Source organism: Coregonus clupeaformis, chromosome 6 (genome assembly GCF_020615455.1).
Source record: "Coregonus clupeaformis isolate EN_2021a chromosome 6, ASM2061545v1, whole genome shotgun sequence".
Lineage (NCBI taxonomy): Eukaryota > Metazoa > Chordata > Actinopteri > Salmoniformes > Salmonidae > Coregonus > Coregonus clupeaformis.
The window spans coordinates 39,607,883-39,747,277 of NC_059197.1; the positions used below are offsets into that span (position 1 = coordinate 39,607,883).

Here is a 139,395-nt window from a genome sequence, read left to right on the forward strand (position 1 = left end):
TGTCTTCAAATACAGAACCAGGCAACCGCACTGTCAATGTAAATTATTGTTCAGACAGACATTTACTGTTTGCGAATGTTTGACAGCAAAATGAACAACCCAAAGTGACTAAAAGACCGCCTAAACTTAGGTCCCAGGCAAATGTTAGCAATATGTTAGCCAAGCGGCCCAATCTTCTGTTTAAGTCCAGATATTTCCATATTTTGCCTCAACCGAGGCAGCTCTGGCCAAAAAGTCTGCCTTTGATGCATTCACTTATCAATTATATCTCTGGATTAAAAACAAATCCCTCTAAAGAGTCATGCTGAATTCCAGGGGTGGTAAGCATTCTTCTAAAGCAGAGATCTTCTCCTTCTCCTGGTCCCTCCTTTTTTCTGTCTTTCTTCACATGATGAATTAATCTGGTTAATCCGTCTATCCTTTTCCACCACCCATGCCATGCCCACTCCACTCTTTCCCCCTTCACTTGCCCTTACAGTGCATTCAAAAAGTATTCAGGCCCCTTAACTTTTTCCACATTTTGTTACGTTACAGCCTTACTCTAAAAAAAATAAATAATAATAATCTCAATCTACACACAATACCCCATAATGACAAAGTGAAAACAGGTTTTTAGAAATTTGTGCAAATGTATAAAAACTAAAAAACAGATACCTTATTTACATAAGTATTCAGACCCTTTGCTATGAGACTCGAAATTTAGCTCAGGTGCATCCTGTTTTCATTGATCATCCTTGAGATGTTTCTACAATTTGATTGGAGTCTACCTGTGGTAAATTCAATTGATTGGACATGATTTGGAAAGGCACACACCTGTCTATATAAGGTCCCACTGTTGACAGTGCATGTCAGAGCAAAATCCATGCCATGAGGTCGAAGGAATTGTCCGTAGAGCTCCGAGACAGGATTGTGACGAGGCACAGATCTGGGGAAGTGTACCAAAAAATTCCTGCAGCATTGAAGCTCCCCAAGAACACAGTGGCCTCCATCATTCTTAAATGGAAGAAGTTTGGAACCACCAAGACTCTTCCTAGAGCTGACCGCCTGGCCAAACTGAGCAATCGGGGGAGAAGGATCTTAGTCAGGGAGGTGACCAAGAACCTGATGGTCACTCTGACAGAGCTCCAGAGTTCCTCTGTGGAGATGGGAGAACCTTCCAGAAGGACAGCCATCTCTGCAGCACTCCTGGCACCATCCCTACAGGAAACCTGGCACCATCCCTACAGTGAAGCATGGTGGTGGCAGCATCATGCTGTGGGGATGTTTTTCAGTGGCAGGGACTGAGAGACTAGTCAGGATCGAGGGAAAGATTAACGAAGAAAAGTGCAGAGAGATCCTTGATGAAAACCTGCTACAGAGCGCTCAGGACCTCAGACTGGGGCGAAGGTTCACCTTCCAACAGGACAACGACCCTAAGCACACAGCCAAGACAATGCAGGAGTGGCTTCGGGACAAGTCTCTGGATGTCCTTGAGTGGCCCAGTCAGAGCCCGGACTTGAACCCGATCTAACATCTCTGGAGAGACTTGAAAATAGCTGTGCCCTAACGCTCCCCATCCAACCTGACAGAGCTTGAGAGGATCTGCAGAGAAGAATGGGAGAAACTCCCCAAATACAGGTGTGCCAAGCTTGTAGCGTCATACCCAAGAATACTCGAGACTGTAATCACTGCCAAAGGTGCTTCAACAAAGTACTGAGTAAAGGGTCTGAATACTTACGTAAATGTGTTATTTCAGTTTTTTTGTTTTTAATACATTCGCAAAATAATCTAAAAAAACGTTTTTGCTTTGTCATTATGGGGTATTGTGTGTAGATTGATGAGGGGGGAAAACAATTTAATCAATTTTAGAATAAGGCTGTAACATGTAATGTGGAAAAAGTCAAGGGGTCTGAATACTTTCCGAATGAACTGTATCTACAAAATTTGGAACAAGGTTCTTTAACCAACACCTCCAGAAAAGGATGTACTGTAGAAGCAGTTGATACCAATCAAACAAAAATACTATTTCCCAGCAAAAATGTAGCATATCTGACTGAATATACCTCAGCTCAGTTTAAGGTTCTCTCTGCATCTTCATACAGAGGAAAGGAAACTCAACTGGAATGTGTATCTACTGCCGGGCCTGGGCTTTCGTTCTGTTATAATCCAAAAATGCAGTGGAATGACCACCTTTGGACTTAGTCTTGTGTGCTGCTGAATGCTGATGCCTAACCAAGATACAAGCAATTTATGAAAGCAATTTTGAATAAGGGAGAAAGTAGGTTGGCTTTCATTATCGCTTTTATAAAGATCATCTTCCAAACCAGTATTATTGGCTATATTGCTGTCAAGGGCACTGTCAGATGAATTTTCCATAATGTTCTGTCACAGTTTTTCAAATGCAGACTCGAATTGGACCTAGGGGCTGCTTTGAGCAATTACAGTCCTTATTTATTCTGTTTGTATTAAGACGAAGCAGTGTTTGGATGTTCAGAGAGCATCATGGCTTCCAGCATTTCAGTTTAAGCCCATAAACTTGAGCTGCTAACAATGGGATTCTCTATAGGGAAAGGCCTACTGTACATATAGCAATATGGTCTGGGAACATTTTAATTCACCTGCCTAGCTTAAATATTGTAATTGTCTCCTGTGGTGATAGCCATATGCAGTATTGCTACAAGACCCCATCAACAAGAGAACATGGATTTAGGTCAGCTTATTTCGCAACACATCCAAAAAGTCGATGGCAGCAGTTTACAGAAACCAGCATGTTTTTATGTACAGTACTGATTATTGTAATTCATCACAGATGTCTATACATCATGAGATTAATACAAAAAACATTCCTAAAACAAAACAATGGCATAATGAGAATACTGCTGCACAAATTACATTTTTGAACTAGCATAGGCCTACATGTAACATAAAACTAAAGAAGGAGTAAACTACTTTCCCTCACACATTTTGAAAAATAACAAATGCCTATAAATGCATCATGTACCATCATCAAACCAATTTGGCCAGTGTATCAGCACCTTCCCCTTTGGATTTGTGCAGTGTACAGTCATTACTCCATTCTATACAAACCAACATTTGAACACAAGACATGTGACAAAGGGGAAAAACTGTAACCTGTCCAGGAAGTGAAGGCCAAGATCCCTGATCTTACTTACAAGACACTCCAAAAACCATCAAAGAACAGATTAAAATAACAGACAGGCATTCTAGAATCCAGATCAAATCTCTCATTCAGAAAGAAAACCACAAGCAGAAATGCTTCCAACACCCTCTACAGCTCCATTTTAACCTCTACGGGATCGGTGTCCCGTATACGGGACGGTTGAGCTAACGTGCGCTAATGTGATTAGCATGACAGTTGTAAGTAACATCAACCTTTCCAGGACATAGACATGTCTTATATGGGCAGAAAGCTTACATTCTTGTTAATCTAACTGCACTGTCCAGTTTACAGTAGCTATTACAGTGAAAAAATACCATGCTATTGTTTGAGGAGAGTGCACAACAACAAAAATTATCACGGCAACTGGTTTGATACATTCACCTCTGAAGGTAAATAATGTACTTACATTTAGTAATCTTGCTTTGATTTGTCATCCTAAGGGTCCCAGAGATAAAATGTAGCTTAGTTTTGTTTGATAAAATCAATGTTTATATTCAAATGTAGGAACTGGATTCTACAGTTTGAACCCCTGCTCTCTGGCTCCACACCCACCCTGCCCGGCCATCTAGATGTATGAAAGTTAGTGTATAAGCTAATGATCCATCATGTATGACATTCCTGGTAGTGTGTAAACTTACATTTTGTACTACCATATCATTTTTGTATGTTCTCTATAGATATGTACTTGTATCAATTGACCAATTCGGTACATTTGGGCAGACTTGATACAAAATAGTCCAGTATTGCAATGGTTCACTGGATCTATCTGAAACTTTGCACACACACTGCTGCCATATAGTGGCGAAAATCTAAATTGCGCCTAAACTGCAATATTATATTGTGGCCTTTCTCTTGCATTTCAAAGATGATGGAACATCATCTATTTAAAAAAATTAATAGAAAACGCATGTTTGTTTGTTTGTATTATCTTTTACCAGATCTAATGTGTTATATTCTCCTACATTAATTTCACATTTCCACAAACTTGTAAGTGTTTCCTTTCAAATGGTATCAAGAATATGCATATCCTTGCTTCAGGTCCTGGGCTACAGGCAGTTAGATTTGGGTATGTCATTTTAGGCGAAAATTGAAAAAAAGGGTCTTATCCTTAAGAGGTTTTAAAGCTGTTTAGTGTTTTGGGAAGGTAAAATACTCACAAAATATATATATATATTTTATGTGTGCTGAATGTTTACATGACCATGACACCATCTCACTTTCCATTTTCTGTAAACAGTCTTAACAGACAATCCATTACTTATTTCCTCTTGGCATTGTAAAGCTGAATCATACTGATAGAGTTTTCCATCATTTGCGGCATTCAGTCGTGAGATTTGAAAACACAATCATCAGCTAAGATTTACTGCCAGTACCAAGGCTAGAGTGAACTTGAAAGCCCATCACTGCAGTTCCTCAAAGTAACCACAACGTAGGAGAAGCAGCCACCTTGTGATCCAGTTTCCTAATAGAGTTCACAGTCAGACTACAGGGTCTGTTTTGCATTTCTCCCACAGCCGCCCAAAACAATAGATATTTAGAAAGGTGATAATAGATCATTACTATCCACCATAACATGAATGGTAGAAGAAATACAAACTGGAATAATTTTTATCCAAATGAAATATTTTGTATTTTTGTGTTCTTTTTTGTGTTCTTTTTATTGCATTGAGAGCATGTCACTCTGAATACTGAAAACCTATTACACTCAGAGAAAGAGGTAGCCTAGGCCCAACTGTTCCCAGGCTTGTGGAGAGGACTCCATATTTTGGGAGGGCTCGGTGGGCCCTCATGCCCAGCTGTGAGCTGCCTTTGGCCCCTGCAAGGACCATGATTGAGGCCATTGGTGCTATGTGCCAAGAATTACAACCGCCAGAACGCCTGGACTCGAACACCTCCCATTTCTTCAGTTAATTCCACACACCAGGTGACCATAAAAAGGTTGAGACTCGTTCGAAAGAACCAGAATAAATAATTATTATATATATTTTTTAAATGCTCAGGAGTCAATACTGTTCACTACACAGTTGAAGTAGCATTGATAAGAAGTGAATGCATGTTTCCCAAAAACTCGACTGGGACAAACTTAGTATCCCTAGGCAGACAGGTTGCCTCCCACATTAACAGTGTTCCAGTACACACGTCTGCACAGGTAAAAATGTTGGTTGGGCTAGGCGGAAATGGACACGCAGGAAATACATCCAGAGCCTTATCCATTTGTGCCCTGGCGTAAACATCCTCACCGGACACAAAATTGGTAGCTAGCTAAATGGAGCTCAGAAAGGATATTTTCAATAAGTGTATTTTGCATGTCGTTTTTTGCAAATACCATGACAGCTAACTTTAGCGTCACAAGCTTTCAACCACTGACTGGCTGTGGTAATTATGCTAGCCAGAGATACTTTAAGAAGCTAGATCATCTTGTGCCTAGCGTCTTGGGCCTAGCTATCTGCGTCCACATTGTGTCCGTCTCTGTCATGTCGCTCTCATTTTAAACCCTGCCTACCCAAACTTGTGATTTGCAGGGAGAGTTGTCTGCTGTTGCCCTAGGTCTGGGATTTCAGAAACTAGGAAAAACTGGGAATGTGTACTGTCAGTGTGGTTATGTAGCGCATACACACACACACACTATATACAGTGCATTCAGAAAGTTTTCAGACCTCTTAACACATTTTGTTACATTACAGCCTTATTCTAAAATGGATTAAATTGTTTTTTTTCTCTCTCATCAATCTACAAATGGTCTGAATACTTATCTAAATAAGGTATGTCTGTTTTTTATTTTTAATACATTTGCAAACATTTCTAAAAACCTGTTTTTGCTTTGTCAATATGGGGTATTGTGTGTATATTGATAAGGAAAAAAATAATTTAATCAATTTTAGAATAAGGCTGTAACATAACAAAATGTGGAAAAATTCAAGAGGTCTGGATACTTTCTGAATGCACTAGGCATAGCTGCAAAGAAAAAGCCATATCACAGACTGGCATATAAAAAGAAAAGATTAAGATGGGCAGTCTGAGATATGGCTTTTTCTTTGCAACTCTGCCTAGAAGGTCAGCATCCCGGAGTCGCCTCTTCACTGTTGACGTTGAGACTGGTGTTTTGCGAGTACTATTTAATGAAGCTGCCAGTTGAAGACCTGTGAGGCGTCTGTTTCTCAAACTAGACACTCTAATGTATTTGTCCTCTTGCTCAGTTGTGTACCGGGGCCTCCCACTCCTCTTTCTATTCTGGTTAGAGCCAGTTTGCACTGTTCTGTGAAGGGAGTAGTACACAGCGTTGCACGAGATCTTCCGTTTCTTAGCAATTCCTCGCATGGCATAGCCTTCATTTCTGAGAACAAGAATAGGCTGATGAGTTTCAGAAGAAAGTTCTTTGTTTCTGGCCATTTTGAGCCTGTAATCGAACCCACAATTGCTGATGCGCCAGATACTCAACTAGTCTCAAGGCCAGTTTTATTGCTTCTTTAATCAGCACAACAGTTTTCAGCTGTGCTAACATAATTGCAAAAGGGTTTTCTAATGATCAATTAGCCTTTTAAAATGATAAACTTGGATTAGCAAACTCAACGTGTCATTGGAACACAGGACTGATGGTTGCTGATAATGGGCCTCTGTAGGCCTCTGTAGAGTGTAAAGTGGTTATTCCACTGGCTATAGGGTGAACGCACCAATTTGTGAGTCGCTCTGGCTAAGAGCGTCTGCTAAATGACGTTAATGTGCCCTTGAGCAAGGCACTTAACCCTAATTGCTCCTGTAAGTCGCTCTGGATAAGAGCGTCTACTAAATGACTAAAATGTAAATGTAGATATTCCATTAAAAATCAGCCGTTTCCAGCTACAATAGCCATTTACAACATTAACAATGTCTACACTGTATTTCTGATCAATTTTATGTTATTTTAATTGACAAGAAAATTGCTTTTCTTTCAAAAACAAGGACATTTCTTAGTGACCCCAAACTTTTGAATGGGAGTGTATATATGAGTTGTGCTTTCCAAGACTACATGATCAAAACGAGGTCACTCATTTTGCCCATTCTAACATTCAATCGAACAGTAACTGAATGCCTTGATGCCTGTCTGCCTGCTTTATATAGTAAGCCACAGCCACGTAATTGACAGTCTGTAGGAGCGAACCATTTTCATGAATGTGGTGGTGTACCTAATATACCCCAATTCACCTGTAGTTATACAGTCACCTGTAAGTTATACCTCTAGTAAGTTATAGCTACTGTTGGGTTTTATTTTTTAATTGGATCTGTATGTGATGAATAGCTTGGAAGGAATGCATTAATGAGGAGCACTGTACTGATATGGATTGTTTCACATAACAGGCTGATAAGAACACTCTCTCTTTGTTGTCGGTGAAACTGTCCTTGAACATGGCTACAGTGGATTTGTGTATTTTCGGTGCTGACTCCGCAGGTTATTATCATAGCAACTATGCCTGGCAACAAATGGAACGGATTGGCTGAAATGGAGTCTGGACCACACTCAGTCCTTTGCTCTGGTTGGCCAACAGAAGAGGTGGAGGCTTTCTGTCAGAGTATTTGAGAAAGAATCTGTAAACAATAATTCTAGTTCTCTGACGGCCCTGCGTGGTTTTTCAGTGAGCCCGTATACGAACCTTCATACTTATCATACATACATTTTGCATATAATAAATTAAGCTTGGATTGAAGATCTCTTGATTCTTATTCCAATACCAGATTTGAATTACGCAATTTCTAACACTACTAAAGTGTGACTAAAACTACACAGATGTTCTCATTTAGCTTGACTAATAGAAGGTTGACTAACTACCTTTTCTGCGTTTTCATTCCATCATGTTGGCCAGCCCAGGGTTGGATGGAGTCATCATCCGTCACTCACATACCTAAATAAATTTTTTTTAAAGGTTAGGTTTTGAAGTTGCAATGATTGAATTTTTTTTTATAATTAGTTCAAGTGACAGGGGAAATTATATTTCAGCCATATCAAATGTATGTAGCCAATGAGTCTCTCTAGTCCAGGGATATCAACATGCGGTCCGAAGCCCAGTCACGACAAGTGCCGCCGGCTTTTGGTAAACTATCTTGACTTGGACATACATTTTTACCAACACATGGCTAACCTTTGTTTAACCAGCTAAACAGATGCTATTAGTGAAAATGTGTTTGGAGTTATCTTTCTTGCTAATAGGCTATGTTGGAGTTCAGTTTACACTTCCTCTTCCAATTGTAATGTGGGGAGCCCACGTGGGGCCAGTATGAAAAATGTATGCACTCACTAACTGTAAGTCGCTCTGGATAAGAGCGTCTGCTAAATGACAAAAATGTAAAATGGGAGGCCAAAATAATGAAAAACTATCTACCAAATCTATTAATTTTAAAATGTTGATTACCTTTCCTTGCCATTATCATTCACCTGATAATAAGACAAGACATTGGATCCCTGGGCAAGAAAAGGTTGAAGACCCCTGCTCTAGTCTATTCTAGCGACCACAACCCCATGCAGCGACGTGGCTATCTCCGGACAAGTTGCAAAGGTTTGTTCAATCTGGATTTTTCAAGTCAGCTATCTAGCCTTTAAAACGTACCAAACTGTTGTCTTCACAAAGGTTGCAAAGTTAGTTCAAACCGGTCAAGTCCCTTTTTCTATTAGCCAGGCTTTTAACCTTTATTTTTTTTACACTGCAAACAGCCTACCCGACCGACCTCTCAGAGGAATCCGCATGGTCCTAAAGCACACCGTTGCCTCGTCTTGTATCATATTCCAATGATAAAACTGGGGGGGACAACAATTATATTTCAGAATGAAAGTTGCGCCACTGCTATTAGCACATGCTCTCTCCATGAAAAATGCGAAGAAACATCCATTAGGTTTGATGTGGGAGTTTAACTGAAGGTCAGTCGCATAAAGTTGAGTGGGTAGCGGGAAAGTACAAGTTGTTTCAAGGGGGGGGGGGGGTTATGGCATCAGGCCTACTTGTCAAGGGGAGACTGGCCAGTTCACATATAGTTTTAATTTGGTTTTAGCACAGATTATCCATTATATTGACCAGAAACTCAAGTAGCCGCTCTAACAATGAAAATAAATGTCATCAAAAAGGAAGGCAGTCGGGAGAGGCAAGATCAGGTGGGACCATTCTAGCCAATGAGAGTGCAGAAACGTGTGTGAACAGGCACAACTCCGATACAAAGTGTTTTTCTAAAAAATGCCGGGATGTCACGTGTCCTACTTATCTGTACACTCGTAACAACCTAAGCATTACGAAACGTATATTCGATCAAATAAGCCACACGTAGCAAGTAGCCATTACTTTTTGTGTTATCCAAATTCGACACTGTCATTGACCTCCATACAAAAACTCCTCGCTTGGTAAACGAAAAAACGCCACCTGCTGGAGAAGACGGCTTTTGGCCCAGTTATCCCAATTGCTTCGCCTCTTCCTCTGGTTTTAGTCAGAGGTTGTTCCGGATCCGGCAGGCTTGCCTTGAGTTTGAGTTTAGATTGCATTTATCCCCAATCACAGAAAATACAGTAGATATATTCAGTCAAGCAAAAAAAAGAAGTGAAGTCTACAAAGAAGAGGTACACACACCAGTCTCCTTTTCAAGTTTGTATCTAAAAACTGTAACATAGGACCGAGGACTGGTGGTCCTCCCCTGGTCACACCATTCATTTGTTGGTGTTTGACTACCACCTGGTGGCTACATTGTAGACTCACAGCCTCCACTGTGTTTTTGCATAGGACGCGGGTGTATTCATTACGGGAACCGTTTATCGTTTAAGACTAAACGGAAGCAAACAGAGCAAAACGAGACTTTATATTGAACAAATTTCGGTAGGTCCCTCCCCGTCATTCCGTTTGCTTCCGTTTAAGAAACGTTTTGCAACCGAATCGGCGTAATGAATACGCTCCAGGGTTATCAATGGAAGATGGCGACCCGAGTCCTTCAGAGATTTGGCAATGGCCTGAATCAGGCTAGAAAAACGGCCCAGTCGACAGGACAGATCGTCGTTTTAAGCAGGTGTGACTATTATTACTTTGCACGTTTAGGATTTAAAGCGTTTGGGCTCTGACTTTTGTTCCATTGACGATTTTGGAGAATAGAGGCTCCCACTGACTCGTCTATGCTGCAAGTGTGCAGGAGTGAACCTGAACAAGTGACTGCTAGCAAGCTAGCCTAAATAACTAGCCAGTCAACTATTGGCCTGTAGTCGATTTGATAAGCTACAAATTAGTGCAACTTCTAGTTTGAGCTATTCTAAAATGGTTAAACTCTTGAAGGTAATGCACGTCCAGTTACTAGTGTAATTGTCTGTCTAATAGTCAATTATTATTACACTTGCTCAAGGTCAATATTATAAAGGTAGGGCTACTGTTGTGGATATACACTACATGGCCAAAAGTATGTGGAGACCTGCTCGTCGAACATCTCATTCGAAAATCATGGCCATTAATATGGAGTTGGTCCCCCCTTTGCAGCCTCCACTCTTCTGGGAAGGCTTTCCACTAGATGTTGAGGTTAGTGAGGTTGAGCACTGATGTTGGGCGTTTAGGCCTGGCTCGCAGTCGGTGTTCCATTTCATCCCAAAGGTGTTCGATGGGGTTGATATCAGGGCTCTGTGCATTCCAGTCCAGTTCTGTATGGACCTCGCTTTGTGCACGGGGGCATTGTCATGCTGAAACAGGAACTTCCCCAAACTGTTGCCACAATGTTGGAAGCACAGAATCGTCTAGAATGTCAGTGTATGCTGTAGCGTTAAGATTTCCCTTCACTGGAACTAAGGAGCTTAGCCCGAACCATGAAAAACAGCCCCAGACCATTATTCCTCCTCCACCAAACTTTACAGTTGGCACTATGCATTGGGGCAGGTAGCGTTCTCCTGGCATCTGCCAAACCCAGATTAATCACTTACAGTTGACCGGGACAGGTCTAGCAGGGCAGAAATTTGACGAACTGTCTTGTTGGAAAGGTGGCATCCTATGATGGTGCCAGGTTGAAAGTCACAGCTCTTCAGTAAGGCCATTCTACTGTCAATGTTTGTCTATGGAGATTGCATGGCGGTGTGCTCGATTTTATACACCTGTCAGCAACGGGTGTGGCTGAATTAGCCGAATCCACTAATTTGATGGGGTGTCCACATACATTTGTGTATATATGGTGTAGCTTACTGTATTTTGCATGGCATTACTATGTTACTACATCGGCATTTTTTTACCTTATAGTGTCAACATTAGCCAATGATACATTGTTTTCATAAGCACCATGATTGCGCATGTGTATGTTCAGCAGTGGTAGTCTGTGGCTAGCTCTAACTGTCACTGCTTGTTGTTTCCTTTGGAAACAGCCAGGGACATGCAAGACCTGGTACTGCATGTAGGAAGCTAGTGTGCATTTTCTCAAACATTGTGTGTAGGTAGCTTGGGCAACAACATCATACAGTGCCTGTGTTACTGTTATTATTGTTAGCTAGACCTTTCTGTCATAATTCACCTGCAGAGGAATGTGGGATGCATGCATGGACAGATCTGACTTCAGCTCACTACACAGCAGTGAAATCCTTTGATGCAGGAATAGATGAGTCACTCACTTCATAAGATGTCTCTGTTCACATATGTATTAACACTACCATCTGTATTTTTTCTCCAGGGGGTTGTCAGCATCAAACCATAGGAATCGTGAAGATAGCTGGTTCAAGTCGCTATTTGTGCGTAAAGTTGATCCCAGAAAGGATGCCCACTCCCACTTGCTAACCAAGAATGAGGAAAGCAACCTCTACAAAATCCAGTGTAAGTTGTGCTTTACTGTAACTTGTTTACTTTAATTCCAAATTACTTTTTATATTTCAGAGTTTTGAGTGCAGTGGAATAACCATAAGCATATTGTAAGAAGTAAGTATATTGTAGAAATTAGTAATTACAATACTTGTTTCACTGTACATACAGATCTTGACTGTAATGTAAAGTGTGACCAATTTAACCCCTTCCAAAACAGAGGGCACTATGTCTAATAGAGATTGTTCTGTTACAGTCCATAACGTGAAACCAGAGTGCCAGGATGCCTACAACCAGCTTTGGTAAGTAGCATGGACCTTGTTCAGTCTAGGCCTTTATACCTAAAGCCCCTCAAGTAGTAGCCTTACCGAGGGTAGTACTGTCAAGTAGTAGCCTTACCGAGGGTAGTACTGTCCCAAATTATTGTTTCATTTGGTTGTTGAGTATGTGTGATATAATGTAAACGGTAGTAATGGTGATATTATATGACTGCACAGCTGGTGTCACCAGTGGGTTGTGCACACTTAAAGAAAAAACACATGATTTCACATGTGGAAAATGACATGACGTGAAAACGTGTTTTTGAAACACTTCACTTGTTTTCACATGTGTAGTTTCGTGTTATCACATGTTACCACATGTTGTCAAATTAACGTCACATAAGATTACGTGAAATTCATGTGGTTTTTCCGTAATAGCAGAGTTTAGCCCAAATGTCTAAAGTTCTATTCCAGTGACGCAATTGACATGCTGGCATTGCAACAGTGTGTAGAATAATTTATCTATGCTCATATTTAAGATGACTCAGTCATAATAACCTTTTACTTATCGTATAATCTGCACAACTGGTTTAGACACAGAACACACAGAAGACACAGCCAAAATACCTATTTTAAACATTTGTGATGGGGATTGTTATAGAACATTCTATTTAGCTGGGAAGTGTATGTTGAAGTTCTAAGAGAAACCTGACAAGAAAGCTGCAGTGGTGTCTGTGCTAACATCAAATTATTGCATCCAGGCATCAATAAGAACAGTTATAGTCATAATAACGGTCATATTTTTATATTATATATCATACAATTATTATTAGGGGAAGGGGAAATGGGGTACCTAGTCAGTTGTACAACTGAATGCATTAAACCAAAATGTGTCTTCCGCATTTAACCCAACCCCTCTGAATCAGAGAGGTGCGGAGGGCTGCCTTAATCGACTTACACGTCATCGGTGCCCGGGGAGCAGTTGTTATTGGGGGTTAACTGCCTTGCTCAAGGGCAGAACGGCAGATTTTTTTCATCTTGCCGGCTCAGGGATTCGAACCAGCGACCCTTCGGTTACTGGCCCAATGCTCTTAATTGCTAGGCTCCCCAGTAGAATATGTTTGTTATTGCTTTCTATTGACAGTGAGGAGACCCTACCATCTATCCATAATGATAAGTACTATCCCTGTGAGCTCGTGGGTACCTGGAACACCTGGTATGGAGAGCAGGACCAGGCTGGTAAGAATGCTGGCAGCAGAGCACACACTCCTCCACTTTCTAGTCTAGTTGAACTGCACATTCTCTGGAATTGGCACACCTGTAGGGATATGCAACCTTAGTTCAGGAGAAATGGGCTTCATTGAACCAGTTTCGCACATTTTCCTAGTGAGATGATGATTAAATTAAGTTGGCTTTACACCCACCTAGCAATAATAACAAAGCCTGCAAACATTAGTGCTGCGCTATTAACCGGAATGTTGGATATTTTTAGTTTTTTAAACAACTAATCACAGGAGGTTGGTGGCACCTTAATTAGGGAGAACGGGCTTGTGTTTTATTTGTTTTTATTTAACCTTTATTTAAACAGGGAGTCACATTGAGATAAAAAATCTATTTCACAAGAGAGCCTTGTATACGTTACAATAAAAACAGAATAATAAAACAACAGACACTTATACAGTGAGGGGAAAAAAGTATTTGATCCCCTGCTGATTTTGTACGTTTGCCCACTGAAAAATAAATGATCAGTCTATAATTTTAATGGTAGGTTTATTTGAACAGTGAGAGACAGAATAACAACAAAAAAATCCAGAAAAACGCATGTCAAAAATGTTATAAATTGATTTGCATTTTAATGAGGGAAATAAGTATTTGATTCCCTCTCAATCAGAAAGATTTCTGGCTCCCAGGTGTCTTTTATACAGGTAACGAGCTGAGATTAGGAGCACACTCTTAAAGGGAGTGCTCCTAATCTCAGTTTGTTACCTGTATAAAAGACACCTGTCCACAGAAGCAATCAATCAATCATATTCCAAACTCTCCACCATGGCCAAGACCAATGAGCTCTCCAAGGATGTCGGGGACAAGATTGTAGACCTACACAAGGCTGGAATGGGCTACAAGACCATCGGCAAGCAGCTTGGTGAGAAGGTGACAACAGTTAGTGCGATTATTCGCGAATGGAAGAAACACAAAATAACTGTCAATCTCCCTCGGCCTGGGGCTCCATGCAAGATCTCACCTCGTGGAGTTGCAATGATCATGAGAACGGTGAGGAATCAACCCCGAACTACACGGGAGGATCTTGTCAATGATCTCAAGGCAGCTGGGACCATAGTCATCCAAGAAAACAATTGGTAACACACTACGCAGTGAAGGACTGAAATCCTGCAGCGCCCGCAAGGTCCCCCTGCTCAAGAAAGTACATATACATGCCCGTCTGAAGTTTGCCAATGAACGTCTGAATGATTCAGAGGAGAACTGGGTGAAAGTGTTGTGGTCAGATTCCAGCATGACAATGACCCAAAACACACGGCCAAGGCAACAAAGGAGTGGCTCAAGAAAAGGACATTAAGGTCCTGGAGTGGCCTAGCCAGTCACCAGACCTTAATCCCATAGAAAATCTGTGGAGGGAGCTGAAGGTTCGAGTTGCCAAACGTCAGCCTCGAAACCTTAATGACTTGGAGAAGATCTGAAAAGAGGAGTGGGACAAAATCCCTCCTTTATGTGTACAAACCTGGTGGCCAACTACAAGAAACGTCTGACCTCTGTGATTGCCAACAAGGGTTTTGCCACCAAGTACTAAGTCATGTTTTGCAGCGGGGTCAAATACTTATTTCCCTCATTAAATGCAAATAAATTCATAACATTTTTGACAGATTTTGTTGTTGTTATTCTGTCTCTCACTGTTCAAATAAACCTACCAAACCTACCATCAGTCTATAATTACCAATTATAGACTGATCATGTCTTTGTCAGTGGGCAAATGTACAAAATCAGCAGGGGATCAAATACTTTTTTCCCTCACTGTACGTGTATAAAACAATATAATTCAGCACATAATAACAAAATAAACATATTTAATAAAAGCAATCACATTCAACTACATAGAGGTCCTCAATCAATCATTTCAACTGCCTGAGTGGCACCAGCACGTCTAACTGCAGTGAACTCTGCAGATTGTTCCACAAATTAGGGGCAAAACCAAATGCAGATTTTCACTAATCTGTGGAGATTGAAGGGATCTGTAGTGTTATTCATTCCTGAGAACGGGTTTGGTAACTTATGATTCTTAACTTAATTATTGAAGGGAGTTTCTGTAAGATTTGCTTTGTAAATAAATAAGAGAATGCAGCTCTCTTCTTACAGACAGAGAGGTCCATCCCACATTTTTATACAGACTACAATGATGAGTCCTAAAATTGTCCCCTGTGATAAAATGTATTGGGAAATGGTAGACTGTGTCCAAGGGTTTCAAAACAGAGGTTGCCGCATGCATGTAAACAATATCACCAAAATCCAATACAGGGAGAAGCGTTGTTTGAACAATTTCTCCTATTTTCAATACTGAGGCATGATTTATTTTGATATAAAACAATCTTAGCTTCTTAGTCAGATTTTCTATATGCGTTACAAAGCACAACTTGTCATCAATCCAGACACCCAGGTACTTATATTGAGAAACAAGCTCAATTTGGGCTCCATTTGTAGCGCAAATATGCAGGTCCTCAGGGTCAACATTTCGTGACCTAGAGAACAGCATGAGCTTTGTTTTACTTGTATTTAACACTAATTTAAGATCTGTAAGTGATTTCTGAATTGAATCAGTCATGCTGAAGTTCACGAATGGCCTGCTGCACTGAGGTGGCACAGGAATACAAAACTGTGTCATCTGCATAGAGATGAATGTTACAAGTATTAACAGTGTTTCCTATGTCATTAATATACAAGGTGAACAATAATGGACCCAAAATCGAACCCTGAGGAACACCTTTTTGAATCTCAAGAAATGTAGATTGAACTACATCTGTCAAGATGGCCTGAGTTCTGTCGCTAAGATAATTCTGAAACCATAAACAGGCTGTATATCCCAGGCCTATTCTTGGTAACTTCTTCAGCAAAACAGAATGATCAACATTGTCGAACGCCTTTGACAGGTCAATAAACAAGGCTGCACAGCTCTTTTTAGCATCCAAGACATTGACAAGATCATTAACAACTAGCATGGTTGCTGTAGTAGTACTATGCCCAGGCCTAAACCCTGATTAGTTTATATTAAAAATACAATTATCAGATAAAAAGGAACGAAGTAGTACGTTAACCAAGGATTCAAGAATCTTAGCTAAACAAGGTAGTCTTGAAATGGGGTGATAGTTGTCAAGATCATTTGTATCCCCATCCTTATGGAGTGGCAGCACATATGCGGATTTCCATGCTTTTGGAATACTTCCTGATAACAATGTTAAATAAAAAATGTGGGCTACTGAGCCAGCAATAAAGGGAGCTGCAGACCAGGCTCCAAATGATCAGCCACTGTGGATTTTTTATTGTCTAATGTTAGCAAAGCATCCAGGACTTCTTTATCAGTGAATTTCCGAAAAGAAAACTCCTGACCAGCATTTTTAGGATCATTCAATAGATCTTCACCATCAACATCCCAAACTACTCTTTTCAAGAGCTGGCTTTGAAATACATTCATATATATATATATATATATAGCCCGCAGAGATAAAATGGTGATTAAATGCATTAATTATATCAATTTTGTCAGTAATAGGGCCAGAATCTAAATTAATTAATTGGGGGAGAGAAGAGGAGACACAACCCTTCAGTGAAGTAACAGCTTTCCAAAATTTAGCTGGGTTTCCTGTACATTTAGATAGTGTATTAACATAATAATCTGATTTAGCTTTTTTAACTAGTTTTAAACAGATTTCTCAATCGCCTGAAAGACTGCCAGTCTGGGCCCGAGTCTGTGAATCTAGCTTTGGCCTAGGCAGCATCTCTGTTGTGTATGACTTCAGATAGCTCTGGACTGAACCAAGGGCAATACCTATTTTTAATGCTCAGTTTTTTTAAAGAAAGCATGTTTATCTACAATACAATTGAAAAGATTTGAGAAGTGGTTCAGAGCCAACGCTGGGTCAGGTATAGATGTAATACAATCAAACTCACAAAAATAAAGGTCACAAAAAAAGGCCTGTTCATTGAAATGTTTAAAATTCCTCTTGTTGATAAAACTAGGTTTGGCTCTAAGCAGCCGTATATCCCTGACTGGAGCAGAGTAAGTGGAATGGTATCAAATACATCAAACACATGGTTTCCAGGTGTTTAATGACATTCCATTTGCTCTGTTCGGTGCAACTAATTGACCAACGCTGGTTCAATTATTTGAATTCCATTTTTTTTCTCTATTTTTTTTCTGTGAGCTCAATGCACACGTTGCACAGTTTCTCTAGAGAGAAATCAGATCCAGCCTGAACTGTGCTATGTGGTAGGGAGTTGTAGTTTCCAACAGGCCAATATTCTACATAGTTTAGCGCATAAAACATGGTAATTAACTACAATGACCATTATCCATTGTTTGTATACTTGGCCGGTCTGTGTTTCTTTTACGCCTGCTACAGAAGAGAGAAGAATGTGCGATCATGAGGGGATATAGAGAGCAGCTGTTGCTTTGCGAGTTTTCTACCTGAAAATGCATTATCTAAGTGATTCATAGTTGGTATTCAGCAGTCATAAAATAGTTGGTATTCAGCAGCCTTATTTACTTTGAAGAACTACAAAATAATGATTTTGTCAGAAAGCATAGGCAACAGCTCTATAGAGATGAGATGTTGACTTGGAATGAAATAATCAAATAATAATCAAATAAAACAAATGTAAAATACACAACTGAAATAATGTATTCAAGTAAAGTAATGGGCAGTCGCTACCTGCCTATCACTTAATGGTTAATAAGTGATAAGCAGTAATGGGCAGTCACAACCATCATGGGACTTTTATTAATTGTTTTATTCTGTGTTGTTACAGCAATCAACCTAAATAATCGAAATCGGAAATGTTGGTTATTTTTTTAATAGTCAAACCGAAACCGAACTGACCTCAAAAAGCACTAATCGCTCAGCACTAGCAAACATCTACCTTTCCAGGACCAGTGTGACCTAACCCTAGTCTACCCTTGTCATGTCTACATATGTTGTCGATACTTCCCTGGCTGTTGGTTTTGCATTACTGAAATAATGCCCTTACACTTATCAGAAGGATTATGGATATGTCTCTGAATATGCTTATTATTGCTTTGCAAATAATGTCTGTTATGTGTGTTTTTCCAGTCCATATGTGGCGGTATAGAGGAGGGTACCCAGCTCTGACTGAGGTCATGAGCAAACTCAGGCAGAACAAGGTAACAAACTGTTCCATGACTGTCAATTCCTCACCGGCAGCGTCTAGAAGCCTTCACATTGAATATAGTAGTCTTGAATATAGCTTCATATGCTAGTACTGTCTGAGGTTGCCTGTCACATTAGCTCATATACAGAGTGGCCAACCTTCCTCCTGAAGAGCTACTGGGTGTGCTGGCTTTTGTCCAGCCCTCCTACCGAACCCCTCTAGATATACCGGAAGGTATCAGATGTGCTGATTGATGTGAGGTTGACACCCAGATTGACGTCCTTCCGTTACGTTCATCCACAGGAGTTCATGAAGTACCGGGAGGAGAGAGGAAAGATGCTGTTGTCTCGTAGGAACCAACTGCTCCTGGAGTTCAGCTTCTGGAATGAGCCCATCCCCAGGAAGGGACCCAACATCTACGAGCTCAGGTCCTACCAGCTCAGAGTGAGTACTGAGTGATTGAACCTCATTAACCATAGCACTACTAGGGGTTTCGTTTAGGAGGGTGCTACATTGCTGAACAAATATGAATCACCACCAGATGATACAAAGGGTGGGCAATTGTTGACATAAACATTGGAGAGTTTGTGTATGCTCTATGGAAACATTATGCTCTTAAATGCAGGCCTATATTGCAATCCATGTGAAAGGGCCATTATGATTTATTTTGAATCTTGGAGGAAATTGTCACACAATTTGCTATTCCTGTGAAATACAAAAACGTTTTTCTCATGTTTCCTTTTTTCAGCCTGGCACCATGATTGAGTGGGGTAATTACTGGTAAGGCAACCTGATTTACATTTGAATTACTCATCATCTTTACTTACAGCATATAGTTTATTTTTCGGTTAACACTTTCTTCCCATTTTCTCATTAATAAAAGCTATTCCAGAGAGACGCTGTTTTGAAACTCTATTGTTAGATCCCAGAGTGCACAGGTCTTAAAGGGAGATTCTACTACTGTCCTTGCTATTTTCAGATTGAATTTAGTTGTTTACTTTCAACAGGAGCCTATGAGCCTGGACGATTCCTTTCTCTCAGGTTTATGTTGAAAACACATTTGTTCGTTTATGACAAATATTCAATATTTCAATGTTAATTAATTGTTCTGAATTCTTTGACCTTGTCTGCCAAAATAAGTTTTAATTTGTGATTGTGCGTACTCTGATTATTTGAATCAGTAATTGATCAGAATTACTCATTCTAATTGGGGAAAATTTAGTTTTTTCTAAGTCATGCCACATTGTTAAAACAACAAATGCTGACAACGTGAATTAAGTCAGTATGATTTGGGTAATCAAAATAACTGTACATGATTGTAATTGATATGATTGTATATACAATGACTAATGGGACTGGTTCAGAGCCAATAATTAAATATCTCCAATCCAACACCATACAGATAGCGGTCTCGATGCATGAGTACATCCAATCCAACTGTCTGTATAGCCAACCGGTTCTGCCAAACTGGAATGATCGTTTTCAAGCAAGTTCAATCAAACCGTATGAATAGTCAAATGAGTGTCCAAACAGGACAGTAGCCCATTGTAATTGTATATGGCTGCTGTGCTCGCCTCTTTGACAGGTCATCATGGCAAATAAGAATATGTTCTTAATTGAATACCTGTATAAATAAAGGTTAAATAGATATAAAAAAATAATGATCTGCATGGGATGGCCTTGAGCAAATGTGAAGATGAAGCATTGGTTGTGGGGAAGTGTTGTGACTGATGTTGTGATTGGCCCGTTGTTTTCCCAAGGGCCAGAGCTATTGGCTACCGCCAGCACAACAGTGAGGCTGTGGGAGGGTTCTTCTCCCAGATCGGAAACCTCTACATGGTGCACCACCTCTGGGGTGAGGCCAGGCAGACCAGCTGTATCTCTCTTCTCTCCTTTCCTCCCCTCTACTCTCGTTCATTCACACAGATCTAACATGCATGTAGCCTCTCGTACTAGGCTTTTAGGCTCTCTTATATACAAAGCTGTTATTCTTTTTCTGAAAGAAGACTGACATTCCTTTTATAATGCAGTGTTTCATTGTTGATTTCAGCTTACAAAGACCTTGAGGCCAGAGAAGCCACAAGGAACGCAGCTTGGCAACATGAGGGTTGGGATGAGGTTGTGTATTATACAGGTGAGCAAAATCTGTTATGAAGTGTACTTTCACAAAGTGTGTGCACTTTTTAAAAATGAAAACAATATGAAATACTTTTAACTCTCATCTGATCATGTATCTCTGTTTTAGTTCCTCTCATTCAGCATATGGACTCCAGAATCATGATCCCAATGAAGGCTTCCCCGCTGCAGTAACCTATGAGAGAACACAGAAGGCCGAACGCCAAGCCTCACCTGTTTAAATGTAACAAAAAGTCTAAAATCTCACTGCCGTGGTCTCAACCTCTAATTAATGTTGCCAACCAACCAACCTCCCTCTGATTTGGTTTGTCTTTTACTTTACCCATTTCTGACTTTGCACCAGCAAACAATATTTGGTACTTAAAAAACATCACTGAGACACAGGAGGTTAAAGTATTATCATATCCCATCTTGACGCTGTTGGCTAAAATACTTTTCCCATAATTGAAAGAACTGTAAAGCACTGGCATGAGAGCTCACAACTGCTTTTTTGTCCTTGGGAGACTGGATGGGCAAAATCAGCATATTGAAACCTGATAGTGGTTGGGTGGAGAACTGATGTCCAACGTACTGGGTCATATTAACACTGATCACTTGGCCACAGCTGATGTAGTCTATTTTTAGAACCAACCAAAGTGCTGCTTTGAAAAAAGAGGGCTAGCCTAGCAGTGTGTTCTGTTTGCAGTGAATAAGAATTGAGCTAATACATTGGCTAACTATTTACATTTACATTTTAGTCATTTAGCAGACGCTCTTATCCAGAGCGACTTACAGTTAGTGAGTGCATACATTTTCATACTGGCCCCCTGTGGGAAACAAACCCACAACCCTGGCGTTGCAAGCGCCATGCTCTACCAACTGAGCTACAGGGGACTTTACAAATATGGCACGACTTGACAAATATCACTATACATGCACAATGTGTGATTTAGCGGTATTTTTTTAATTTAATGTACATATTGAATAAATATATGAATCACATTGTTGCATTGCAAAATTACGCTTTTGGATGAAATCTAAGAAATGACTAAAATGAGTTCTAGAAAGACAGTCCAAATGGCAAAAGTGCATTGTTACTGTATTTTGTCAACGGAGAGAATATCTACTAAATGGTCAATTATTTAACTTTTATGAAGTGAAGGCACTGAGCGTGAACATTATTTATTGGGATCATTTGTGTATTAGTATTGTACTGTTAGACATTTACTGCACAGCTGGAGCATTTCGCTGCACCTACTTTAGCATCTGATAATCTGAGTACACAACAATTAAACTTTGATTTATTTGAGAACTGGTATGATGAATACAGAGCTAAAGGCCATGCCTATTTTAACCCTAAATGTCTTCTGTGAATTTTTTCAAGTACTTGTATTGATTGCAATCGTGGGCTTTCTCTCCCTATTTCTTTCCCATCTGCAATAAGCTTGACGTGTTGTTATTGTACTGGTTTAGTGAACATGGCTTGTTTTACCCTTGTGGAGAAAATATTGCATGTCCAGTTTTTCCAAGACGTTTTATCAGATTTTAACATGTTTCTGGTTGGGCATAATGAATAATCTATTCTGTAAAGGGTTAAACCACAAGTCTAATATTATCATGGAATATTTCTGTGCAATGTACAACTACCGATGTACTGAAATGAAAATCTAATTGTGGAGTCATGCTGCTACTCATGATTTTAAAGAGGTTTCAGGGTTGATAGTAGCATGCCTCATACTAGTTTTATTCCCTGATTTACCGGGTATTTATTACACAAAGGTGGCAAGAATTGTCAGCACATAAAGTTATTCAAAGAGAAACTGTGGTAATGCTGCCCTTTGTTGCTGGACTATGTGCTAGCCAGTACAATATGGATGTGTGTGAGTTATGTGTTTGTCATTGTTTAGTGGATGGTACCATGAGGCTGTTGACACAAAGCAAACAAACAAGTAAATGACCACGCACACTGAGAACTGCATTTTACACTTTTACTATTAGTGTTAATAGCAAAATTAAAACAAATGCACATATTGTAAAATGCAGTAGTTTTATTATCCTTACCACTAAAGCTTTGAAATGAGGACAAAACCACAAAAGTGCAGTTTAAAAACACATCCAGGATTGGATTAAATTAATTCTGTAATTAAACTAAAATACTGAATTGAAATGGAATTGACTCCAACCCTGCTCAAATCCCTCCAAAAAGGATAACATTTAGTTAACCTGAATTTTTTGTAAATATTCTCTAGTAGAAAAATCAACAAGGGTCAAACCCAAGAAGACACTTGTAGTGGAAACATTTTCATTCATAAAAAAAAAAAATCTATTGACTGGAAATTAAATAAAAAGTGTGCACTGGATAAAACCATAAAAGGCACACCATTAGGTGAAAATAAAACACTGATGTTAGCATTAGTAACAATAGTTGTAAGAGGGTTCAGGTTTGTATGGTATTTCCTTGTTAAATCTTCTCCAGTTCTTTTAGCAGCTCTCCAAAACTTGTGACGTACCACAAACTTCTCCCCTTTACTTGCTGCCTGACCACGTTTCCACCAAATCCAATGAATGCATTCTGAAAAACAAAACAATGTAGTGAGGAAAATAGCTTAAAAGTCAAAAGGCATCCAGTGTCCATTATTCCAGTGTTACTTTACATTATAGCTGCCTTTAACGCCTGACAATCTAGTACTGGGGTGTATTCATTAGTTGCAGACAGTAGCAAAATGTTTTGCAATGCAAACTAGAGTTTCTATTAGATACATTCAGGTAGGTTCCTCCCCGGTTCATTCCGTTTTCTTCTATTTGGTTCCTAGTGAATACACCCCTGCAATTGTGTCTTTGAAAAAGGCACTTAATAATTACAGTTGAAGTGGGAAGTTTACATACACTTAGGTTGGAGTCATTAAAACTCGTTTTTCAACCACTCCACACATTTCTTGTTAACAAACTATAGTTTTGGCAAGTCGGTTAGGACATCTACTTTGTGCATGACAAGTCATTTTTCCAACAATTGTTTACAGACAGATTATTTCACTTATAATTCACTATCACAATTCCAGTGGGTCAGAGGTTTACATACACTAAGTTGACTGTGCCTTTAAACAGCTTGGAAAATTCCAGAAAATGATGTCATAGCTTTAGAAGCTTCTGATAGGCTAATTGACATCATTTGAGTCAATTGGAGGTGTACCTGTGGATGTATTTCAAGGCCTACCTTCAAACTCAGTGCCTCTTTGCTTGACATCATGGGAAAATCAAAAGAAATCAGCCAAATGAATTATAGACCTCAAGTATGGTTCATCCTTGGGAGCAATTTCCAAACACCTGATGGTACCACATTCATCTGTACAAACAATAGTACGCAAGTATAAACACCATTGGACCACGCAGCCATCATACCACCCAGGAAGGAGACGCGTTCTGTCTCCTAGAGATTAACGTACTTTGGTGCGAAAACTGCAAATCAATCCCAGAACCACAGCAAAGGACCTTGTGAAGATGCTGGAGGAAACGGGTACAGAAGTATTTACATCCACAGTAAAACGAGCCCTATATCGACATAACCTGAAAGGCCGCTCAGCAAGGAAGAAGCCACTTCTCCAAAACCGCCATAAAAAAGCCAGACTACGGTTTGCATCTGCACATGGGGACAAAGATCGTACTTTTTGGAGAAATGTCCTCTGGTCTGATGAAACAAAAATAGAACTGTTTGGCCATAATGACCATCGTTTGGAGGAAACAGGAGGACGCTTGCAAGCCGAAGAACACCATCTCAACTGTGAAGCACGGGGGTGGCAGCATCATGCTGTGGGGGTGCTTTGCTACAGGATGGACTGGTGCACTTCACAAAATAGATGGCATCATGAGGAAGGAAAATTATGTGGATATATTGAAGCAACATCTCAAGACATCAGTCAGGAAGTTAAAGATTGGTCGCAAATGGGTCTTCCAAATGGACAATGACCCCAAGCATACTTCCAAAGTTGTGGCAAAATGGCTTAAGGACAACAAAGTCAAGGTATTGGAGTGGCCATCACAAAGCCCTGACCTCAATCCTATAGAAAATGTGTGGGCAGAACTGAAAAGGCATGTGCGAGCAAGGAGGCCTACAAACCTGACTCAGTTACACCAGCTCTGTCAGGAGGAATGAGCCAAAATTTACCCAACTTATTGTGGGAAGCTTGTGGAAGGCTACCCGAACAATTTAAAGGCAATGCTACCAAATACTAATTGAGTGTATGTAAACTTCTGACCCACTGGGAATGTGATGAAAGAAATAAAAGCTTAAATAAATAATTCTCTCTACTATTATTCTGACATTTCACATTCTTAAAATAAAGTGGTGATCCTAACTGACCTAAGACAGGATTAAATGCCAGGAATTGTGAAAAACTGAGTTTAAATGTATTTGGCTAAGGTGTATGTAAACTTCCGACTTCAACTGTAACTCCTCCACGGGCACTGCACTGCTGTTAACTCTGTGCTCCACCTAAAATGTGTTGTGTGTGTGCGTTTCTGTGGTGTCTAGGGGTGTTGGGAGCAGATAGAAAAAAATACAAATTTCCTTCACAAGATGGACAATAAAGTATTCTATGACAGAACGCTGGAGATGACATAAGTAACAGCTATAAATACTAGCTTGTCACCTGTCTTTAAGTGTATTGACAAGACAACACTTACTGCAGGGGGACAGGCCTCCAGGTCTGTGGCTCCATCGCCAATCATCACCACGTTCTTGAAGCTGTGCTTCTCCTTGAGCATGCTGATCACCTTCCCCTTTCCATTACTCTCAGATGTGGGCTGGGTCTCGTCAAAGCCAGCATACTCACCTAGGAGGAAAATATTACGGTTTGAATTAGTAAAGAATTCCTTCCTGTAGAGGCCAATCTACTGCTTGCTTGGCTGAAACCAGCCCTCTGAAGTTCAGTTCAAGTTGTCATATGCACAAGTACAGTAAAATGCTTCACTTGCAAGCTCTACCCAACAGTGCAGTAATCAATATCAAAATAGTATAACTAATGCAAATAAAATATATACAGTACCAGTCAAAAGTTTGGACACCCTACTCATTCCAGGGTTTTTCTTTATTTTTACTATTTTCTACATTGTTGAATAATAGTGAAGACATCAAAACTATGAAATAACACATATGGAATCATGTAGTAACCAAAAAAGTGTTAAACAAATCAAAAAATATTGTATATTCGAGATTTTTCAAATAGCCTCCCTTTGCCTTGATGACAGCTTTGCACACTCTTGGCATTCTCTCAACCAGCTTCATGAGGTAGTCACCTGGAATGCATTTCAATTAACAGGTGTGCCTTGTTAAAAGCTAATTTGTGGAATTTCTTGGTAGGTGTGTCCAAACTTTTGACTGGTAGTGTATATAATAAAGAAAACACGAGAATTAAGAAATAAGAGAGGAAGCTATATACAGGGTCAGTGCCAATACCAAATGTACAATGTGCAGGGATACTGAAGTGATAAGATGGCCACCTGTTTTTGCTTCCAGTCGTCAAACCAAAATAACCCATAATATTCATACATTAATGATCATACAGTCATCAACCACAGTTCATCCCTGCAACAGTGTGAGGTGATTCTGATGCTGCTCTGATCTGCTCTTACCATTGAAGTAGAACTTGAGGCGGTTGGCATACACGTGATGGAGAGGAATGTTGAGTTGAGTGGCGACATGCTCCACGATACAGCGGAAACCACCAGATACCAGGAACACCTTCACGTTGCGCTGGTGCAGAGTATCAACAAGCTCCCTGGACAATGGATGGAAATGTGTCAATTTATTCTACAACATGCAGAAATTAGTACAGGTTTCATAAGTGATTATGCAACTTGAGGTTAGACACCCGGCTTGAAGAGACTACTGGAAGTTCAACCATTTTATGTGGGAATGACAATACAATTACAATAGCCTGCTAATAATCAAATAGTGTTGAGTGGGGGAAAAATTGACCAATTGAATCAACAACCACTTACTTAATACCTGTCGTCAACTGGGGAGGGTGGTCAGTTATCAGTTTGTTCACTTGTTCCCTCGAGCATCGGATGATCGACAGGCGCTCTGTCAGAGCGGTTTTAAAAGTCACTGACCCTCCCATGGCCTGGCGAGTCCTGAAATGAGAGAAACTCAATGTACTCAACAAATATGTTGAGAATGAAACATTTAGAAAATAACATGTAGAAAATGATGGTACAGGGGAATGTAGATGGGCCTAGATAAAGAAGGGAGAGAAGAAAGCACATGCTTTTCATCTTAAAATCATTACGAATTGCTACACAACATACATTTCTGTGACAGCATCTCCAACCCCGCAGAATTTGGCTAGCTCATCAATGCCTTCTTCTCTGATGACAGTGCTGTCCACATCAAAGCACACAGCATCTGCTCTCCGGAAGATTTCCTTTGTCTGTGATAAAGTTGTCATTATGCTGAAACAAAAGCACGCAGGAGAGACAAAAACATCATTGATTGTTTAACTGACAGTGGTCATTTCTATTTGGACAGGACAGTATATTGAAAGTGATGAGTGCATCGGATGACAAGTAATTCAATTTGCCAATAGTAGACTGATGTCATGAGATGGGAAAAGCAAAACCTTGACTACTTGAGGTCTTCTGAGAATCATTCCCCCGAAAACCAGATAAAGGTTTTGATTGAATATGGTAATATATCTGCAACTGCTATATGCATCGAGCATTAATACTAATATGCATGCAAAGACAATGGTTGATACTGAAAATATATATTTTTGAATACCTAAATCAATTACACTTTGACATTTAGCTAACATTTCAACCTGGACTTAGTAAACGTAAATCTGTGTCCCTCTGTATGATATGTAATGTTTCGTATGGTATGTATTAATTTGTGGATGTCCATCATCTATTTTGTATATGTTACGAATTACAATTCGTTTGATGTGTCATGAATTGCAATTTGTGCAATATGTTAAGAATTTGCAATACGTATGATATGTTAAAAAAGTCAAATTTGTTGTTGCTAACATTAGCTAGATGGCTAATGCTAATGTTAGCTAGATAGCTAACATTAGCTAGGCTAGTGGTTAGGTTAAAGTTAGGGGAAGGGTTAGCCAACATGCTGAACAAAAAATATAAAAGCAACATGCAAGAATTCCAAAGATTTTACTGAGTTACAGTTCATAAGGAAATCAGTCAATTGTAATAAATTCATTAGGCCCTAATCTATGGATTTCACATGACTAGGAATACACATTTGCATCGGTTGGTCACGAATACCTTTAAAAAAAAGTAGGGCGTGGATCAGAAAACCAGTCAGTATCTGGTGTGACCACCATTTGCCTCATGCAGCACGACACATCTCCTTCGCATAGAGTTGATCAGATTGTTCATTGTGGCATTTGGAATGTTGTCCCACTCCTCTTCAATGGCTGTGCAAAGTTTCTGGATATTGGCTGGAAGTGGAACAGGCTGTCGTACACGTCGATCCAGAGCATCCCAAACATGCTCAAAGGGTGACATGTCTGGTGAGTATGCAGGCCATGGAAGAACTGGGACATTTTCAGCTTCCAGGAATTGTGTGCAGATCCTTGCTACATGGGGCCGTGCATTATCATGATGAAACATGAGGTGATGGCGGCGGATGAATGGCACGATAATGGACCTCAGGATCTCGTCACGGTATCTCTGTGCATTCAAATTTCCATCGATAAAATGAAATTGTGTTCATTGTCCATAGCCTATGCCTGCCCATACCATAACCCCACCATGGGGCACTCTGTTCACAATGTTGACATCAGAAAACAGCTTGCCCACAAGACGCCATAAGATGCTGTCTGCCATCTGCCCAGTACAGTTGAAACCATGATTCATCCGTGAAGAGCACACTTCTCCAACGTGCCAGTGGCCATCGAAGGTGAGCATTTGCCCACTGAAGTCAGTTACAATGCCAAACTGCAGTCAGGTCAAGACCCTGGTGAGGACGACGAGCACGCAGATGAGATTCCCTGAGACGGTTTCTGACAGTTTGTGCAGAAATTCCTCAGTTGTGCAAACCCACAGTTTCATCAGTTGTCCAGCTGGCTGGTCTCAGATGATCCCGCAGGAGAATAAGCCGGATGTGGAGGTCCTGGCCTGGCGTGGTTACACGTGGTCTGCGGTTGTGAGGTCGTGGGCTGGCGTGGTTACACGTGGTCTGCGGTTTTGAGGCCGGTTGGACGTACTGCCAAATTCTCTACAACAACGTTGGAGGCGGCTTATGGTAGAGAAATTAACATTAAATTATCTGGCTACAGCACTGGTGGACATTCCTGCAGTCAGAATGCCAATTGCACACTAGGCGTATGTCACGCATCACTACTTCACAGGAGAGACATTTGAACGTAAACTTTTATTTATTTATCAAAATGTGTTTTTAGGCAAAAATGCCTTCTGGAGCATGTGAACTTTCATGTGCCTTAATAACAAACTTGTATGCCATCTGTAAATACGAATAAAATGGTTAAATTACGAGCCTAGTTGGTTTAGCCACAGAAAACGTCAGGAACCTTCCCGCTAGCCATGATTGGCTGAGATAATGCATGGGCTGGACATGCCGAGAGATGAGTTCGGATTGAGCTGCTCAGTATGTGTAGATAATCCTTACTAACGCAGATTTTTTTTAAAGTTAGCTCTCCACTTTCTGGAGGACTGAGTTTTGAAATCAGTGGAATGCCTGGTGGAAGCAGAGTATGATAGCTAAGGAGATGGAGAAAATTCAGGCATTTGATTGCAAATGCGGAGGGAGTCAAAAAGAGAAGGCTGTTGTATAAAACACCTGTCTCCGGATTACGTCTTCAAACTAAGGGCAACCATGGCATCCGTGACAGAAGGAGAAGCGTTCATCCATGTATACGGGTAAGAGAGTCTAGCTAGCTACATTTTCAGATATGATACGTTTCTAATTTTGTCAGAAAATCATTTTCATTGCAAGTTAAAGCTTACTGTTAGCTAGCTAGCTAACGTTAGCTGGCTGGCTCGCTAGCTAACGTTACGTTACGTGTATGATCTGTGTAGTAATATTATTCATATCTCAGAGCCATTTGCATTGCTAGTTATATCCTAATGTTTGCTAGCTAGCTAACATTGAACCTAGCTGGTTAGTGTTTAGCTACCTGTAGATTAATGCAGGGTAGTAAAGTTATGAGTTGGGATTATGGTTCATTGTTTAGCTAGATAGATAGTCTAAAAAAAAAGACTGCACTATGCAAGAAACAATTTCACTGTACCGTTTACACCTTCTGTATCCTGTGCATGTGACAAATCAACTTTGATTATATTTGATATAGTGTGTGTTTACCAGAGACGGTCATGTAAAGGACAACATGACCTGCACCAGTCAAATTAGGATATGACGTTAGGCCAATGAGACAGTGTCCAAGTTCTAAAATTCTCTGCTTTTATTTCGTCACACTCACAACCGTAAGCTATTTTCTTTAAATAGCTCACCATTAACTTGTAAAAAAGGATATTGTTGTGAGTTTATTTTCCTGTAATAATGAATGACAACTGTATACAGACATGTCGATAGACGTAGGGTGTGAACGATGCTGAATGGGTGTAGACAAAGAAGAGCTCTCCTAAGAGGGATGTAAACAAATTAGTGCACAAAATTTAAGAGACATTTCTGTGATATTTTATTTCTGCTAATGAAACATGGGACCAACACTTGGTGTTTATATTTTTGTTCAGTATAGTTACTTAGTAGCTAAAAAGTACTCACTAGTTGCAAAGTTGCTAATTAGCTAGAATTGTCTGTGATGAAATGTCCACCCATCCCGACCAATCACCCTCCTTTCATTTCTGCCTTAAGTAACCTTCTGTCTTATCTAACTATACCAAACGTAACATTCTGTATCATACTATGTTCAGTGTCCAGGATTTACATTTACTATGCTACGTCATGAAAAATAAAATAATGTGCTCAGTTCAAGCATGCGATAGTTACTGTACCGTACATGATTCATCGACAGATGCAGTGCAACAATCTGATGATTTAACCAGTGGTGTAAAGTACTTAAGTAAAAATACTTAAAAGTACTTCTTAAGTAGTTTTTTGGGGTATCTGTTCTTTACTTTACTATTTATATTTTTGACAACTTTTACTTCACTACATTCCTGAAGAACATTATCTACTTTTTACTCCATACATTTTTCCTGACACCCGAAAGTACTGGTTACATTTTTAATGCTTAGCAGGAAAATGGTCTAATTCACACATTTATCAAGAGAACATCCCTGGTCATCCCTACTGCCTCTAATCTGTCGGATTTACTAAACACATGCTTCGTTTGTAAATTATGTCTGAGTGTTGGAGCGTGCCCCTGGCTATCCGTAAATTAAAGAAAATGGTGCCGTCTGGTTTGCTTAATATAATGAATTTGAAATTATTTATATTTTTACTTTTGATACTTAAGTATATTTTAGCAATTACATTTACTTTTGATACTTAAGTATATTTAAAACCAAATAATTTTAGACTTTTACTCAACCTGGATTTTACTGGGTGACTTTTACTTGAGTCATTTTCTATTATGGTATCTTTACTTTTACTCAACCTGGATTTTACTGGGTGACTTTTACTTGAGTCATTTTCTATTATGGTATCTTTACTTTTACTCAAGTATGACAATTGGGTACTTTTTCCACCACTGGATTTAACAACTTTAACTTTTATTTTCTATTGTTAAAAATTACATCGAATGAACCAAATCGGTGGGTGCAACGTTTTGCTCTAGTTGCAGGCAGTAGCAACAAAGAGTACAACAGCACCCTGGCCTTGGAGAAAACTATCAGCAATTGAACTGTTGCGTCACACTCCCCTCGCGAAAAAGTGCCTGGCATGAGCGCAAAAGGTGATGAAAGCCATTGCCAGATTGAGTTTCCACTGCGATACATTTGTGCACGGTTGGCATCACAGAGCAAAACAATAGAGTTCATTTGAAATCATGCAATACGTTACATAATGTATCAATTTAAGAACAATTTATAAATCTGCATTACCTGTCCAAAGTGTCCTTGATGGTGTTAAATGTTATGTATTTTTTGGCATGTGCTGGACCTGCAAGCTAAGTCTACTTTCTTCAATAAGAAAACAAGTTTGTGCAAAATGTTCTTGGTTACTAAAGCGTTGTTATGGCACTGTCCACCGTTCCAGCATTGTCCGACTTCCCAGATGCATTCAATAGGTTCACTGGTGAGGAAGAGAAAGCTGAGCGAATCAAAAGAAAGCCGGTACGTGAGACCGCCCACTACTGTTTCCTTTTACGTAACCTTAGTTTACCCGCTACTCAGTGGTGGCCTGATGCCACGATCAGGATAGCGCCCTCAATTGCATTGTCTTTTTGACAGTGAGACAAATTATATTTCAATTTTTACATCTACATTTGCTATTTATGTCCATATTCATAACATTTCATTTTACACATGTGCAATACAAAGTGGTTGCTCATGACGGTAGAGCTTAGAAAGGCGCAGCGCACTTTTGAAAATGATTTATAAATCACATCCACTTCTAAACAGCTCAGCCTGAACATATTTGTATAATGCCCCGCTCAGCGCCAAGTTGAATCTCGTGAACAAACAAGTTGACTCCGCCTTTTCGATATTTGAGTGAACTATTGTTCCACCAATCAGGGTAATTTGGACTTCCGTCTAACAGCTGGCCAATGAAATACAGTAAGGCGGGACCACTGTCAATTTCCGCACGTGAAGCCCAGAGGGTTCCAGAAACCTGCCTCTTTTAGTTTAACCGTTACTGTAAATTCTACAGCGTGGATGAACTGAATAGCTCATGTTTACATCATGACTGCTATAAAGGCATTAAACCCGAAAGCTGAGGTGGCCCGTGCTCAAGCCGCTCTTGCAGTAAATATCAGCGCTGCTCGTGGTCTTCAGGATGTGCTCAAAAGTAATTTGGGACCTAAAGGAACAATGAAAATGTGAGTGCGACTGGTCATGTTAGCTAGCCGTTAGCATGCTACTGCTGCTAGCATCGTGGTAGCCTGGCAGCCAGTAGGCCATTCATTGTATTAACTGTTTTTCTTTTGTCAGATCCATTGTAGACAGTAGTTTCTAAGAAACTCATAACTGATAGATAGTGGATTTCCTAGCCACCTCCAAAATACTTGTTTTAACTACTGTTAGTTAGCTATGATTTAGCTAGTCCAATATGTACTCTTAAGGAGCCTACCGTTACTAGTAGTACTCCTTGAGGGATAACGTTACTTCAGGATTTTGGGCAATGAGGCCCTTTATCTACTTCCCCAGAGTCGGGTAAAGTCGTGGATACCATTTGTATGTCTCTGCGTGCAGTTTGAAGGAAGTTGCTAACTACCGCTAGCACAATTGAACTATGCGCTAGCATTAGAACAATCACTAGAAGCATAGCCTCGAGAAGTAGGGGTGCTGAGGGTGATGCAGCCCCCCCCCCCTATATATATATATATTTATTTATTTTTTCTCTCACAAAAGTAGTGCTCTGTGTCTTTTAATAGTCTCCCCCCTAAACTACTATCTGGGCTATGTCTGAGTATATACTAGTAGGTACCTATAGACTTCCAGTCATTGTACTTACACTAGTTAGCATAACTTACATTTACATTTTAGTCATTTAGCAGACGCTCTTATCCAGAGCGACTTACAGTTAGTGAGTACATACAATTTCATATTGGTCCCCTGTGGGAATCGAATCCACAACCTTGGCGTTGCAAGCGCCATGCTCTAACAACTGAGCTACACTGGACTATAACTTCCTTCATACTGGATACAGAGACATACAAATGGTATCCGAGAGTTCATCTGACTCTGGGGAAGTCAGACATAGTAAATGTAAATCCGGGACACTCAAATTAGTATGCTACAGTATGTTACGTTTGGTATGGTTACATAAGACAGAAGGTTACTTAAGGCAAAAACGAAAGAGGGGTGGTTGGTCAGGGTGGGAGTATAAAAGGTTGTGTGTTCGAATCTCATCACGGATAACTTTAGCATTTTAGCTATTTAGCAACTTTTCAACTACTTACAACTGTTTAGCTACTTTTCACCTACTTAGCATGTTAGCTAATCCTAACACTAACCATAACTCTTTAACCTAACTCCTGACCTTAAAGGAAAAATCCACCCAAAACCACTCATTCCTTCAATTTACAGTTAAATAACACTAATATCTGAGAACAATATTTTTTGTGAACAAATGTTTCATTTTGCCGTTATATGGTAGCAACATGGAAAATAATTGTGGAAATCTGTTGCAGCTCAAGTCTACAAAATCCACAATGCAATGCTCTCTCTATGGGCTGGCTAGCTAGCTAGGTAAAATCTCATGTTCAATTTGCAGATCGATGTGCCTCACAGAGTGGAGTATAAAATTCGCAACGGCAGATATACTTTTGAGGAAATGGGGAAACGTTGCCCATGCTACGTCAATGGGCCGCACGGTCCATTCTGGGTGATTCTGGGACAAGGAGCACTCTCCTTCAAGGAGTGAATGGGAGTCTATTGGGCGCTAGCTCAAAAACTCAACGTTAGCACGTATTTTGTCAACAAGAAGTACAACATTACAAATATATTCTGAGATGTGAGATAATTAACTTGATATCTGTAATATCGTATAGCTTTGAAATCATGACATTACGTACTTTCAAGGAAAATAGGCACGTTTCGCGACATATACACTGACTTTGAGAAGGGATTGCGTGACGATTAGCTTAACAACCGAGTGACGCAGCATGAGAACGTGAACGCGATTGGTCGACAATCTGCTGGGTGGGGCGTTATACGTTCCATCATTCATTAGATTCCTATCTCCTTTCTATAATATCTCTGGTAACGGCACCATGCAATGTACCCTGGACTAAAGAAGCAGACAAATTGGAAAAATATGCTCTTAAATTACACATTTCTCGAGGTAGGAATATTGCAAAAATAAGATCAATGGCTCATTCGAGAGAAGACATCCTCCCGAGTTATGACATCGGCCAGTATTGAAATCTGACATGTATGATAGAAGTTTTCGTGATACAAAAGTTTTATTCCTATTATTTTCCAGTGTAGTGAGCAACTTTATCACAGTGCTAAATCATACCAGCCGGATATCTGCCTGCTTGAACTCCAATAACTCCGATACACATGAAATTACACAGGGAATCGATAGAACATTACATTTACATTTCAGTCATTTAGCAGACGCTCTTATCCAGAGCGACTTACAGTTAGTGAGTGCATAAATTGTTCATACTGAACATCACTCAAGAGATGCACAAAAACAATATAACGTTCAAAATGGGTGAACCTTTCCTTTAACCATAAGCATAACCCCTAGCCTAGCTAACGTTATCCAGCTAGCTAACGTTAGCCACAAGAAATTAGAATTTGTAGCATACATACGTTTTTCAAATTTCGTAACTTATTGTAAGTCTACAAATTCGTAACATATTGTAAATGTTTCAAATTTGTAACATATCATACTAAATGGAGTGTCTCTGCTTTATGTAAAGAATAATACAAAATGCTCTGAGACCAGGTTGGGGAAGTAGATAAAGAGCCTCATTGCCAAAATCCCGAAGTATCCCTTTAAGGTTCAAGAACCTTGCATGTTCTTTTTAGAGGTAGACTGGCTCTGGCAGCCAAAACAGCCAAATACTCCATCTAAATCGTGAATCGACTCTCAATTGCGCTATGGTTCTAGAAACATAAAGCCCTTTACTTTCATATCACATCAAAATAATTTCACAAATGCAAAATATACATGGTTTTAACCGGCTTTATCACAGTTGCAGCCAACAATATTTTTCAGTGACAACACGTTTCTGGCGGCCTTCTTCCATTACACACAGGTGTTTGGGGCATGCTAGATGGCTAATTAGCACAGGTGGTCCCTCTGTCTTCTGTCTGTCTTCCATAAACACGTGCTGTAACATGGAGATATGACCATGTGGGAACACTAACCCTATAAAAGTGTTTATCAATGTAACCTTTTTGTTTTTTGAAAATGATTTCTCGCTGATATTAAAGATAAGGTCCTTATGTTTCCAAAACCATACCGCAAGCAATGCGTGTTAATGTTCAGACCGAACATTGGGGCTCCTAACAAAACTCCCCCATATAGAAGATGCCTTTGTCCAATGACTCTTATGTGTAATGTAATGGAACTGAGAGTCATGATCAAGGGCTATGATTTAGCTAGCTGGAATATCAGGGAGTGGTTTTACAATGGGCACTGGATTATCTGACCAATGGTATTAGCTGGAAAGGATAATCAGCAGACACCTAGGCCCTTTAGAGAATGTAACTGAAAAGCTGACTGTATCATAGTTTATATACAACTAGTCTCATTGCCTTCTAGCTATACTCACATGATTAGAGACATAAGTCTACAATGCATCTAGTAATGTATTAAATATGCAAACATGCCTCTAACAAATTATTTTTGTGTGCTTGCTTGCAGGCTTGTATCAGGGGCTGGTGACATAAAGCTGACCAAAGATGGTAATGTCTTGTTGCACGAAATGGTAAGAAAAATGTTCCTATGAGTTTGATGCACAGTGAACACCCATGTCTGCTTTTTCTTTGTAGTTCCCCTGGATTTTACTCTCTGCTGCAGTAAGGTGTGGTCTGGAACCTCTGCACTGGAAGAGTTGCATTCTCCTCCACATGTGTTCAGCAGACCAGTACATTTAATCTAACAGCTGTAACCTTACTAAGTGTGAGAGATTGCTTTATATTCTTGCTTTGCCACTTATGTCTTGTCTTCAATCAGCAAATCCAGCATCCGACGGCATCCTTGATTGCCAAAGTGGCTACGGCACAGGATGACATCACAGGTGACGGTACAACATCCAATGTGCTCATCATTGGGGAGCTCCTGAAACAAGCAGACCTGTATGTGTCAGAGGTGAGATTTGTCTTGGCTTGGGGGAAGCCTCCAACATGTCATTGAAATACCCTTTTCAACACTGGTAGTTTCCTTGTTGAAAGAATGGATTTTGATAAATAATTTCATTTTAGCAAGGTTGTGTGATGACTTAAAAGTATTTAATTGATAAATGTAGAATCAGTGCCACTAAAGCAGGTTGCAGAATCTGCATCCCAGTACCATTAGTTAACCCCCTATTCTTGTGTTTTTACCCAACCTGTTTGATGTGATATCCCCTCCCCCCCAAAAAAAAGGGTCTCCACCCACGGATAATAGCAGAAGGTTTTGAGGCAGCCAAGGATAAGGCTCTGGAGGTGCTGGAGGAGATGAAGGTGACCAGAGAGATGGACAGAGAGACCCTCATCCACGTGGCCCGCACTTCCCTCAGAACCAAGGTCCACGCCGAGCTGGCTGATCTCCTCACAGAGGTAGGAGTGTGTGTTTGACTGTTTGTTTTGAGTGGTGGGTTGGAGAGTTCTTGAATCTGGCTCACTTTACTTTATTGGTCATCAAACAAGCACTTGTCCAGGTCTGTGTTCAAATGATTTGAAATCTTTCAAATACTTAGAGCAGGGATGGGAAACTCCAGTACTCGGGAGCCGGAGTGGTGTCACACTTTTTCCCCATCCCTAGAAAACACAACTGATTTTAAACGAATTGCATTCTAAACTGAATATCATGATTAGCTGATTTATTTGATTCAGGTACTGTTGCACGGTATACCGGTACCACAGTAATACCACGATACCAAAACATCATGATACGTATGATACCAACATTTTAGAATACCGTAGTACCGTTTCATATGATACTACTGACTTTTTCAGCCCTACCGATCTAAAGAACCTCCTGGCACCTGTTGATAAAATGTTGATAAAGGCAGTTTTGTTCATAAATTACGTTGAATTTAAGCAACAGTCACTAGTCTCTTGTATGCGTAGGTCCAATAATAGCCACTTCACTATCATGCGCATATCACGTGTGGTAGCTGTAAGCAGCCAGCCGCATCACCTACCAGCCCGTCCCTCTCACCTGCTTCTCTCCGTTCACTCTTCACGCATGTCTATTCCTACGTCAGTTAAAAAAATATATAATTTAGCCGTGATGGCGAGCGGGGATGCAGACCTAGACCCTGATGAATCTTTTAGATTTTTAGATTTGTTACATTGGAGCAGCGCGCAAAGCAATTTTGATACATTGTATCATTTAATTGCCTGTTATAACCAAAAGCACAGACTAGTCTGAGACCAGTCTGCAGCCTCTGAGTGTCAGAGAGGGGAAATGGAGCACCGCTTCGCGACAGGCATGCTTGCCGCAAGAAAACGGCTTGGCTCTAACCTAAACGGGTAAAGAATTATGACCCAAATTACCAGAGATGCCTTTTTTTTTTCTATCGGGATTTGCACAAATTTTATATCATTTCACAAACCATGTCGCGGGCCATTTTAAACTAATCCCGGGTCGCTAATTATTGGTTTGAAAACAAACAACGTTGTTCAGTCATGTTACCTAGCTAGCTAACATCCTGGTAACTTGACAGTAGGTTTAGGCAAATTTGATTGGCACAGGAAGAAAGGAAAAGGGCCTGCTACTCATCATGTGCTTCAAAGGTGTGATCCATATAGGCCAAATGTAAGCCTAAACTATATAAAAAATAAATGTATTTTTGGTGCTCCTTAAATTCTGTTTGGTGCCTAACATGCTGACCACACCGCTCGCATTGCGTGCACGAGCGTTGCAAAATAAATTTACACATGCATGTTATTCAATCATTTCATCTAAACTGCTCGCGCACGTCAACGAGCGTCTGCTTAGTCAGGCGCTAAAATAGAACTTGGTTCTATTTTTGACGTGCTGCAAGTCCCGCCTCTTCCATCTCTTCATTGTCTTTTAAGAGCATATACCGACGTGGGTGATTGAAAGATTAACTGAGGTCCACACTCCAGTCCAGTTGGTGGTGGTAGGTTGCCAACCAACATATAAAGTCCACAGAAGACTACTGCTGAAGGAGGACAGATTACTAAAAACGATTCGTTTCCCCTTTTATCTGTGGATTAAATGTCAGAGTAGAGAACACACGATTTTGTGTGACTCAAAATGGGTCAAAATTCTACAAAGATCCAGAAAAAAAGGACCTTGTGCATTTCAGGTAAAATAACAACAATGTTTATATCCCAGGACAAATTACCTAGCAACAGCTAGCTAAATATCTAAATCAAATCCAATTTTATTTGTCACATGCGCTGAATACAACAGGTGTAAACCTTACCGTGAAATGCTTACTTACAAGCCCTTAACCAATAATGAAGTTTTAAGAAAAATATTTACTAAATAAACTAAAGTTAAAACAAATAAGAGCAACAATAAAATAACAATACAGGTGGTACCAGTACCGAGTCATTGTGCTGGGGTACAGGTTAATCGAGGTAATTGAGGTAATATGTACATGTAGGTTGGGGTAAAGTGACTATGCATAGATCATTAACAGCGAGTAGCAGCAGCGTAAAAAAAAGGGGGGGAGTCAATGCACATTTTCCGGGTAGCCATTTGATTAGCTGTTTAGCAGTCTTATGGCTTGGGGGTAGAAGCTGTTAAGAAGCCTTTTGGACCTAGACTTGGCACTCCAGTACCGCTTGCCATGCGGTAGCAGAGAGAACTGTCTATGACTAGGGTGGCTGGAGTCTTAGGCAATTTTTAGGACCTTCCTCTGACACCGCCTGGTATAGAGGTCCTGGATGGCAGGAAGCTTGGCCCCAGTGATGTACTGGGCCGTACGCACTACCCTCTATAGCGCCTTGTGGTCGGGGACCGAGTAGTTGCCATACCAGTTGGTGATGCAACCAGTCAGGATGCTCTCGATGGTGCAGCTGTATAACTTTTTGAGGATCTGAGGACCCATGCCAAATCTCTTCAGTCTCCTCATGACTGTCTTGGTGGGTTTAGACCATGATAGTTCGTTGGTGATGTGGACATCAAGGAACTTGAAGCAATCAACCTGCTCCACTACAGCCCCGTCGATGAGAATGGACCCTCCTTTTCCTGTAGTCCATGGTCATCTCCTTTGTCTTGATCACGTTGAGGGAGAGGTTGTTGTCCTGGCATCACACTTCCAGGTCTCTGACCTCCTCCCTATAGGCTGTCTCATTGTTGTCGGTGATCAGGCCTACCACCACTGTTGTCGGCAAACTTAAATATGGTGTTGGAGTCGTTCTTGGCCACGCAGTCATGGGTGAACAGGGAGTACAGGAGGGGACTAAGCATGCTCCCCTGAGGGGCCCCTGTGTTGAAGATTAGCGTGGCAGATGTGTTGTTGCATACCCTTACCACCTGGGGGTGGCCCACCAGGAAGTCCAGGATCCAGTTGCAGAGGGAGGTGTTTAGTCCCAGGGTCCTTAGCTTAGCGATGAGCTTTGTGAGCATTATGGTGTTGAACGCTGAGCTGTAGTCAATGAACAGCATTCTCACGTAGGTGTTCATTTTGTCCAGGTGGGAAAGGACAGTGTTGAGTGCAATAGAGATTGTGTCATCTGTGGATCTGTTGGGGCGGTATGCAAATTGGAGTGGGTCTAGGGTTTCTGGGATGATGGTGTTGATGTGAGCCATGACCAGCCTTTCAAAGCACTTCATGGCTTCTGATGTGAGTGCTATGGGTCGGTAGTCATTTAAGCAGGTTATCTTGGTGTTCTTGGGCACAGGGACTATAGTGGTCTGTGTTACGGATACAGGTATCCTGTGTCTTTTTGTGTTTTTCTTCTCCTTCTGCCCTAATCACAGGTGTCCTTTATGTTCCTGATTGGTGGTCGATTGACATTCGTTTGTCTGCTGATTGCTGAGGTGGACCAATCAGTGGACATTCCTCTGCATTGCACCACCTGTTTCTGGTTTTTCAATCACACATTGTTTAAAAGCCGGTCAGTTGTGTTTGTAGAGAGAGACTATTTTCCGTATGTGAGTATGGATACTGTGGTGTCCTGTGTTTTGTGTACTCACTCATTTGCTGGTTACTCTGTTTGGTAACTTTGTTGTGTGTTGCTGGAAAAAGGGGAATTTAAGCAAGTTGCCCTTGGGCATACATTACCCGTAGGAAGAAAACGGTCTAAAAACACTAGTTAGACCTGAGCGGACCACCCACTGTAATTTTTGTATGATTAGCAGTAGCTTAGCGGTTCTTGAGGCAGGCAAGATCAGTTTAGTTTTTTTTTACACTATTGTTTCATTTCTTGGGTCCTGCTCAGCCCTTTTTCCCAAACCTTTACCGTGTGTTCAAAAATAAAAAATTTATGTTTGACGGTAGTTTATGGTTGTCGTGTAGTTTTTGTTCTCACTGTTCCATGTCACGATTCTAATTTGCATGATTTATGTTACGGGTCTCTTGTCCATCCACCCTAGACGTTTAAAGCCACGGGGTTCGTAACAGTCTGCTTGAAACATGTAGGTATTACAGACTCGGTCAGGGAGAGGTTGAAAATGTTAGTGAAGACACTTGCCAGTTGGTCAGCACATGCTCAGAGTACACATCCTGGTAATCCGTCTGGCCTTGTGAATGTTGACCTGTTTAAAGGTCTTGCTCACATCGGCTACAGCGAGCGTGATCACACAGTTGTCCTAAACAGCTGGTGCTCTCATGCATGCTTCAGTGTTGCTTGCCTCGAAGCGCGCATAGAAGTCATTTAGCTCGTCTGGTAGGCTTGTCACTGGGCAGCTTGCGGCTGGGCTTCCCTTTGTAGTCCGTAATAGTTTGCAAGCCCTGTCACATCCGACGAGGGTCGGAGCCGGTGTAGTAGGATTCAATATTAGTCATGTATTTACGCTTTGCCTGTTTGATGGCTCGTCTGAGGGCATAGCGGGATTTCTTATAAGCGCCCGGGTTAGTGCCGCTCCTTGAAAGCGGCAGCTCTACCCTTTAGCTCAATGTGGATTTTGCCTGTAATCCATGACTTCTGGTTGGGGTATGTACAGTTAGTCGGATGTTTACATACACCTTAGCCAAATACATTTAAACTCAGTTTTTCACAATTCCTGACATTTAATCCTAGTACAAATTCCCTGTCTTAGGTCAGTTAGGATCACCACTTTATTTTAAGAATGTGAAATGTCAGAATAATAGTAGAGAAAATGATTTATTTCAGCTTTTATTTCTTTCATGACATTCCCAGTGGGTCAGAAGTTTACATGCACTCAATTATCATTTGGTAGCATTGCCTTTAAATTGTTTAACTTGGGTCAAACGTTTTGGGTAGGCTTCCACAAGCTTCCCACATTTTGGCCTATTCCTCCTGACAGAGCTGGTATAACTGAGTCAGGTTTGTAGGCCTCCTTGCTCGCACACGCTTTTTCAGTTCTGCCCACAAATGTTCTATAGGATTGAGGGCTTTGTGATGGCCACTCCAATACCTTGACTTTGTTGTCCTTAAGCCATTTTGCCAAAACTTTGGAAGTATGCTTGGTGTCAATGTCCAGTTAGAAGACCCATTTGCGACCAAGCTTTAACTTCCTGACTGATGTTGCTTCAATATATCCACATAATTTTCCTTCCTCATGATGCCATCTATTTTGTGAAGTGCACCAGTCCCTCCTGCAGCAAAGCACCCCCACAGCATGATGCTGCCACCCCCGTGCTTCACGGTTGGGATGGTGTTCTTCGGCTTGCAAGCACCCCCTTTTTCCTCCAAACATAACAATGGTCATTATGGCCAAACAGTTCTATTTTTGTTTCATCAGACCAGAGGACATTTCTCCAAAAAGTACGATCTTTGTCCCCATGTGCAGTTGCAAACCGTAGTCTGGCTTTTTTATGGCGGTTTTGAGGCAGTGGCTTCTTCCTTGCCGAGCGGTCTTTCAGGTTGTGTCGATATAGGACTTGTTTTACTGTGGATATAGATACTTTTGTACCGGTTTCCTCCAGCATCTTCACAAGGTCCTTTGCTGTTGGTCTGGGATTGATTTGCAGTTTTTGCACCAAAGTACGTTCATCTCTAGGAGACAACGCGTCTCCTTCCTGAGCGGTATGACGGCTGCGTGGTCCCATGGTGTTTATACTTGCGTACTATTGTTTGTACAGATGAATGTGGTACCATCAGGTGTTTGGAAATTGCTCCCAAGGATGAACCAGACTTGTGGAGGTCTACAAAGTTTTTTCTGAAGTCTTGGCTGATTTCTTTTGATTTTTCCATGATGTCAAGCAAAGAGGCACTGAGTTCGATGGTAGGCCTACAAATACATCCACAGGTACACCTCCAATTGACTCAAATGATGTCAATTAGCCTATCAGAAGCTTCTAAAGCCATGACATCATTTTCTGGAATTTTCCAAGCTGTTTAAAGGCACAGTCAACTTAGTGTATGTAAACCTCTGACCCACTGGGATTGTGATACAGTGAATTATAAGTGAAATAATCTGTCTAAACAATTGTTGAAAAAATTACTTGTGTCATGCACAAAGTAGATGTCCTAACCGACTTGCCAAAACTATAGTTTGTTAACAATACATTTGTGGAGTGGTTGAAAAACGAGTTTTAATGACTCCAACCTAAGTGCATGTAAACTTCCGACTTCAACTGTACGTACGGTCACTGTGGGGACAACGTCATCGATGCACTTATTGATGAAGCCGGTGACTGATGTGGTATACTCTTCAATGCCATTGGATGAGTCCCGGAACATATTCCAGTCTGTGCTAGCAAAACAGTCCTGTGTCTTTAGCATCTGCGTCATCTGACCACTTCCGCATTAAGCGAGTCACTGGTACTTCCTGCTTTAGTTTTTGCTTGTAAGCAGGAGGATATAATTATGGTCAGATTTGCCAAATGGAGGGCGAGGGAGAGCTTTGTACGCGTCTGTGTGTGGAGTAAAGGTGGACTAGAGATTTATTTTTATTTTATTATTTTTTTGCACATTTAACATGCCGAGGTAAAACGGAATTAAGTTTCCCTGCGTTAAAGTCCCCGGCCACTAGGAGTGCCACATGGATGAGCATTTTCTTGTTTGCTTATGGCTTTATACAGCTCGTTGAGTGCGGTCTTAGTTCCACCATCGGTTTGTGGTGGTAAATAGACAGCTACGAAAAATATAGATAAACTCTCTTGGTAAATAGTGTGGTCTACAGCTTATCATGAGATACTCTACCTCAGGTGAGCAAAACCTCAAGACTTCCTTAATATTTGATTTCGCGCACCAGCTGTTATTGACAAATAGACAGACCGCCACCCCTTGTCTTACCGGAGGCAGCTGTTCTGTCTTGCCGATGCACGGAAAAACCAGCCAACTGTATGTCGTCGTTCAGCCACGACTCGGTGAAACATTAGATATTACAGTTTTTAATGTCCCGTTGGTAGAATAGTCTTCAACTGAGCTCATCCAGTTTATTCTCCAATGATTGCATTTTGGCCAATAGGACGGATGGTAGATGTGGGTTACCCACTCGCCGACGAATTCTCACAAGGCATCCAGACCTGCGTCCCATGTATCGACGTCTTCTCTTCATGTGAATGACAGGGATTTGGGCCTGGTCGGGTATCTCGAGTAAATCCTTCGCATCCGACTCGTTAAAGAAAAAATCTTCATCCAGTTCGAGGTGAGTAATCGCTGTTCTGATATCCAGAAGCTCTTTTCGGTCATATGAGACCGTGGCAGAAACATTATGTACAAAATAAGTTACAAACAATGCGAAAAAACACACTAAATAAGCTAGCTAAATATCCATTAATGTTTCATGTGTTTCGGCCTGTCCCCAAATTTAATATAGTTGGTTCAGAGTTCGTTTTGATATTTCTGCGTGTCTGGATCGCGTCTGCTCTGGATGTACAAAATCAACATGCGCGCGATGGCGCTCGCGGACGCGCGCACGTGCCCGGTCTAGACAGCATGTAACATTTTAAAAGTTGGGAGCAGTGTGTGTTTGTGAGAGAGTGGTGTATGTTTGAGAGAGTGTGTGTGTGTTAACTGAAGAGTAAAGAAGGTTTCATGCCGTGTTTTCCCCTTACTGACACAATGACATGCATATCATTATGCATGTATATCACAGGAGGTTGGTGGCACCTTTTTATTAGGGGAGGACGGGCTCGTGGTAATGGCTGGAGCGCATTTAGTGGAATGGTATCAAACACATGGTTTCTATGTATGTGATGCCTTTCCATTTGCTCCATTCCAGCCATTATTATGAGCCATCCTCCCTTCAGTAGCCTCCACTGATGTATATTCCTCCCTCCCATTCCTCCAGCCAAATCACAGGTAGGCCTTTGCAAATATGAGCAAATCAGCCATTTTATACAGTATTCTATTATACACTGAACAATGTGAGGTTAAATTCATTTTCAGTGACAGGTTTTTGGAGAAAGTTTCAAAAACGTGAACAAGCGTCCGGGGTGAACAGGATGCTAGGCCACTGATTTGTTTCCCTCTGTGGACAAGATGAATCAAGCAATACTATACGTGCTGTACTCTGATTGTATGATAAGTACATCTAATAACTTCACCCCCTCACTTTGTGGATATTTTGCAGGCTGTGGTGGATGCTGTACTGGCTATCCACAGACCCAACGAGCCTATTGACCTGTTCATGGTGGAGATCATGGAGATGAAGCATAAGACTGACAGCGACACACAGTGAGTGTACATCATCACTTCTCTCTCATACACACACACACTCACCTGACAGTCACTGACACGGAGTACATTCGAATTGTGTCCAACGTTGTGACCTTTGTGTCCCCGCCCTAGGCTGATAAGAGGCCTGGTGTTGGACCACGGTGCCCGTCATCCCGACATGAAGAAACGGGTGGAGGACGCCTTCGTGCTCACTTGCAACGCCTCTTTGGAATATGAGAAAACGTCAGTATAACGTTAGCGCAGCTAGCTTTGCCTTTTACTAGCTGGAATATATTTGTAGGCATGGACAACATTCTGTGTTACTCTGTCAGGAGTAGATGCATTCAGATACCATGCAAAAGCATCCTTTCACTTCTTCTTAACTAAGGTGAGTGCTGTCCTGTGCCTCACCTACTCCATGGGAAATAATACAATACAAGTACGGCAGTTGAGTTAATTTCAGAGATGAGGCAAAGGTCTTTTTAAGCAGGAATGAGTTTTGGAAATTGGAAAGTCACTATTATAGGATGTAACTACTACAGTAAAGGGGCTTTGTGAAAAAGAGCATGAATTTTGAAACTGTCAGTTCGCATAAACCCCTGCTTTACTTTCAGCGAGGTGAACTCTGGCTTCTTCTACAAGAGTGCTGGCGAGAGGGAGAAGCTGGTGGCTGCTGAGAGGAAGTTCATTGAGGAGCGCGTGAAGAAGATCATCGAGCTCAAGAACGCAGTGTGTGCTGATAACAACAAGGGCTTTGTGGTCCTCAACCAGAAGGTATGACTAGGAAGTTGCCTTTTTCGCCAGTGAATACATTATTTTGGAAATGTGAACTGTGATCTATCATCAATCTTTCAAAGGAAATTCTTTGAAGATTCATGCAATACTAACTTATTAAGGAGAAGTGTCTGACGGTACAGTGAACACCCTTGTGTGCTTTCTTTGTAGCTCCCTTGGATTTTACTCTGTGCTACAGTAAAGTGTGGTGTGTAACCTCTGCATTGGCGGAGCTGCATTCTCGTCCACATGTATTCAGCAGACCAGTACATTGAGTGTTGCACCATATTAAAGTTGTATTGATTTGAATTATATTTTGGATATTTAATGAACCCAACTGTATTTTCCTCTTACAGGGAATTGACCCATATTCCCTGGATGCTCTGGCCAAAGAGGGCATTGTAGCTCTGCGTAGGACCAAGAGGAGGAACATGGAAAGGTAAAACAATATATAGCCTACCTCCATCTTTGTTTGTTTACAAGCTTGAACAGTGCATTTTGCTGAGGTACACTTCTTAGGCTTGGAAGAATGATGTGTTACTCTTGTCAGTAGTAAAATCAGTCAGACACCATGCAAAAGCATATTTTCACTGCTACTTTACTAAATGTGAGTGCTGTCCTGTGCCTCACCAATCAGTGGAGGAGTGAATACAATGTAGCGTGTCTGTGTAACTACTTTTTATTTGTTTACTTTGTCTTGCTGACCTGTCTCCCCCCCGCAGACTCACCCTGGCCTGTGGAGGTATTGCCATGAACTCTTTTGAAGACCTCACTCCAGAATGCCTGGGCCAGGCTGGTTTGGTCTATGAACACACACTGGTGAGTTAACATGTTGGTTCTTTACCTCATGACCAGGACAAGCAGTCATAAATGGCCTATACCAGTCTGTTTCCCAAACAGTTAGTACAGAATTCCTCCTGTTGTGTGTGGAATCACTGGCCACATTCACCCACTGAGTAAGGATACAAAAGGGGCCTATCAGCTTGCCTTGTTCCTTCTTTCCAATACTATGAAAAATCTATGATTTTAATAAAAATGTGTAAGATATCATGGTCAAAGATGTAATGTTGTGGTTTATCATGAAGTTAAATATGTAATGTAGGGGTTTCTCCTCCCATACAGGGTGAGGAGAAGTACACATTCGTAGAGAAGTGTGGTAACCCCCGGTCAGTGACCCTGCTGGTGAAGGGACCCAACAAACACACCCTGACCCAGATCAAAGACGCTGTCAGGGACGGGCTCAGGGCCGTCAAGAACGCCATCGAGGACGGTACGTAGCGCCGCAATGGAAGTTCAACCCCTGTTCATCTGGCACTCCAGGCAGGATTAATCAGAAACTATTTGAATCCAGCTCTGTTAGGCTTTACCATCAGATCATAGTGAGTGGGGGAGTTTTTGTTTTTATCAAGATGGGGCTAATTCTGTAAAGCCTAACAGAGCTTTGTAGGCATGGACGAATTCTGTGTGACTCTGTCAGTAGTAGATGCAGTCAGACACCATGCAAAAGCATCCTTTCACTTCTTCTTTACTAAGTGTGAGTGCTGTCCTGTGCCTCATCTACTCAATGGAGGAGTGAATACAACTTGAGAGCTTGGGACTATGGTTCTATCTGCATTTGTCTTTTTATTTTATTTTATTTTATTGCCATAGCCTTGTTCTGTTCAATGTTCTCTACTTATGTATATACTTTAAATACCCCAATTCATGTGGTTAAGTTAATAAGAATGCAAGATAGGAATTGCTGACACCATTCAAACCAATGAGGGTTTGGAACTTTAAAGCCAATTCTCTCCGAATGACATTTTTGCAGATAGAACCTTCTAGTCCCAAGATCTCAAAGTAGCTAGTTTTCGTGCATACACAAACTCTTCAGGAACGGCCCACTGTAAAGTCTTCCCCATAGAATGTTGAGTAGTCTGTGGTCAGATAGCATCCAATCACATCTTCAAACTCCTCTTAGCCTCAAATCACTTCATTTTGTTTGTCAATGTGTGCCTGACTGAGCTCTTCAGTACTGCTTATCAGCTGTTGTTCAGAGACTGACCCCAGTGTTGACTTTGCAGGCTGCGTGGTGTCAGGGGCTGGGGCCTTTGAGGTGGCTGTGCATGATGCTCTGATAAAGCACAAACCCTCAGTGAAGGGCCGGGCTCAGCTGGGTGTGCAGGCTTTCGCTGATGCCCTCCTCATCATCCCTAAGGTATGTAAGGAGTCTGAAAACAAAGGTTTTAAGTTATTTCTTATTTTTGTCAATGCCTTCCATGCTTTGGCATTCTATTGATATAACATCTATGTAACTCTGACAATGAAGGATATCTAGCTTTTAGTTTAAGGGATACTTCGGGATTTTGCCAATGAGACCCTTTATCTACTTCCAAGAGTCGGATGAACTCGTGGATACCATTTTTATGTCTGCGTGCAGTTTGAAGAAAGTTGCTAGCTAGCGCAATTGCTAACTAGCGCTAGCAAGCATTGGATTGCAAAACTACCTCTTAACTTCCTTCATACTGAACAAAGAAACATAAAAATGGCATCCACAAGTTCATCTGGCTCTGGGGAAGTAGATAAATGGCTTAATTGACAAAATCCCGAAGTATCCCTTTAAGAAAAGTATTGCTGTCTACTGCTAGCTGATTGTGTTTGTTTCTTTCTCTCCAGGTCCTTGCCCAGAACTCTGGGTATGATCCAATGGAGACCCTGGTCAAACTCCAGACTGAGTACAAAGAGAGTGGTCAGCTGGTTGGTGTCGACCTGAGCTCTGGTATGGAACTTAACGTTTTTTCTTAAAAGCTCAAACTGAGGCTATATGGATTTATTTATTTCACATCCAATTGCATGATACATCATACCCATTTCCTATGTCAAAACAAAAAAATCTGTTATTAAAATTAACTTTACTAATTAATTATTTTTTATTTTAGGTGAACCAATGGTCGCTTCGGAAGCTGGGGTTTGGGATAACTACAGTGTTAAGAAACAACTCCTTCACTCATGGTAAGAAGAACACCCTTTTAAAATCTCATATCAGTACGACCCTTTAGATTTAAGATTCAATGACCCTTTGGATTAAACTGTTGTTGGTTTGTTTGTTTTCTGTCCACAGCACGGTAATAGCCAGCAACATCCTGTTGGTAGATGAGATCATGAGAGCAGGCATGTCATCCCTGAAGGGCTAAGGTCAGAACCGATGACCAAGATGAGATCTTGTGGATGACTACCACTTCAGATATTAGTTATTAGAGCAGCCTCGTAGAATAACTAGGGGAATAAATGAACCCGTATTAGGTTCTCATCCTAGGTGGTGAATGGAGAATAATGCTCTTGTTCCCCTGCTTGTTGATATGTCCCTTCTGTCATATTATACATGGCCACTCCATTTCATCCCACAAATGAGTTCATTTCTCTCCCACAAATGTTTTTTTTTTTTTTTTTGCTATGGATCATACCAAGAATGTATAAACCTCACTCTTAGTATGTAATAAACCTGTAGCTTGGCTCTGTGATGTTGAGTTTGCAGCTCATTATAATCAGTCTATTGAGTCTTGTGAGTTATACATTTGCACCATTTAGGATACATCAATCAGGTTCTGATTTTTTTATAAATAAAATTCATCAAAACGTTAGCATACAATTTTAAAGTGTTCTCACACTCACCCTTAAACAGTTTACAGTACATGACCAATTACAGTATAACCCACATAATGTATGTCAAAATAAAAAGAATGCACGTCTTAGTACATGCCAGTTAAAGTATGCAGGGTTCATTGCACATACTGAGCGAAGGGGAGAAAATCACTAGCTACATAGTACTAAGAAGCTTCACAAGCTTTGCAGGCAGAGTAATGCATAGTCTTTTACATAGCACTGTATGCATATGGAATTTATGTGCTGAGTTTGAGGCTCATTATATGGTTGAAATGACCTTTTTAACCATAACGTAACACACTTCACATCTAGGAATAATTCAGTAGGGTGCAATATTTCAGAACACAGAAATCTATATAATAGAATGGACACCGTTCTCTATCATACTGGAACAGAATAGAAAGCCTGATGTATGCTCTATATTTCCATCTCTGAACTTTCTGAGACCTGCAATACTGTATAAGCCAGGGGTATTCAACTCTTACCCTACGAGGTCTGGAGCCTGCTGGTTTTCTGTTCTATCTTATAATTAATTGCACACACGGTGTCCCAGGTCTAAATCAGTCCCTGATTAGAGGGTAACAATTTAAAAATGCAGTGGCACTGGCTTTAAGGTCCAGAGTTGAGTTTGAAGGGTATAAGCCCTAGAAAAACTATTGTTGTAACAGATATTTCACTGTGGATGTCGTCTAGCTATTTGTTCCGTACTAAACACAGCAGACCAATATTCCTCAGTGCAGGTCTTGGAGGGATAGTTCTAGGATATTTCCCACTTCTTCATTATAATCAATCCATAGTTTAAAACAGTGGTTCTCAAACCTCTCTTCAGGGACCCCCAGACGTTTCACAATTTTGTTGTAGCTCTAAACGAGCTCACCTGATTCACCTATATAAGGGCTTGATGATTAGTGACGAGTTGAATCATGTGTGCTAGCTCTGGAATAGATCAAATATAGGGAATGGCTTAGGGTCCCCGAGGAGAGGTTTGAAAGACATACAAGTCAAGCGACAAATGGCTGCAATCCATTGGCATGGATTTTCACCCCCAACCCCCTTCATTTTTGATACAAAGAACAAGCTATATCTCATGCTACATCTCTAAAGTGTCCCACCCAAAGTTGTTTTTGTTATTGCATCACGCCCATGCTCCAATCAGCCCAATTAAGACAGAGTGAAATCCTGAGCCCAGCCCAATTCTGTCCTTTCTCCCGATGTGTGCAGCCGTACACTCCTCCAAACACATTTAAAACCATTGGATTTAAAAAGGATAGAGAATTGGGACAGATGGCATGCTTAGGTAGTGTCCCACCTCCCTCCTCTTAGGACCTGGACTGAGAAACAAACAGCAGCATCATCATCATTACCAGGAGTGCATGGAGGAGTCCTCGGGCTCTGCCGCTATGGACAGCAGGATGGCCTTGGGAGTGTTCTCGAACAGGGCGGCTCTGTTCTGGGTCTGGCCCTTCTTGACCCAGTGGCCGTATATCTTGAAGGCACAGGCGTCGATCAGCTTGCGGATGGGTTTGATGGCGTACGGATCGCTCTTGATCACCTCCTTGGTGATAGGCTTGGCGCGGCGGTAGTTACAGTAGATGCGCATCACGGCCAGCACTGTCATGCAGACGACCTGGAGACATGGGGTTGAGGGAAAGAATGTGTTGGTTCAATGTACATCAGTAGACTGCCTGTTATGATTTATTTGACCTATGAATCAGCTATTACGGTGTCATATATTGTTCAGTCACTGATCCCACACAGTTATGTTATCTACTGCCATCGATTCCAGTCAGTTCTGATATTGACATTCAGAAAACTCATTTTCCATGAGGATTTCTGAATTCATGAACATAAATCCCCAACCGTGGTGACATCACATGGCCCTCACATGAGAATATTTGTATAGTGCTGCTGCTCTTACCTTGAACCTCCTCTTGGGGGTGAAGTGTCGTACTTCAGCCACCACATACTGCTGGAAGAAGGGGTGGTTCAGGCAGTCTTGGGCTGTGTAACGCTGAACTGGGTTTACCACCAACATCCTGGAGATCTGAAAACAGGGAGACATAAGGCAACATTAAAAGGGCAATCAAGGATCCCCCCCCTGTTTTGGTAAACAGCTGAAGGATGGGGCTATAGAAATGTAGGCACTCTCAAATTAGGGGGAGGAGGTAGCCTCGAGGTTAGAGGGGCGGGTTTGAACCCCCGAGCTGCCAGTGAGGAAATCTGCAGGGACTGAGGCGGCAGCCTTGTGCTCCAGGGGCGCTGCTCGGCAGCAGTCCCTGCGCTGCTCCCAGGCTGTGATGTGTGTGTCAGATTGGGTACTGTGACAGCAAAAAATAAAGAGGATCCATGCAAATGGACCAATAAAGTGTATTCATTGACAGAGCTATGGATCCAGCTGACTATCCATGAGGTCAGAAGTATAGTTTTAACCATGTTTTGAAGCTACAGTGTTCATTCCAAACCCACTAGGTCTTTGATAGTGTCGGAGCGGTCGTCCCATTCAGGAGAGGAGAAGTCGTAGTTCCCAGCTAGGATCATACGAAGCATCATCATCTGTTTTCTGTGCCAGAAGGGAGGGGATCCAGCCAGCAGGGTGTATAAGATCACCCCTGAACTCCATCTGGAATCACAATAAATCATCATCAGGATTATAGTGACTTTCTTTTTCTCTGACTTTTTTTCACCATAGAATATACAGGTAACTGCCAAAATTATGGAAACACGAGAAAATGAGGGCTACAAAGTATATTGAAAGCAGGGGCTTCCACACAGGTGTGGTTTCTGAGTTAATTAAGCAATTAACATCTCATCATGCCTAGGGTCATGTATAAAAATGCTGTCCAGGACATTTTGGCTACCCATAGGATGACAATGCACCCATTCACAGGGCATGAGTGGTCACTGGATGGTTTGATTAGCATAAGAACGATGTAAACCATATGCCATGGCCGTCTCAGTCACCAGATCTCAACCCAAACCAACACTTATGGGAGATTCTGGAGCAGCACCTGAGACAACGTTTTCCACCACCATCAACAAAACACCAAATGATGGAATTTCTCGTGGAAGAATAATGTCGCATCCCTCCAATAGAGTTCCAGACACTTGTAGAATCTATGCCAAGGTGCATTGAAGCTGTTCTGGCTCATGGTGGCCCAACGCCCTATTAAGACACTTTATGTTGGTGTTTCCTTTATTTTGGCAGTCACCTGTAGGTACCATGTAAAAACTAGGTACCATGTATTATTAAACTAAATAAATACTATGGAACAAGCTTAACTAAATGGATACTTTTAGAAAGAAATGTTGCACTTAAAAGCTGATTAGCGATAATATTTCCATTATATATAATTTGTATTAAAATAAATTAAGGGCTGGAGCAGTGGGAGGACAGAGAAGCTTTATGTACAGTATTTAACCAAGATCTGGTATCCAGTGGGTAGATGGAAAGGTGAATGGGTAGTTGTATGTAATCTGAGTACTCACATGTCGACTGCAGTCCCGTATCCCCTATGGTTGGGGTCCATGGAGCACTCAATGATCTCAGGAGCCAGGTATCCAGGGGTCCCACACACTTCTGGCATAGAAAACAGATAGGGGGGGGGGTCATTGCTAGGTGAATATTAGTAATAATGTATATTCTTATAATTCTGAGTACAATACATGTATATGAAAACATACAATACATACTGTACAGTAAAAACACATTCATTTAGCATCAGTCTCAAGCTGATACAGGAAACACATCATAGTCTGTTACAGTAATTGACTGTTCTTTCATGTATATTATTCAACCTGAACCTATATAGTATTTGTTGACAAACGTATAAGTGTGGGATTGTATTTTTCCACAAACAAATGACTGCAGTTCCTAGTCCTGAAGTTCTGTACATGCTGAGAAGTCACAGTGTCGCCCTTTGAAAGGTCATCACACACTCCTAATGATTGGGGAGCAGCAAATAGCTCAACAAGTGTCCTGTTGCATCTTAACCTTTGCTTGAGCTAACAACAGGGATAGGACGGAAGGGGAGGGGGTTGTGGAAGAGGACCTAGGGGCGTTGACTAGCTAGAAAGGGTTCCTCTGCGTAGCACTGACAGCTAGTGTTCAGACTTAGTGCCACAACGTTCAAAACATGAGGCTTCCTTCCACTGACTGAGCCGCCAGTATGTAGCTTTCATTCCCTTCCGCTATAATGCTCCATTCTATGTGGTATGCCAGTATGGACATTGGAACAGAGCCAGCCATATTGGAAATGGGAGATTCAGATGAGTTTCTACAATGATTTCACTGCTCACTCAGTCAGAATGAGATTGTGTGGTACAGTAACTAACTAGATTTGCTTTGCTAGTCGTAGACCCCACATCTTTCGATAGAAACTACTAACTAACCGTTGAGTGTCTGTCCGGGCTCAATCTGCAGGGAGAAGCCGAAGTCAGTGAGCTTGATGTCCATGTTGTCGTCCAGCAGGATATTCTCAGGCTTCAGGTCTCTGTGGATGATGTTCTGGTCGTGGAGGAACTTAACCACCTCCAGCAGGGCACGCATGATCTTCCTACAGGGAAATAGGGAAATGTTGTCCCTTCTGATCTAAATCTCTCACACTCCCTAAACATGCAAGACTCTTCTATTTAGGGCCAATGTAACTAGCCTCAAATCACTCAAAATCTAAAGCACTCGCACAGCAAATCTCTAATGTCCCTCAAATGTCTTAATGAACCCTTCAACCCCAAACTGTCTTGTCCAGATATACATTTTGGAGGGGAGAGGATTTGGATCAAACCCAAATGAACGCCAATAAGATAGTGAATGAATGTGTGTGAGTTAGAGTTTCTGACCTGGTCTCCTTCTCACTCAGCGTTACTTTTTCTGTGAGGTAGTCAAACAGCTCTCCTCTCTTCATCCTGGGAGAGAGACAGATGAAATTGTTATGCATACATCCTGAGGGCCAGCAAATGTACTCTGTATAATCACTGTAAAAATAATCAGTGCATTAAAAATGTCACTCTTCCTTGTATCTTGATTTGATAGTGTTTTTTAAATGTTAAATAAAGATTTTTATGATTACTTTTTAGGAAATTGACAGATTGCATGATTGTATGCTGGAGAGTCTGTCTGGATACTTACAGGTCAAACACCAGGAAGAAGAAGGCTTTGGACTCATAGCAGTCCTTCAGCTGGACTGTGGAGAGATAATAGACCTGTTATGAGGCATGTCTATAACCAAAAGAACAATTAGCCCAATTCTGTTATTTATTTCACTAATTGGTCTTTCGACCAATCAGATCAGCTCTGAAAAAGATATGAGGTGAAAAGATCTGATGTGATTGGTCATAAGACCAATTAGTGGGAAAAAAGATCTGAATTGGGCTGCCTGTGTAAACACAGCCATAGAGTTACAGAAATGTTATATTATCAATTTGACCTTTTCTAGCAAAACAAGTGATGTGCAGTCAATATGGTTATGGAGCAGTAAAGGAGAGCAAAGGCTAAATTTGTCCAACCCTCTATGATGCATAGACATAATCGAGTAGCCTTTGAACAAAGTTATTGTTAAACAACTTCAGAAATCTAGAGATCCATGTCAATGTGCCCCACACTCCACATTAGACAAGATGTGTAAATAATGTTTTTATAGAGCCCATTTTCTGAACCCAGATTAAGCCTACTCCAGTTATAGGCTAGATGGATGTGTGTGTTTCTTCCTCAAGCTTTTTCAAGTAGTTTTGTTGTTATATACCTTCAGTTCCATTAAAGGGACAATAATGTATGTATTATGGTGTTATTTTTCTTACTGATGTTGTCCATTCCATAGACTTTCTTGAGAATATCAATCTCCTTCACTGTGGCCTCTTTGATCTCCTCGATCTCTGCAGCCGAGATCTTGTCAGAAGGAGTGACGTCGATGATCTTGACCGCATAGTCCTGTTGGGTTTGTTTATGAATACAACGTCGCACGACGCTACTCACCCCCCTGAGGCACAAGGACAGAAAAACAAATGTCAACAAATAGCGTCTTATCTAAAGGTAGTAAGTTACATCACACACATTTTGTTTTTTATTTTATTTGTCAAACTGAATACTTAAGTGGAACTTCTCTTATTAGATGTGTTCCAGAACGAAGAAACAATGGCAATGTGCCCCACCAGGGATTTGAACTGACAACCCACTCATCACCACTCTATTCACTTTATAGAATGTAATCTCGGACACCCAGAACTAAAATCTTGTGTAATTGTGTCAGATTCTCACGATTAAGTTCTGGGGAAGCATAGTGGTACTATAATTAGAGGGGAAACGTGTTATAAAATGTACTAACGAGACTAGCGAAGTTTCCATCTCTCTAAATGGAAACCCTCAGCCAGTTTCGGGCCAGTTTATGGGCAAAATGTACCCTCCCCTTCCAAAATTCAAAAAATTTGAAATCGTGATTTGTCCAAATGATAAATGACTAAAAATCTAATTCCACAGTCTGTCGAAAGATGCTACTACCATTTATGTTATGTGCATCTGTCCACAAGAGATGATATAGGTTGTAATACAAACCTAAGTAAACCAATACAGGACACAATGTGTATCTAATTCAGAACATTTACTAGAGCTAAAATCTCACAAGTCTGAGACTGATTGTCTATCCCTGTCAGATAAAGATATTTAAATATTTGAAGCACAGCTTTATATATTAAGGCAGCCTCAAAAACATGTTCATCCTTACCATTTTCTTTTTGAGAACCCTCTGCACTTTGAATGTAGGCCTATACTCCATATAATGACATAAAGCTGCATTAGGCCACAAAAGCAAGTACATTCCCTCAGTATGTTGAAATGCAGGCGTTCTCTTCAAAAGCCTGTTGTCTCTCTACGTGTGCAGGAAACTGATACGATAATACAAGTGATGTGTGTGTTATGCCATACTATACAGTGCGCTGTTGTTTGTGTGACATGTCACAGAGCCCACCGGCCCAATAAGAACAGTGGTATAGTGCGTCACCGGAGTAATGGCTGACTTATTCACACACACCCCTGGTTAGGACTTTTCCATTTGGACAACAGCTAAGTCCACTTCAAAACAACACTCTCCAGGCACATAGAGTGCACATACAATAGCTAGGTTGGGGTACTGTACATACTATAATACATTATCTCGTGGTGGGATCTTGATTTGAGGTTTATCATCAAGGTTTTATTTAAGGCAAATGGGTAACTTGTGCTGACAAGGGTAGAATGGCTCGGTTAGTTGGAGTCTGATGCTGGCAACATCAGGGTTGGGGTAGGTTTTATTCCCATGTGGCACACATACTGAATATGTTTTTTTATGTACAAAAAACGACGATGAATTGTCTCCTGTTTGATCTGTCCTGTCTTTGTTAAAGTTCTGTGAGACACGGCAGAAACAATGGCAAAAGAACACACATTCTTTATCACACAAGTGACTCCCTGACCTGCATGTGTGAATCTGAGTGGGATGACATAATGACACAATACTAGCTGACCAATCACTGGTAGTGTTCAGTGCCAAAACCTTGGTCCTAAAACACACTCAAATGAACGCTGCCTGGTTCAACAATGTGTAGTTTAGTTACATAATGGCAGACCTCTCTTGACTAACAAACAGCACACAGTGACACAAAGGATGTCCCTGATGACAGGGTTTACTAGTGAGTTCACAGAACCCCAACTCCCTTCCATAAACAGTCTAGACTGAAGTGAGGTTGGTGTGTGTTTAGAGTTGGACATCTCATTGAATTGGTTATTTTGTTTAGAGTCTCATTTCTGTGGAAATTATTTCTGTTCTAGTCTGGTCCCAGATCATTTTGGGTTGTATAGCCAACTCATATGGTCATTGTGATGCATTGCCAAACATTGTTGAGTTGACATGCGAGTATGTTACGGGTATACAGCACAAACAGATCTGGGGCCACTCTATGCAGTGAATGAATAGAAAATGGGTTTATATTATTTTTACCTCATGCAAGGTTCATGTCAACAATCCCATATGCCATACAAATGATACCATACCTTCCCAGGATCTCCTTGGGGTCATATTTGCCATAGAACTCCTGAGCTCCCACCCAATCCGGGATCTCGTCCTCTTTGGTCATGTTGGGGTGACTGGTTTTCTAAGGCAACTAGACTACTGTACTGCTGCTGCTGACAACAAGCTGAAGAATAAAAAAAACACAGCAGGTAATATACAGGGCAAACTCACTTTCTCACTGAACTGAGCTGCATTTGTGAAGTTGACCGCCCTTTTAACGAAAAATGTAATAAGTTAGTAAAACCTAACACAGTGAAATGTATAACATTTAAAGTAAAATTAAATCCCAAATTCTAAACTCCTCTAACAGCAATATAGGCAAGCACATAGGAGACAATTGATGTAGGTTTTTGGTGACAGTAGCCCAATTGTTTTGAAAATAATGGTTGTATAAAATAAAATAAAAACACACAAGCGGGACAGGAGGCATGTGCAAACTGCAAAAGCACCCTTTAATGGTAAGGGTTAGATATATGTCTAATAAACAGAACGGGGAGACCCGGGATAGAGATGCAGATGCCATGTTGAACTGGTGTAAATACTGGCTATGTAATGACATTTTGAAGCCTGTGTTACACGTTGATACAAATTTGGCTAACCGATTGAATATCAAGTCATTCTGGAAAAAAATCTATCAGCCATAATTGCCGTCGTACATTTCGCTCCTATCACTATTTGACCTTTTAAATCGCGATCTTGTCAAATTGAACAAACACTAAATTCCTACGATCAACACTTACCGTATCAATCAATGCGTGTTTAGTCCTTACAATGCAGTTAAATACATCATAATCCAAACACTTAATGGGATATAATATAATGAACAAACGCGCAACTAGCTCACTAACGATATCAACACAGCGGGTCAGTCTTCATGGTGGACTGTGCTAACATAGGAAAAGGGCGAATGCTAATGTCAGATGCCCAAAATAAATCCGTGCTAGTTGAAGAGCACAGGCACTACGCGTGTAGACATATCTTCTTCATATTCATGAAATAACACACCGGCCTACATTCTCACCTCTGCATGTTCTTCTTGCTCTAGTCTAGTGTTACTCAGACAAATGTTCCACAACGATGATACAATTTATGTAATACTGCATCACATTATCACTGCATGCAAGAGAGCCATCAGGGATGAGAGAATGTGATTCAGAAGATTCTTTAATGTGATTCAGAATAACTTTATTAGATCCTATGCTTGTTACAAGCAAATTGCAATTGTACAACCCTAATCCAGATATGATGGAAATGGGTGGACCCAGGGAATATCTACCATCAATGAAGTTTACATTGTGATCTATGAGGGAGTTAGCCTGGCATCCTAACGGATTTCAATCGCTACTTTTAATCTGGTTTAACCAGGCTATGAGGGAATATCCCTGTTAAAATACATCAGATATATGTACGACTAATCTTGTCCCCAGCTCGCTGAGCCTAGGGACCAGGTTAATTTACAACAGGGGTGTATTCATTATGCCGCTTCTGTAGCAAAACGTTTAGTCTGTTGCAAAAAATTTTGCAACGAAAACAAGTTTATATTGTACAAATTCAGGTAGGTCCCTCCTGTTTCATTCCCTTTGGTTCTTTAAAAGGTAAACCGTTTCAAGACGTAATGAATACACCCCAGGTTTAAGCACTAAAGCCAATCAAACGTGTAGTTCATTTAAAATGAAAACATGCAACAAAAAAATAAACATATACATATGACTATTATTACAAGCTTCACAGCATCAACCTGAGGAAAATGTTTTTATTGTCCATATATGATGATTAACAGTTATTTGATCAACTGCCAAACAAAGCCAAGTCTATCGAGTGTTTGTAAATTACTTCTTTAGTAGTATTGTGTGTATGTTGAGTGTGTGCGTTCAGCGTTGATGGGGTTGTTTGTCTCCCTCTCAGGACATCCCTGTGGAGGGAAAAAAAAAAAGTTACATTAAGGAAATTGTACGTATTTTGTAGTTTTTATTGATAGATGGAGATAGAGGGACTCCAGGGGCAATGCGTGGCAGCAGCACTACCCCTAGACCAGCCCCCGGCTCAACATTAGGGAAAACATTTTGTGAACTTTTTTTTTTTTATCAGCAACTCCTTCACCGGAAATGGGGGACTGTCCTTACTCACAGTGAAATCAAATGTGTGAGAGCCTGGCATGAGCTGCTACACATTTCATGATTTAATGTCTCATAGTTCTGCATCACCCTATGGCCACTTAGTGTACATTTTACATTTACATTTTAGTCATTTAGCAGACGCTCTTATCCAGAGCGACTTACAGTTAGTGAATGCATACATTATTTTTTTCCCAACCCCCTGTGGGAATCGAACCCACAACCCTGGCGTTGCAAATGCCATGCTCTACCAACTGAGCTACATCCCTGCCGGCCATTCCCTCCCCTACCCTGGACGACGATGTATTGCATACATTTGTGGTTAAAGATCTTGGGGGCCAAGAATATTAAGTGGGACCTCGTAACTACTATGAGCATCTCTGAGGACATACATTAAAGTGGGCCTAGCTACATTTTGTGGGGCATTCAACAAATTAGCTCAGCTGACTCAAGAGTCAGTCTTAATTGAATGAATGCCAGACACATACAGAACACTATCCAGGAACCAGACTGAAGAACACTCACTGACATAAAAACCTTATATTAATCCTATTCCAAAAGGTGACAGTGACACCAGGTAAGGCAAGGGATAGACAACAAGTCAACTGATCAAATCTAATGAATGCATATAATAGTCATGATACAACATCACTATTTAAAAAACTTTCAGGGATGCATAAAGCACCCTCTTTTTCACAAATATTTCCAGTAACAGCTAAGATTGTATTAACACACATTTTTAGACTCACCATTTGAGAACTTGCACTGCTTGAGCACCTCACTGAAGCCCTCACATAGTTTCAGGTCGCTCTGGGTCTGAGCACACTCAATAAACTGCTTGAGCTCGTATGAGCAGGTTCCCTGCTGAGGGGCAGGCTCCTGCTGGAACATGGACTGGGGCTGCTGCTGATACTGGGCTGGCTGGTACATGGGAGGTGGCTGTTGGTACTGCTGCTGGTACTGCTGGGGCTGCTCCTGAGAAACATAATAAAGCATTTGAGGTTAGTGTTGATGTTATTCTCAACTATTTAGATGCCCTTTCTTTAAGGCCTGGCACAGGGTGTAATCCTTCATGGCTTATCCTCTCGATCCCTCTCTGACTCGCTCATACTCATCACTACCACTACTAACTAGGCTACATGACACAAAGCCACTTCAATCCCATGGCCCTGTCACTCACTATGACTAAGCAGTGATCACCTACCTGGTAGGTGACATCAGGCTTGGCAGCCTCTTGGCTTCCTCCGCCCCCACCCATTCCTCCGGTCATTGCGTGGCCGATCATGTGCCCTGCGGCTGAGCCAACGGCTACCCCAGCGGCTGTGGTGGCCATCTGCGCAAACATGCCTGGCTGCCGGGGAGCAGCAGCGGCTGGGACAGCCATGGCGGACGGAGGGGCATGGGCAGGCGCTGGGGCGTAGGATGGAGGGGGTGCAGCCCTGGCCATGGGGGGTGGCGGTGGGGCCATCCTGGTTTGAAAGAGAGAGTGTTGTTATTAGATGAGAATCAAGTGTCAACACTCAATCATGTGTCACTGAAGAACTTGAATTAGGTCCATTAACAGCATCAACCTCAGTAAGATATTCTGGGCCAATTCAGTAACATAGAACAAAGTAAATTAGGGTAGTGTAAAGATTAGCCTACCAGATATATTTATTCAGTACATTTAGTTACTGTTCATCTTATTATTATCAGTTTCACCTAACGTCACCAGCAGTGTCTAGCGAGCTAGTAGTGCTAGCTGCCTAGCTAGCTAGCCAAAAATACCATATTTGTTATCTAGCTAACGTTAACTGACTATCATAACACCTTTGAAATACAGACACCGCATTAAATATAGACTGAGGAAACATAGGGAAATTATGCAAGCCTAGCGAGCAAGTAAAGTCAGGCAGCTAGCGTTAGCTAGCTAACTTGATGCTAAATTAACTAAGTTAACTAGCTAGCTGGCAATGCGTTGTTAATGTCATGATTTTGTCCATTTTCATACCTGGCTGGAGGGGCCATCCTTGACGTCCGGCTTCTGCTTCCTCTTGGCATTTTTGATTAAGCTAAATAGCTAGTCAAATATAACAAGAAAAGTCCTTCGTATTTGAAGAAAGCGACACAGTACAGTAGGTAATATGTCTATGTCTAATCGACCTTCGTCGGAATAAAAAGCGCTGCTGTTCCGGAAGTATCTACGTGTTACATCATATTTTGTGCGTGTAACTTCCGGTGATAATTTTTATTTATTTATTATTTATTTAACTAGGCAAGTCAGTTAATAACACATTTTTAGTTACAATCACAGCCTAACCCGGACGACGCTGGGCCAATTGTGCAACGCCCTATGGGACTCCCAATCACCGCCGAATTGCGATACAGCCTGGAATCGAAACAATGTCTGTAGTGACGCCTCTAGCACTGAGATGCAGTGCTTTAGACCGCTGCGCCACTCCGGAGCCAGACGGATTGTTTTTAATCTTTTCTAATCTGTTATACATTTTAGTCATTTAGCAGACGCTCTTATCCAGAGCGACTTACAGTTAGTGAGTGCATACATATAAAAAAAAAAAAATATCATACTGGCCCCCCGCGGGAATCGAACCCACAACCCTGGCGTTGCAAACGCCATGCTCTACCAACATCCCTGCCTGCCATTCCCTCCCCTACCCTGGACGACGCTGGACCAATTGTGCGCCGCCCCATGGGTCTCCCGGTCACGGCCGGCTACGACAGAGCCTTATAATATGTAGCCTTTTATGACTTTCGTTCCAAAAAACCTTCCGCTACCATATGTAAAGCTAGTAAATGACGCTAAGTATCCTCTGATATATATTTTGTGGTTTTAGCATATAAAGTTTTCGAGTCTACTCTCCAGTGCCCAGTGAAGTTCTGGAAATTCAGTTTTTCTCTCTTTCCACTAGATGTTGCCCTTGGACTTTGAACTGCAGTTTCTGCAAGAGTTAGTGGGGAGGTAACAGTGCATTTGTATGTTCAATATCAAACTTGAAATGGTAGAAGTATTATTATTATATAGTATTAGCATATTAAAATCTGTATACCTGTAAAGGTAATTTATTTATTCTAGCCTACATAGGCCAAGATTCGTTTTTAAGTCAATTAAATAAAACATTGAAACCTAATGGTGGTGGAAGAGTTGGTGGCGGAACAACCTGGACTCAGGGGTAGACGTAACATAGCAAAGGTAAATCTGTGATAATCAAACTTGTATGACATGCTACGTTTCTTATGGTATGTATTAATTTGTGGATGATCATCATCCATTTCGTATGATATGTTACGAATTGCAATTGGTACAATATGTTACAAATTTGCAAAATGTATGATATGTCACAAATTCCAATTTGTTGTGGCTAACGTTGGCTAGGTGGCTAATGCTAACGTTAGCTAGGGTTGGGGTTAAGGTTAAGGTTAAAGTAGCTAATTTGCTCAAATTGCTAAAGTTGTCTGTGATGAGATTAGAACATGCAACCTTTGGGTTGCTAGACGTTCACGATATACTCCCACCCATTCAACCACCCTACTTTCGTTTTTGCCTTAAGTAACCTTCTGTCTTGTATGTAACCATACCAAACGTAAGATATTACACTGATTTGAGTGTCCTTGACTTACGTTTACATTTACATTTTTGTCATTTAGCAGACGCTCTTATCCAGAGCGACTTACATTTTTTGTGAGGTCATACATTATTTTTATTATTTTTTTCATACTGGCCCCCCGTGGGAAACGAACCCACAACCCTGGCGTTGCAAACACCATGCTCTACCAACTGAGCTACATCCCTGCCGGCCATTCCCTCCCCTACCCTGGACGAATTTTGCACCGCCCCATGGGTCTCCCGGTCGCGGCCGGCTACGACAGAGACTGGATTCGAACCAGGATCTCTAGTGGCACAGCTAGCACTGCCTTAGACCACTGTGCCACTCGGGAGTACTATGTTACGTCTAGTCCATGATACCAGGCTGGGTGGAGTTGACAAATTAGTTTCACATTTGAAATGGGAATGTTTTTTTTTTATGCTTAACTGAGGTTATCAGGTAGGAAGTGAATTTGAGTAATTGGTTCCGCAATTAAATTAATGTATTGATCTAGACCAGTGCTCTCCAACCCTGTCCTGGAGAGCTACCTACCTGTTGGTTTTCACTCCAACCCTAATCTAGCTCACCTGATTCTAATAATTAGCTGGTTGATCAGCTTAGTTACAACTGGGGTTGTAGCGAAAACCTACAGGAGAGTTGGAGAACCCTGATCTAGACTAAGGAGAAGTTGAATTACCATTGAATTTGATCAGTCCTTTTTTTTTTCTTTATTTAACTAGGCAAGTCAGTTAAGAACAAATTCTTATTTACAATGACGGCGTACAACGGCCAAACCCGGACGACACTGGGCCAATTGTGCGCCGCCTTATGGGTCTCCCAATCACGGCCGGTTGTGATACAGCCTGGAATCGAACCAGGGGGTCTGTAGTGATGCCTCAAGCACTGAGATGCAGTGCCTTAGACTGCTGCGCCACTCGGGAGCCCTTTGTTCATAATCTTTCATACAGAAGGCTAGTGTAGCCTAGTTAGACTGATAGCACCAATTTAATCACTTACAACCTTCTATATCAGAGACCTCACAGGGATACATTAGCTTTCAAATGAATGTTAAAGTTATAGATAAAAAACAGTGACTGTCTGTAATAGATACTGTAATAGATGAGTAGGCAAGGATAAGTGTGTCCTCGCTGACCTCATATTGTGATACGTCTCTGTATAGCCTAGTCCTTGAGTCCCTGTATTTAGTGCTTAGGGCCCATGTGTGGCACCCTGTCATGCTTTCGGCACACTCCCTTTAGGAGCCAATAAATTGAACAAAGACAATGGGAACAATAGGCTTCAGGGCAGACAAGCCTTGATGTACAGTCTCCATGTGAGGCTCCCCCTGTGCCATATGTACAGATGCCCTGGAACAATGGCAGTGTCATGCGTCAGGATGCTGTGTCTTTTATTGTGGTGCTGCTGGCCCCTGCGCCCTGAAACCTTGTGGGAGCTGACCTGTGAACCCAAGGTAGCGCCTATACAAAGGAGCGGGACACTTCCACAAGCAGACACGGGCTGGGCTGCAACCCAGCCAAGGCTGGGGCTCTGGATCTGTCCACGCAGGGTGCCATTTGTTCAAGGACTGACTCACTGGCATGAAAGAGAACATGACTGAGACAGAGGCATCATGAAGAAGTGGGAGAGGGAAGGTCAACAAATATCTAATACTCTATATCTAATAGGCTACTTTTCCACAGTTAGGCCAATTGAACAGCAATTTTATTTAGTCAGTTATTGAACAATAATAATAATAAAGCATTTTCTAATTTGGATGAAGATGTTAGGCTAGCACACTATTATTGCAAGGGGCAGTAACTGATTGGAATTGTCAAATGTATATGTTTAGGGTGGTACAAACAGACTTCGGGAGGCAACTGTTGCACAGCGACGCATCAGACGCGCAGGTTTAATAAGGTGCAATGGATTCTCTGGGGACCAGCCTACTTTCACTCGCATCATACTGGAGAGGCCGGCTTGTCAAACCACAGGTTCATTCGCACATAGATTGCGCACAGAGGCATAGGCAACCGCTAAATAGTTATTGAAATGAAACTGACTGACCGAGTTGACAAATATGCCACAATTTTAGTTTTTTAGATTTTAAATATAATATATTATTATTATTATTAGGCTATTTCCATAAAATCAGGAGCTATGGCTCAACTTGGTGAATGGAGTTTCAAACCGAAGAAGGTGGAAGTGGAATTGGAGGATGATTTTTATTTTGATTATGATGCGGAAGAAATATCTGATTATCAAGACCCCAATGAACTTTTAGCTGCTTTGAAACAAAAGGAGGAAGAAGTCCTTTTGGCGGCCCAGTTGGGAAATGCATTGCTTTTGGAAAATCGTCAGTTGAAGGAACAGAGCAACAAACTTAATGAACAGTATGCAGACAAACTTGAGGTAAGAGAGAAGTGTCAAAAGAAAACCCTTTGTGTTGTAGGAGATGGTGAAGGTTGTGGTCGCTCCAGTGAATGTGTCATATGCGCGCTTGTTCCTATCTTAAATTGAATGAAAACATGATTCACGAGCGCATCTAATTTAGAACTTGAGAAGTAGGACTATGCAATGAGTCAATTTATAAACCATTGTTAAAGATTTCGTTCGATAGGGTTTATTATAAACTAAATTGAGGGTACGTTTTTTTTCTCATTTTCTTTACATTTCTCCGCCGACTATGTGACAGCAAATGTGTGACCATCACTGAGAGAATTATAACATTATAGTTAGGTAGGATACTGGTTTCCACTTACCTCACTACTCTGGCATGTTGATAATCATTCCAGACAGAGCAAGTCATAGTATTAACCAATGTTTTGACTATGTTAACAGCCATAGATAGACTGTGCATTTCGCTGCACCTGCGATAACACCTGCAAAATATGTGTACACTCTTAGAAAAAAAGGTACTATCTAGAACCTAAAAGGGTTCTTCGGCTGTCCCCACAGGAGAACCCTTTGAAGAACCCTTTTTGGTTCCAGGTAGAGCCCTTTCCGTAGATGGTTCTACATGGAACCCAAAAGGGTTCTACCTGGAACCAAAAAGGGTTCTCCTATGGGGACAGCTGAAGAACAGTTTTGGAACCCTTTTTTCTAAGAGTGTACATGACCAATAACATTTAATTTATTTGCTTTGTGTTGACATATCAAACAAGGGAAACAACTTTAAACAAATTGTCATGGAAATTACCACCAGGGACACCTGAAGTCAATCTTAAATGAATCATTCTTTATTATCAGCAAGCTGGCGAGGTTCCAACAAACTTAATGCACCATAGTACACGTCAGTCGGGAGTTCTGCTGGGGCATTCCCGTTAGTTCTCTTATACAGTGCCTTCGGAAAGTAATCAGACCCCTTGACTTTTTCCACATTTTGTTACGTTGCAGGCTTATTCTAAAATTTATTAAATCGTTTTCCCCTCCTCATCAATCTACACACAATACCCCATAATGACAAAGCAATAACAGGTTTTTGCTAATTTATAAAAAAAACACCAGAAATATCATATTTACATAAGTATTCAGACCCTTTACTGAGTACTTTGTTGAAGCACCTTTGGCAGCAATTACAGCATCGAGTCTTCTTGGGTATGACGCTACAAGCTTGGCACACTTGTATTTAGGGAGTTTCTCCCATTCTTCTCTACAGATCCTCTCAAGCTCTGTCAGTTTGAATGGGGAGCGTCACTGCACAGCTATCTCCAGAGATGTTTGATCGGGTTCAAGTCCGGGCTCTGGCTGGGCCACTCAAGGACATTCAGAGACTTGTCCCTAAGCCACTCCTGCGTTGTCTTGGCTGTGTGCTTAGGGTTGTTGTCCTGTTGGAAGGTGAACCTTCACCCCAGTCTGAGGTCTTGAGCGCTCTGCAGCAGGTTTTCATCAAGGATCTCTCGGTACTTTGCTCCGTTCATCTTTGCCTCAATCCTGACTAGTCTCCCTGTCCCTGCTGCTGAAAAACATCTCCACAGCATGATGCTGCCACCACCATGCTTCACCGTAGGGATGGTGCCAGGTTTCTTCCAGACTTGACGCTTGGCATTCAGGCCAAAGAGTTCAATCTTGGTTTCATCAGACCAGAGAATCTTGTTTCTCATGGTCCGAGAGTCTTTAGGTGCCGTTTGGCAAACTCCAAGCGGGCTGTCATGTGCCTTTTACTGAGGAGTGGCTTCCGTCTGGCCACTCTACCATAAAGGCCTATTGGTGGAGTGCTGCAGAGATGGTTGTCCTTCTGGAGGAATTCTAGAGGAATTCTAGAGCTCTGTCAGTGTGACCATCGGGTTCTTGGTCACCTCCCTGACCAAGGCCCTTCTCCCCCGATTGCTCAGTTTGGCCGGGTGGCCAGCTCTAGGAAGAGTCTTGGTGGTTCCAAACTTCTTCAATTTAAGAATGATGGCCACTGTGTTCTTGGGGACCTTTAATGCTGCAGACATTTTTTGGTACCCTTCCCCAGATCTGTGCCTCGACACAATCCTGTCTCGGAGCTCTACGGACAATTCCTTCGACCTCATGGCTTGGTTTTGGCTCTGACTTGCATTGTCAACTGTGGGACCTTATATAGACAGGTGTGTGCCTTTCCAAATCATATCCAATCAATTAAATTTACCACAGGTGGACTCCAATCAAGTTGTAGAAACATCTCAAGGATGATCAATGGAAACAGGATGCATCTGAGCTCAATTTCGAATCTCAGAGCAAACGGTCTGAATACTTATGTAAATAAGGTATTTCTGTTTTCTTTCTCCAATAAATTTGCACAAATGTCTAAATACCTGTTTTTGCTTTGTCATTATGGGGTATTGTGTGTAGATTGCTGAGAATTTGTATTTATTTCATCAATTTTAGAATAAAACAAAATGTGGAAAAAGTCAAGGGGTCTGAATATTTCCGAAGGCACATACTGCTTACACAGACAAGTTATATTTGAGTGATTTACATGATTCATTATTCATCATTAATTCATCATTAACGTTTTGTTCCTGTCTGTGACCGACCAATACCTCACAAGGCTTCTTCTCTCCAAGCTGAGACCTTGAAACTGAGATACCCCTTTCGGTTCTCAAAGCAATGTTCTGGGCGTACTGCCAAATTGCTTATACTGATAGTGAGGATTCCTCCCAGGCACGATCAATCAGTCACTTGCATGAACCCAGTTGAATTGGTTATTAGAAAAGCACAAACATAACATTTTCCCTCACAAAGTCTTTACATCATGCAAGTCTTTATAATACAATATAAAATAGACAATTATAAAGCAGCACAATTTCACCCAAATTACCAAACTTCAGGTTCACCTGTTGCTTGAGAAAGAATGAATGGTTTTAAGGTAGGCCTTTGAAAATATTCACTAACATGTCATAGGTGGATGGATGAATCGAGTATTCTTAGGAGTCTACAGCCAATATGACCATGATCTAAGGAGGCTAGCACTTTCCTCTTCAAAGGATATGTCATAAGAATGTACTGAGTCTGAGCTTCCCTGTAAAACAAAGACCAATGTTATTACACACAATGCACTCTTTCTCTGCTCTCTGAAAAGCTCTTTTGTTTTTGTGTGATAAGCCTGAGTTCCACGCACCCTCTTCCCCACCCTGGTTTGCTAATTAATATGGACATCTCATTAGAACAGCACAGAGATATATTCAATAAATTGCTCCCTCCATGTGAGGAAAAGCATATAACTTTAATCCAATATCTGGTAGGGAAGTGTGTTACACCTGCAGTCTGCACCTTCTTCAAATGTCTGTCTAGCTTCTCAGGAACAAAACAAGCACATTCATTTGTTTGTACACCTTTTGTACTTGTTGGGTCCCTGGCGGGTCTAGTTAGAGCCTCTACAAGTCTGCAGCATCTGCAGTTTGTTGCATCCTCATTCCCATTAGGCCTGACCGTGTAGTAAACATCACAGGAAGCATAGGATGCCCTGTCTGTATCAGGAGAGGATTAATTAAGACATAGCCACGGGAAGTAGGGGTGCTGAGGGTGCTGCGGCACCCCCTGATAAATCGAAATAAAATAAATAATAATAATCACAAAATGTGTGAACTAGGCCTTTATTGCTCTAGTATGAGTGGGAAAAAATAATTGTCACCCCCCCCCACATGAAGTAATGTAGTTACGGTTGTCACCCAATCTCTCAGATTTACAATGTTTCTCTTACTGTTATGCTGTATGGAATTCTATAAGCTTCCAGAGAGGCCTGTAGCTTTCCTAGATCCAATAAGTGTCTTTAGCAGCGGGAGATGAATCCACATTAGGACATGTTTCAGAGACAGTTTTACTGCTCTCTGTGTGGATGGACATATCTAATGTAGGCCTGACTAGGCCTCAGATGTGCAAGAACATGGAATATTATATAGACCAGTCACCAAACTGATTTATTGGTTTACTATTATGAAACAATCCTAGTTTCTATTACATTACATAAAGTGTATTACACACTTGTGGTTAAGTCATAGTCTAACCATGTCTGGACTTTGATGCTGTGTGCTCTGTAGAGTTTATAGATACAATACAAAGATAGCAGGGGTGTACCAGACTGTTGAAATACCAATTATGCATCACCTAGCTTCAATAAGTACACAGTAATAACACTGTAACAGCTGCTGTACAAATACTCTTTGATGTTCTCTTTCAGTAATTTCATGGATTAAAAGGCTATAGCAGTGGTATTAGTCTCCTAATCACAGCCCAAAGAGACCCGCATTGGCATGCATTCACTGTGCCCATCTGTTTGTTATGTTTTGCCCACAGGAGCTGGAGCAGGGCAGGCATGATCTGCGGGTGAAGCTGGAGGGGTGCCAGTCTGGGTGGGTGAGCCAGGTAGGGGACCTGGAGAGAGACGTGAGGGATCTGAGTGGCCAGGTGGACAGGCTGACCCAGGCCCTGACCGACGCAGAGATGGACAAGACCAGGTTCCAGGAGGAACACAGAGAACACACCCAGCGCCTTAGAGAACAGCTCAGCACCGTGAGTACCTACCACTCCTTCACACCTGGGTCATGTTCATTAAGCACCAAATGGAAGAAAACAGACTGAAATAAATGTAATTCACTAGCAATAAGCCCGGCAAGGAAGGCTAATGTTTTGACGCTAGCCTTAAGGAATGCTGTACATAAGACCCTTTGTTATTTTGGCCATATAAAGTGACGTGAAAATATTTATCTATTAAGGCAGAAGTAAAGAAAAGCCAACCACTGTAGTAACACATGAACCTTGGTGAAACCTAACCAATCAAGCTATGCCTGGGGTTAGAGCCAACAGCAGATAAGGTGGGGTGTTACCCAATCTACCTACTGAAAATAAATGTACTGTACAAAGACTACCGCTGTATAAAGCAAGGCCACAGATATTAGGTAATACATAGTAATAGTAGCTAGTAAGTAATACACAGACAGTACATATAAGCAATAAAATGTAGATAAAAAATGAACCTGAGCTGAGATTAAGAGAACACCACCTCAGCAGTTCAAGATCAGGTGATAGGTCAGGTTCTTATTAAATGAATGTCATTAAGGTACATTGCCTAAAGGCAACCCATCCAGCTGGGAGGCTATATGAGTGGATGGCAACATGTTGTAAAGAGGAATAGGGAGTAGGGACTGAAATAATATCAACTCAATTTGAATGTGGTCTTCAGAGCAGGGAGACAACAGTGGATGATGGGAAAAGACTCATATCTGGAATTGGTCTATGAATTGTATCAGTCATCACTGGAATGAATTGTATACTGAGCCATGTGGCTCTGAGCTGTAGAAGACCTAGACCACGTGATTGGAAAACCACAGCTGTCAGGCTGTGTACTCATTCTGCAGTCATATCCATGCTTCAATGTGACTCATGTTTACTTTATTATAACTATATCCACAATGATACCTAATACTAACACTACAACACTTGTTTGTAAAGGTGAGGTCCTGGGTTATCCCTATAAATGCTGTGTAGGTGAAAACCACAATACCTAAGATTGGAAGCTTTCCGTTGCAGTCAATGATGTATTTTATAGTCTCTTATCAGTTTAGTAGGTACAGTAGAAGAACTGATTGGCTAAAGTAACAGGCCCTTGTGTACTAGGCTAGTAACCTTGAGTGGGCCTCTAGACTAGTTCTCTGTCAACTAACAACAAGAATGTTGTTTTGTGTTGCTGAATCGTATGATTGTGACGTAAACTTACAGTTAGTGAAACAAATGACTAACCACCTGGCCTCTGTTGGAAGTTGAATATCTAACTCCATTCCAGTGCACGGACATAAGGCAAAGGAAAGAAGCACAACCTCCATTTTACTCCTCAGTATTCTTCAGTTCAGATAGAGGAACCATGATCGTCACTCCACCCTGTGGTCAGAAGATGTAGAGGAAATATTTTTTATTTATCACTCACAGTCTCCCAGAATTCCAAAAGGGGCAGGAAAATATATATTTACAGGAGCTACCTCTATCTGAGTTCTGGAGGAGGAGGAAGTGGAGAGAAGTGGGTTCATTCTGCTGTCTTGCTTCCACCATGGGTGACTCTGAGTTCTCTGGAAATTTTAAAGTAAAAGAACAGCTAGAGAGTAGTACTTCAGAAGCTGTTGTTGTGGAGAGGAAAGGTTTGAAGAGTGTTTCTCTCGGTCCGGTCGCTGATGTCCTCTTACCGGACGTGGTAGTGGATGGTGGTGGTACCCCTCTCTCCAGGTGTGCAGCACTGCCTGGCACGGTGAGTGAGTGAGTGAGTGAGTGAGTGAGTGTGTGTGTGTGTGTGTGAGTGAGTGAGAGAGAGGCATCGATGTGTTTAATATCTGAATGGTGGTTTGTATAACTATACAATCAGTGTACCTAAAGAGAGCTCTCAATAGTGTACAGCAGTGTCTGAATGGGATTGTATGTGTGGTTGAAGTGGTTCTATATTACCAGGGTCTGATGGGCCTAACTGTAGTGTGAGAGCTTAGACAGAGCATGACAGGAATCAGGGGGAGGGAGGTTACCACTCAGAGAGCTCCGATAAATCACCTTGACCACCAGGTATTAAACTAACATCCACAAAACAACCTATGGTCACACTACCAGGAAAACAGAGATCCATTTCAGCTAATAAATATCTCTAGAGACCACTAGAATGCTTACTGTTGCTGTTCACCTCGGTTGTAAAAGAAGTGTGAAAACTATGTTGATCTTTGCCAGTCAGACTGGTTCGTTATCCGGTTTTGCTGTATCTATGAATGTTATTCAAACAGTTGAGTGTGAGAGGGAATGAGTATTTAGACATCTGTGACTGTCTGGCAGTGTCATTGTTTAAAAAAAAAGCTCTATCCTGTCAGCAGTTTTCAACGTGAACATGCAGATGATACAAACGTATTGATGGATCTTGGCCTCACTGTTCCACAGAATGCCTAATCAGTTTTCCTCTGTGAACAATGGTTCACCCAGAGTATAGCATTCACTTCTGTTGGTTCTAGTGTACTTCATACAGATTTTCTGTGGAAGCTCAAGTCAAACACTTGCATTGAAATAACATGATTTACACATATTTCTGGCAAAGGAACGTGTTACTCTGAAGGGAGTACGGTTACAGTTTGATAAGCTGGAAATGATAGCAACTCTTGGTTGATTAAACGCGCAGCCTATCTCTCTGTTTGTTAGTACCTTTTCAGAAATGACGTTATTGTCCAATCTAACTTACAGGAAAAGGCCTTCAAGGAAATCATTTATTTTTCAAACATAAGGAAAGAAACCAGTGCACATGTCTCAAACAAGGAAGTGAATAAGATTGCTTTAAACCTCAAAGGGTTTAGCTAAGGTTTTGAACTTTAGATTTAGACACCAGTAGAATTACTCTGTAACCTGAAACACCCTCACTTTTCTTTGGGATATGGCCAACAGGATGTACTTTGATTTCCATAGTGATGGCACCTGTTATATCCCTCACTCCTGATTTACATTTATGTAGAATTAGACACGCAATTTGAGGCCCCCTTGTTTGACCTTTGACTCAGACAGCATCACGCCGTTTAGAGAGGGAAGCGCTAGGAAGATCTATCATTGGAGAATATATAAATCTCTCACTCTTTCCATTGAGGGGTTTCCTCCCATGATGTGTGTGCTACTGCCATCTATGAGCCCTCCCATCCCAGGGGAATGCTATGCTTTTTTCCCCCACTCTGAGAGGTCCCTTGGGGTCTACTACTGCGGTAGGAATCAGCTGCTATGTGCATCATAGTTTAGACAAGGGAAGGCCAAGTCTTAGAGCTTAGTAGGGGGGTGTTGTATTTTATTTTGTGTCCCTAACAAATGGAGCGTCCCTCTATGTATGCCTAGTGGGCTGCTTGCTCCATTGTCCATAGTCGTGCCAAGATAAGCTGTGGACGGGACTCTGGGGCTGATTGACACAAACATACATCCTTGCCCACTCCCCTTACAGTGTATGTCTACATGCCCCCTGTTTTTGTTTCTGTGTGTGTGTTTAAGTTCTAGATAGCACCTTTTTTGTACGCAATACAGTATGTCAATAATTGCTTCCTATACCATCTGGTAGTTAAGGAAACAACGGTCCCACAGAGAGATGTTTCTAGTTATATTGTTATGATATTGCTAGAGGCAAGAACCATTCCTCTGACTGTATTATGTGATCTTAGTTTTCAATTTGCAGTTTAGCTCACAGCAACATATAATACAGATTCACTTATTTAATATCTATGATTTTATATTACACTTCCTCATTATGTCTATTTTAGATATGTATCTCTGGATCTAATATCTAGTAACTTAAATGTCTCTACCATTTTTAGTCTCAGGTATTTTCATCTCATGTCTCCTGAACCTGGTGCCTCTTTCTCTGGTCTATCTAATACCTCTCTCCTGTCTCTGGTCTCCTCTGTCTCTCTGTATGTGGTCCTCTGTAGCTCAGCTCATACCTCTCTCCTGTCTGTATGTATATCTAATACCTCTCTCCTGTCTCTCTGTATGTATATCTAATACCTCTCTCCTGTCTCTCTGTATGTATATCTAATACCTCTCTCCTGTCTCTGTATGTATATATAATACCTCTCTCCTGTCTCTCTGTATGTATATCTAATACCTCTCTCCTGTCTCTGTATGTATATCTAATACCTCTCTCCTGTCTCTCTGTATGTATATCTAATACCTCTCTCCTGTCTCTGTATGTATATCTAATACCTCTCTCCTGTCTCTCTGTATGTATATCTAATACCTCTCTCCTGTCTCTGTATGCATATCTAATACCTCTCTCCTGTCTCTGTATGTATATATAATACCTCTCTCCTGTCTCTCTGTATGTATATCTAATACCTCTCTCCTGTCTCTGTATGTATATCTAATACCTCTCTCCTGTCTCTCTGTATGTATATCTAATACCTCTCTCCTGTCTCTGTATGTATATCTAATACCTCTCTCCTGTCTCTCTCCTGAGTGGCGCAGTGGTCTAAGGCACTGCATCGCAGTGCTAGCTGTGCCACTAGAGATCCTGGTTCAAATCCAGGCTCTGTTGTAGCCGGCCGTGACCGGGAGACCAATGGGGCGGCGCACAATTGGCCCAGCGTAGGGGAGGGAATGGCTGGCAGGGATGTAGCTCAGTTGTTAGAGCATGGCGTTTGCAACGCCAGGGTTGTGGGTTCGATTCCCACGGGGTATTAAAAAAAATAATGTAAGTCGCTCTGGATAAGAGCGTCTGCTAAATAATGTAAATGTAATGTAAATGTCTCTGTATGTATATCTAATACCTCTCTCCTGTCTCTGTATGTATATCTAATACGTCTCTCCTGTCTCTCTGTATGTATATCTAATACCTCTCTCCTGTCTCTGTATGTATATCTAATACCTCTCTCCTGTCTCTGTATGCATATCTAATACCTCTCTCCTGTCTCTCTGTATGTATATCTAATACCTCTCTCCTGTCTCTCTGTATGTATATCTAATGTCTCTCTGTATGTATATCTAATACCTCTCTCCTGTCTCTCTGTATGTATATCTAATACCTCTCTCCTGTCTCTGTATGTATATCTAATACCTCTCTCCTGTCTCTCTGTATGTATATCTAATACCTCTCTTCTGTATGTATATCTAATACCTCTCTCCTGTCTCTGTATGTATATCTAATACCTCTCTCCTGTCTCTCTGTATGTATATCTAATACCTCTCTCCTGTCTCTCTGTATGTATATCTAATACCTCTCTCCTGTCTCTGTATGTATATCTAATACCTCTCTCCTGTCTCTGTATGTATATCTAATACCTCTCTCCTGTCTCTGGTCTCCTCTGTCCCACTGTATGTATATCTAATACCTCTCTCCTGTCTCTGGTCTCCTCTGTCCCACTGTATGTATATCTAATACCTCTCTCCTGTCTCTCTGTATGTATATCTAATACCTCTCTCCTGTCTCTGGTCTCCTTGTCACGCCCTGACTCTGAGGACTCTCATTTGTTGAGTCAGGGGGTGATTTTCCTTGTTGTGTATGTTCCTATGTGTTATTTTCTAGGGTTGGATCTAGTATGTATAGATCTATGTTGGCCTGTGTGGTTCCCAATCAGAGGCAGCTGTTGCTCGTTGTCTCTGATTGGGGTCCATACTTAGGCAGCCTTTTGGCACCTGTTAGTTGTGGGATCTTGTGCCGTGTGAGGTTTGTTGTGTGTACCTTAGGATGGCATGTATCGTTAATTTGTCGTGGTGTTTATTTCTATAATTAAATAAACATGAATGCATATCATGCTGCGCCTTGGTCCTTCTCGTTCGTCAATGATCGTGACACTCCTCTGTCTCTCTGTATGTATATCTAATACCTCACTCCTGTCTCTGGTGCTTGTCTGTGTTGCGGTCTAGGCGATGGAGGTGGAGAGGGCGATGACCAGTGAGCTGCATACCCTGAAACTGGAGCTCCGACAGAAAGGCCACCACAACAGACCACAGGACGAGGAGCTGCTCAGTGCCATGAGGGAGCAGGTAGGCTGCGCGCGCACACACACACACACAGTTTTGTATTGCTATCCTTGTGGGGACCAAATAATTGATTCCCATCCAAGATCCTATTATCCCTAACCTTAACCCCAAGCCTAAACTTAACCCCTAACCTTAAAATTATACCTAACTCCTTACCCTAAACCTAACTGTAACTCCTAACCCAAACCCTAACCTTAATTCTAACCCTAATTGTAACCCTAAGCCTAAAATAGCATCTTTCCTCGTGGGGACCAGCAAAATGTCACCACTTGAATGAATTTTCCTTGTTTTACTATCCTTGTGAGGACTTCTGGTAACCACAAGGCTTGTTAAACAAAAACACACACAGAAACACACACACACACTTTATCTCGCTCCCTGTGTGTGTCCAGGTGGAGCGTCTGTCCCAGAAGGAGCAGGCTCTGGAGGAGCGGCTGGAGTGTGTGTGTCAGGAGAATGCAGATCTACGGGACAGCCTGGCCTCCCTACACACACACTTAGCTCTACAGGACCAACACAACCAGCAGCAGAGCCAACAGGTAAACACATAGAATTTAGTTTTGGTATCTTTCTCCTTGTTTACTCACTATCATATGTCAATAGTGCACACTTGGCTAAGTGACTGTAACCCTGGGATACACTTGGTAATTGGGGTTTAACAACAGAGTGATTATCCACTCACTGAGTATTGGTCATCTATGGCAGTGGTTCCCAAACTGTGGGAGGGGTTGGCAGGAGGGGGCGGGGGTCCTCATTCTGGCTTTAAACTTACTCTTGAAAGTTGTAATAGTAGAATGTGCAATTTCGAAATTGGGTAGTGCATCATCAGTTCCTCTTGTCATGTTAGTCATTGCATACCTTAGAGCTATTTATAACTTGTGAGAAATGTCCAGATCAACTAGCCCATGTCAGCTAATGTTTTTCTATTTAGGTTTTTTAGCCCATAGATATTGTTGTAATTGTTTTGTCACTCAAATATCACATGAATACACATTAGATGTGGCAAAATGTATAGAATTGCAATAAAATTAGCTTTAAAACTGCAACATTTTCTTTGTACCCCATGACAAAATGTGTAGAATTGCAGGAAATAAGCTTTAAACCTGCAAATTTTGTCTGCTCTATGGAAAGCGTCGCTTTACAATAGACTCATCCCTCCCATTGTTACATGTCATTTCAACTTGCAATGCTGGATTCCACACATGTGCCGTAGTGGAGTTTCTGCACCAGGCTGGAATCTAACATGTCAGTTTACATTTTTGACAAGTGGTAGAACTTGCACAATTGGTGGCTGACTAAATACTTTTTTCCCCCACTGTAGCTTTTCCAATAGCACTATGTTGATGTAGTGCACATGTTGTCTAATATGGGATTTATGGATGACATTTGCATGTTATGTATACTAGAGCTAGATCTGCTTTGCAATAGTCAGACTGATAGGTTCTGAATCTCAATGTGTTTGCATAATGTGGTTGATTTTAGATGACACTGACCAGACCTTATGTATCTCTCTGTGTGTGTTTCCCTCTGTATGTTTTTCTGTGTGTATGTGTCTTTGTATCTGTGTGTGTGTAGCTGGCGGAGGCATGGCAGGAGGCTGCAGCTGCGAGGGGGCGTTCCCAGAAGCTTCAGGTCCAGGTGGAGGAGCTGCAGGAGGAGGTCTCCCTGCAGGACAGGAGTAGCCATGGAAAAACATCCCTACTGTCTGAGCTGGAGACCAGTCTGGACACCATGGGCCTGGGCCATAACCGAGAACAGGTAACACTATATAAACTAGGAGACATGGGACCTGGGACAAAGGCAAGGGTTAGCACACTTATCCTGGGTTAATACCCTTGGTACATACATAGTCTTAGTATATATATATATATATACCCCATAGGAGAACCCTTTTGGGTTCCAGGTAGAACCCTTTTGGGTTCCAGGTAGAAACCTTTCCACAGAGGGTTCTACCTGGAAGACAAAAAGGGTTCTACCTGGAAGACAAAAAGGGTTCTCCTATGGGGACAGCCAAAGAACCCTTTTTGCAATGAGGGTATACAGTATGAGTTGTTAGAAATATACAGAGATACATAACCATGCAATCAAAGTCCTCTACCTGTATGTAATAGGAATTTCCAGGTGAACAAAAAGGAGAGCAGTCTTTCAAAAATCTATCTGGTTTATTACAAGTTGCAACAGAAGCAGAGAACATGTCTAACTGGCCTCTTGCAGACAGGCTCTTTATATGCTAATCAGACAGCACAAAATGTTCTTAAAACACCAGCCCGAGAGGCTTGTAGGAAGTCAAAACAAAAAGGCAGTGACTTTGTCAGCTTCTACAGAACCACACCGTGTCCAAATAATGTCATCAATACAACAGTGAATAATCAGTGTTTCCTCTGCCCTTGTACCTCCAGTCTGGCATCAATCACTATCAACAGATATGAGAATAATCCATAACATTCAGCATCAAGTCTAGTGACCATCAACTTGCACCTTGATTGTCACAAATTGAACACTGGAAAATGATGTGCATTAAAGAAACTCCAAATATGCTAAACATTGTGTTGATCACTTAAATATTCCCACCACACTGTAATGGAAGAATGATACATAGCAACAGAACGTTCTGGGTATGTTCTTGGTGACTCTGTGTGATGGTATAGTACCTACCTCCGTAAAGGAACATTTCTTACCTTGTGTGTCCTGTCTTCAAAGAGAAAGAAACAACCAGGGGAACATTATTTGCGAGCGCTTTGCCACTAGCTACTGAGGTGTGAACGTATTACAGCTCCTGAGTACAGGGTACAATTAGTAGAAAACATTGTGATAATGAATGCTTGAAACCAAGCATAAAAGCGGAGCAAGAAAGAGACAAATTATATCACATTTTGACTGTCTGATTCTGTCATTATTTCGGTTTGTTTTGTTCCATACCAGGAAACTGATGTTTTAGTGTACCCATGAGTCATTCGCTAGCCTACATTTCCTGTTTGGTTGAACCACCTAAGCTACATGGATCTTTCCACTTATAACTGTCAGAGAGCACACACATTCTGTCAGGTTTTGTGTTAGTGGTTATACCTATGGAAGGTTATTTCCTATAGAGCTCAGTAGTCTCAAAGAAAAAAACTGATCTTTGACTCATAACTCTAGGGAAAGACAGGTGAGGAGAAGTATATGACTCAACCCCCTGTGATATATAAATAATGAACACAGCCCTGTACACAGTTTATTTCCCTGATGTCATCTAGGCCTAGGAAGTGTCAAGTTCAAGAAATGGGATCACCAACTTTTTAATATCGTTAACCCACTTTTACTATTCTTTTACCTTTCCTCCTCAGTAATGAGTTTGACACTTTTGAAACCTGAGGAAAGAAGAGTAGCCATAATGTAGGCTGAACATAATACAGTGACCCTGAGCTACACATTCACATTGTAGTGTTAAAATAACACAGAACTCATTGACCTAACACACCATAGTCACATCATTGTCTTATCTTTCCAATTAGTTTTCTCTTTCCACGGTGCTACTGCTTGTTATATGCGGCCAGGTTTAGGCCGGTTTACCTGGGTTCAAATGTTTTTGTTATAAACGCTATCCAATACAATTTGATTTGGTTTACAATCGAATCTCATCTCTCTCTTTCTCTCTCCAATAGATGACCCAGGAGGTTCTGTCCATCCTGGAGCTGCTGCGACCCTTGACCCGGGTAGTGAAGACTCCAGAGAGGTCAGAGTTTATAGGTCAGGAGGAAGGAGACCTGCAGGCCATGCTGCTGCAGTTAAAGGGTGTGGCTCAGAAACTGGCCAACCACACCCACATCCCTCAGGTGAGATGTCGTCCTGGAAACCAAGCCACCAACCAGGGCAAGCTAACTAACTCTAACAATAGACCAGTGACGTGCAGGCAGGGTAGCTTTTTTAATAGAATAAAAAAAGCTGTTGTCAAATACAAGAAGCATTGAGTTTAAACATGTATAATTGGTGGACTATTGGTTAGAAGGCTGCTACTGCAACCTCAACAACCTGACCAATGCCCTCATCAAACACGAAAAATCGGCAACGCACATCCAACACCAGATCCCCCTAAAATAATTGGGGGACACACGGATCGATCTGCTGTTCAATGAGCATCAAAAACAGCAAGTCACCATGCACAATGCTAAGGTAAAGGAAAACCGTTAGCATTTTGGGGTAGTCTTATGATGAGAGAACAAGCTAATTTAATCGTGGAAACTATGTATAGTTATTGTGTACCTTTTGCTGAAAAAGACAAAAGGTTAGCTACAGTGGGTATTATAAGTATTCACCCTCCTTGGATTGTTTCACATTTTTGCTGCGTTACAAAGTGGGATTGAAATAGATTTAATTGTGATTTTTTTTGTTATTGATCTAGACAAAATACTCCATATGACGTCAAAGTGAAAAAGAGAATTCTTCACATTTTTACAAATTAAATAAAGTCGTTGCATATGTACTCACCTACTTTGTTTAGGCATGCTTACATTTGTGAAGGAGTAAAATTTGGTTTAACAAATCACATAAGTTACTTGGAAATAATAGGGGTTGACTTGATTTTTGAATGACTACCCCTTCCTCTGTCCCCCATACATACAACATCTGTAAGGTCCCTCAGTCAAGCATTGATTTTTAAGCACAGATTCAACTGCAAAGACCAGGGAGCTTTTCAAATGCCTCATAAAGAAAGGCAGTGATTGGTAGATGGGTAACAATAACAAATCAGACATTGAATATCTATGTAAGCATGGTCAAGTTAATAATTATGCTATGGATGATGTATTAAACCACCCAGACACATCAAAGTTACAGTCATCCTTCTGAACTGAGCTGCAGGACAGGAAGGAAACTGCTCAGGGATGTCAGCATGAGGCCATTGGTGATTTTAAAACAGCTGCAGAGTCCAATGGCTGTGATGGGAGAAAACTGAGGATGAATCAACATTGTAGTGACTCCACAATAATGACATAAATAACAGAGTGAAAAGAAGAATACAAATATTCCAAAACATGCATCCTATATGCAACAAGGTACTAATGTAATACTGCAAAAAAACACGGCAAAGGAATACACTTTTTGGCCTAAATGCAAAGCCTTTATTCAATTCCCCCATTTAATGAATATACGTTCTGTTGTTAGAGGGGGAAAGAAAGAAAATTGTGTTTGTTATACAATACTATGTACCGGTATAAGGACAGATGATGTTGGAGTTATGTCAGTGATGTGGGGTTTGGGTCTCTGTTGAGGCATTGTTGTTAGAAGCCTGTGGTGGCGATCTGGGAGAGGACAGGTTGGGAAGGTTGAATGCTTCACAGATCACAGCAGGCACGGTTTATTATTCCCACCGGGAAACTCACCTTCCTGGGAAAGTGCCTGTCAAAACAATGCAAGTGTTGTTTCCCCTAGTTTTAGTGTCTACACTGGTCATAGAGAGAGAAAGGGAAATGAGACTGGTGAAATAATGATGTTATCAGACAAAGGAAAATAACCGAAGGATGAAACGAGAAGCACTAACAGAAGTTGAAAATGAACATAGTCTACAGGAGAACCAACCTGAATATTAGATGGACAACAGGTACAGCAGCAAGGTCAACATAGATAATACTAAATCACCTTCCACCTCTTACAGTCTGCTCAGCCCAGCACACGAGGGCTCATTGTTCAGTTACCTGAGTCCTCAGTACAGTTCACGGGTTCTCACATGGATTGCCGGCCCTGACAACACAGGCCGGATTCATCCTCTAGGAGACAGAGACATTAACACAGAGATCAGGTGTCAGTCAGGCCTGCATTCCATTTAGATTTAGACACAATCAAAGCAGTGGTATGAAGTACTTAAGTAAAAATACTTTAAAGTACTACTTAAGTAGTTTTCTGTACTGTACTTTACTATTTATATTTTTGACAACTTTTACTTCACAACATTCCTAAACAAATGCTTCATTTGTAAATGATGTCTGAGTGTTGGAGTGTCCCCCTTGCTACCGATAAATAAAAAAACAAGATTGTGCCATCTGGTTTGCTTAATATAAGGAATATGAAATTATGTATACTTTAACATTTACTTTTGATACATAAGTATATTTGAGCAATTACATTTACTTTTGATACTTAAGTATGTTTAAAGCCTCCCGAGTGGCGCAGTGGTCTAAGGCACTGCATTGCAGTGCTAGCTGTGCCACTAGAGATCCTGGTTCGAATCCAGGCTCTGTCGATGCCGGCCGCGACCGGGAGACCCATGGGGCGGTGCACAATTGGCCCAGTATCATCCAGGGTAGGGGAGGGAATGGTCGGCAGGGATGTAGCTCAGTTGGTAGAGCATGGCGTTTGCAGCGCCAGGGTTGTGGGTTCGATTCCCACGGGGGTATAAAAAATAATGTATGCACTCATTAACTGTAAGTCGCTCTGGATAAGAGCGTCTGCTAAATGACTAAAATGTAAAACCAAATACTTTTAGACTTTTACTGAAGTAGTATTTTACTGTGTGACTTTCACTTTTACTTGAGTCATTTTCTATTAAGGTATCTTTACTTTTACTTAATTATGACGATTGGGTACTTTTCCCACCACTGAATAAAAGGAGTTTCTGTGTTGCTGGCCTATTTGTGTGGGGCTCTAGGGTTTGGGGGCTGGAGAGAGAGAGGTAATTTTTTTCTCGGTACAATGATAGTCAGGTTACAGCTCTGAATGTCCAGTAAATACCATGAGCTACTGTTTTATAACACAACACCCACATGTCCTGTGTGTTCACTCATAGAGTGGCAGGTCAATAGAACACCCCAGGGTAGAAACTATGTCCTCTAATGTAATTTTAACCAAATTTGTACATAACTAAGTACCACAGACACTAAATACTCTGCTTTAGTCGTGGTTATGTTGGCTCATCTCAGTGTGTGTGGTTTGTGCGCCACCTTGTGGTCATGTTGGTTATGAGTTCTTGATGCAGCAGGAGTTATAATAATAATAATAATAATATGCCATTTAGCAGACTCTTTTATCCAAAGCGACTTACAGTCGTGCGTGCATACATTTTTGTGTATGGGTGGTCCCGGGGATCGAACCCACTACCTTGGTGTTACAAGCGCCGTGCTCTACCAGCTGAGCTACAGAGGACCACGAGTTGAACCCAAGACATTGGTGTTGCTAATATTGGACTCTGGTTTCAGTTCACAATATTCTCTCTTGTCCTCTCCCCTCCTTTAAAATCTCCCAGCTCCAGGAGGAGAATGCTGAGCTGAGGCTAAGGCTGGGAAACAGACAGGAGGAAGAAGAGATGGCCCAACAGGCCATCAGAGACAGAGATGAAGCCATAGCTAAGTAAGTGTGGTTTTGTCTTAATCGTTGAATTATTTTCACTCTTTGTAATTTACTTCAATGTCATTTTCAAACAGCATTTATCATTCATAAAGTGACATGTTGCATTTATACATAGTTCATGCCATTTTATGTGTAAGTGTAACATATGTCCCGTGCTGGGTTGTCATTGGAAGATTGCCATGGGCTTTCCATTTTTTTGTTGCAATGAATCTATGATGATGTCACTGTGACCTAACATGTGTTTGTCCCCCTCTTACATCATGGCAGAAAGAACCTGATGGAGGCAGAGCTGGTGAAGAGTAAGAACGACATGATGTGTCTGAACAACCAGCTGCTGGAGGCTATCCAACGCAAGCTGGAGCTGTCTCAGGAGCTAGAGGCCTGGCAGGTGGGTCTCCACGGTCTCTCTGTCTGTCTCTGTTTCTGTCACCCCACTTCTCTCTCTCCGTCTCTGGATCTCTCTTTATCTATCTGTATTTCTCTCCCTTCCTCTGCCCCTCTCTTGCACTCCCGTAACATATTAGGGAACTTTCATAAGTTCTGTGAAAATATTAACATTGGTTTAATTAAGGCTATTATCTTTAGGGCACCTCCTATAGTCAAAATGTAATGTAATCCTTGGTCACAGTCAGAACTCTAGTGTTAATTGGGGTTAGGGACACGGCAACCTTTAAACAGCCCTCTAAGTTTGGACTGAAGGGATCTGAACATAACGACAGGTGGCCAAGGCTAGAAGAGTCTCTCTGCTACTCTAGTCTACTGCTGAGTCATGGTGCTAGTGCCAGGCCATCTGCTTGGTGACTACTTCCCTCTAGTGGTCATATGAAGACATGGCAACATATTCACTGTAACTGACCAGTTCAATAGACGATTGAAAATTTCCCACAGTTTCAACCTCATGCTATTAGAAGTGTATTTCATCTCTTGTTATATCCAGCTCTTACATTTAAAATGTATGTAAAGTCTAATCAGGCTCATTATCAACAGAGGTGTAATGTTTTTATTTAATTTTTTCAGGACGACATCCAGATCATCATCAACCAGCAGCTGAGGACCCAGCAGCAGTCGGAGCAGGTCCAGAAGAAGCCTGCCTCCAACCCCATGTCCTTCTGGAGGAGACCCAGCACAGCTTCCTCCACCAGGCCCCACCAGCCTTCCTCCTCCCCCGCTTCCTGGACCTCTGAGGCTGGGCAAGAGAAGCCCCAGTCCCCCTGGAGAGACTGGCTTCGACGGGGAAAGGTGACACAGCCTGGCAAATAGTAACCTGGTATGTCTTTTGCTTCACCATGGAGGACTGGCACGTAGCACAGAAATGTCTTGATCAGCTGGCCATTGAAGAAGGCGAGTCGAGTCATCAAGGCAAGAACAAGCTGGTGGAACTAACACTACTGAGTGGAACTATCAGTCTTGGTAGATGGAGTACCAAGCAGAACAGGACAGGCCGAACACTCAGTAACGTTATGTAGTAGACTTCAGTAGAGTATTAGGATTCAAGACCATGGTGTGTTGGAAACAAGGACTAGATAAGAGCCCTAATGGACAAAGAGTTATCAAAAAGTAGACAGTAGTTTCCCCACTGTCACTGAGAAGAACCTAAGAACATAAAAAGCATGTTAGTGGTTAAAGACTCTAGCATGGTAACTACTAGCATGGCCAGAGAGTCACACACTAGCATGGTGAGAGTCACGACAAGGAAAGATGCTTAGAGGATGTGCCGTCTTCTGCCTTATAATGAAGTCGTTGATGCCTGAGATTGTACATGTATGTGTGAATGTCAATGTTTGAAAGAATACTGACAGTATTTGCTCAGACTAATTATTTAATCCAACCTTTATATAGGTAATGTACAGACAGACTGAAGGGAAATGAAGTTGATAGAGTGACTGGACTCCGTTCATAACACATAATGAAGTTATTATTCACCTATAATCATGTTGTAAATATTTAGGTATTTACAAAACACAGTTGATACCAGATCTAAGTGGTATTCCACTCACTACAGTCTTTTCAAAAGATGTAATAAGATTAAATGTTGCCTGCTATCTATGCAAAATGTTTGCCATTATGTATTCAGAGAAAACAGCCCTTAGTAGAAAATAACTAAATATACAATAGGTGCTCATAAATAAACCAATGATATACAGAATGTCATGAGTTCTCATGTGAAATGTTGTGGGATCTAGATACATTATGATATATGTCCAAAATGCATTTCATGCATTGTATTCTTACCTTATGTGCCTTAGTTTTTGCCACACTACTGAAGGGGACATTTTGGGGGAAGGGTGCAATATAGATAAACTCATATAAGGTATTTTGATCACAGTACCAGAACAATCTTTTATTTTATTTTTTACAATCTAATGGACAGAATTCATGCAATATGTTGTCAATACATGATGTAAGTTCTGTCCTGTTGTTCATTGACATTTTCTACTTGTTTATTTTCAATTTGGTTTTTATTGACAATCAGAATGTCCTCAGATTATTTGATTAAGTGAAAAACACAGAACAATGTTGACTGAATGACTGAAAAAGTCTAGTACTTGCAACTGTTATTACAGAAGAAATAATGCAAAAATCTAGATTCATATTACTTATTGTTGTAATATATGAATGTTATCAAAGTGCATGCATGCTGTTGTGTATCATAATGTATGTAGTCTATGTATTCTGTATGTAGATGGTGTTTATGTATTAGTGAACACGGAATGTCCTTTACACTGAAAATAGTCATTTTTCATACAGTACTTGATATGCTATGGCCTTTGATTGATAGTTCGCATGGACTGCATAAAAGACTATGTTGCGTACATCACATAGGCCTACAGGATACAGCTGGTTATCCACATTTACCCCATATACTGTAGATGCATCTGCACCTTGAAAAACCACTACATTGTTTCAGGTCAAACTTGAAAGGTCAAGAAGACATTTTAAAATGAGTAATATTGTAACAAATGAGATTTCCTCAAAACTATATCTGCTCTATGTAAGAAATGTACTGTAGTAGTATTCACATTTGGAGGGATTTATTTCATTGGCACTGCACACAGGTAAGGCCCACCTGCCTAAATATTCTGAAATAACTGTACTTTTTTGGAAATGGGCATGGTCTATTTGACTCAACAACCAAAAACACATATCTAAGTTTAACTTTATTGATGAACCGGGCTGCTTATCAAAGTTAGCTGGCTAACGCATTGATCCTGCTTTGTAGTATACCCCTCTGGCCAGGCTCATAATAAGGGTGTGTATTACGCTTGGTTTACATCCATCTGGCAGTGCCAAACAACCTAGATCTTCTTCTGATGGATGTTGGTTATAATACCAATACGTCTTGTTCTGTTCTTACACCACCACTGATCCTTAAAACAGCTGTCATATTGTTCACAGTTTCACCAGAGATAGTCTGGGTCTGGAAATCTGTTCAATGGTCATTTCAATTCTTGATATTTACCTATTGATTCTTGAAGAAAATAACTTAGAAATGCGTTATGAGCTTAGCACATCTGTCTTTATCACAACCTAAAGAATTTGAGAGGGGTTAAACATTTCCCCAGCACCATCCCTCAGCTGTATACCAAAACAAGTGGCGGGGATATGGTTGGGTTGTTTTTCGAAACGCCGACTATAGGTTAAATGTTCTGGTATGCAGCTAATGGGGTGTCTCTCTCACATTAATGAGGTGTTTAGACAGGAATAGCATAGGCAGTAAACTTCTGGCCGTGTTTTGGAGTGGGATAAAAGAATGAAAGCAAATATGGCCGGTGTTGTTGGGCTTCAGTCTCAGGCCTTGTTTGCTATTTTCATAGATTAAGTCAGTTGGAAGACGGAACACAGGAATGTTGGGAGGTTAATGACAACAAGAAAAACACTGATATGGGGCCCCGTGTAGCTCAGTTGATAGAGCATGGCGCTTGCAACGCCAGGGTTGTGGGTTTGTTTCCCACGGGGAGCCAGTATGACAAAATGTATGCACTCACTAACTGTAAGTCGCTCTGGATAAGAGCGTCTGCTAAATGACTAAAATGTAAAATGTAAGTAACTGTCGTTTATTAAAGATGGGCGTCAGGTACAAGCCGTCCTCTCTGTCTCTGACCGTCCTTAGGTGAGGCTATTGGCAGAGGGTCTGTTTGGATATTAACCCTCCCTGGAGTGCACTTAAAGGGGCAATCAGCAGTTTCTAGCATCCATAGCTCTGTCTATGAATTTGAGAGTGGCCCATCCCTCAGATTTTTACCGAAACAATAGCAGGGAGTACTCTTTGGTATTTTTTCAACAGTTGATTGGCCCTTTAAGAGATTTTGGAAACTGCCCCAAAATAGATCTAAAATGATTGGCTGTGTGTGGATGGACCTAGATAAAGATGTTACGTTCACCTGCTTCATGATATCATTATCTGTTAGCTGTTTGTTTATCTTCTGTTTATTGAGGAAGAAAGAGGAAGAGGACAGACCAACATATTAAGAAATGGCTGAGAGTAGCTTCCACGGATCAGTCACTTTGTTAGCCACACTTTGTTTATTGCACTAAAAATATTTAAGATATTCCATGTATACAGTGCCTCATCTGCAAAGCAACATGCCTTTTGAACCATACTGTAGGTCTTGGCATATTTTGTATTGTGGGAGCATGTAAGCCAACGGTAGTGTTTAAGTTTATGTGCCGACAGAGTAGACAGGACAGGACCCACAAAGGGGCTGTGTTGTTCCTTTCATGGTGGATGAATAAAGGAAGGCTTTTTCACTGGCAACTCCAGGAGCCTAGCAACTTCTGTCTGTTCCGTCCTTCACTTAGCTCAGTATCGGTCATGTGATCAGCCAGGGTTTCGCTGTCCAGAGCCAGCAGAGTAGAGCAGAGAGAGAGAGTAATACTGCTGAAATAACCCAGAGGTGGAATCAATTATTAACACCATTCAAACACCCTATACTGCCCCAGTCTTGTATAGGAAAAGCCATCTGAAAAAATACCGGGAAAATCACATTTATATAAGTATTCAGACCCCTTACTCAGCCCTTTGTTGAAGCACCTTTGGCAGCCTCGAGTCTTCTTGGGTATGACGCTATAAGCTTGGCACACCTGTATTTGGGGAGTTTCTCCCATTTTTCTCTGCAGATCCTCTCAAGCTCTGTCAGGTTGGATGGGGAACGTTGCTGCACAGCTATTTTCAGGTCTCTCGAGATGTATGATCGGATTCAAGTCTGGGCTCTGGCTGGGTCACTCAAGGACATTCAGAGACTTGTCCCGAAGCCACTCTTGCGTTGTCTTGGCTGTGTGCTTAGGGTCGTTGTCCTGTTGGAAGGTGAACCTTCGCCCCAGTCTGAGGTCCTGAGTGCTCTGGAGCAGGTTTTCATCAAGGATCTCTCTGTACTTTGCTCCGTTCATCTTTGCCTCGACCCTGACTAGTCTCCCAGTCCCTGCCGCTGAAAAACATCCCCACAGCAAGATGCTGCCACCACCATGCTTCACCATAGGGATGGTGCCAGGTTTCCTACAGACGTGACGCTTGGCATTCAGACCAGAAAGTTCAATCTTGCTTTCATCAGACCAGAGAATCTTGTTAATCATGGTCTGAGAGTCTTTAGGTGCCTTTTGGCAAACTCCAAGCGGGCTGTCATGTGCCTTTTACTGAGGAGTGGCTTCCGTCTGGCCACTCTACCATAAAGGCCTGATTTGTGGAGTGCTGCAGAGATGGTTGTCCTTCTGGAAGGTTCTCCCATATCCACAGAGGAACTCTGGAGCTCTCTCAGAGTAACCATCGGGTTTTGGTCACCTCCCTGACCAAGGCCCTTCCCCCCGATTGCTCCGTTTGGCCGGGTGGCCAGCTCTAGGAAGAGTCTTGGTGGTTCCAAACCTCTTTCATTTAAGGATGATGGAGGCCACTGTGTTCTTGGGGACCTTCAATACTGCAGAAATCTTTTGGTACCCTTCCCCAGATCTGTGCTTCGACACAATCCTGTCTACGGACAATTCCTTCGACCTCATGGCTTGGTTTTTGCTCTGACATGCACTGTCAACTGTGGGACCTTATATAGACAGGTGTGTGCCTTTCCAAATCATGTCCAATCAATTGAATTGACCACAGGTGGACGCCAATCAAGTTGTAGAAACATCTCAAGGATGATCAATGGAAACAGGATGCACCTGAGCTCAATTTCGAGTTTCATAGCAAAGGGTCTGTTTTTTATAAATTTGTTAGAATTTCAAAAAAACTGTTTTCGCTTTGTCATTATGGGGTATTGTGTGTAGATTGATGAGGAAAACATTTTTTTAAATCAATTTTAGAAAAAGGCTGTAACGTAACAAAATCTGTAACGTAACTGTAACGTACATCTGTTGAAACTGAAGCTTTTGGACAACACACTTCCAAGATTTCCAACCCTCTTAGAAAGAATGATATCCCATTATCCTAACTTTCATTTAGTAAGACCATCAGTCAGCCAACAAATACAATGCAAATGAGCAAATTACAAATACATTGGTTTTGTTTTTCAACTGTATCAAATTACATTACTTTGAAATCATCTAGATTCGATTTTATACAGTGTTTTGTTACAGTAGTTGAATGCTTGTTGCCCTATGTTGCAATTTCAAAAGGTTGCATTTGACTCAGTTGAAAATGGCAAGTAATTTGAATAATCAACTGAAAAATGTATGAACACCATGTATGAACACCATGCTTCAATAACCATAGAGACGCTTATTCTATTCATATGCATAACCTAGCTTTTTAATGTACATTTTATCCCCCTTTTTGGAGGAAATCATCTGAACAATGGACTGTATCCAAGCTGAAACTGTACAGTAGTTAATATCAATGGATCCAGTCAAGGTGGCTGCATGTCAAATGATTTGATAGATATTTTGTTAGAAGTGACATTGATATGTGGAGGAAGAGACAACAGTTGGCTGGTAAGGTGCTGGTATGGTGAGACTCCAGTCTCCAGGGACTTTTCTCTCCCATATTTACTATGAGATCCCAATGAATATTTCAGATATAGGCTTTTGTAAGGTGCTACAAGATGTGTTTTAAACATGAGACTGGAAGTCTTAAAGTCACAGCCAGTATGCAGGAAACAGACTTCAAATTGCTTATAGAAACAATTACAAATTTGATTCCTGTTTATTTCTTGGGTTCGTCTATGTCCTTAATTGAAGATGACTTATACTCTAGGCCTGCTGCTACTGATTATAATTCTACCTTTTCATCATTTCTTTCAGTCTTCTTGTCCTTCTCTGCTGACATAACATGTGTCACCTGCACCTGCTCCGTGATCTCTTGTTGGTAATTGTTTAGAGCTGTTGTGGTAAAGTTGCTGATTGATGGCCAGTAACATGGCCTCTTGGATTGCATATCAGGCTACCTTTACACTGGCACATGTACTGATCCTTATCCCAGCATCCGTCCCCTTCTCATTGGGTTAAAAAAACATTACAAAACTGCTGAAGTACAACAAATATATTGTTGATAGTGTGAACCTCTGTGTGCAGATGGTAATTCAATAAAACGAGGAAAATATACAAAATGGATTATTGCTTTCTGAATTAAATCAGTAGAGATGCAAACCTTTATAAAACAACAACTGTCTTTATTAAAAAGCACTGCAGGACTAACACACACAGTAGCACTGTTCTGGCTGGACACAGGTGCACAATGCCCCCATTTCTTCTCAGTTTGTCTGCTCCCAACCTGTTCCCCACTCCCTCTGTGCACTGCTATCCACACTGAGTTTAATACATCTGTCATCTGTCAGATACAGTACTCTGTGTCATAGTATTATATTTTTTGTTGTTGTTATTATTATTTTACTCCTCAATTTCGTGGTATCCAATTGGTAGTTACAGTCTTGTCCCATCGCTGCAACTCCCGTACGGACTCGGGAGAGGCGACGGTCGAGAGTGTCCTCCAAAACACAACCCAGCCGAGCCTCGCTGCTTCTTGACCCAATGCCCGCTTAACACGGAAGCCAGCCGCACCAGTGTGTCAGAGGAAACACCGTACAACTGGTGACCGTGTCAGCGTGCACTGCGCACGGGCCTGCCACAGGAGTCACTAGTGCGCAGCTCGGGACAAGAATAGCCCTGCCAAACCCTCCCCTAACCTGGACAACGCTGGGCCAATTGTGCGCCACCCCATGGGTCTCCCGGTCGCGGCCGGCTGCGACAGACCCACAATTTAGTATTTTGTTAGTATTTTATTAGGATCCCCATTAGCTGCTGCCAAGGCAGCCGCTACTCTTGCTGGGGTCCAAACAGATGACCACATCACACAATCACACCCTTAACACTGATGATAGAACATCACCATCAAACAAATCCATCTCTTTCACAAATGATTTGAGAAAAAATATATAAAATGTCCCAACATAAAAAAAATCCTACATAAAAAAGAAACATAGTTCCTTCAAAAATGATGTGAACATACTGATTTTGTTCACTCTACTGTATTCATTCAGTGAAAGAAAAACTTTCCACCTCTATCTTTTTGTGAAAGCATCAGTAAAATGTTTAACAGTGCTCTTTAGTTTCTGAAGCCTAAGCAATGCCTCATTTATATGAGCCAATAACATAGAGAAATGTCAATGAGAAGAAAATGACTGAATATTCTACAATATATAATTTGATGTCGCGTAGTTGCCTGAAGCTTGGGAAATAATTCAATGTTAGTGATTTAAAATGTTAATAGCCTCAATGACTAACATCTTAGAGAGGAATAATTATAAAAGTACAAACGCTATGTAAATAATTATATGAGGCTTGTGAATGTTTTTAAATGAGCTTGATATAGTTTCAATGGATATGCATAGCTCACCAATAATCCAACCCTTAAAACCTTGTAATTTAATTAATAAATGTAGTAACTACTGATCTTATTCTTCATTTCCTTTGTTCTCACTAAACCCAAATGGAAAGCACATGATCCTTCTCAAATGCTTTTCTTTCAGAGTAGATATTACAGAGACAAATACTGTACACACGTAGACAAATCAAACAAAACAATGGTAAAAAAAAGCAGAAACAAACACATCCCTTCATCGTGGAGTCTCCTTGGGATTCATGAAGCCCTTTCTTAGACACACCATTAAAAAGAAGTGTAGAATAACGTTTTTGGTTGTTACATTAACAGTTCTTGTCCCATCCATCATCCCATCACACATAGTATTTTCTCTCGAACCCGGACCCACCTGGGGCAGAGCGTGGGGCAGAGTATGCAATCCGTGAGGGGTTGTACTTCCGAGGGGGACAGGAGCAGCAGAGGAGGCTTCCGCTGAGGATCATGAGGGCTGAGGCCCCCCAGCCAATGTAGAGCGCTGCCCCTAGCTCTCTGCGCTGAGCATCAGTCAGCAGAGGGTTGTAAAAGTCCCTGATGATAGTGTTGGCCAACCAGGACACTGGGATCAGCTGCATGAATCCCGACACGATGAAGAACACCCCAGAGATGATCATGACTTTAGCTTTGGACGCCTCATCTTCGATGCAGTTGGTGCACTTGGCCCCGGCGATGGTGATGAGCACGGCCAGGATGGCCAGGAGGATAGAGATGACCGTGAGGGCCCTGGTGGCCTGGAGGTCCTGGGAGAGGGCCAGCATGGAGTCATAGACCTTACACTGCATCTGGCTTGTGCTCTGGACCACACAGGTCATCCACAGACCCTCCCAGATTATCTGAGCCGTGACGATGTTGCTGCTGATGAAGGCCGTTACTCGCCACATGGGCAGGGTGCAGGACACGATGGCAATGATCCATCCTAAGACGCATTGAGCGATCCCCACTAACGCCAACTCTGCAGAACTTGTGGTAATCCTGATGTTACTGGAGCTCCTTCTGTGTTCCGTTCAGTGCTCCGTGTTCCGTCACACCTGAGAGACCTGAGAGGATCTGACAGAGGATCTGTGAGAAAGAAAGAGACCAGCCAGAGCCAGAGACAACACCAATTGATTTAATGTATCCCCTAGTACCTGTGAGTGTGTGATGTGTGATGTTCTGGTGCTGCCAGGAAGACAAGTATCCTTTATATCCCAGATCAGCTGAAGGGTGATCGCTTTATAGGTTAACAGTAAAACCTTGAAATCAGCCCTTGCCTTCCAGGGAGGAGCCCTGGAAGGCAAGGGCTGATTTCAAGGTTTTACTGTTAACCTATAAAGCGTTACATGGGCTTGCTCCTACCTATCTTTCCGAGTTGGTCCTGCCGTACATACCAATACGTACGCTACGGTCACAAGACGCAGGCCTCCTAATTGTCCCTAGAATTTCTAAGCAAACAGCGGGAGGCAGGGCTTTCTCCTATAGATCTCCATTTTTATGGAACAGTTTGCCTACCCATGTGAGAGACGCAGACTCGGTCTCAACCTTTAAGTCTTTACTGAAGACTTATCTCTTCAGTAGGTCATATGATTGAGTGTAGTCTGGCCCAGGAGTGTGAAGGTGAACGGAAAGGCTCTGGAGCAACGAACAGCCCTTGCTGTCTCTGCCAGGCCGGTTCCCCTCTCTCCACTGGGGTTCTCTGCCTCTAACCCTGTTACAGGGGCTGAGTCACTGGCTTGCTGGTGCTCTTTCATGCCGTCCCTAGGAGGGGTGCGTCACTTGAGTGGGTTGAGTTACTGACGTGATCTTCCTGTCTGGGTTGGCGCCCCCCTTGGTTTGTGCTGTGGTGGAGACCTCTGTGGGCTATACTCGGCCTTGTCTCAGGATTGTAAGTTGGTGGTTGAGGATATCCCTCTGGTGGTGCGGGGGCTGTGCTTTGGCAGAGTGGGTGGGGTTATATCCTTCCTGTTTGGCCCTGTCCGGGGTTTCTTCGGATGGGGCCACAGTGTCTCCCGGACCGCTCCTGTCTCAGCCTCCAGTATTTATGCTGCAGTAGTTTATGTGTCGGGGGGCTGGGGTTAGTTGGTTATACCTGGAGTACTTCTCCTGTCTTATCCAGTGTCCTGTGTGAATTTAAGTATGCTCTCTCTAATTCTCTCATTCTCTCTTTCTCTCTGAGAACCTGAGCCCTAGGACCATACGTCAGGACTACCGGGCATGCTGACACCTTGCTGTCCCCAGTCCGCCTGGCCTTGCTGCTATTCCAGTTTCAACTGTTCTGCCTGCGGTTACGAAACTCCTACCTGTCCCAGACCTGCTGTTTTCAACTCTTAATGATCGGCTATGAAAAGCCAACTGAGAGACCTGAGCCCTAGGACCATACGTCGGGACTACCGGCCGTGGTGACTCCTTGCTGTCCCCAGTCCGCCTGGCCTTGCTGCTATTCCAGTTTCAACTGTTCTGCCTGCGGTTATGGAACCCCTACCTGTCCCAGACCTGCTGTTTTCAACTCTTAATGATCGGCTATGAAAAGCCAACTGAGATTTATTCCTGATTATTATTTGACCATGCTTGTCACTTATGAACATTTTTGAACATCTTGGCATGGTTCTGTTATAATCTCCACCCGGCACAGCCAGAAGAGGACTGGCCACCCCTCATAGCCTGGCTCCTCTCTAGGTTTCTTCCTAGGTTTTGGCCTTTCTAGGGAGTTTTTCCTAGCCACCGTGCTTCTACACCTGCATTACTAGCTATTTGGGGTTTTAGGCTGGGTTTCTGTAAAGCACTTCGAGATATTAGCTGATGTAAGAAGGGCTATATAAAATAAAATTGATTGATTGATTGATTGAAGGTCCCAAAAATGCTTCTCTGTGACATCACAGTGTAGAAAAAATTTATAAATCAATAAAGATTTTCTAAACCTGCAAGGAGTTACTAGCCAGAGGGAGGGTATTATCTTGCTCCCCACATCACCTTGAATCTCATAGTGTTTGAAAAAATGTTTTAACCCTAACCTTTTAATCTTTTTATTTATTTTTTACTCAGAAATGCGCAGTTTTTACATAATGGACATGATGAAAATGAGCTTGAAGAGTGGTGGAATTACTCTTTAATCATTAAAAGATTAGCCCTAATCTTGTCTCCTAAGAACAATCACTCTCTCACAGCATTATTTGAAGCAGCTTGTTAAAGAAAAATGCCTGACCTCTGTTCTTCAGCAACAAGCTGTCTTGTTCAGTCTATTTGATGTGGTCTAACGATCATGTCTGTCTGTCACTGAATCCAGTGCCCTTGAATTCCTTACAACTGGGAGTGTCTCCCCTAGTTATGCCTTAGAAACTGGGATAATGGACTTTCCCCTCAACATTTCATGACCCAGTGTTGATAACTCACTCCTACCTCCATCTTGCTATGAAACTGACCCATTGTTCTGGGGGCCATTCTGGAATAGCTGAAAGTGGGGGGCTGTCAAAGCAAGGCTTCTTGTTATCTAAGGGCCAACAGATATGGGAGTCAGCCAGGTAGATAGTTTTGTGGCAAATTCGTCCTTATATTGATCAAAGAACCAAAGTATTTTTTGTAGAATTAAGATAGACTTTATTACAATGGACAAAGCCGAGTGGTCTGCAGAGCATCTCCCTTCCAGCTCTCAGCTCTCATTTTACATGTGATGCGTATGGAGTATACAAAGAGGCAGGACGCAGACGCAGGAATTAACAAGGTCAAGGTTTACTTAACAATGAGCAAGAGAAATAACAAATAGAGTAAATGACACGAAGCTAAACGATCACACACAACATCATCCAAAACAATCCAGGGCTAAATAGGGGTGGTGATGAGGTGCAGGTGCGCTGGAGGTGATTAGGGTGCGTTGGGTTTCCATTCCGGTGTAGCTGAGGTGGTGTGCTCAGACCGGTGGCTCAGTAGACCGGCGAATCAGAGAGCCAGAGGGGAGCAACGGGAGGAGACGTGACAGTACCCCCCCAAGGACGCGTGGCTCCAGCCGCTGGACGTCGCCGGCAAGGAGGATGACCCCGAGGACGAGGAGTGGGCCGGTCATGGAGGCGACGGTGGAAGTCCCGAATTAGGTTGGGGTCCAGAACGTCCCCAGCTGGAACCCAGCTCCTCTCCTCAGGACCATACGCCTCCCAGTCCACCAGGTAATGGAGACATCCCCCACGGAACCTGGAGTCCAGCAGGTCCTTCACTGCATACGCCGGACCCCCTTCAATGTCCAGGGGCAGAAGAAGCGTACCCCGGGGGACGGCATCTGCCAGAGGACCAGGAACCACCAGCCTGAGGAGAGACACATGAAAAGTGGGTGAGACACGGTAGTGAGGGGGAAGGAGCAGCCGGTATGATACCTCATTTATCCGCCGGGTGACCTTAAAAGGCCCCACAAACCGGGGGCTCCGTTTCTTGCAGGGCAGGCGGAGAGGGAGGTTTTTTGTGGACAGCTAGATACGATCCCCAGGTGGCCTCACTTTGTTGGCGGTCGGCTTGGTCCTTCTGCCGACTAATGGCCCTCTGGAGATGGACATGGGCGGCATCCCAGACCTGTCCGGCCCTGTGGAACCACTCGTCGACAGCGGGCGCATCGGTCTGGCTGGGTGTCCAAGGGGCCAGAGCCGGCACTGGAAGGGAGTGAGCCCCATGGAGGAGTGAACAAGAGAGTTCTGGGCATATTCTGCCAAGGAAAGAAACCGCGCCCACTCACCCTGCCGGTCCTGACAGTGGCAACGAAGAAACCTCCCCAGCTCCTGGTTCATGCGCTCCACCTGCCCATTCGACTGAGGCCTATACCCGGAAGTGAGGCTGGCCGTGGCCCAGATCTTCTCCAGGAAATCCTTCCACACTCTGGAGGTGAATTGGGGGCCACGGTCCGAGACAATGTCCTCCGGAAGTCCATAATGCTGGAAGACCTGTTGGAACAGGATCTCAGCGACCTGGAGAGCAGAAGGAAGACCAGTTAGTGGCAAAATACGGCATGATTTGGAGAACCGATCTACGACCACCATGACTGTGGTGAAGCCGTCAGAACGTGGAAGGTCGGTGACAAAGTCTATGGACAGGTGTGACCAAGGTCGCTGAGGCACTGGGAGAGGAACTAGTTTGCCTGCCGGGGCGTTCCGAGGAGTCTTCGTTTGGGCACATACGGAACAGGAGTTGACGTAGCAGGAGACATCAGAAGCCAAGGTGGGCCACCAGTATTTTTGGGCTAGAGAATGCATGGTGCGCGTAATTCCAGAGTGCCCTGCCGTAAGGGTGGTGTGTGCCCAGATCAGCAGGCGGTCACGGACGCTGGTGGGTACATACACGTGCCCCGGAGGGGTGTTGGCAGGTGTTGGGTCCTCCTGAGCCGCCAGGCGGATGTCTTCGTCCACATCCCAAATGACAGGAACAATGATGAGAGACGAGGGCAGGATAGGACCCCCCAAATCCTTTGTTTCTCCGGTATGGTGCATCCTGGAGAGTGCGTCGGCCTTCACATTCTGGGATCCTGGGCGGTAGGACAGAATGAATTGGAAGCAAGTGAGAAATTGGGCCCACCTGGCTTGACGAGAGTTCATCCGTTACGCTGCCAGTATGTGATCCAAATTCCGGTGGTCAGTAAGAATCCAGAATGGATGGACTGCGCCCTCCAGCCAGTGTCTGCATTCCTCCAGAGCGAGGACCACCGCCAACAGCTCCCTGTCTCCAACTCCATAGTTCCTCTCTGCGGGGGTAAGCTTTTTAGAGAAAAGTCACAGGGATACATTTTCTCTGGCTCACCGTGCCACTGGGAGAGGACCGCACCCACGCCCTCCTCCGATGCGTCCACCTCCAGTATGAAAGGACGAGATGGATCTGGGTGTTTTAGGATGGGCACTGTGGTGAACCTCTCCTTCAGCCTCTTGAAGGCAGCGTCAGCCTCAGGGTTCCAGGCCAGCTTCTGAGGCCCACCCTTAAGGAGAGAGGTGAGCGGGGCGGCTATGGAGCTGTAGGACCTGATGAAACGCCGGTAGAAATTAGCGAAGCCCAGGAAGCTCTGTAGGCCCTTGATGGTGGTGGGAACTGGCCATGACCTGACGGCGTCCGTCTTCACTCCTTCCATGAACACCCCTTGAGGACTGATCCAGTATCCCAGGAAGGAGATGGCATGTTGATGGAATTCGCATTTCTCCCCCTTCACCAACAGGCTGTGTTCCCGGAGGCGGAGTAGGACAGCTCGGACGTCCCTGACGTGCTCCTCGAACGTAGCCGAGTAGATCAGGATATCGTCGATGTACACCACCACCTGTCTACTCAGCATGTCCTGGAACACGTAATTGACGAAGGACTGGAACACAGAAGGTGCGTTGGCGAGGCCGTACGGCATGACGCAGTATTCATGGTGGCCTGAGGTAGTGCTGAATGCCGTCTTCTACTCGTCTGCGTACTCACTTGGAATGTTGGGCTGGAGGGCGGACTCCGGACTCTCCACTGACATGGAACAACCGGCAGGCAGGTCTTACGGCATGAGGTGGACAAGGCTGTGATCCTCTTGGTGCTCCAATTGATGGTAGGGTTGTGTAGACTGAGCCAGGACAATCCCAAGACGATCCGGTGAAGGGGTGACGTAACGATGTGGAATGACAGCTCCTCGTGGTGCTCCGGTAGTGCGGGAATGGTGATGGTGATGGGGAGAGTGATGTGCGTAATGGTGCCTGATCCAAGGGGTTTATTGTCCAGTGAGGTGACGTGTAGCGGAGATGGCAGTGGCATGGTGGGCAACCCCCATTCAGAGACCAGCTCCCTATCTATAAGGTTCCCCGCTGATCCGGAATCTATCATTGCGGTAGAAATGGAACAGAAGGAATAACCAGTCACCGTTATGGGAACTAAAAACTGTGGTTTTGTGATAGGAGCTGACGTAACACTCACCGAGCGGTGACGGGAGTCATACCGCCTAGATAGGGAGCCGCCAGGAGATCTGTGGTCCATGGTGGTGTAGGGGGTGCTGCCCACCTCCATGGGTGAGGACTCGGAAGCAGTGCGGCTTCCATAGCTCAGATGGGGTGAGCGTCGAGGCTCCGGTAGGTGTCTCTCTCTCAACCTGTCATCAAGACGGATGGACGTGGTGATGAGGGTATCAAGGTCCATCTCATCGTCCCGACATGCAAGTTCCTTCTTAATGTCCTCCCGTAAGCCTCTCCTGAAGGCCATGCGCAGAGCACGCTCATTCCAGCCGGAAGATGCCGCCATCGTGTGAAAGCTCAGAGCGTACTCAGACGCGGGCCCCTCTCTCTGTTGTAGATGGAGGAGACGCTCACCCCCGGCCTTTCCCTCCGTGGGATGATTAAACACCGCCCTGAACCTATCGAGGAAGGTGGGGTAGGTAGGTGCCACTGCCTCCTTTCCTTCCCAGACTGCCGTGGCCCAATCCAGTGCCTTTCCTTTAAGAAGTGAAATCACCATCGCTATCCTGGCTTGGTCAGATGGATATGCCCCAGGCTGACGTGGCAGATAAAGGGAAACCTGTAGCAGGAAGCTGCTACATTTAGTAGTTTTACCGTCATAGCGCTCCGGTAGGGCGACGGTTCTCACAGGAGTGGGTGATAGCACGGGAACATGTGGATTGGGGGCACTCGCCGCTCCCTGGGGTGGAACCAGAGCGCTGGGTAGATTATGCAGAGTTTGGAGCACTTCCTGCATGGCGGCGTTCAACTGGGCAAGCTGCTGCTGGTGCTGGTCGAGGCACTGGGAAACTCCTGCTGCATCCATTTTATTTGGTGTGTGATTCTGTGACGCGTACTGAGTAAACGAAGAGGTAGGATGCAGATGCAGGAATTAACAAGGTCAAGGTTTACTTAACAATGAGCCATAGAAAAACAGCGATAGAGTAAACGACACGAAGCTAAACAATCACACACAACATCATCCAAAACAGTCCAGGGCTAAATAGGGGTGGTGATCAGATGATGAGGTGCAGGTGCGCTGGAGGTGATTAGGTTGCATTGGGTTTCCATTCCGGTGTAGCCGAGGTGGTGTGCTCAAACCGGTGGCTCAGTAGACTGGCGAATCAGAGCGCCGGAGGGGAGCAACGGGTGGAGACGTGACATTACATACATTTTAGCTTAACCCCTCCCTCTTGGGTTCCCCCACCACTGTCTCCAGTTTCCCCCTCTTGACCGCTCCGACCACTTCCTTAGTCTATGATAGTGGCTAAATCTGACGTCCCCTCCTATGTATGCACAAATAACAGCCCTGTCATGTAAAAATGATAATGTTCAGTTTGAACTCTGTTCAACCCTGGCTCACCCTGGCTTGACCTGGAGATTGATTGTTGGACATGGCATGTCCACAATCAATCTCTCAAACATACCCAAGCCCAACCCCTCTCTTCCACCCCATCTTGCTGTAATTAATCAAGAAGATGCCCAAGGAGAGACAGAGGGTTTAGCCTGAACTCTGTTCAACCCTGGCTCGTTCCAGGGATCTGCCTAAGGAGAGCCACAGGGTCACAGTCTGGTTTCAGTCACTGATAAGATAAGACAACTGTAGAATCTGACCCGAACACAGGTCAGATGCCCATTTCACATACACACAAACCCAGTGAGAGGAACCAATTCAGTTCTTGCCCAGCAACAGCGACAAACCAATAACAAATAAATAAACATATCAATGCAAAAAACCACCTCAATAGCAGCTATGAAAGATAATCCAACTCAACACATCATTACCATGGATACCAAAGGATCAGTGAAGGACAATGCCTATTATTTCCTGATCTGGGCAGAATGAATGACACAGAGGCTGTTCTCTAATATAAGTTGAGAGTTAGCCTTAGCCTACATCTTTGTTTGGCAGCAGATTCAAACATACTTTTCTTATAAACTGTATAGCTAGTACTACAGGATTTACAGTGCCTTGCAAAAGTATTAATCCCCCTTGCGTTTTTCTTAGTTTGTTGCATTACAACCTGTCATTTAAATAGATTTTCATTTGGATTTCATGTAATGGACATACACAAAATAGACCAAATTGGTGAAATGAAATGAAAAAAAGAACTTGTTTCAAAACATTCAAAAAAATAAATAATGGAAAAGTGGTGCGTGCATATGTAGTCACCCCCTTTGCTATGAAGCCCCTAAATAAGATCTGGTGCAACCAATTACCTTCAGAAGTCACATAATTAGTTAAATAAAGTCCACCTGTGTGCAATCTAAGTGTCACATGATCTGTCACATGATCTCAGTAAAAATAAACCTGTTCTGAAAGGCCCCAGAGTCTGCAACACCACTAAGCAAGGGGCACTACCAAGCAAGCGGCACCATGAAGACCAAGGAGCTCTCCAAACATGTCCGGGACAAAGTTGTGGAGAAGTACAGATCAGGGTTGGGTTATGATAAACATATCCGAAACTTTGAACATCCCACGGAGCACCATTAAATCCATTATTTAAAAATTGAAAGAATATGGCACCACAACAAACCTGCCAAGAGAGGGCCGCCCACCAAAACTCACGGACTAGGCAAGGAGGGCATTAATCAGAGAGGCAACAAAGAGACCAAAGATAACCCCGAAGGAGCTGCAAAGCTCCACAGCAGAGATTGGAGTATCTGTCCATAGGACCACTTTAAGCTGTACACTCCACAGAGCTGGGCTTTACGGAAGAGTGGCCAGAAAAAAGCTTTAAAAAAATGAGTGAACACGTTTGGTGTTTGCCAAAAGGCATGTGTGAGACTCCCCAAACATACGGAAGAAGGTACTCTGGTCAGATGAGACAAAAATTGAGCTTTTTGACCATCAAGGAAAACGCTATGTCTGGCGCAAACCCAACCTCTAATCACCCCGAGTACACATCATGCTTTGGGGATGTTTTTCATCGGCAGGGACTGGGAAACTGGTCAGAATTGAAGGAATGATGGATGGCGCTAAATACAGGGAAATTCTTGAGGGAAACTTGTTTCAGTCTTCCAGAGATTTGAGACTGGGAAGGAGGTTCACCTGCCAGCAGGACAATGACCCTAAGCATACTGTTAAAGCAACACTTGAGTGGTTTAAGGGGAAACAGTTAAATGTCTTGGAACGGCCTAGTCAAAGCCCAGACCTCAATCCAATTGAGAATCTCTGGTATGACTTAAAGATTGCTGTACACCAGCGGAACCCGTCCAACTTGAAGGAGCTGGAGCAGTTTTGCCTTGAAGAATGGGCAACAATCCCAGTGGCTAGATGTGCCAAGCTTATAGAGACATACCCCAAGAGGGGGGGGGGGGTTGGTGAATAGTTAAGCACACTCAAGTTTTCTGTTTTTTTGTCTTATTTCTTGTTTGTTTCACCCCAAAAATGATTTTGCATCTTCAAAGTGGTAGGCATGTTGTATAAATCACATGATACAAAACCCCCCAAAAATCCATTTTAAATCCATGTATCTGTATCTCATACCTCCCACCTGATAGTGAAATCAACACCTAAGAACACATACAATCTCACTTGGAAGATCTCCACTACAAGTTGTTGGGAGGCTAGAAAATTATCATCCCTGAATCATCACTGAAAGTCCCTGAATTACCAAATACCTTATGAAATCTCTGTTTTTTGTGAGATGCAGAATGTCATTTTCAGATCAGAACAGGGAGGTTGCAGCCAGAGTTGTTTATGGGTGTGTATAATGTTTTTGCAGCCAAAGGGAGCCACGTGAAGTACAGGTACAGTTAAACTGTACTGAACATTATCATCCTGTAAGTGTCTTACTGAATAGCTGTCTGTCTGTCTAGGGAAATGGTCCAAAGAGGATCTGGTTTACACCTGATCTCAGGTTGACCCTATTGCTGTTTTGCCTCCAGCAAGTTGTATAAAGCTCATTAAATGTGGTGTTAAATGCAAAGTACAAAAATACCTTAAAAAGTGTCAACTAAACATTCAAAGATCTCAGTGGTTACTTCCTAATACGAAGGGGAACTGAGAAGTAAAAAGAGAAAACTGATCTCTGTTTACTGAAGACTTCAGAGCTGTCTGAGGACAAGCATCATCAACACAAGCCTTGTCATCAAAACTAAAGCTACGATTAAGTTCAACATAATTATGTTGTATATGTTGGCTCCTGTTACTATAGTTACTGTAACATACCCAAACAAAATATGAGTGAGCAGCTTTGTGACTCAAAATGAATCAGAAATGCATAGTTTCGTTGTTGCAAAATACTTATTTGCCTAACAGTTGGCAGCAGCCTAGTACCAGTCTATGATACAGTAGCTCTAGGGAGACTGGCTATAATCTTAGACTCATATTACTATACAAAAACACTTGTCTAGGAACACCTAGAGAAGGCTACCCACAGACAGAATACCTCCAGGATAAGGTTTGAATCACAACAGAGCAGATGATTGGTAGCTTGGTACATCATCCTGAGTTTGATTCTAAGGGTGGGTTTATTTTTGTTGTTTGACAATAAAAAATATTTTGCATCTTCAAAGTGGTAGGCATGTTGTGTAAATCAAATGATACAAACCCCCCCAAAAAATCCATTTTAATTCCAGGTTGTAAGGCAACAAAATAGGAAAAATGCCAAGGGGGGTGAATACTTACGCAAGCCACTGTAGTGGCACTTCTCATGTAGCAAAGCACTTACAAATGTTAATGAAATGTACTGTATAATGCAACATATAGCAACAATTAATTTTTCTATCATTGTATTAAAATATTTGAAGAAAAAATGAAAGTATTATGAAACTGTTTTTATTGTGAAATTGACACACATTAAACATCAAAATACTTTATATTTTCACACTTAACAAAAGCTGTTAAGCTGTTAGTGTTTGGCACATTCTTATCCAACATACAGTGCCTTCGGAAAGTATTCAGACCCCTTGACTTTTTCCACATTTTGTTACGTTGCCGCTTTATTCTAAAATGTATTAAATGTTTTTTTTCCCCCTTATCAATCTTCATACAATATCCCATAATGACGAAGCAAAAACAGGTTTAGAAATCTTTGCTAATTTATAAAAAATAAAAAAACGGAAATATCACATTTACATAAGTATTCAGACCCTTTACTCAGTACTCTGTTGAAGCACCTTTGGCAGCGATTACAGCATTGAGTCTTCTTGGGTATGACGCTACAAGCTTGGCACACCTGTATTTGGAGAGTTTCTCCCATTCTTCTCTGCAGATCCTCTCAAGCTCTGTCAGGTTGGATGGGGAGTGTTGCTGCACAGATCTCTCCAGAGATGTTAGATCAAGTCTGGGCTCTGGCTGGGCCACTCAAGGACATTCAGAGACTTGTCCCTAAGCTCCTCCTGCGTTGTCTTGGCTGTGTGCTTAGGCTCATTGTCCTGTTGGAAGGTGAACCTTCGCCCCAGTCTGAGGTCCTGAGTGCTCTGGAACAGGTTTTCATCAAGGATCTCTCTATACTTTGCTCCGTTAATCTTTCCCTCCATCCTGACTAGTCTCCCAGTCCCTGCCGCTGAAAAACAATCTTGGTTTCAGACCAGAGAATCTTGTTTCTCATGGTCAGAGGTTCTTTAGGTGCCTTTTGGCAAACTCCTAGCGGGATGTCATGTGCCTTTTACTGAGGAGTGGCTTCCACCTGGCCACTCTACCATAAAGGCCTGATTGGTGGAGTGCTGCAGAGATGGTTGTCCTTTTGGAAGGTTTACCCATCTCCACAGATTAACTCAAGAGCTCCGTCAGAGTGACCATCGGGTTCTTGGTCACCTCCCTGACCAAGGCCCTTCTCTCCCGATTGCTCAGTTTGGCCACGCGGCAAGCTCTAGGAAGAGTCTTGGTGGTTCCAAACGTCCTTCATTTAAGAACGATGGAGGGCACTGTGTTCTTGGGGACTTTCAATGCTGCAGAAATGTTTTGGTACCCTTCCCCAGATCTGTGCCTCGACACAATCCTGTCTCGGAGCTCTACGGACAATTCCTCCGACCTCATGGCTTGGTCTTTGCTCTGACATGCATTGTCACTTGTGGGACCTTATATAGACAGGTGTGTGCCTTTCCAAATCATGTCCAATCAATTAAATTACAACAGGTGGACTCCAATCAAGTTGTAGAAACATCTCAAGGATGATCAATGGAAACAGGATGCATCTGAGCTCAATTCCGAGTGTCATAGCAAAGGGTCTGAATACTTATGTTAATAAGGTATTTCTGTTTTCTTTCTCCAATAAATTTGCAAAAATGTCTAAATACCTGTTTTTGCTTTGTCATTATGTGGTATTGTGTGTAGATTGCTCAGGAGAAAAAAAATGTATTTTATCAAGGCTCAGGATAAGACCCAGATGCAGACAGTTCAAAATAGCAAAAAGTTTATTTATAAAAACAGGGGGCAGGCAAACGACAGGTCAAGGGCAGGCAGAGGTCAGTAATCTAGAGCAGAGTCCGAAAGGTACAGAAACGGCAGGCAGGCTCAGGGTCGGGGCAGGCTGAGGTCGGTAATCTAGAACAGTGTCACAAGGTACAGAATGGCAGGCATGCTCAGGGTCAGGGCAGGCAGAAAGGGAAAAACCGGGAAAAACTGGAAAACATGGACTAGAGCAAATCAGGCGTATGGGAAAACCGCAGGTAAGCTTGACGAGACAAGACAAACTTACAACAAACAAACAGAAAACACTGGTATAAATACACAGGGGATAATGGGGACAAATGGGAGACACCTGGTGGGGGGTGGAGACAAGCACAAGACAGGTGAAACCGATCAGGGTGTGACAGTATTTCATCCATTTTAGAATAAGGCTGTAACGTAACTAAATGTGGAAAAAGTCAAGGGGTCTGAACATTTCCGAAGGCACTGTATGCACAACATAAGTAGTTATTCATTCAAATATTAAGATTCCAATACAATATTTACAACACCTATGTATGTTTTAATTAGGTATACAGTATGAAATAAAAGTACATAAAGTCCAGTTTGGTGTTGTTCCTCTTCAACAAATGATCCAGTGAAAAGCAGTGAAAAGCAGTATTTTCTTAATGTCAAAACATATAACAAAAATGTTTTGGTAGAAATCACCCCCATTTGATCTGTTCTTGAATTCAAGGTTGGTATCAGATGTCCTTCATCCACTGTGGGAAAAATGTGAGCAGAAAGCAGCTGCTGCCAGATACCCATGTCAGTTCAAACATAGTCTATTTTGTCATAGCCGCTGGGGGCCACAGACCTGGTTGGGGAGTACAGAATCCGCGAGGGCGGCCCTGCATACCTCTTCTCAGGCTGTGGGGGGCAACTACAGCACAGGATGCACCCCCGATGAGGAGAAACGCGGCTGTAGCCCAGCCCAGGTAGAGAGCCCCTCCAATCTCCCTCTTCTGAGCCTCAGGAGTGATGGGACTATAGAACTCCATGATGATGCTGTTGGCTGACCAGGAGACAGGGATCAGCTGGGTCAGGGATCAGATTAATATTAAGTCATGTCACGACAGGTGTATGACTCCATGCTGGCCCTCAGCTCCGACCTGCAGGCAGCCCGAGCCCTCACAGTCATCTCTATAGTTGTGGGCATCATGGGGGTGCTGGTGGTCATGGTCGGGGCTAGGTGTACCAACTGTGTGGAGGACGAGACGGCCATGGCCCGGGTGATGATCGCCACCCCCGCTGCGATCATCACCCGGGCCATGGCCGTCTCGTCCTCCACACAGTTGGTACACTTAGCCCCGACCATGACCACCAGCACCCCCATGATGCCCACAACTATAGAGATGACTGTGAGGGCTCGGGCTGCCTGCAGGTCGGAGCTGAGGGCCAGCATGGAGTCATACACCTGTCGTGACATGACTTAATATTAATCTGATTACTGTTATTTCTCTAATTAACTAACTATGTTTAATTTTTACCTGATTAAATTAATAATGTAGCAATTAACTCATTAGGATTTGGGGCACCACGGTGAGAATTTGTTTAACAAGTTACCATCTCCCGAATTAACTCTAGAAGATATGTGGATATCTCTTACGTCAATAACAGTCACTAATTAGTCACTACCTCATATCAAATCATCTGAACATCGCATAGTCCTTGCATCCGCACAAACCCCAGCCTTTACTGATCAATCCGTACCACACAAATTGGTTTAATTATTTATTTACTAACTAACTAAATGGTAACACAGGATACACACACACGGTATAGGTTATTGATTAGAGACTTAATACAATGGAAACAGGTCCCTAGTGGACTAACTACGCATGACTACTTGTTCACCGAAAGATGGAGGAATAGAGAGAGAGGAAAAGAGAGAGAGAGGGAGAGAGACACAAAACGTATTTACATTTGTAAACTATGCTCACAGTAATCAGAATACTTAGCACCCTAACCACCGCCCATTGGGAGAAGAAGAAATTAATGTATTTACATGTCTGAATTGTCTTCCTTCGTTGTTCTATCTCTGTTGGACCCAAGCCTTCTTGGGAAGGGTTTATTTGGGCCTTCTCTCCAACTTGGAGTGTAACTCTCTGGTTGTCCACCAGAGGTCACAATGTTCTTCTTCTTAGTTGTCCGTTGCTTAAATGACTGGTCATGTAGTCTGGGCCAAAACCCAAAAGGGTGGTGTTTCCTTTCACTCGTTCTAGAAGAGTGGTCCTCTGAAGACAGCTAATCAGCCGTGTCTATGATCCCCTGTGGGGTGATGAGAGCAGTGTATTAGACGATGGATTGAAGAGAGTAACAGGATGGTCCTACTTAAATTCACATTCTTAGATACAGTACTTAGAACAGCTACTCAGCCGTGACATTGATTGTTAGAGAGGCGACTTTGTCGTCTTCACCTTGTGTTGATTTTCAGGATCGTAACCAATGGAGACAAAAACTGCAGCTTGAGTCCATCTGGTCTGATATGTTCATTCTCAACTCATCCTTTATACCCCCGGGAAAAAGGGGGCGTTCCATCAATCCGACACTCTTTCTGAGCCCCCTCGGGCGTGGCTACTGACTGGGCAAAAGTATTAGGATAACCGTGATCTCGTTAGAAAACTAAAATCACATTCCTATCTTCACAGACATATTCTCATCATCCTTTATCCTAGTTGCACAAAGTAAAGGATGAAGAACTGTAGCTCAGTTGGTAGAGCATGGCACTTGCAACACCAGGGTTGTGGGTTTGTTTCCCACGGGGGGCCAGTATGAAAAATGTATGCACTCACTAACTGTAAGTCGCTCTGGATAAGAGCATCTGCTAAATGACTAAAATGTAAATGTAAAGACCTGACATGTATACTCTCTGAGTTACAGTATTTCCATCACTAAACAATATGACATGATTAGTGTTTAGATCCCCACTGACCATTCCAAACATTTGGTTGTTAGGAATATTGTTCCAGTGTTTACTTTTTGGACCTAAAAGTTTTGGGCGGCAAAAGTCTCTGAAACAAAGGACATTCCTTTCACCATACTAGAGGGCCAGAGATATATTCTCTTCCTCTCTAATTTATGGCAGAGTGTTAAGGCGTCATTGTACAATTATGTTCAGGTCAAGAGAAATATTTAGCTCTCTTTGGAGTGTTTACCTCTGTGTCTTACTGCTAACCCTGAGAGAGAGCTGCCTAGGAACATCTTTGGTAGCCTACTGTATACAAGCACTATTGGCTAGTTTCCAACCCAAATACCCTGATGAGCTGAATTGCATTGGTTTTAATAATAAATATATTTTTAAACAAACTTCCATTGTTGCTGAATATCATTTCATCTGGTTTCCAACCCCAGCAGCAGGGCTCTTTCTTGGATCAGTTTCTTTCAAAATGACATGACCTGGGTCGGGAGCCAATGATTGCTCTCTCTGGTACCAGATAACACCATTTTGGGAGATGACATTGCACAATGAATGAATGCAAAGCTGCATTTGCTCATTGTTTCCCACTGCCATGATTCAGGAAACAGACAAGCCTGAATTTCATAGTAAATTGTAACTTGTTTCTGACTGCCATTGAAGTATGATGACAAAAAGTGAGAATCCGTTATCTTTTGTCTTTGTTTGGCTGACAGTTTTAGGGACAAGATTATATTTGGCTGTCAACTTTAGGAATAGAGATAGACGGTTTGTCTAATCAGTCCAGTCAACAAACATCCCCAATGAGTGATTGGGATAGTGGTAATTGTGGCTGGCGAGTTGATGTGGGTCAGTGTTATCAGACAGTGCCTTGTCCACATGGTCACTCTGCACCAAAGGGGTTTCACCCTCATTTGAATTGTCTCAACTGTCTGCAGCACAGGAAGTTCCACACACAGACACTTGACTCTGCACGGTTATAGACGGGTACTTATACTCCACAGGTGAACAGATTTAGTATCACAATACAGTTATTGGAGGCTATGTTTGTTTGTACAATGCTCAAACTTCCATAGGAAGTACTTTAAGTCTATGCTATAAAACTGTCTTAAAAGTATTTTCCCTTATCCTATTCTTAGACTAGAATGTAAATAAAGCCATTGTCTTATTTTTCATCAATGGGAGCATTGTGAAAGAAACGGGTTCACCCTATGATTACAGTGTGGGTTACCTACTTCCCCTCCCTATCAAAATGGCTGCTTTTTGTCGGGCTCAGTTTCACTCTCCCAAATGGAATAAAAAGGATAATGTTGAAGCTCACATTTGCATTGAAATCATAAACCGTATTTGTGCGGGGTAGAGGGGCTGAGTTTTCTAGATTTCAGGTGATATGGACCTGCAGGCATTCCTGCCCGATATTTTGGTCTATTTCTTTAGACCCTGTGTCTTCGATGGGATGTCATGTCTCAGTGTTCTGTTGGTAGCCTGACCTTATTAAACCAGTTTTGTACTTAAGCGTAGGCAAGGCTACCCCTCCTCACTCACATAACATTCCTGTGGGGATATCAGCTGCGATAAGACCTTACTTTCAGATGGGAATGGCCCTGCTATAAGCCAATTAAGAAAGAAAAAGGAGTTGCTTGTATACAAACGTTGTGTACAAACATTAGTTAGCACAATGCATGATGTACTCACATTATGATATCATACTGCACAATGCTGTAATTACCACAGTAAAGAGTGAACTTATCTTCATTTTTGTATCACCATTTTCAGTCATGTGCAAGACAATTCTGAGTTTATTTTTTTAAACAACATTAACATTTTCATGATCTAAATCGTCATCATTGAGTAACATTCATGTGAAATTTAGTACAAAAACGATTTCCGAACAGGCAAAACATGAATTGTATGTAAATGCATGTCTCCAACTCTACAGAAATCATATATGTAAAACACAATCTAGCGTTAATCGCCAATCGTTCATACTTTATTTCTGAATCAGATATCCCACATGGCTGCATTTATTCTGCCCTACCCATATAGCGTGCAGTCAGGAAATGGGGATCGCTAACACTAGTTATTCCATTAGTCCCATCAGTCTCAAGAGGCTGTCTCTATACTAAAGCCATTGAACCCACTCTCTCTCACACATAGTCCCTCCTCATATATCCATTGACAGACATGGGGGATTTGACCGCAGAGTAGTTCACCACCCTGTGGGGTCCAGACCCAGCCCCGCTACCACTCTGGGGTGCTTTCAGTGGGCAGGAGCAGCAGAGCAGAGCTCCCCCTAGGAGAAGCAGACAGGAGGCAGCCCATCCGAAATACAGTGAGTTCCCAAACTCCCTCTTTCCCGTCTCCTCCAGCATCGGGTCGTAGAAGTCCAAGACGATGGTGTTAGCCGTCCACGATATGGCCGTCAGCAGCAACAGCCCCGCCACGATGAAGGTCACCCCGGCCCCCAGCACCATGCGAGGCTTGCTGCCCGTGTCCGAGCTGCAGTTGGTGCACTTGGCCCCGGCTACAGACAGGCCGATGCCCATGATGCACAGCACCATAGAGACAATGACCAGGGCACGGGCCGCCTGTAGGTCCACAGGGAGTCCAAGCATGGAGTCGTGGACTTTGCAGTGCATCTGGCCCGTGCTCTGGACAGAACAGTTCATCCACAGGCCCTCCCAGACCACTTGAGAGATGACGATGTTCTGGCCAATGTAGGCAGCTACTCTCCACATTGGCAGGCCACAGGCCACCATGACCCCTAGCCAACCTGACACACAAAGGATCATACCCAGAATCTCAAGGCCGGCCGAGGCCATCTCTGGAACTAGTCTCTCCCTGTCCCTGGGTGCTCTGGTCCTGGTCTGTGGCTGTCGTCTCTCTTTGTCCTTGGTGCTGTGATCTGGGGCTGTGGTCTGTCCCTGGTGCTGGGCTGTTGTCTCTCTCTGTCCCTTGGTTCTCTGGGATGGGGTTGGGCTGCAGCAGTCACTCCCTATCCCTAGGTCTCTCAGGTCTGGTCTGGATAGAAGGCGCTCTGGGTCTCAGAGCACAGCCCTCTAAAGATGATATCGGATATCCTTGGCTCAGAATGCCCTGAATAAGACTTTAGTCAGTTATGGAGAGAGGGGGAAAGAGAAGGAGAGTGGGATAAACCGATTATTATTTCCTTTATACTGCTAAGAAGACAGTAAGGTGGAGTCAGTTTACGTTCAAATAACACCAAACGTTGAATCACCGTCTCTGCAAACGAGAGACAATTACAGGCTTTGTTCAGTCTGTTAGACAGACACATTATACCTCTTGGGAGAAACCACTCTGCTCAGAACAGGCTTGGCACTGAACATGTGTCTCTCTCTGCCTGTTTTGTTCGATAAAGTTTGTCTTTAAACCATGAAAAAACCATGTGACCTGAACAGGAAAACTCTAGTAGCCCTATCACTGTTTGCCCTAGTTTGTTAGCGTGCTCACTCAAGTTGTAATGGATGTTCTCTGGATGTAAATAAAATGATAAAGGGTGGCTCTGTACACTTCACTTATCAGACAAACAACTGTCCAGTCCTGGTAGGGTTGTTGGGTTGGGTTGGCTGGGCAGCTCTTGTCTCACTAACAGGGGTCATCACTGTGGTCATAGGTCAAAACAGGGGTCACTGCTATCTCATACCTCCCACCTGATAGTGAAATCAACACCTAAGGACACATACCATCTCACTTGGATGATCTCCACTACAGGTTGTTGGAAGGTTAGAAAATTATCATCAAATCAAATCAAATTGTATTTGCCACATGCGCCGAATACAACAGGTGTAGACATTACAGTGAAATGCTTACTTACAAGCCCTTAACCAACATGCAGTTTTTAAAAGAAAAATGTAAAATAAAGTGTTAATTAAGAAAAATAAAAGCAAATAGCTAAAGAGCAGCAGTAAAATAAAATAGCAGTAGGGAGGCTATATACAGGGTGGTACCGGTTCAGAGTCAATGTGCGGGGGCACCGGCTAGTCGAGGTAATTGAGGTCATATGTACATGTGGGTAGAGTTAAAGTGACGATGCATGAATAGTAAACAGAGTAGCAGCAGCGTAAAAGAGAGGGGTGGGATGGGGTGGGGGTGGGGGTGGGGGGGGGGGGGGGGTGGGTACAGTGCAAATAGTCCGGGTAGCTATGATTAGCTGTTCAGGAGTCTTATGGCTTGGGGGTAGAAGCTGTTGAGAAGCCTTTTGGACCTAGACTTGGCGCTCTGGTACCGCTTGCCGTACGGTAGAGGGCCTTCCTCTGACACCGCCTGGTATAGAGGTCCTGGATGGCAGGAAGCTTGACCCCAGTGATGTACTGTGCCGTATGCAATACCCTCTGTAGTGCCTTGCGGTCGGAGGCAGAGCAGTTGCCATACCAGGCGGTGATGCAACCAGTCAGGATGCACTCGATGGTGCAGCTGTATAACTTTTTGAGGATCTGAGGACCCATGCCAAATCTTTTCAGTCTCCTGAGGGGGAAAAGGTTTTGTCATGCCTTCTTCACGACTGTCTTGGTGTGTTTGAACCATGATAGTTCGTTGGTGATGTGGACACCAAGGAACTTGAAGCTCTCAACCTGTACCACTACAGCCCTGTCGATGAGAATGGGGGCGTGCTCAGTCCTCTTTTTTTCCCTGTAGTCCACAATATTCTCCTTTGTCTTGATCACGTTGAGGGAGAGGTTGTTATCCTGGCACCACACGGCCAGGTCTCTGACCTCCTCCCTATAGGCTGTCTCATCGTTGTCGGTGATCAGTCCTACCACTGTTGTGTCGTCTGCAAACTTAATGATGGTGTTGGAGTTGTGCCTGGCCATACAGTCATGGGTGAACAGGGAGTACAGGAGGGGACTGAGCACGCACCCCTGAGGGGCCCCCGTGTTGAGGATCAGCATGGCAGACGTGTTGTTACCTACCCTTACCACCTGGGGGCGGCCCATCAGGAAGTCCAGGATCCAGTTGCAGAGGGAGGTGTTTAGTCCCAGGATCCTTAGCTTAGTGATGTGCTTTGAGGGCAGTATGGTGTTGAAAGCTGAGCTGTAGTCAATAAATAGCATTCTCACGTAGGTGTTCCTCTTGTCCAGGTGGGAAAGGGCAGTGTGGAGTGCAATAGAGATTGCATCATCTGTGGATCTGTTGGGGCGGTATGCAAATTGGAGTGGGTCTAGGGTTTCTGGGATAATGGTGTTGATGTGAGCCATGACCAGCCTTTTAAAGCACTTCATGGCTACAGACGTGAGTGCTACGGGTCGGTAGTCATTTAGGCAGGTTATCTTAGTGTCCTTGGGCACAGGGACTATGGTGGTCTGCTTGAAACATGTTGGTATTACAGACTCAGTCAGGGACATGTTGAAAATGTCAGTGAAGACACTTGCCAGTTGGTCAGCACATGCTCAGAGTACACGCCCTGGTAATCCGTCTGGCCCTGCGGCCTTGTGAATGTTGACCTGCTTAAAAGTCTTACTCACATCGGCTACGGAGAGCGTGATCACATAGTCATCCGAAACAGCTGATGCTCTCATGCATGCTTCAGTGTTGCTTGCCTCGAAGCGAGCATAGAAGTGATTTAGCTCATCTGGTAGGCTTCTGTCACTGGGCAGTTCGCGGCTGTGCTTGACTCTTTGCCTGTTTGATGGTTCGTCGGAGGGCATAGCAGGATTTCTTATAAGCTTCCGGGTTAGAGTCCCGCTCCTTGAAAGCGGCAGCTCTACCCTTTAGCTCAATGCGGTTGTTGCCTCTGATCCATGGCTTCTGGTTGGGGTATGTACGTACGGTCACTGTGGGGACGACGTCATCGATGCACTTATTGATGAAAACGGTGACTGACATGGTGTACTCCTCAATGATATCTGAAGAATCCCGGAACATATTCTAGTCTGTGCTAGCAAAACAGTCCTGTAGCTTAGCATCTGCGTCATCTGACCACTTTTTATTAACCGATCACTGGTGCTTCCTGCTTTAGTTTTTACTTATAAGCAGGAATCAGGAGGATAGAGTTATGGTCAGATTTGCCAAATGGAGGGCGAGGGAAAGCTTTGTATGCGTCTCTGTGTGTGGAGTAAAGGTGGTCTAGAGTTTTTTTTCCTCTGGTTGCACATTTAACATGCTGATAGATATTAGGTAGAATGGATGTAAGTTTCCCTGCATTTAAGTCCCTGGCCACTAGGAGCGCTGCCTCTGGATGAGCGTTTTCCTGTCTGCTTATGGCCTTATACAGCTCATTGAGTGTAATCTTAGTGCCAGCATCGGTTTGTGGGGGTAGATAGACAGCTACAAAAAATATAGATGAAAACTCTCTTGGTAAATAGTGTGTTCTAGAGCTTATCATGAGATTCTCTACCTCAGGCGAGCAAAACCTCAAGACTTCCTTACTATTAGACAAGGCTTGTGATTCATCACTGAATCATCAGTGAAAGTCCCTGAATTACCAAATACTTTATGAAATCTCTGTTTTCTGTGAGATGCAGAATGTCCTTTTCAGATCAGAACAGGGAGGTTGCAGCCAGAGTTGTTTATGGTGTGTATAATGTTTTTGCAGCCAAAGGGAGCCACGTGAAGTACAGGTACAGTTAAACTGTACTGAACATTATCATCCTGTAAGTGTCTTACTGAATAGCTGTCTGTCTGTCTGGGGAAATGGTCCAAAGAGGATCTGGTTTACACCTGATCTCAGGTTGACCTATAGTATCTGAAGATTATGCCTTTGTTAAATGTTTTTCATGAAGAAATGGAATGTTGTTTGTGTTAGTAGCAAGAGGGAATGTTTTGGGTGTGACGCCAAATACAACAGACCGGAAGTGTCTTGTAGACAGGGGAGACTGGGGATTGGCCAGAAGAGGGAGTTTCATTGTTTATAAATAGGGGGGTTAGGCGAGGAAGACGTCAGAACGGCCATGGCAATCAGAGGAGCCGTTCTCCGGGTGTCATGTCACCTGTCATTTATGCTGTAACCTCGTGATTTTAATAAAAGCCTCTAACACGATGCAGCATAACGGACTCTTTGTTGACAGCAATAATGACCACCATTCATCAGATACGACATAATGGCGCCCAACGTGGGGCTGGGTTTGCGTCTCTTCCTTGTTTCAGTCAACCACCAGGCTAACTCGCTTTGAAGCATGGCCAAAAAAGGGTGAGTGTTTCTTACCGCTTCGGAGTTTGTTAGATTGGATACGACTTGTGTACACTGGAGAGATGTACCATTCCGACCTTGCCTCGGGTGGCGTTATTGCGGTCGACTAGAGTCTGCTAAAATGATAAGTTTATATTCCATTGGTAACAATAGGCAATGAGAAGTTTATATTCCATTGGTAACAATAGGCAATGAGAAGTTATTTCATTGGTAACGGGTGACAATGAGGATTTAGAGCATTAAGATAGATTCCATTGGTAACGGGTGACAATGGTTGGAAAGTTATAGTCCATTGGTAACGGTGGACAATGGGGAAATTTAGAGAAGGCCGATATGCGCATTCTTTAGGGCACCGTGAATCTGGTAAAGACCTCGAAGCGAGGCGATTCTTTAGGAATGGGCCATAAAATCCTTGCAACGCGTTCGGTGTTGTAAGGTTGATTCTGGGAATTATAAGCTGGACGGATTATATGCATGTTATGCTCATCGTATGGTTGACGAACTATAATGCATGGGGTAACCTCTCTATGATTATCCAGAACTTACGGCAGCATAAAGTTAGGCGGAGATATTGATAATAATGGACAATAATTTGGCCACGGTGCAGGTTACTTAGGGCTGGGTAGGCCGCAGTTAGCTAGAGGCTAATGCTAAATGCTAATTGTGTTGTGTGCTACATGCTAATGTATCCTTAGAGATTCCATTGCGATGGATTAAAGTCTCTTAAATTTGTCTCTGTGTGTAAGTCAGGTTATATGTTTTGTGAGCGCTGTTAAATGTTGTTTGACTATAAGGGGGAACGGGAGTTACAGCTGGAGTGTTATTCTGTCTGTTTGGGGAGAGAGAGTAGAGAATCTTCCTTCCACGGTGAAAAGGTATTTTTGAATGGATGTGCGCATGTGCTTGATTTTACGGGGCTAAAACTACGACATGCGGTTGTGCTAAGCCTACAAAACAAAATGGTGGGTACAGGTCATAGGTCCCATTTGGCGTTACCCTGCAAGGGGGAAATGGACACAGACAAAAGAGGAGAGATTTTAACACGAATATTCTAGTTTAAACGGCGATGGTTAAAGATGAAACTTGTTTTGTGACCTATTGAATTTATACATTAAATATATGTTGGCGAAGTATAAGGAATTGAATTAAATAATTAAAAGACGATTAAAATTAAATAAAAATGTTTTTGAGCGATCTATTTAGTTCTGATTTTAGTCTTAGAGTGAATAATGGGTGAACGAAGGAATATTGAATATGGTTGAAATAACTCAGGGATTGCATTGACTACTAAAATGTGATTCTGTGTCTTTGTTTTTCTGTCATATGAGTGGAGCAATACGATACGACAGGAGAAAGGAGGGGCTAACGTGTGCGTCACGTGACAAGGTGTGACGAGGCAGAGTCAGACGAGAGGATCAGATCAGGCTAGTACACAAAATCATCCTAACAAAATATGTGATGTTATGACAATTTTACATAGGCTTGGCAAATGATTCATTAAAAATTGCATTTTGGAGGCTATGTGCATCACTTGGGTTAATTACAGATGTTTTGGGAATCCAGGACTGACATTATTCTGTAAATTTAAGATAATTTAAGATAATTTGATGCTGATAGAGCAAGGGGTTATGGGAATTGGAGTATTGAAGGGTTGTAAGGTTAGAGGCTTTTTGTTTTTGGGGGTTTGCTTTGAAGTTGACTAACTTCATTTACTTGCATTTGAGGGGTTGTGGTAATATAACCACCACTAATGGATAAGTTGGGGACATAGGATATAGGAATAAAAATTGGTTTTAATTATTCATGATTTTTAATTGATTTATTTGGATTTATTTGGAGTTGTTAGGTTTATATTAATAATTACAGGGGGGAAGCCTTAGGCTATACAGTCTAAAATAAGCTAATTCATAATAAAGGAATATAAAAGAGTTTTTACAAGGGGGAGAAAGGACAGCAAGGCTAGATGAAGGTGATTACACCGATTGATATAGGGAAAAAATAGTAATCCTTTAACTAAAGGAGTGTTAGAAAGTAGGGTTAGAAAAACTAATGGCAGAAGTTAGTACACCTTTCTCACATACGGATTCAGCAAAAAGTACAGCTTAGGGATGTTTATCCTCAGCTTTCAGTGATCATCTAGGAGGGTGATTGTTACATCAGAGATGAAGACGAATAATAGATAGAGGACAAGCAGAAACGACGATGAAGATGAATCCAAAACTCCAGAAGGAAGGAAATGAGATGTCTGGAAGAGAAGAGTGAGGTTAAAGAAGACGAGGAGGATGAAGATGAGAGTGATGATGAAGAGGTCATGCATGGGTGGATATGACTCTGTGATCAGATGGAAGTTGAAGGAAGAAGGATACACGAGATTTGATCTCTGATGGAAGATGAAGATTTGGAGATTAAAGGAACTTGATGTTCAAGAGGATTTTATCCTACAATGACTAGCAAAGAAGAAATAGAGTTATAGACCGATGCTTATCATGCCTGGATAAAGCAAATAGTTTAGAAGTAACACAGCTGAAGATACAGAAGAGGAGAAACTGCTGAGAAAAGGATCCCAAGAATTGGAGAGCAAGAAAGAACAGGACGAAGAGATGCATTGTTTGGAGAAAACTCAATCATACAACGGGTGGAGAAGATAAGTTTTGGTTATGAAGAATCAGAGTGAACCAAATCAACAATTACTGTTACAGCTTCAACTGAACAATATCAAATGCAATTGTACCAGCCAAGGGGGTACCAGTTGATTCATATCCAAAGCCAGTTTCTGGACAGACACAGAATTGACGAGGAAAATAGAAGGAGGAGGAAGATTTCAGCTACACTTTCAGCAACTTTCAGAAGACTGTTATAATTGTGGACAGATTGGGTACTTTACCTGTGATGAAAATGAGTCGGGAGGAAACAACAGAGGAAGATAAAGGAGCAAGTGAAGATCACCTGTTAGTGCCTAGAAGAGACGAAGGGGGGTATCAGCTGAGAGCATCGATTAGAGAAGAAGAGAAAATAGCCAACAATTGAAGTAAAAACAACCGACCATTAGAAGTGATAGTGAATAGGGGAAAACTTATCTGGGTTCAGCCTAAAGAGGTTAAACATCTCACTAATTGATAACTAATTAGGATAGGGATTTGAGGTAGTAAAACAGTTACTTACTCTTAAGGTACTAATATTAGAAGATACTGTTATGGCAGTGTTGGGAAGAGATGCATTGTTTAAATTGAATTGTACAATAAGATGTACACTAGACGACTGGGTTTTTGGGAATCTGGGAATCATTTGCTTAAAAAGATAATATCATAGGAAGGATGATAATCTATTGTTCTGTCTATTAGACAATCTGTCTGGAAAAATAAAGTTAAAAGGGGTGACTATTATTCTGGGTTACATTCTTACACTAAGGGATTTCAGGCTAGGCTAAAAGGTGTTTAGTCGTTTTGCCAAGTCTGTGTGTAAAAAGTCAAAGGCAGTTGGGAACTTTCCCAATCACATATTCTAACATTTGGTGGTAAAGGGATTTTGTAAATATATCAGTGGAAAAAGGTTTAAAAGTTATGGGAGAAAAGATTAGATTAAAATAAGTTAGGAGGATTAGGGTTGAAGGAACTCTGAGACAGTAAGCTAAGTTTCAAAGTTAGTAGTAAGACAGAGAGAGAAGTGGTGAATGACATTTTTAGAAGTTTAGTGGGAAGATATGGTAGGAGTTTAGATCTGTTGGGAGCAGATGCATTGAGAAAGTATGTGTTGCTGAATGATAAGAGAAGATTGAGGGTGATTGAGTATCTATAGTTACAGTTCCCAGCAGGGAGATCAAGGTAATTATAGGTGTATTTTGTGTAATCAAAGGTTTGAAAGTCAGGGATTTAGAGAAAGGACTGAGATTTGGGGAAAAAGTGACACTAGTGGTGATAGATGGAAGTACAAGCAAAGACAACTTTTTTCTTTGGGGAAAAACTAGGAGTAACTAAGGACATTAACACTTCAGTCTATTAGAACAACAGGGAGAAGCAATTTAACTCTTTCAACATTGATAGTTATTAAAGCCATAAATATATCGCATTTGATTATAAGGGAACGAAGACAGCACCAATTTTAGGGGAAAGAATACTTATTAGGGTTAGGATGGGGACGTTCCTCCCATATGGAGAGATAAGTATGGAGAATAAGTATTGTTATCAGGACCAGGAGTAGAAGCTGTTGCCCCTAGTCAAAGGAGGGATAGGTTGTACAACGATATGAAGTGGAAGAGGTTAGGAGTGACGGTTCACTTATTTTGCGTAATGTTACAGAGAAAGGTCAGGGAGAATAGATGTATACTTATCTAGTGCAAGCATTAGAAGTTGTTCCGGTTAAGAATTATTGGTTAAAAGGATATGTAATTCGTAAAGTGACGCTTATGATGGAAGATTTCAAATCTGTTGAAGTTCCACAGTCATTGAGGGAGTTCAGGAGGAGTAGATTACAGTAGTCACTCCAACAGTAGATAATACACATAGGATATCGGTAGCTTTCCTACTAGAAAGAATTAAGGATAATACATCAACTACTTTAATGGTAACTTTGGAAGGGATTAATGATATGATGGCAATAGCAAATGTAGGGAGACATCGACAACAACTTTTCTGAAATTAAATGGGGAATTTTGGACTCATGGGTTATGTTACGGATGGAGAGTGCTGTCAAGGATAGTACGAATAGGGTTAAAATAGGAGAACAGATAATAGTAGAGAGAATATAGATTCATCATGGAGATACAGGATGAGGTCTTTGATTTTAATAACAGACAAGGAGAGGTATCTGATCAGTACCGCTTGTTCTTCTGTTGTGGAAATTAGAGATAGATTAACTCATTCTGTAAGATCAGTGAGGAATCTTGAGGGTCCATGTCTGTTGAGGATTCCAGCACCAAACATGTTAGACGGTCGCGCGGCCTCTATCAGGTATGGTTCAGTCTTATGCTTTGTCATGACTGTGGTATCAGCAACAGTCATTGACAGATAAAATAATGTCGTTGTCAGAACAGTGGTTTAAGCCTAGGGGTAGGTGGAATTGGGTTAAGTGAATTAATTTGGGTGCATTTGTTAGATGGAAAGGAAATCAGGTAACAACGGAACCCTGAAGTATTCAGGTGAAACATTGAGGGCTAAAAGTTGTTTTTGTTCTAATAAAACATATGAGGTAAAGGGTATGTTTATGGGAATATCAGATTGTGATGATTATATGATGACTTTGGATAAGCATGACATTAAGGGTAGTAATGAGAAATATAAGGTTAATTTTTAATATACCAGGTAGTAAGAAGAGCAGGACTTTGATGGTTAAACGATTAGCTTTTGACTGACAATGTGACTATGGGGAATTTTAGAGATATTTAGAGGGTTTGGGGTGATAAAGCATATATATTCTGACATTATGGATGGACAGGATTTGGTTACATGTCAACGTTGAAGCTTCCATATGAGGTTTTTACCATTAGAAGAGGGGTAGCACCGGACACAGAAATCTGAAGCTAGATTTGAAATTGGATGAAAAGAGACAGGCTACATGTCATAGTCTTCAAGCCTATCATTGAAGGATAAGTCTAAGGGAGAAGGGGGGACTTTATTCATGGTATGGTGTAACATTTGGGAAGAGCATATTGATAAATATTAGTTATACTTTGAGTCCAGATAGTTCAGATAATATCACTGGGGTTATAGATGCATTGAAGGAAATAAGGGATGCATTTGGAAGACTTGGTTGCAAGATCAGTTAGGCCAGTAGGGGCAGTGATGGGTTACATTTTAATGGCAGCTTTGATAGCACTGTGAATTTGTTACTTACCTTTGAGAAAGTTATGATATTGAGATAGGTTGGAGAGTGATTCCTGGAGACAACACTCAGATGCCGGTGTTGACTGTTCCTGATCTGGAGGAAGATGGATGGACTACTGATGGATAAATATCATTTTTTTATGAGTTGATTATTTTTCAGACTACAGGGAGATGAAGTGTAGTGGACTACATTCCAGTGTCTGCAATGAAATATAGACATGTGTAATACATAATTGTGTAATAGCCTCAGGGATTAATTTTTGTAGAATGATGTTTGATGTTATTGAATACATGTGAGGATCTTAGATGTTTTTGTTTATTTCGTGAATGTTTAGGGACAGAGAGGCTAGGAAGGGAGAGTTCCACTGTACGGTCCGGTGGGTTGACCAGCCTTGCAAGTGGATGTTTATGGATAGGATTTTGTTTGCAGGGGCTTACATGTGTATTTAATTGCATCATAGTTTCAAATGCATTTACATGGTTAATGAGGTTATCTGGAGTACCGACGGTGGTTGCCTGGGGCAGAGGGACCGTGAGAGAATTTTACTGTCTTGATTGATATGGATGGATGGCTGCCGGACAGTTTTTCGCTCTTACACTCCATAGAGATTTCTTCATATGTCATAGTAATGTATTCACACTTCATATGTCATAGTAATGTATTCACACTCCATAGAGATTTGTTCATATTTCATAGTAATGTATTCACACTTCATAAACAGTTATTGCATAGAAAGGTATTTACACTCTAGAGAAGAATGTTTTTGGTTTAATGTTAAAGATACTCAATAAGATAAATTGTTACTAGTCATAATCCTATTCTGTTTGTTTTCGAGACGTTTAGTTCGTCTCGAAGGGGGGAATATAGTATCTGAAGATTATGCCTTTGTTAAATGTTTTTCATGAAGAAATGGAATGTTGTTTGTGTTAGTAGCAAGAGGGAATGTTTTGGGTGTGACGCCAAATACAACAGACCGGAAGTGTCTTGTAGACAGGGGAGACTGGGGATTGGCCAGAAGAGGGAGTTTCATTGTTTATAAATAGGGGGGTTAGGCGAGGAAGACGTCAGAACGGCCATGGAAATCAGAGGAGCCGTTCTCCGGGTGTCATGTCACCTGTCATTTATGCTGTAACCTCGTGATTTTAATAAAAGCCTCTAACACGATGCAGCATAACGGACTCTTTGTTGACAGCAATAATGACCACCATTCATCAGATACGACAGACCCTATTGCTGTTTTGCCTCCAGCAAGTTGTATAAAGCTCATTAAATGTGGTGTTAAATGCAAAGTACAAAAATACCTTAAAAAGTGTCAACTAAACATTCAAAGATCTCAGTGGTTACTTCCTAATACGAAGGGGAACTGAGGAGTAAAAAGAGAAAACTGATCTCTGTTTACTGAAGACTTCAGAGCTGTGTGAGGACAAGCATAATCAACACAAGCCTTGTCATGAAAACTAAAGCTACGATTAAGTTCAACATAATTATGTTGTATATGTTGGCTCCTGTTACTATAGTTACTGTAATATTCCCAAACAAAATATGAGTGAGCAGCTTTGTGACTCACTGGCTATAATCTTAGACTCATATTACTATACAAAAACACTTGTCCAGGAACACCTAGAGAAGGCTACCCACAGACAGAATACCTCCAGGATAAGGTTTGAATCACAACAGAGGAGCTGATTGGTAGCTTGGTACATCATCCTGAGTTTGATTCTAAGGGTGGGTTGCACCAATATGGTTTAAATTAATCTAGGATTAGAGCTAATCTAGGTTTTGTAAATCTAGGTTTATAATTAATCAGAGACGTGTTGCACCACTTAATTTTAAATCTGGATCAGTAAATCTATGATTAACGGCTTTAAACTATGATTAATGACATGTTACAGTACACCCATATATGAAGTATTTCGTGAGTTGAAACAAAGTAGCTACGGGGGGTATGGAAAAAAATTAATAATAATAATAATAATAATAATAATAAAAAATTATGCACTAACTGTAAGTCGCTCTGGATAAGAGCGTCTGCTAAATGAGTCAAATGTAATGTAAATGTAGCTAGCTACTTGACAAATGAGGCAACAAAGTTGCTGTTCCTTGATAAAATAATAACAATGTAGCACTGCTGCAACTCCATCGTGAAAGGTTCTCATGGGTTGGCTGATTTGAAATAAATTCCGTTATTTGCCAGTACTAGACAGAAAACTTGTTCATTAGCTAATGTTAAAGAAGTTCAGATTTCTCCACTTATGAAAAAAACCTTGTCGGAGCTGATGGAGGAATTTAGTAACGTACTGGAGTATAAAAAGACAGACAACACGACTGTCAAAAAGAAGGAAGACACCTTTCCTTTCCTTTAATTGAGCTAACACCCTGTGCCATGGAGAAACAGCAGTGCCTGGATCTTGCACCAGCAGCAAAAACACCAGACAGGCCAAGCAAACGCCCCAGAACTGACATGAACCAAGCTCCTATTGATGTTTTGGAGCTGGAGAGAGAGAGAAAAATATTATGCAGATTGAGGTCCTGAATTTACAAAAAGAGCTACTGCAAACTCAGAAACAGAAACTCCTTCAGGGAAACAAATGACCACTGTGTAAAGAATGCTGATCTTTTTATTTATTCAAATAATTATTTATTAAAACAATGCTTTCCCAAGCATTTTGATGCCCTCCAGTTTTGTCCCCAATCTTGTGTTTTGGTGCTTCCAGTTCCACCCTGTATGGTATTGAGAATAACAAAGTCTTAATAATACATTTGAATACAGATAGCCTAATTAGGAATTGTACGCGTCAATCTAAATATAATATTATTTTTACATTTTACATTATACACACCTTAGGCAGCAAAATGGTTCTTAATCAAGGTTCTCCTCACAGCATTCCCATTTGCATTGGCAACATGTTGCACCTGGCAATCTTCTCCATTCTCCTCAGGTAGGTCCTCCTCAGTCTCCTCGGGGAGCTCGTCTCCTTGTCTCTTGCCAAAGTTATACAGAACTGCCACTGCAATAATGATTGTCAGTGTAGTGTCCATCTTCGTGCGGAGCCCCTCCTGTAGGCACGTGAATCTTGTTTTCCACACTCAAAAACTCTCTATAAGACCTCTTGCCAGGATATGAGAGGTGTTGTATTCTCTCTCTTCAGGTGTTTAAAAGGGATGTCATAAGGTACCCACGACAGGCATATCCATTGTCACCTAGTTGGTGGCCTTCATGTGCCCCCCTTTCCAGCATTGCACACAGACAACTATTGTCAAAGATTCTGCTGTCATGGGTGGAACCTGGCCATCCAGCTACGATGTTGGTGAGCTGACCTTTGTCATCACAGACAGCCTGCATGTTGATGGAGCAGTAACCTTTCCGATTATGGAATAGTTCTCCATTCTCGCCACTAGGGTTGGGAATAGGAATGTGTGTACAGTCTATTGCCCCTAGTACACCTGGGAATCTAGCTCTCCTGTAAAATCCAGCTGCTGTTTCCTCTGTAGGATTGAACCTTATGTACTGATTCTTCAGACCGGCAATAGCACTGGACACTCTGACTACAATCCTGCAGACGGTTGACTTGTGGAGTCCAAAAAGATCCCCATCCACCATCTGGAAACATCCAGTTGCGTAGAACGGTAGGGCCACCAGGAGCTGAAGTAGTGGGGGTACAGCCGCGTTCCTATCACTCCCATGCTTAATGGTTGGTGCAGCCTTTCTTTCTAGTTGCATTACAGAGTCCTTGGAGAAGCGGTATCTCCTTGAAAACTCATCATAAAACTAAATTATTCTCTGAGGAACTCTGTCGTTTTGGTCTCTCCACAGTAGATATGCTGCCATTTTATCAGTTAAACCACCTCAAGTGGCAGTTTAGAATTATTCTCCAATCTAAATGTATATTCTTTTTCTTTTTTTTAAATCGAGCAACAGTCTTAAAATTAATCTAGGTTTAAAGTGAAAACTAAACTTAGATTATAGGAAGGATTTAATTTAACTTGAGATTAGTTTAAAACTAGGTTTAAAATTGGGTTCAACAAGATTAATAGATAAACCTTGATTTAACCCAGTTTAAGAGTTAATCCATGTTGGTGCAACCCACCCTAACAGACTGCAACTCAAGGAGACTCCATGTGGTGGAGGAAGGTAACTGTTGACTCTGAAGGACTGAAGGTGCGACTGATCAACACATTTATTTCTGTGGAAATCAAATGTTTACTATTGGTATAATTTAGGGAGTCATCAGGTTTGAAGCAGGTATTTGGCAAGAGTTCTCCTTGGAAAGGGAACAAGCTCAAACACTTCTCCAGTTGTTCACCTGCCGTGGGAAAGGGAGCAGCTTAGACCAGTTTCAGGGTTACAGGTGCCTGGCTAGCTCGTCACTACCTGCTGCCCATGTATACATACACTACACTATACACACCAGGCAGTAATAACTAACAATTATAAACTGGGTGGTTCGAGCCCTGAATGCTGATTGGCTGACAGCCGTGGTATATCAGACCGTATAACACGTGTATTACAAAACATTTATTTTTACTGCTTTAATTACATTGATAACCAGTTTATAATAGCAATAAGGCACCTCAGGGGTTTGTGATATATGGCTACCGTTGCGAAGTGCCTAAGAACAGCCCATAGCCGTGGTATATTGGCCATATACCGCACCTCCTCGGGCCTTATTGCTCAAGTAGAGACTCGCCTTCTGGGAACAGGTAATTCAGAGGGGGAGGGAGGGAGAGGGGAAGGTACACTCTTAGAAAAAATGGTTCCAGAAGGGTTTTTCGGCTGTCCCCATAGGAGAACCCTTTTTGGTTCCAGGTATAACTCTTTTGGGTTCCATGTAGAACCCTCTGTGGAAAGGCTTTTACATGGAACCCAAAAGGGTTCTATCTGGAACCAAAAAGGGTTTTTCAAAGGGTTCTCCTATGGGGAGAGCCGAAGACCCATTTAGGTCCTAGATAGCACCTTTTTTTCTAAGAGTGTAGGGAGGGATAGAGAGAGAGACAGAGAGAGAGAGACAGAGAGAGACAGAGAGAGAGAGAGAGAGAGAGAGAGAGAGAGAGAGAGAGAGAGAGAGAGAGAGAGAGAGAGAGAGAGAGAGAGAGAGAGAGAGAGAGAGAGAGAGAGAGAGAGAGAGAAAGAAAGAAAGAAAGAAAGAAAGAAAGAAAGAAAGAAAGAAAGAAAGAAAGAAAGAAAGAAAGAAAGAAAGAAAGATAGAAAGAAAGAAAGAAAGAAAGAAAGAAAGAAAGAAAGAAAGAAAGAAAGAAAGAAAGAAAGAAAGAAAGAAAGAAAGAAAGAAAGAAAGAAAGAAAGAAAGAAAGAGAAAAGTACCTTGTTGATACTTTCTCTACCTTCTCAAAATTCTTGAATGTGAACCTTTTTTGGTGATTCTTTTTCTTCTAGTATCTGAAATAGTGAAACAACATAGATGAAAAACTGTATGTAACCAAAAGTAAACAGAGAGAGAACTTTGGGAGAAATGTTTTCCTCTGACATTCCTGTACTCTAGTACATTCACAGTTAAGGTTAGGTTCCAGCAAATAAATAACAGAAGATCCCTGGGGGCAGAATCGCTCTCTCTCCCTGTCACTGCCTGTCACTCCCTATCTATGATGCCACAACACACTATGACACATCTCTCAGCATTATCCCCTGAGAAAATATGATCAGACAAAAATTTGACAAAAGTGATCACTGCCTCTAAATTAATCCCTTCATTAAAAAATATAAATTACAGTGGGATACATTCAGCATGTGAGTTTAAAGGAACTTGTGAGTTGACTGTGTCTGGAGGATAGTCACCTAAATCGTCTGAGAATGATAAAGATTATCATGTTAAGAAATAAAGTATTATAACAACTCTTATTACACCTGATGACCACTTCGATTTAATTTACATGTCATGATGAATGTGATGCTCTGTCAATCCTGAACCACATGAGTGGGTTATTGCATGCTTGGATAACCCACTGAAACTGTGACTCCGTTCTCTTCAGCATGACCCCTGGGCACGGAATAATTACATCACAAATCACACAAAACAATCTCCCCCTGACTCATGCCCAACCCCCCACACAGATACACACACAGATAACCGAATTTGTAGGAGAAAACCACACATCCCAGTTTCATCAACCATTATACTGAAACCAAATACAAATTCTCCCATAGTAGCATCACATGAGTGCAACATGCCTTCTAGCCTTTAGTTCACACCCACAACAATAGCAATGTCTGAAAATACTACTATTTAGTCTCTATATAAGCTAATTCACACTTCTAAGAAAAAGGTACAGTAACAATGTTTGACTATCCAACCGCAGGAGTTATAGTTCTATGAGAACTACACAAAGGCTGCGTTTATACAGGCAGCCGAATTCTGATCTTTTTATAATTGGTCTTTGACCAAAGATCTGATGTGAAAAGATCTGATGTGATTGGGCAAAATACCTATTAGTGGAAAAAAAGATCAGAATTGGGCTGCCTGTGTAAACGCAGCCACAGTGACCCAGCCAGTTTAGCAGAACTCGGTTGTACTTTTATAATCCAAAGCCAGCATAAATTAGAGTGTGTGAGGCCCAGACCTACCCTCTCTACCTGCTGACACGTGTAATGTATTCCCCCCCAAGACTAACTCACAGGTGGATTGAACTACCTGTAATGTGAAGTAACGTAGCTTTAGTGCCAAACTGTTTCATTCACAGCGACATCACTGTAAAATCAGCTGGAATTCAGCTCAAAAACTATTTTGTGTGTAGTCTGGCATTGTTTCAAGTCAACATGATCTGATGGGAGTCCCAGAGCTGCAAAGGTCAGCCATGGGGCCAAAAAGAGTTTCACTTTGAGCACGTTTTTGGCACTTTCTGTGGCGTGAAAGGTACTAAAGGTATAGTTTAGACCAGGGCTGTTCAATTTTGGAGGGCCAAAATAGTTCTGTTTTGGTAGTTAATTGCACTTACCTGGTGTCCCAGGTCTTAACTAGTCTCTTATTAGAAGGAGAAGATTAAAACCAGAAGTATTTTGGCCCACCAGGACCGACATTGAACAGCCCTGGTTTAGACAGGAGTAACAGGTGTTTTTGTCTCTTTGTGGCCAACGTCATGTGATCCTTGGAGTAGTGTGTGTCCTTTATTTAAACTGCATGTCTCAACAAGCCTTTTATTTGTCACACCCAGAACAACAATTTCTGGAAACACCCCCATTCAGTTTCAACAGCCTCTTTATTAAGAGTTCCACAACAACATGATCAACATTACACCATAGAACCAGATGTATGCTGTTTGACAAAAAAACTAGAAACAATATAACAATATATAACAACATGTTACTACACTGTTACTAGTGTAATTACAGTGTTACTACAGTGGTATAAGAGAACACTGGATAAGAAGAAGAAATGGAAAGGGTTACCAAAATAAGAAAAACAGATATGTTGCAAGAAAGTTCTGCTTTCTGAGTGTCTATGTTGTTTGGGGCATTATGGGGTAGCAGCACAGCTGATGTTTGAGTGTTTGATTACATGTTTACTATGTGATCTGGTGTAGGACGCCTGATCCTAAAATAGTGGACCCTCTGAGGCCTATCTGATCCCCAGTGGTGGGAGTATAATCTCAGTTTGAAGGAGATTCGCTCCAAAACAATCTTTCCTCCTCAATGCGTAGTACCTGAGTGTGGAACTCAATCTTCTTGGGTTGCTCCATGCCAGGGTATCTTTAACGTGCTACCTGCCTGGGTAAAATAGAGGCATTTTAGCTCTTTAACAGTGGCCTCTTTCATACAGTATCTCACAAAAGTGAGTACACCCCTCACATTTTTGTAAATATTTGAGTATATATTTTCATGTGACAACACTGAAGAAATGAAGAACAGGTGATGGACTGGCCAAGCATGTCTCCAGACCTAAACCCTATTGAGCATCTGTGGAGCATCCTCAAACGAAAGGTGGAGGAGTGCAAGGTCTCTAACATCCACCAGCTCCGTGATGTCGTCATGGAGGAGTGGAAGTGGACTCCAGTGGCAACCTGTGAAGCTCTGGTGAACTCCATGCCCAAGAGGGTTAAGGCAGTGCTGGAAAATGATGGTGGCAACACAAAATATTGACACTTTGGGCCCAATTTGGACATTTTCACTTAGGGGTGTACTCACTTTTGTTGCCAGCGGTTTAGACATTAATGGCTGTGTGTTGAGTTATTTTGAGGGGACAGCAAATTTACACTGCTATACAAGCTGTACACTCACTACTTTACATTGTAGCAAAGTGTCATTTCTTCAGTGTTGTCACAGTGTTGTCACACAAATATATACTCAAATATTTACAAAAATGTGAGGGGTGTACTCACTTTTGTGAGATACTGTATATGGAAACAATCTGTATGGTTGGTTGAATGATACCTTAACAGACATGGCTGGAGGGGAGTGAACTTTTTCTCTCAAGAGAATGAGTAGAGTAACAGGACAATCATTCACTGACTCAATACGGTAGTCTTTATCAGATTGTATATTTATGTTCAATTGTACTGTTCAAATTTGTGAAATAGCTTTAATGAAATGCAGTGGTGTAGTGCTATTTCTTTGGTGCGGGAGCGCCCCCCAAAATGTTTAATTACGTCATCATTTCTAAATCAAAGTTTGTACCGACAGATGTAGCCTATTGAATATTATTATAGAATATGCATGAAATGCATCCTCCAAATGCAACGTCTGTCTATGCCCACACATATTGTCTCCAGAAAAAAACACCAAGTTAGGCATACCTCATTTCAAAATAGGCCATCATCACTGTCAATCGTGAATGATAATTCTTCACGTTTTACCAGTGAAATGTCCAAGCTGCATCTGCATGGTCTCAATCAGTTTCATGGGAATATGCATTTACATTTTCTTGAATAACTGTTTCGTGAGTGAATTAGAGCAGATGGTGTTAACAAACTATTAGCCTTTCTTGCATTTTGTTTCAATCAAAGCATACTGTAAATCCTGCCTAGTGGAATCCGCTGTTGAGTTTTGGCTGCATGAGAAAATAAATGTGACTATTCAGCTTCAGCTAACCATCCTAAAATCTCACTACAAATGAGGAGGTGTTATAGGCCTGCAATGCTATGCTATTATATTCAGTTCTGTTATTTAAAATACTAATTCATCATTATGTGATCTTGCAGTAATTGATTCAGCTTCAGTAATTGATTCAGCTCTGTGTATTCTCAAATTGAAAAAAGTGAGGGAGCGCTGCTCCCTTGCGCTCCTGCAGCCCTACACCCCTGATGAAATGTACCTTTAGTTTAAATATTTGTACTGTTTCTGTAAGGGAAAATAGATTATCTCATAGAAAGGGAACATGTCTTCATTATTTTGACAATGTCACAAGCCTGGGAAACCAAAGAGCACCTTACATATTTACTCTTGTTGCAGTCTTGTAACATATTCTATGCGAGGGATTCTAAACTCAAGCAGGAAAATAATAAGTTACAGCAGGCCTATGTATTCAAGGGGATGTGGAGGATGATATATTGTTTTTTGACATAACTAAATAAGTGGATATCTTGGTTAAACTCTACCATTATAAAGGTGTGTGTGTAGTCTGGCATTGTTTCAAGTCAACATGATCTGATGGGAGTCCCAGAGCTGCAAAGGTCAGCCATGGGGTCAAAGGTGTAGCGTGAATGTCAGGTAATAGATAGCCAAAGCAAAATAACATTTTGTTAAAACTCGCTAATCTAAAACTCTATATAGAGCCAACCCTTTGATTTGAGAAATGAAAGGGCTCTGCTCATACTAAGAGGAAAGGGGTTGGGAACTATCTCAATGTAATTGTCTGAATGTCAGATTATAATACTTCTCTACTTCTATTTGAGTTTGATGTAAAAGTAGAAAATCCTTATTCTCAGACATGAACAGAGGTTTTTATATTAGTTTAATACCACAGAATGTAGTGTAAGCATGAAACCCTGATACTGAGTTTAAACTTTAAGGGTGTTGGCACACATGGTTACTCTTTATAGTTTGGCTAAAACTGTTTGAACACTGGTGAGTCACAATGTGGCTGTTCCACCTGTACCATTTAATAGACAAGAGAAGACAAAAAACATCATGACGACATATGCCCTGGGGGGGAAGCGGCAAGGCATGTCAAAGGTGTGTTTGAGCGTTTGTGTGCCAAGCCCCTCCCAAGTCAGGTGTATAAAAGCACCTGCTCCCACTATGGCTTAAACATTGACACTTGGATATCTTTCAAGCAAGACATACCAAGGAACTGATTCCTAAGAAGACACTCATTTTTGGCAGATTTCCTTCATCGACTCCTCCAGGACTTAAAGAAGAAGAAAATATGGTATCTGCTGCGTTTCAGATGCTGGGCACAGCCCTGGGCATCATTGGCTGGATCGGGGCCATCGTGGTCTGTGCCATGCCTCAATGGAAGGTCACAGCCTACATCGGCGAGAACATCATCACAGCCCAAACCACTTGGCAAGGCATCTGGATGAACTGTGTGGTCCAGAGTACAGGTCAGATGCAGTGTAAGGTATACGACTCCATGCTGGCTCTACCCCAGGACCTCCAGGCTGCTCGTGCTCTCATCATTATCTCTATCATGATGGGCCTGGTGGGCATCCTGCTCGCCGTGGCCGGGGGCAAGTGCACCAACTGCGTGGAGGATGAGAGGGCCAAATCCAGAATAGGCGTGGGCTCGGGTGTAGTCTTCATCATCGCTGGCGTCCTGTGCCTCATCCCCGTCTGCTGGTCGGCCAACACCATCATCAGGGACTTTTACAACCCCATGCTGAACAACTCTCAGAAGATGGAGCTGGGGGCCTCGCTCTACATCGGCTGGGGGGCCGCGGCCCTCATGATAATGGGAGGAGGGTTCCTCTGTGCCAACTGTCCCCCTAAAGAGGACAATTACCCCACTAAGTACACAGCTGCCAGGTCCGCAGCACCCAAGGACTATGTTTGAGGAGCATCAGAGAGAAACGTCAGAGAGAGAAGGAAGAGAAAGAAAAGCAAGAGAGATCATAAAAGACAGAGAGAGACTATGTATATTTATACAGGTGCTGTGCAGTGTGATCCTTACTGTCACACATTGTGATTTTGTGATTGTTCGATCATGTTTGTATGATATCACAGCTTGATTCGACTGCTAAGTGACAAAATTCCAATGTATTTGACTTTAGCTAAAGACAGACAGTACTTCCAGACAGTGGCACTTGTATAAGTAAAAAATTACATGATGGCATGTAACGCACCCAGAAAAGGGTGTGGATGGACAATGTCAGCTAATACTCCTTCAGACGTATATTCACAATACATAGAATGAATAAGAACTAACCGAAGCTATTATTTGAAAACATTATAAAATATTTCAGAATGAACTGAATGGGTTTCCCATAACGTTTGCATTGAAAGTGTACATTTCATTCATCATTTTTACTAAATATATATTTTTTAATGTATGTGTGATTCTGTAAATGTGATAAAAACTGTAAATAAATATTTTTGTTCAACTTCAAATGCACTGTCTCATGTTTTCTTTGACTGTACATGAGTAACAACCTTTGATCATATATCAAATGAATGAATCTTTATCCCTCAGCATGGTCATGCTTATTCGTAGCTCTTCAGCCACACCCCACACCAACCGTCAAACAGACTATTTCATTGAGAAATGACAGAGTAGATAGATTAGACTACTATTTAGTAGACAGTTTCACCTTAAGAGTAAACATCTCCATTCTCTTGTAAATATATACCATATATACCCTCTAGCCATGCTGAAATGTAGGCCTAACATTTACTACATTAGCCTAGTTCAATAACATGCACCAAAATTGGTACATTTAACATAAGCGAAAAAAGACAACTGATTGATGGCTAGATAAGACCTGAGGTTGAGAAATGCTTTAGTCTACACTAAAATTTTGAGTAGGATGATTCACTTTTGAAGTTCCCATAGTCTCTTGACCATCCTTCATTGTCCAATAGTGCCCCCTAAAAACAACATTCTGTTACATGTTCCCCATCACTGCTAACTACACCCCACTTCATTTGGTATTTTGGTAGTCTCAGTGAAAACATTGTGTGTCCTGAATAAAGTGTAAATCAGTGTGCAGTCATTTAAAAAAACAATAGTTTTAAACACCTCCAAATAACACATTTCCGAATAACCCAACTCTTTCTCCATATCCTTCTTGTTAAAACTCCATAGTCAGTTTCCAATGTTACGGTCCGGCACTGTTGGTCCTGTTCCTGCTGGTTTTCCTTTCCCTTTTTCCCTGTGTGTGTTGTTTGTGTCTGTCTCCCCCTGCTGTGCAGTCCAGTCAGAGGATCTAGGTCAGGGGGCGTGGCCAGTCTCTCACAAGATCAGTACATCCAGCTGCAGCTCATTGTCAACAATCAACCAGCAGTTATCTACCCGGGCTGGACACCTCTCCAGCGCCAGTTCGTTCCTACACTACCTGTGGTAACTTGGCCCCGTACAGAAATCTCAGTTTAGTTGTACTCTCTCAGTATTATAGTTGTTTCTGCCACGTTTGTAACCTGTCTCTCCTTCGATTAGATCTCGTCTGTTCCTGCTGCCTGCCTGCCTGCCATTCCCACGCCGCAACCTGCTCTGTTGTCTGATATCCTCGTCATCCAGCTCTCAGGACTACTGGCTCTCCACCCTACTCAGCTCCTACCCCGGCCTGACGCTACTCCACCCTGTACTGCTTCTCTCTACCATAACACGCTGAATAAACTACATCATAATTCACCCTCTTTGTCCGTGTGTCCGTCTCTGCACCTGAGTCCCCCACCCAAGCCTAATAGAACGAACTGGCCAAACATGGACTCAGCAGAGATGCCACATGAAACAACGGGTGATGGCGTACAACGCGCCCTCCATTTACAGGGAATGCTATTGGGACAACACGACCAACTCATCCGGACTCTATTGGATAACAACCAGCAGTTGTTGGATCAAGTATCTCATCTCTCCTCTCAGGTAGCTAACCTGGTAACACTCACTACCCTTCCTCCCTCTGCTTCTCCTCCGCCTGTTCCTCCTACAGTGGCTCCAGGTTCGGCTTCCGCTCCTGCCCTTCGGGAACCCCCTACAACCTCACCCGAACCTTTCACCGGGGACCTGAACAAATGCCGTGGTTTCCTGCTTCAGTGCCGCTTGGTGTTCCAACAGAAGCCCCTGTCTTTCTCCACGGAATCCTCAAAGGTACATTACGCACTGGGGTTAATGAGGGGCAAAGCTTTGATTTGGGCAGAAGCGGCTTGTTCTACTCAGCAGATTGCCAGCCTGTCGTTTGACGATTTTTCCTCTCAATTGAAAGTTGTGTTTGATCACCCGGACCATGCCGGGACCGCCACAAAGAGACTATTGAAGCTACGACAGGGCACGGGTAGCGTGGCTGAATACGCCATTGATTTTTGGACCTTGGCAGCCGATTCCAAGTGGAATGACGAAGCTCTTCAGGGAGCGTTTGTTAACGGTCTAAGTGACACGATTAAGAATGAACTAGCTGTTCGTGATGAGCCTGCTAACCTTCATGTTCTCGTTTCCCTTGCTACACGAATAGACAACAGGCTACGGGAGAGGAGACAGGAGAGGGGCGGTCGGGTCCACACCACAGGCGGGGCCCCCTCGCTTTCTGCAGCCCGAGCTACACCACCACTCGGACACCGCCCACACACCTCAGCGGATCCCTCCACCGGAACTAGACGAGCCCATGCAGCTGGGCCGTGCTCGTCTGTCCCCTGCCGAAAAGGAACGGCGCATGCGGGCTGGTGAGTGCATGTACTGTGGGGACCGCACTCATTTCCTGGTTAACTGTCCGGTTCGCCCAAAAGACCAAGCTCGCAGGTAAAAGTGGGCGTACTTGCGAGTGCTACACCTGACTCAATGCCCACAGCACCCCGTCTAGTTATCCCAGCTACAGTCCAGTTCAGGAATCTATCTCTCCCACTAGCTGCTCTCATCGACTCTGGTGCTGAGGATAGTTTCCTTGACGTCAACCTGGTCACTCAGGCTGAGATCCCTGTTAAGCCCCTGCCTAAGCCTATAACAGTAACCGCTATTGACGGCCATCAGTTTGCCAACATCACCCACCAAACTGTCCCCGTTTCTCTCATGCTGTCCGGCAATCACAAAGAAACCATCCAGTTTAAAGTAGTCTCCTCCTCGGCCTCCCCCCTTATCCTCGGTTTCCCTTGGCTTAGCCTTCACAACCCCCATATTGACTGGCAAAACCACAAGATACACAGTTGGAGCACCCACTGCCATTCTGTTTGCCTTGGGTCGGCTATTCCGCCCTCGGTCGGCTCCCCTGCTTCCCCTGTCAAGACCCCAGACCTCTCTTCAGTCCCTGAGGAGTACCTGGACCTGGCCGAGGTATTCAGTAAGTCCAAGGCACTTTCATTACCACCTCATAGGCCATACGATTGCGCTATTGAGTTACTGCCTGGAGCCCCTTTGCCGTCCAGTCGGCTTTTCAATCTGTCCCGTCCTGGAGAGAGAAGCTATGGAAACCTACATAGGCGACTCCCTAACCTCTGGCATCATTCGTCCCTCATCTTCCGCTGTTGGAGCTGGGTTCTTTTTTGTAGAGAAGAAGGACAAAACATTACGCCCTGCATTGACTACAGAGGACTAAATAACATCACAGTCAGAAATACATACCCCCTGCCTCTCATCAACTCAGCATTTGAACCCCTTCATGGTGCCACTGTGTTTACCAAACTCGACCTACGTAACGCTTACCACCTCGTTAGGATCAGGCGGGGAGATGAATGGAAAACTGGGTTCAATACCCCTCTCGGACACTTTGAATACCTAGTCATGCCATTCGGTCTCACTAACGCCCCAGCAGTGTTTCAGGCCATGGTTAACGATGTGTTGAGGGATTTTCTACACCGTTTTGTGTTTGTCTATTTGGATGACATTCTAATATTCTCTAAGTCACAGGATGAACACGTCTCCCACGTCCGTCTGGTTCTCCAACGCCTCATGGAAAACAAACTGTATGTGAAAGCAGAAAAATGTGAGTTCCACCGGCAGTCCGTCCCCTTTTTGGGCTTTATTATCGAGCGGGGACAAGTGTCACCAGACCCTGACAAGATCAGAGCGGTTGTGGAGTGGCCCACACCCACGTCTCGGAAGCAGCTACAACGCTTCCTGGGCTTCGCCAACTTCTACCGCCGCTTCATCAGGGGTTTCAGCCGAGTGGTTGCCCCCTGACCAAGCTCACCTCCCCTAAGGTGCCATTCCTGTGGACGCCTGAGGCCGAGTCAGCCGTGAGTACATTGAAGGAACTGTTCACCACCTCACCTGTTCTTATTCATCCAGACACTAGTTTGCAGTTTATTGTGGAAGTGGACGCCTCTGATTCGGGGGTGGGGGCTGTCCTGTCACAACGTTCCCCACGGACCAGAAGCTCCATCCTGTGGCCTTTTTCTCCAGGGAGATTGACCCCTGCGGAGAAGAACTACGACGTGGGTAACCGGGAGTTGCTTGCTGTCAAGTTGGCGTTGGAGGAGTGGAGGCACTGGCTAGACGGAGCAGAGCAACCCTTCATAGTCTGGACAGACCACAAGAACCTGGCTTACATCCAGTCGTCCAAGAGGCTGAACTCCCGTCAGGCCAGATGGGCTCTGTTCTTCAGCAGGTTCAAGTTTATTTTAACATATCGTCCTGGCACACGTAATGTTAAGCCTGATGCTCTCTCTCGCCAGTTTACAGACAATGAAGACTCCAGCAATCCTGAATCTGTTCTGCCCGCTTCCTGTTTGGTGGCGGCGGTTCACTGGGAAATCGAGTCCCTCGTCCGATCGGCACAAGAGTTGGAACCTGGACCGGCCGATGGCCCCCCGACCTTCTCTATGTTCCCGCAGCCGTGCGGCCGCAAGTGCTCAACTGGATCCACACCTCACGCTTCTCCTGCCACCCTGGTATGAACCGTACACTGTCGCTACTGAAGAGGCACTTTTGGTGGCCATCCGCCGAGGCTGACGTCCGGGAGTACGTGGCGGCCTGTTCCATCTGTGCCCAAAATAAGGCTTCCCACAGGGCTCCTTCGGGCCTGCTGCGGCCTCTCCCAGTCCCGAGTCGTCCTTGGTCTCACGTGGGCTTGGACTTCGGTCACTGGACTTCCTATGTCTGAGGGTAATGACACCATACTCACCATCGTGGACAGATTCTCTAAATCTGCCCATTTTGTTGCATTACCAAAATTACCATCTGCCAGTGAGACAGCCGACCTCTTTGTCCTACATGTATTCCGTCCCCATGGAATACCTGTGGACATAGTGTCCGATAGAGGTCCACAGTTCATTTCTCGGGTATGGAAGGAGTTTTGTTCGGCTCTGGGTGCCACTGTCAGTCTCTCATCAGGTTTCCATCCCCAGTCCAATGGCCAGACTGAGAGGACCAATCAGGACCTGGAGGCTGCTCTACGCTGTGTGACATCCCAGAACCCGTCCACCTGGGCCAAACATCTCCCGTGGGTCGAATATGCCCACAATTCCCTCACCTCATCTGCCACCGGCCTCTCACCATTTGAGGCGGCTTTGGGGTACCAACCGCCATTGTTCCCGTCTCAGGAAAGGGAGTTAGCCGTCCCGTCAGTTCAGGATAACCTTCGCCGCTGCCGCAAGGTGTGGGTGGACACCCGTGAGGCTCTTCTACGGACAGCAGAGCGTAACAAGAGGGTGGCGGACAGGCACAGGGTAGTCGCTCCCCAGTTCCAGCCTGGTCAGCGAGTCTGGCTCTCCTCCAGCAACATCCCCTGCGCACTGACTCCCGTAAGCTGTCGCCCGGTATTTGGGTCCTTTCGAGATCGACTCCATCATCAACCCTTCGGCTGTTCGGTTGAAGCTTCCCCAGGCCATGAGAGTCCATCCTACATTTCACGTGTCCCAGCTGAAGCTAGTCTCCTCCAGCCCTTTGTGTCCGCCTGTGGATCCCCCTCCGCCACCGCATATTATTGACGACCATCCAGCCTACACGGTGCGGAGACTGCTGGACGTCCGGAGGCGTGGTAGAGGGTTTCAGTACCTGGTGGACTGGGAGGGATACGGTCCCGAGGAGAGGTCCTGGATTCCCCGACGATTTATACTGGATCCGCAGCTGGTGGCTGACTTCCATAGGGACCACCCTGACAAGCCGGGTGGGTCGCCGGGTGGCGCCCGTTGAGGGGGGGGTACTGTTACGGTCCGGCACTGTTGGTCCTGTTCCTGCTGGTTTTCCTTTCCCTTTTTCCCTGTGTGTGTTGTTTGTGTCTGTCTCCCCCTGCTGTGCAGTCCAGTCAGAGGATCTAGGTCAGGGGGCGTGGCCAGTCTCTCACAAGATCAGTACATCCAGCTGCAGCTCATTGTCAACAATCAACCAGCAGTTATCTACCCGGGCTGGACACCTCTCCAGCGCCAGTTCGTTCCTACACTACCTGTGGTAACTTGGCCCCGTACAGAAATCTCAGTTTAGTTGTACTCTCTCAGTATTATAGTTGTTTCTGCCACGTTTGTAACCTGTCTCTCCTTCGATTAGATCTCGTCTGTTCCTGCTGCCTGCCTGCCTGCCATTCCCACGCCGCAACCTGCTCTGTTGTCTGATATCCTCGTCATCCAGCTCTCAGGACTACTGGCTCTCCACCCTACTCAGCTCCTACCCCGGCCTGACGCTACTCCACCCTGTACTGCTTCTCTCTACCATAACACGCTGAATAAACTACATCATAATTCACCCTCTTTGTCCGTGTGTCCGTCTCTGCACCTGAGTCCCCCACCCAAGCC

At 42.5% G+C, this 139,395-nt stretch overlaps 8 protein-coding genes and 2 non-coding genes across 11 annotated transcripts; 6 read left to right on the forward strand and 4 right to left on the reverse strand.

The window, feature by feature from the left end:
- The first annotated feature begins 9,866 nt into the window (after positions 1-9,866).
- On the forward strand, positions 9,867-22,513 carry LOC121567916 (protein NipSnap homolog 2). The gene is made up of 10 exons (XM_041878304.2): positions 9,867-10,174; positions 11,801-11,940; positions 12,182-12,227; positions 13,330-13,424; positions 18,521-18,591; positions 18,882-19,022; positions 19,327-19,358; positions 20,339-20,433; positions 20,629-20,712; positions 20,824-22,513. The coding sequence occupies exons 1-10, from the start codon at positions 10,053-10,055 to the stop codon at positions 20,886-20,888; spliced, it is 891 nt and encodes a 296-aa protein (XP_041734238.1). The 5' UTR covers positions 9,867-10,052; the 3' UTR covers positions 20,889-22,513.
- A 213-nt stretch (positions 22,514-22,726) lies between these two features.
- On the reverse strand, positions 22,727-31,940 carry LOC121567917 (phosphoserine phosphatase). The gene is made up of 6 exons (XM_041878305.2): positions 31,734-31,940; positions 27,000-27,143; positions 26,691-26,825; positions 26,322-26,467; positions 25,374-25,522; positions 22,727-23,265 (listed from the first exon to the last, which is right to left on the reverse strand). The coding sequence occupies exons 2-6, from the start codon at positions 27,137-27,139 to the stop codon at positions 23,155-23,157; spliced, it is 681 nt and encodes a 226-aa protein (XP_041734239.1). The 5' UTR covers positions 27,140-27,143; positions 31,734-31,940; the 3' UTR covers positions 22,727-23,154.
- A 483-nt stretch (positions 31,941-32,423) lies between these two features.
- Positions 32,424-49,504, forward strand: LOC121567918 (T-complex protein 1 subunit zeta-like). Its single transcript, XM_041878306.2, has 14 exons — positions 32,424-32,671; positions 36,178-36,241; positions 36,490-36,624; positions 36,900-37,073; positions 45,145-45,248; positions 45,363-45,473; positions 45,845-46,004; positions 46,361-46,443; positions 46,727-46,823; positions 47,127-47,274; positions 48,068-48,201; positions 48,660-48,762; positions 48,923-48,995; positions 49,105-49,504. The coding sequence occupies exons 1-14, from the start codon at positions 32,535-32,537 to the stop codon at positions 49,175-49,177; spliced, it is 1,596 nt and encodes a 531-aa protein (XP_041734240.1). The 5' UTR covers positions 32,424-32,534; the 3' UTR covers positions 49,178-49,504.
- Positions 46,140-46,278, forward strand: LOC121568514. The gene has a single exon (XR_006001263.1). It is a non-coding gene; the product is annotated as a small nucleolar RNA SNORA22 (small nucleolar RNA).
- On the forward strand, positions 47,452-47,588 carry LOC121568513. Its single transcript, XR_006001262.2, has one exon. It is a non-coding gene; the product is annotated as a small nucleolar RNA SNORA15 (small nucleolar RNA).
- A 77-nt stretch (positions 49,505-49,581) lies between the features above and the next one.
- Positions 49,582-58,671, reverse strand: LOC121567919 (phosphorylase b kinase gamma catalytic chain, skeletal muscle/heart isoform-like). 2 transcript variants are annotated; one of them, XM_041878307.2, is made up of 10 exons: positions 58,423-58,671; positions 57,664-57,806; positions 55,440-55,618; positions 54,772-54,826; positions 54,483-54,548; positions 54,036-54,199; positions 53,133-53,223; positions 52,113-52,266; positions 51,565-51,690; positions 49,582-51,273 (listed from the first exon to the last, which is right to left on the reverse strand). In XM_041878307.2, the coding sequence occupies exons 2-10, from the start codon at positions 57,744-57,746 to the stop codon at positions 51,007-51,009; spliced, it is 1,185 nt and encodes a 394-aa protein (XP_041734241.1). In that variant the 5' UTR covers positions 57,747-57,806; positions 58,423-58,671; the 3' UTR covers positions 49,582-51,006. The 2 variants fall into 2 exon arrangements, with proteins under 2 accessions (XP_041734241.1, XP_041734242.1); XM_041878308.2 differs by lacking the exons at positions 57,664-57,806; positions 58,423-58,671 and adding an exon at positions 56,360-56,553.
- A 157-nt stretch (positions 58,672-58,828) lies between these two features.
- LOC121567921 (coiled-coil-helix-coiled-coil-helix domain-containing protein 2) lies at positions 58,829-61,989 on the reverse strand. Its single transcript, XM_041878309.2, has 4 exons — positions 61,787-61,989; positions 61,001-61,265; positions 60,546-60,771; positions 58,829-59,594 (listed from the first exon to the last, which is right to left on the reverse strand). Exons 1-4 carry the CDS (start codon positions 61,834-61,836, stop codon positions 59,584-59,586), a joined length of 552 nt encoding a protein of 183 aa, XP_041734243.1. The 5' UTR covers positions 61,837-61,989; the 3' UTR covers positions 58,829-59,583.
- A 3,408-nt stretch (positions 61,990-65,397) lies between these two features.
- On the forward strand, positions 65,398-87,587 carry LOC121567922 (BICD family-like cargo adapter 1). Its single transcript, XM_041878310.1, has 9 exons — positions 65,398-65,789; positions 70,137-70,352; positions 76,194-76,313; positions 76,703-76,849; positions 77,886-78,068; positions 79,955-80,125; positions 83,527-83,630; positions 83,898-84,018; positions 84,648-87,587. The coding sequence occupies exons 1-9, from the start codon at positions 65,538-65,540 to the stop codon at positions 84,888-84,890; spliced, it is 1,557 nt and encodes a 518-aa protein (XP_041734244.1). The 5' UTR covers positions 65,398-65,537; the 3' UTR covers positions 84,891-87,587.
- Positions 87,588-92,783: 5,196 nt separating this feature from the next.
- On the reverse strand, positions 92,784-111,687 carry LOC121567923 (claudin-3-like). The gene is made up of 4 exons (XM_041878311.1): positions 111,017-111,687; positions 110,400-110,415; positions 96,051-96,092; positions 92,784-93,416 (listed from the first exon to the last, which is right to left on the reverse strand). Exons 1-4 carry the CDS (start codon positions 111,490-111,492, stop codon positions 92,784-92,786), a joined length of 1,167 nt encoding a protein of 388 aa, XP_041734245.1. The 5' UTR covers positions 111,493-111,687.
- Positions 111,688-131,847: 20,160 nt separating this feature from the next.
- Positions 131,848-133,117, forward strand: LOC121567924 (claudin-4). Its single transcript, XM_041878313.2, has one exon. It carries the CDS (start codon positions 131,951-131,953, stop codon positions 132,575-132,577), a length of 627 nt encoding a protein of 208 aa, XP_041734247.1. The 5' UTR covers positions 131,848-131,950; the 3' UTR covers positions 132,578-133,117.
- Positions 133,118-139,395: the final 6,278 nt, after the last annotated feature.

Bases quoted from the DNA above. Each gene is read 5' to 3' on its own strand.
- LOC121567916 (XM_041878304.2), top strand. From the start codon at position 10,053: ATGAATACGCTCCAGGGTTATCAATGGAAGATGGCGACCCGAGTCCTT. The intron at 12,228-13,329 runs GTAAGTAGCATG...TTCTATTGACAG, and splicing joins GATGCCTACAACCAGCTTTG to TGAGGAGACCCTACCATCTA. The intron at 13,425-18,520 runs GTAAGAATGCTG...GTGTTTTTCCAG, and splicing joins TGGAGAGCAGGACCAGGCTG to TCCATATGTGGCGGTATAGA.
- LOC121567917 (XM_041878305.2), bottom strand. From the start codon at position 27,139: ATGACAACTTTATCACAGACAAAGGAAATCTTCCGGAGAGCAGATGCT. The intron at 25,523-26,321 runs GTAAGAGCAGAT...TTTTCCTCCTAG, and splicing joins CCTCAAGTTCTACTTCAATG to GTGAGTATGCTGGCTTTGAC. The intron at 23,266-25,373 runs GTAAGTGTTGTC...TTTGTTTTTCAG, and splicing joins TGGAGGCCTGTCCCCCTGCA to AATGCATTCATTGGATTTGG.
- LOC121567918 (XM_041878306.2), top strand. From the start codon at position 32,535: ATGACTGCTATAAAGGCATTAAACCCGAAAGCTGAGGTGGCCCGTGCT. The intron at 45,474-45,844 runs GTCAGTATAACG...CTTTACTTTCAG, and splicing joins TCTTTGGAATATGAGAAAAC to CGAGGTGAACTCTGGCTTCT. The intron at 46,444-46,726 runs GTAAAACAATAT...TCCCCCCCGCAG, and splicing joins AAGAGGAGGAACATGGAAAG to ACTCACCCTGGCCTGTGGAG.
- LOC121567919 (XM_041878307.2), bottom strand. From the start codon at position 57,746: ATGACCAAAGAGGACGAGATCCCGGATTGGGTGGGAGCTCAGGAGTTC. The intron at 55,619-57,663 runs GTATGGTATCAT...CTTGTGCCTCAG, and splicing joins CCCAAGGAGATCCTGGGAAG to GGGGGTGAGTAGCGTCGTGC. The intron at 53,224-54,035 runs GTTAGTTAGTAG...TTTCTATGCCAG, and splicing joins GCCCGGACAGACACTCAACG to AAGTGTGTGGGACCCCTGGA.
- LOC121567921 (XM_041878309.2), bottom strand. From the start codon at position 61,836: ATGCCAAGAGGAAGCAGAAGCCGGACGTCAAGGATGGCCCCTCCAGCC. The intron at 61,266-61,786 runs GTATGAAAATGG...CTTTCAAACCAG, and splicing joins AGGATGGCCCCTCCAGCCAG to GATGGCCCCACCGCCACCCC. The intron at 60,772-61,000 runs GTAGGTGATCAC...TATGTTTCTCAG, and splicing joins AGCCTGATGTCACCTACCAG to GAGCAGCCCCAGCAGTACCA.
- LOC121567922 (XM_041878310.1), top strand. From the start codon at position 65,538: ATGGCTCAACTTGGTGAATGGAGTTTCAAACCGAAGAAGGTGGAAGTG. The intron at 65,790-70,136 runs GTAAGAGAGAAG...TTTTGCCCACAG, and splicing joins AGTATGCAGACAAACTTGAG to GAGCTGGAGCAGGGCAGGCA. The intron at 76,314-76,702 runs GTAGGCTGCGCG...GTGTGTGTCCAG, and splicing joins TCAGTGCCATGAGGGAGCAG to GTGGAGCGTCTGTCCCAGAA.
- LOC121567923 (XM_041878311.1), bottom strand. From the start codon at position 111,492: ATGGCCTCGGCCGGCCTTGAGATTCTGGGTATGATCCTTTGTGTGTCA. The intron at 93,417-96,050 runs GTCCATTGTAAT...AGTTCTGCAGAG, and splicing joins TCTGCAGACCACTCGGCTTT to TTGGCGTTAGTGGGGATCGC.
- LOC121567924 (XM_041878313.2), top strand. From the start codon at position 131,951: ATGGTATCTGCTGCGTTTCAGATGCTGGGCACAGCCCTGGGCATCATT.